The sequence below is a fragment of the Pseudoliparis swirei genome, chromosome 19, assembly GCF_029220125.1.
Source record: "Pseudoliparis swirei isolate HS2019 ecotype Mariana Trench chromosome 19, NWPU_hadal_v1, whole genome shotgun sequence".
In the NCBI taxonomy this organism is placed as follows: domain Eukaryota; kingdom Metazoa; phylum Chordata; class Actinopteri; order Perciformes; family Liparidae; genus Pseudoliparis; species Pseudoliparis swirei.
The window spans coordinates 23,318,800-23,435,898 of record NC_079406.1 but is presented as its reverse complement, the minus strand read 5'-3'; the positions used below and the strand labels follow the sequence as shown (position 1 = coordinate 23,435,898).

Genomic DNA, 117,099 nt, shown 5'->3' with positions numbered 1-117,099 from the left:
TAATGTATGGCTTACATTACACGCCGTTTTATATCATATCTGAGGCCGTGGACGAACCCTCGCGGTAATAAATATATTCTGTAATATCTCCCGGCCCTGTGTGTGACATTGCCAATAAGATGGAGAATTGGTGATCTGATGTATGAGTGGCTAAGGGGAACGTATTGTTTTTTAAAGCAAAAGGGCACCAGCTGCAGTCACAGAGTGGTTGCCTGGAAAGTGGAAATCGGACCTATTGGTTTAGAGCAAATGAGAACGTATTCCCTCTGACCTTTCCGCTTCATTACTCGCCATGATGCCTCATAAATTGAGTAGAATACAGTGCTGGTGTCACGACAGAAGAACACTGCGGTTTTTTGTTTAGTTTTTTTAGCCATTTTTTTTTCATGCATTTTGTTACCTTGTAGATCTGTAAGATGTGTTTAAATTACAACACTGAAGATTTTTTACTAATACTCAAGAAAATAATAAGGGTCCAATGATAAATGCTATTGGCAATTTAAATATATAATTTTAAATATATTATTCATGTATGTGCTCAAGATGTGGTGAAAGATGTTCAAAATATTTAATTGTACAAAATTAGAAGTGGGCATTAATTACTAAACTATGAAGTGAGAATGTATAACACACCCACTAAAGGAATATAATATGACTATAATTTATATAATTGTTGTAAAAACACAATGTTGAATCGTGCGTTCAGACAAAACGAGACAAATCTTCAAAACAAGACGAACTGCTCTTTTAATTATCTTTGATTTAATTATCTTTGGCGCCCTCTGCTGGTTACCCCGTAAACTGCATGCCTGAATGAACGAGAGCTGTCAGCTGTCACTGCACCTCCATAAATCATAAAGAATAAAACATTGATGAGTTGTAATTTCCATACTTTATTTTTCAGCCCTTGGAGGCATCGCTCAACCTTTTTTGGAGAAATTATTACATAAAACAGCCTTGAGCCTCTAATAATTGTTTATAATAACTTACAAAATAATAACTTACAAAACGTAAAGAATATTGATGAATGAAATGGGGACAGTTTCGAGCAAAGGATCTGTAGCAACACTTAAAAACAATCTAAAATTAAGAAATGTAATGTGTTGTCTTTATACTATATCAAAATAAACTTTACTATGAGACATATTGTTATGAATGCCCAATACAGAAACTGAACTTTGAGGCCAGGGCTAATGCTAAATAATCCTTTCATAAGTTAAAAGCATTGTAGTTTGATAAAATGCTAAAAATATCAGTGTAAACATAGGCTGGAGGTCAAAGGTCTAGGGTTGCTGAGATAAATCTGACTGCTTGAGAGTTGGTGAACAGGAGAGCAATAAGAAAAGCTTATATTTCTGCAACAAAGGAAACTATTTACTTTTTAGGAATATCCTAATGTTTGTTTCTGTTCCCTTGTGAATTAGTTGAGTGAAATTACTTGTCACCATGAGCCGTAAAGCGTCTGTAAAGAGAGGTCACGAGTAGACAAAGGCCACAAGAACACTTCACTACTGAAATCCCCTTTGGATTTTTAAAAGAAACCAAATTTTTCGAGGCGATGGCATTACACAGAAATAAGCAAACAGAATTATGCCTCACAGGAGTACCCCCCATACTGTATAGATGACATCAACAACAACAACAACAACAATAACAAATAAGAGCAGTCCATGCTTGGAACTGGCGGAGGATAAATATGAGCCAACATAACATCTCCTGCACAGATCTAAATCCATCTTTCAGCCAATCACAACTGTGGGTGTGTACATGCATATATATGTGTGTAGGTTTTATATATATATATGTATGAATATATATATATATATTTAAATGGGTATATTATATTTATATGTATTATATTTATTTATATGTATATATGTATTAATATAAATTACTTTATATATATATATGTATATATATATTCATTTATATATATTAATATATATATATATATATATATTAATGTGTGTGTGTTTGTGTGTCTTCCGTTTCATTAATGATGGTATATGGTGACGCCTTCCAGCAGGGATTACCACACCGTGCGCTCTGGCTCTCCCACCGTGAGCAGTAATGAAGGAGAGCCGTGGAGACTGAGGTCGCTTTCCACCAGAGTTTCCACGGCAGATGACAAATCTGGACGTGACTGTCTTACCAGAGATTAAAACTGTCTGAGAAAACGGAGACAGAGGGAGCGAGGGGGGGTGGGGGGCTATATGCTTTATGCACTAGTTCCATCAACCTGCTGCTTGTGCAATTCAACACGAGATCGCTGGCTAACGGTCCAGGAAATCAAAGGAAAGCCATTAAAAAAAAATAGGACTGTTTCTCAGGCGTCACATCTGTGCAGTGGTTCAGCCAGATTGCAAAACCTGCACCTAAAGATGAGCAGATACATCGCGACACACGTATATGCTCAATATTTGCAACTCCAACCTTCATCAGTTTCACAGTTTTATCCCACAAAAATAATATAGAGCATTAGAAATAGGATGCTGTGATGTATAGGATCACAAGTCTGTCACACGGTGCACATAAATGAAGTGACACACACACACACACACATTGGATATCGCTGTTCAGACATGGCGGCTACGCGCTACGTTACGCTATCGGGCCCGATCTTTCGGAAACCATAAAAAAAAAAAAAAACATCAACAAGAAAATGTAAAAAAAACGTTGCGGTGCTATACAGTGCTAGATTTTGGTGAACATTTTCCATATTACCTTTTTACTTTTGCTGCTCACCTCCCCCCCAAACACACGCACACACACACACACACACACCCCGGGCCTCCTGCGGATGTTCAGATCCTGTGGAGATCAGGCAGAGAGAGCAGATCTTCGAAAGATCAATACTCCTTAGTGGATTTCCTATATCAACCACGCCGAAATCCTACCATCTGTGACATATAGGTTGAGCGTATAAGTCACTGCTGGGTGGGATCCAATCCAATAAATCGCTCCCCACACCGTCTGTTCTTGTTGGGCTGGAAACGCTGTCGGCTGGGAGAGGTGGACGAGTGGAGCCACCAGGTAGACGCCAGGTGGAGCGTTCACTTTGCTCTCCCCCCTTTTCTTTGGGGGGACAAGTTATTGGTTTATTTCACTGACGTTTGCCTGGACGAGTGTCATTTGATTTATGTGTGAGTTCTAGCGTGTACGTTTACAGTGATCCATGTTCTCGCATATTGTCTATATACGTTAATTTTTGTGAATGAATGTCAATGCACGCTTTGAACAATAGGATGGGGACGCAGTGCGACGATATTTAAGTTTGAACATCAGAAATGGCATGATATAATAATAGACACATGGATAGCAACGAAACAATAATATTCTGCATATAAATGAGAAATTGCTATCAAAGCTAAACCGAAAATAGGCCCAAAAGGGAATAAATGAACAACTAGAATGGGCACTCGGTAGAGCGCATACCTTCGCATATCACAAGATTGGGCATTGAATTATGAACATGTTGGCATTAGTTGCATGCCAATTGGATAAAAATTGACCGTGCTATGGTAAAAGAAGATATTGACCTTTTCATGACCTTGACTTTGACCCGATCGATCCCAAAATCTAATCAAATGGTCCCCGGATAATAACCAATCATCCCACCAAATTTCATGCGATTCGGTTTACAACTTTTTTTGTTACGCGAATAACACGCATACAAATAAATACACGGCGATCAAAACATTACCTTCCGCATTTTCAATGCGAAGGTAATAACACACAGAGAAATGAGGAAATCAATCAATATTTATGTTATTAGCTTTAAACAATGAGAGAACAAGACATTTTCTATCGTTTACATGATAGTTGCTCATCGATGGGATTAAATAAACCATGTTCCCAACTGCTGCTCACCGGGTCTGTGCAGAGATGGAACAAATGGAATGACAGTAGAAACAAATGGCTCCATATTTGGGGGAAAGTGGACCTCGGAAAAAAACATCTGGCTCCAGTAACAGAGCGATTCAAATAGATATTTTCACGAGGAGTAAACAATTTTTATATATCTGCCAGCACGGCGCGCCGACTGGACGGACAGACGGACCTTTTCAAACGTTCCCCCGTCGACGGATGCTCCGGGTTGTTGGCAGTCGGCGGCTGGAAAACCGCGGAGCCCCTCGCTGGCAGGTTGGAGACGGGTCGGCAACCGGCCCTGGAAGTCACGGACAAGAACACGTTGATCTCGGGCCATGTGCAGAATAACAAGGACGTTAATGACACCATTTAACGGTGTGACAAATGGCCTGCAAGAGAAACAATGGCTGACATGTTTAATAACAGGCGGGGGTTTGATTTGAGTGCTGCCGGCCTTCACGCCGACGTTATTTCAACACGGGGACGGCGGATCGGGAGTTATTATTTGACTTCTCGATTTATGTCCGCCGTCACATTCAGGGATTCTCAGATTTTGAGTTGCCGTTTGGCTAATTTCCCAAATTTGACCTTCGGTGTTGACTGACCGGAAGATGCAGCGTCGAGAGGGCAAAGGTCACGTTCAATCTGGACACGAGGCGCAATCTGCTGTTTAAAGAGATATTAAATAAGATATGTGACCACAATTATATTTCTTCAGCGCGTCCTCAAAATGTAACGCGGTGAATGACGCTTGAATATTTGGCTGTATATAAAGTCACATTTGATAACCTACTTTAACTTTCATGGGTTTTTAAAAAGGGAGGAAATGGGTGTAAAATGATCAAATTTATAGTTATGGGTGTAAAATGAGCTTTCAATATTTTGCAGCCATAACGGTGCTAATAATTTCAGAAACTAGGCCAAGGACAGGAAATAAAAGACTGGAAATTACCGAGTGCATAAACTCAATATGTCTTTTTTTAACGTCTTAACTCTTATTCCACATTTCAGTGTTTCAGAACTTCCTATTTCGTGAAAATATAATGCCGGAGCAATAAAGTATACTGGTAGTGCTCTCTGATTACTTATATGACATTCCTGTAATCATTCAAATACATTTTAGTTCAACATTAAACTGTTGCATAAGAGACATTTTTTGACATTGTATAATTTACTTTGAGTAATCTGGTTTTGCCATAATTTATAATTTCCCCCCAACTGGGCCAGATGTAAGCGCTGATGTTTTATTGAGGAAACTCAAATTCATGGCTGCGATAGCTTTGAACTGATCCCGATGTTAGAGGGATAAATGATGCAACGCTTCTCTCCAAGTGGTCCTCTCCACATTATTGTGCATTTTATGCCCAAATATGCAATGTGTGACATCAACTCTGCGAGTGCTCGAGATAAGAAGTATATAAATAAAAACATTTCTGCATATAAGTTTCCACATTATTTGTTTGTTTTGCATAATTTGACCTCTGGAACATTTTGGGGTTACTGCCATAAAGAACGAGTACATGCATAATACATGTGGTGCAATAGTTGGCCTCTGTTATGGAACAACGTGTCGTTGTTGCATGCGATCTGTGATTTTTAAAAATATATATACACTACCGTTCAAAAGTTTGGGGTCATCCAGACAATTTCGTGTCTTCCATGAAAACTCACTTTTATTTATCAAATGAATTGAAAATTGAATAGAAAATATAGTCAAGACATTGACAAGGTTAGAAATAATGATTAATATTTGAAGTATTAATTTTGTTCTTCAAACTTCAAGCTCAAAGGAAGGCCAGTTGTATAGCTTATATCACCAGCATAACTGTTTTCAGCTGTGCTAACATAATTGCACAAGGGTTTTCTAATCAGATATTAGTCTTCTAAGGCGATTATCAAACACAATGTACCATTAGAACACTGGAGTGATAGTTGATGGAAATGGGCCTCTATACACCTATGGAGATATTTCATTAGAAACCAGACGTTTCCACCTAGAATAGTCATTTACCACATTAACAATGTATAGTGTGTATTTTTGATTAATGTCATTTTTATTGAAAAAACACATGCTTTTCTTTGAAAAATAAAGACATTTCTAAGTGACCCCAAACTTTTGAACGGTGTATATGTACAGCCGGGGTTGACAATTTCCACAGCATTTTGAACATTCACCCGGGCATGTGATGGGAGGAATTGCACAACACACACACACACAAAAAAAGTAAATGAGAAAAAAAAAAAAAACAGAAGCACCCAGGTGTAATTTTCTATACCGGAGCCTGGGAAGCTGTCCTGCCTGGCTGCTCGTCAGACGCCGAGCGAGAGCTAAACGTCAATTAAGACGTTACAGTAGATGACAGGCCCAAAGAAAACAGCGCTGAGAGGTGCCATCTGGGGCCCGCTGTGTAAACCCGCGGTGTCTGAACACGACGCGCGAACGAGACGGGGCAGAGAATTGTTCGCGGCTTTCGACTTGTCAGGTTAACATGAAGGGGCACGAGGAAGAAGAAAAAAAAAATAAAGGTATATAGCACAGGGGGGGAGGGGGGGGGGTGGACTATTTGCATGCACTCTGCACATTTGGGTTGTATGGTTTCATAGAGAAGACATATGGCCTTAACCCTCCTGTTACCTTAGGGTCAATTTGACCCCATTCAATGTTTAACCCTCCTGTTACCTTTATATTTCCTGACATATTTTACCCTTGGGGTCAATTTGACCCCAGCAATTAAAACCTCCAGAAAATTATTAGAATTAATATTGTTTTCCAAGTTTAAGTGTGAGGTACTTTATGTTTGTTTGTTGACTACCTAAATAGCCCTTTAGATATATAAAAAAGTTGATATTTATTATATGTTTGACACAGTGAAAAACAGCCTGGGGTCAAATTGACATTAAACATTGAATGGGGTCAAATTGACCCTAAGGTAACAGGAGGGTTAACGTGCATCGGAGCAGTTTCTCTCGCAGCTATAGAGCTATACTATATTTAGCCTTGATGCTCATTAATGCCACTTGAATCCCACTCAACTTTTCTTTTTTCCCTTCTTCATCCAGACAGTTTTAAGTATGCGGGCTCTTAGCCCGTCTCACACAAACACAAACACAGACGCATCAGGGAGCTCCAACAGCAGCTTGTTTTTCTTTTCTTCTGGTAAATTGTGTGCCGAGTGCCTTTTCACTGCTCTTGTTGAAACGTCTTAGATCCAAATTCGGGGACATGGCTGCAGAGACGCCTCAAACGCCATTCTAGGGCTCCAGACCTCCACGGTATAGAAGGTTGAGCAGTCAGATGAACAAACAGGCCGACAGGTGAAGTGTATATTCTTTAAAGACTTCTATTGTTTTTCTACCCTCGCGGTTAAAGTTCTTCTATCAAACAGCTTCATATACGAGCCTCCGCCGACGGATCATTTCAAGGTCCGTGAGAGCCGCGCTGCTGATCTTTCCAGCATGCTTAATGTGTAGGAATTGATTTGGAGGGGGGGGCAACATCTCAGATGTGTTTTCTTGGGGTTTTTCATCCTCCCTTTTTTTAATAGAACTTCAGAGGGCAGGAAGTGTGCGCGTCATGTAATTTGCCCCGGTTATCTGCTTTCACACGCTCTGGCCAGCCGCCTGTCCTCAAACAGCACCATGCCTCCGCTGTGAGAGGGGCTCACACACACACACACACACACACTCATTATACACGGGGATACACACACTCAACATATAGCCAACATGCATGCAACGGAGAGTGAGAAAGTGTGCATGTCTTTGTTCGGCTGTTCTCGAGCATCATCAAACTCAATATTTTCACACAAGAGCACATTTTTAAAACAATCAAAGCCGGATGCAAAGATATCCGTAACTTTTTGTTTTCATTTCTAAAAATAATAGTATAAGAAAAAGATCTCTGAAGTGTTCAGAGTTCCTCTGAGATGGACGTCAGTGCATCTTGTTATGGACAACCTCTCTTTTGGGCCTAGAGGTGAGGGTGAGAATGTGTGAGGTCACACCATGTGACCTTTAGCTGAAGCCGCCGGGCCGCCATTGGTCCAGAGCCAAACCCTCACCCACCTCCCCCAGACCGGCAGCAGCCGCCTGACCGCTGCACTCATGGGCAAAGTGCTGAGACCAGTTGTGCGTCGCTTTTTTTCTATCGTCCCTCATGTATTCAGAGATGCGTGGAGAAAGAGTTTTGTCCCTTCTGCCATGCGGCAAACCTAAATAAAATACAAAAAACAGCACATAAAGTGCATGTATGCAGAGATACACCAAAAGATGTGTATTATTCCCACTAATACATCTACAATATGTGTATGTTTTTCTTGAGGCATGTGGAGATCTTATAAATACACATTTTACTTTAAAATGTGAAAATACCTGAAAATGACTGAATTCCTTCTTCTTATTTTTTACTCTCCCAAAGCCACAATCCTGTTCGTTGAGTTTTGAAAGCAGCTTATAGTTTCAGCACTTTAAGTCCTGCTGTGATTTTAATGTTGTCCTGTTGCATCACTGCCTGCCACAGGAATACACTATTGATCAGGACCCCCCCCCTCCCACACACACACACACACACACACACACACACACCACCCATATATGCTCTGAAAGAACCAGCATTGTGTTCATTTCCTTAACCCCATAACACACACACTCTCTATACATCTCATCAGATAAAAACCTATACCTGTAAACTCCAGTAATCTAAAATATGTGTCGTATGTCATCCATGGTTAAATATATTGGCGTTGCATGTATATTTTTTGAAGAAGATCAGATGCAACATGAAACAAGTCTTAATTTGTCTATAAACATAGCCAATATCAGACATTAATATCCAATTGTAAATGATCAGTATTTATATATATCAAGCTCAACTTGTGCAATAATGACATGCAAAACGCATAACTGTTCACCTTACTGCTGAGGGGTCCCGCATTATCACTCATAATTATCTCCGTTTTCGGTCATATTCGGTGTTTTATGGGTTTAAAAATGGCGCAAACTAAATTGTGAAGAAGAAAAAAACGTGTTTGCATTTTTTTATTTATTTTTTACAAATAAGCAATCGTTGATTTCCAGGCCTCGGCATAAAACCTGCTCCCTCCTCCTGGTGTTATTGACAACCCGCCTCGTCTCCTCGAACGAATATTGAGATATTGTTCATTATTTAGATGATTTAGAGGCGTGACGACACACGTGCGGATATGTGCACTTCCTCGCACGGAGATGGATTCCCAGTGGAGAGGAGGGAGTGTCGCCTCGGTGTGGAGTTGTTTTATTCTTCTTCTTCTATTTCTTCTCCCTCTCTAAATCAGTTGGCGGAACAAATCCCACATTAAGATGTAGTCGCGCGCTTTAGGTGTCCCGCAAATTGAGGCGCCGCAGGACCACTTTTAATTCGGAATAAACAAACGCATACTGTGTCTTTTGTTAGAACATGGATGTTTATGACGTTTATTGTGTGTATTATTGTGTGTGGTTATTCCTGTAGCCTATATTTCCCTTGCTTACATTTTGTGGTTGGTTTGACGCATCTGCAGCGTCTGAATTTGGAATATTAATGTCATTTTAAAAAAGAAGGAACAAAAACGTAAGCAAAATATAAGTATAGCAAAACAAGCTTATTTATTTAGTTTTTACGGGAATAAACATGCAGTGAACATGCGGCGTCAGAAGCTAAAAGGCACGTGTGTTGTTTCCCATTTTAAACTTTAATAAGTTCTTACCTTGTGCGGTCAGGAGAGGAGGAGGAGGAGAGGAAGGCTAAAGGTCTGCAGTCCTGTGCGCCGTTTCAGCCAAATGAACATTTCCCCCCTGAAGCCTCTCCTCTGCGGGTCATCCTCTGTTCACATGTTGATTGTGTGGATGTGTATTGAGGCTGCAGACGCGCGTATTCGCCTCTACAGCAGCCGAGGCTTATCCCCTGTCTGTCAGGTGATTATTGCTCCGCGTTACCGACTCCATCAAAAGGTGACACTCGTGCAACAAAAGGGGCCCCCAGCTTTTCTTTTCTTTTTATTTAGAAGAACATCTAATTCTGAAGGGTGAGTTCAGGAGTTCAGGCTGCAGGATACTTCTCCATGGGTTTGTTATTGAGCGCAGCTTTCTTGGACTAACTGATTTATTTCTCATCATAATAACCTCCCCTCGGGAGATGACCCGAGGCCTCTTGTATAGCATGTCATCAGATCCTAAATCAGCTCCTTCACCCAGCGGCCACATTTGATCCTTTCCCCCCCCCCCTTGATTTTTGTTCTCTCTATTTAAACGTTATACGTGTTACTTTTGATGGACTACAAACACACCCGCAGAATCACCAAATACGACCGCAGCTCGGTCCCCGCAAAGCCCCAAGTGGCACTACTTTGTCTCAGTTTCTCTCCGCGGAGGTTGCGTTGCGGTGTTTCCCTCCGCGGTGTCCACCGCGCTGCCTGCAGCCGGGAAGCTGCACTCATCCCCCGCCTCCTCCAGTCAGCTTCGGCCCACATACCTCTGTATCTCTCCCTCTCTCTCCCTTTGTGTGTGTGTGTGTGTGTGTGTGTGTGTGTGTGTGCCCGCGCGATTGTTTGCTCAAGCTTGTGAATCATAGTTTCCCTCCACTGTTGCTTTGTTTTGCTTGTGGCGCGTTTGCACACTATAACGCCCTATACACTTTGAAATAAAAAAAACTACAACTATAATAAAACGTTACAACAGAAAGCCACAATGCAAAAGCAAACAGATGCACGCGAGTCAGGTTGTGCTGCATATAGATAATTTAGATGATAAGGCATGCAGCAAGACTTGAATACACACTCCAAACAAAGGGTTTATAAAGTTGATTTAGATCTCATGTACATAAACACATGGGTAAATAAATGTGGATGTGTATTGTGATAGGTTTTTCTACTAATCCTCTACAGTCGTCAGAGTTCAGACACAGGAGACAAAAACAAACCCTAATGGACTAGTTGTCACTGTTGTGTGGTCCAAGTCCTGTTTGTTGATTCCCGTGTTATTTCAAGCACCGGGGCCCAGCCGAGGCCCTCGGCTGGCCGGGCAGACATGTATTCAGCAGTTAATCTGACGGAGCATCTCCCCGCTATGTGTATTGGAGCGGCCCATTGTTTTCCTCTATAGATTAGCCTCACATAATCGAAAGGCTATAGACAGACTTGTCATTGCTTTGCACTAACATACTATAGCAACACAAAGATTCAATAAAATCAGAATGTTTTTGAACAATATATTTACTTCCATTAAATAAAACACAATCGTTTTTTTGGGATGTTTTGAAAAAAAAGACGAAAAAAAAAAAAACATGAGTCCGTACCAAATATTATACACAGAGAAAAAAACAACTTTTTTTTTTTTTTAGCAGGAACATTTTGTGTGTGTGTTGATGCTTCGTTTTTTTCCTCTTCTTTTTCTTCCTTTTTTAAATCCAGAATTGCTATTCTAAATCGATATTCACACAGACATTAATAATAAATTTATAATATGTTAGAAACACACATCTGGTGCGTTTTAGTATGTACATTCCCTTTTGTTTGCAAGCAAAACATGATTCCTTTTATTTTTTAAAGTTTTTTCTTTTTCCACATGCGTTGATAAATTGAACCTGGAGAGGACTGGAGGGTTATAGCGCATTCGCCTCGACAAACAGGAGATGATCATTCAAATATATACAACCTTATTAGTCAACAATTAACGTCCAAAATCCACCAGAAAAAGAGAAAAACTCATGACGAGATATGAAGAACAAAAACAGGCCTTTTTCCCTCTTTTTTTAAAATGTTTTTTTTTAAAACTGGTGCAGTGTGAAGCAGGCCCAGACGCATCAAAAAAAGGGAATAAAACCTAAAATCTCCCGTTTCAGTTTGACTCCGACCTGGAGTTGTTGAGCTTGTTTCAGTGGTTCAGTCTTCTCTAGTGCCCTTCTTGAAAAAAAAAAGAAGGATGAAAAAAAAGTAGTTTTAGTAGTCTCTTGTTCCTGTGGCCGGCTGCTTGTGATTACCAACACACTGCAAAAAATGACCACCGTAACAAGCCATTTGGTCTTGTAATCACCCTCGATGGGAAATCCCTCCCACCCCCACCCCCAAATAAATGGATGGAATATCCGCACTGGTTAGTAATGAGCAGTTTGGGGAAGTGGAAATATCTTGAAGGAAAATGCACGTCTCTGTCCAACTAGTACCAAGGAAATGCCACATGACCAAGAAATTCCCTAAATCACATGACTAAAGTACAATAATCGGCCAGGTTCCATTTAACTCCTTTTTTATTTTTTTTAGGAGAAAAAAAAACTAACACTAAGTTTCACTAGTAGCCTATAATGACTCGCCAAGGTGGTTATTGTTTTGCAGTGCAGGGTAGGTATTAGACTGGTCTGTCCACGGCGTATTGGCAAGCGCTCAGATTAGTGGCCGGATTCTGCACGTATCCAAAACTCGAGTGCTGCTTGGCTTTCAGTCTCAGGCTGGCCAGGCTGGAGTTACAAGTGTCCCTGTACACGTAGGGAGGGGTCGGAGGCGCGTAGGGGCACGCCGAGGTGGGCACCCCCGAGTTGAGAGACGGGTTACTGAGGTTGTTCAAGTTATTGAGGCTGTTGAGGCTGGAGCCCGGCACGCCGGTGACCGACGATGGCACCATGCTGGAAGTCATGGAGGATATGGAGTTGGACGGCGAGAACATGGTCTGCGAGGACAAAGGGTTGACGTTCATGGAGTTGAAGAAAGGGAAGCTTTTGGTGGACAACGAGGCCGACGTGAGGCCCTTGGCGGCCCAGTTGTTGTACGTGTAGCTGGGGTACATGTCTTCGTAGGGCTGCATGAGTCCGTTGAACTGCGGGCCGAAGCCGCTCTTGCAGAGCTCGGCTTGTTGGTTCCGCTCCCGTTTCCTCCACTTGGCTCTCCGGTTCTTGAACCAAACCTTAGAGCAAAGGAAACGCCGGCAGGTTAGAAATAATATTTATTAAGAATAAATAAAAATATATATATTTTAATGCCTTTATATTTATTGGTAATCTGGCTAGATTTATACGTTTTTTACTGACCCTATATACTTTAATTGTGTGTTTTTGGTGCTTACTTTGAATTCCACATTTAAATAGTTGTGATATTATATTTGCTCGCTATGAATCCGTATTCCAGACCGCTTTGAATCCGTCGTTATCTGAGCAGAATACACACCGCGGGCTTCTCACTGCGCCGTCTTAAGGCGGAGAGGATGTGTATTCCTCCGCAGGCTTCCACTAACACGCTGACCTTTAATCACACAGCACCAGGGCGGCAATCGCAAAAATACAAGCTTTGCACATCTTTCACACGAGCGGGAGAACGCCGCTGGTATCTGCCACCACCGACACAATGTCAACAGCTTCTACTGGTAACAACCTATCGGTGTGTAATTACACGTAACGGTCAAACGCTTCTTGTTTTTGTCCAATTTTATTCTGAAATTACTGGACAGATTAAAAGCATGTCGAGAACCGCACATTGTGTTCCGAAAATGGATTATTATCATTATCTGCAGAGGTTTTAAACTATATTTAGCCGACTATTAAAAACCATTCCATCTCATTTAAATTGAGCTTGAATCGGGAGTGTATTTAAACACAAATCAAACAACAACAAAACTGTCCTACATTATTTTTAGGGACGATTTTAGCCGTGCGTAAAGTTTGGTGTCCGTGCGTAATAATGATGAGGTAAACCGTTAACCGAGCGATTGGCCCAAATTAGCCGAAGTTATACACATGAATATTTTTTTCTTGTGCACCCAAGGGACTACTCACCCTGACGCGGGCCTCTGTGAGGTTGGTCCACACGGCTATCTCCTCTCTCGTGCTCATGTCCGGGTAGCGATTCCGCTGGAAAGTGGCCTCCAGTTCCTGCAGCTGCTGGCTGGTGAAGTGAGTCCTCTGCCGCCGCTGCCGCTTCTTTTTAGGGTCGTCTGAGGAGTCGTCGTTTTTATTTTGGTTCTTTTCTTTTTCTGTCAAGAGGAAAACAAGTTGATTCAGTCAGGCCCGCGCGTTTACAGAGAGTGAACCGAACTAAAACACGGAATCCCATGACACTGCTGGGATGTGGAGGAGCTGTTCCCCGTCGGATTTCACTGAGGGGAAAACAATCTAAAATAACCCCAATTACTCCTTTATATTTAGAAATATATATATTTATTTTGCTATTCTTCTTAATTTTATTGGATTTGATGATACATGTACCTTTTTTTTAAATGTAATCGGAGCACGCTGTATAAGAGACAATCTGTATTTAATTTACATAACACAAACTTTTCACAACACGCACACAGGCCAGTGTCAAAACGGATTGCCTGTGAATCAATTGACAGCTATTACGCCTAATTAGCGTGCACGTGAAACTCCCTTTGGATTAACGGGGAGCCACCGCTTGATGTCAAGAGGACATCTGCGGCGCCTCCGCCGAGAACATCTGCATCCCCCCGCGAGGTTCTTACCGACGGACTCCGGACTGGAGGTGTCCGACACCGTGTGCACCTCCGACCGGTGTTTAGAGTCCACAGACCGCTGCAGCGGCTGCAAAGTGGAGGCCATCGCCACAGCCGTGTGGTGCGTGGAGGCGAGTTTATTCCCCGTTACGTGGTGGTGGTGGTGGTCTGTGTTTAATGGATCCCTCATAGAGTTCATCGGTAAAGGAGATCGCACAACCGGCTGTCAAAAAAGCGCAGTAAGTCCCGTCAGTGCAACGAGGATGAGCGGAAAATCCGTCTGCGGAATGTGTTCAGTTCTCCAAAAATACGCACAGCGGAGCAGTTCCTCCCGCGGCTGAGATGAAACCGTGTTTCTGTTTAAAGTTGCTTTAAAAGGGGCCATTGAGTGCTGCCATACCAGCATCAGTGGTAAACCGCGGCTACCTCGGCTGACTATCAGAGTGACAAGGACAGGTAGGTGATATTAGATCCAGAGGCATACACACACTACACAGCTCTCTGTTCTGCTCAGCTGTTGCCTGCGCCTCTCCCCAGACTTGCCACGTCACTGCGTTGCGCCCGCCCATCTGGCACATCCTGACAGGCACATCCGTGTGGATGTGACGGCGCGTCCAGCCAACCGGAGCGCTCGGAAACGAGATATGTGTGCCAATGTGTTTATGCCGGGGCTGGCGCTTATTTCCCCCCTCTTCCAAATAAAAGCATGTAAAGAGAGCTGGGACGCACGGTGTACCCGCGGCGCGCGCGTCGCCGTTGCGCAGCAGCCCAAGACCAAATACAAATGAAAATAACACAGTTTGGCCTCATTTTACGAGATGGGTCCAGTGGCCCAGCAAAAACGATGCACTGATATTAAGACCCGAGCTGATGCAAAGGCTCTGTCGCCGCAGTTTACTCAGGGACTCGATGTGGATAAAGCGCTGCACCGAGCGGATTGTATGAAATAAAGAGAGACGCACAGTGAATATCAAACACAGCAGCCTGATACAGCACGATGGGTCCTCTGACAGGACACATATTTACAGGCACACATGCACAAAAAAGACATACACTTCAAATGTGCCAAAAATAAGTGTGCCATGCTGCGCCAAAAACTGTGCGCACGTCGACGGAGACGTACAATCTGGTGCAGCGGGGCGCAGAACGTTAATGCCATGTGTGCGCCAAAAGGCAATGGAGAAACGGGAAGTGAAAAGGTGGTTTACAAAAAAAGAAGACTTCAAGGCAAACAACCGCTAATGCATTGCGTTTTAACATTCCCATTGTAATCCTCAGATCCAACTCCATACTTGGATGTGAAGTACAACGTGACCAAACGGACTTAAATTGGCTTACTATCCACGAACGTCTCCGTATGCAGCCCGTCATACGAGTTGTGAAATGAGACGATCCTCTTGACCTCCCCGGAGTTGAGGTTCAAATATCCATTAAATCAACCCCACCGGAGCCACCGTTAACCACGCGGACTCGGTTTGTTGACGACGGATTACTTCATCCGGGTGCTTAACTGGATCTCTCCACTCACTTTGCGTTTGGACCCCTCAGTCGTTCCCAGCCAGCACTCCTGTAGTGCTTTCTTTTAATCTGATAAGACTCTCATTTGCCTAAGAATATCTGAAGGAGGGCTTTTTTTTTAATGAATTTGAGCCGATATGCCAGCAATTTCTTTTTTTCTTCTTTTTTAACCTATAACTCCCCAAAGATTGTGACGCGTAAAGGCAAAGTAAACATGTCTAATCAAACAAATGCGACTTTAATTTTCAAGGAGGGTTTTGGAGGGGTTTGGAGGTGGGAGAAATATCAGGAGGGTAACAGGTGAGTGAAGTGATGGACTGATCGAGGGGGGGGGGGGGGGGACCACGCTCACGCTAATTAAAGCGAATTAAAATCTGACTTTATTGCTTTTAATAAACGCTTGTCCCTTTTTGGGGGTTCTTACTCCATGACAGAGTCCGTTCATCGCCACCACTTCCCGGCTCCACGTGGCCGGGCGGACGCCCATTCAGCCGGGACATTTGGATTTGGCGCTGTTTAAGAAGTTGCGGGGCTAATCCCGTGAAAGCCCCTGATATATAAATACCAGCAGACCATAGACTGCATGCAGCACACGCGCACTCCGAGGGACGGAGGAGACTTTATTAAAACACCAGGAGCCAATCGCCTCTCATACAGGGCAATAAAACCTTGTTTGGGTCGTCTCGTGGCTAATTCAATCAGCACGATGCACATTTTAAGGCGGAATCATTCAATAGTGATGGATTTATTTTCATTAAGAGATTTTTTTAAATTAATTTGTTTTGCCTTAACGGTACAATCATGTTATTTTATGTACAGAAACGTCCGTTTTAAAATGCGGGGGGGATAATATGATTGATGAAAATAGAATTAGCCCTTTATATAATATTAATGAATGATATTGTGCATTGGATTAACCTGATTCTAAAAAAATAAAAGTTTGACATTTCAAGATAAAGCTTCCATTTTATTCAAAGTAACACCGATAAACTAATATGTTCCTTGTTGATGCCAAGCAGCAGGACAGTCGTGTTGCTCCTTTTCTCTTCCCGCCGTGTTGTCATAATAAACTTGAAGTGGATTATCGGTTTCCTCCTGAATGCTTTATCTCTCTTCTGCGGATTACACGCGCGCAATAGGCCTCCGCCATTGAGGGCCATTAATTAGCAATTCAGTCAATATAGGGAGGGAGACGACAAGGCTTTAACATTTATTTATTTTTACATAGGATTAAGGAGACATCAGATTCCTCTTTTAGTATATTCCTCCTCACGAATGGGCTTTCATTATACATTTAGTTTCCCCCGGAGTCAATCCAACCAGCGCTGCATATATTAAACACAAACAGTTGGTGCTGGGGTGTCTCTATTTGCAAGCCGACTCCCCCTCCCCGTGTGATTCAGTTTAATATTATTTATTTGAGTTATCCTATTATTCTTAATCGATGCCCCGTGATACTACACGAGCAGCCTGCCCTCCTGCCACCACAGTGCCCCATCAGTGTCGGGCTAAATGAGACGGAATGAGAGTTATCGGTTATTCGTTTAGGACCCTAACCAGACCTGATGTCGTTTCCCCGCCACGTTGGAGAATAATTAATAAATCCCAGACTGTGTCGAGCAAGGGACTGTGGCTTTCCCCTCAGTCTCTTGTTGCATTGTGGTATAGACGTTATTTAGTAAAAACATGTTTCGATGTCATGAATCGAATACAAAATAAAAAAGCCATATACATATGGCGACAAAAGGGTAGTAAATTTATAAAGTAGAGGTAGTGAAGTAGAAAATGTGCATCTATATGTTTATCTTCTAATTACAGCACATGATATCGCTCTCATCCGGATCTAATCCTCGGATGACGCCGTGAAGCTGCAGATCCGCGTCTGACCACCAGGTGTCGCTCTAACACAGCAAAACGCGCCGGATCCACCCGCCGCGCTTCTCCACACTGACCAACAAAAGAGGCCGAAATACCCGCGACTACCAACTTCTACTGCACAATAAATAGATTAAATGCACTTAAAAATCTAAAAAAGTGTCGCGTCACAAGTCTTGACATTTTGAAGAAGACAATTAAAGATTCTACAGTATTTTTGCCTTTTTAAAATATTTTTTTAATTAAAAGATGCTGAGTTTGTTTTTAAGAAACCTCACAAAAGAGGAAGACTTCAACCAAATTTATCTCAGAACCTATAGTGCTCATGTGAAATAAAACCAGGTTTTCAGATCAAAACATCTGTATTTCTGGCTGCTTTTACGACGGCGTAGAAGTAAATGAAACCAAGAGAGCTATTATTAATATCTATATCTATTTTAATGTGCTTTGGAAAGCCACACACGCCGTTGACTGGAATATAATAAGAACCGATTATGTACAGATGTAACTATAACAGTCTGTCCACAATAACCATGTTTCATCCTTTCTGTGATGTGAGGGAATTGCTCGGCATCGATGATGGATGACATACTCACCGATTTGCGCGCAGGTGGTGGCTAGTTTGCGGCAGTGGGAGTCCATTATGGCGGTGTGAGGAAACCGCTTCTGTAAAAACAGACAAAAGAGACACAAATAGCCATTAATTCTGGTAAAAAACAACCACGCTGCAGTCAATATTTATTTGGAGTATAATAACTAAACAAGTGTAATATACGATCAAAGTATACGTATTCGATTATTAGAGCAAAATGATGAAAATATTCAAAATGGCAAAATAAAAAAATAAAACATTCAAACATACGACTTCTCCAAGAGCATATCCTTAAAAAATATAGTAAAAATAAGTTATATCTCATCGGCGGTGCAGACATTGTTTATTGAAAGATTCTAATTATCATTCTGACGTGAACATTTCGTTGTTTAAAAAAATAAAATTGCATGAGTGAAATTAAATTATATCTGTGTTGTGAAATGCAAAACATTGCATGGCAAACATCTCTGGATTACAAATAAATAATAGAGGAAAAAAAAGATTTCTGACGCTTTATTCACTTGATTTTAAAACGACTTATAGTCTCAAGCTATATTTTATTCCCCGTCATATTGTGTTATATATTTTTCCAGTGTAATATTTATTTTTGGTGCAGTCTGAATATATAAAACATGAGCTGGATCTTGTGTTTTTTCTTTCTTTCTTCTGCTGCTTTTTTTTGTTGGTGCAGCCTGCAGTTGGAAGTGGAGTGATTCCGAAGTAAAATCATGGGATTAGAGTCTGATTGAGATGTCTGTCGGTGGGATATTACAAAATTCATTATCGCAGCCCTCATACTACCTCGATATGAAGTTACACAGATGGGGTTTTATTAGTCCAGGCTCGCACTGTTTGCTTATGATAATTCAAGTCGGGGGGAAATTTGCATGCAGTCATGCTGTTAACCATTTCCCCCTCAGTTCTTCTCTTCACCTGCTCTACATCATCTGTGAGGTTTATTTTTCTTCGTCTTCTTCTCCTGTTCCCTTTCTCTTATTTAGGAGATGCAGCTATTGGAGGTTAAGTTTTCACGGCGTGTACCTGCGCCACCTTTCCTCTCACCCATCCTCTGTGTCCCCACTGCAAAATGAAATAGTGGGGGTCAGGCTGTAAGGGTGTAAGGTCATTGGATGCGACTCAGTGTTATCTAATCAGTGAGATTTAATCGGAGGTCCTTCCAATACTTCAGCCTGCCTGCCGGTTGCTCCGCGGCCTCTGCAATCGACTGTTATTTATGTATTTTACAGTATTTTATTTTACTGTAAACACAAATATATATATGGCCTTTTAATTTTTTTTTTTTTACATCGAAGGATATATGTTTGATCTATTTCATCTCTTGTTGCTGGAGATTTAAAATGAATGGCATGCTATTCCTTAAAATGTACAGGAAATAAACATTTTGAAATGCTAATAAATAATAAAAAGTATGGTATTTACATTCTGGCCAAATTCATCTATATTATTGCGTTCATTAAAAAAATAAAAACAACCACATGGGAGAAAAAAAAGTCAGAAATAATGTATTGTATATATTTAACTGCGGGAGCCTATAATAGTATTAGTCCTGCAAATAACACTGCTAATTTCTGATAATGTTGTTCCTTTGTTTCTTGGTAATTAAGCTCGGTAATAAATATTATATGTGTATTTTACATCCCAGTGTATGTCCAGTATGGAGCGGTTTAAAGATCCAGCTGCGTTAATATTATGATTACTTCTATTAATCCCGTTCCTCCATTCATTCTCACCGCCACCAGCAGTGGCTGTGAGTCACGTGGCGCGAGGCCCAGTGCAGACAGAAAGCTGGCATATAGCCTCACGCCGGCTTTACTGGGGAAATTAACACAGTGGAGCATGAGACTGCAGCCTTTTACCGGGAGATGAATCGACTAACCTCCACCATATGGCCTCTGTAAGACCGTGAACGTCGCATCTGCCCCCCCCCCCCCACCACATACACCAAAATGTTTTCTCTCCAAATATTGCCCCACAAAAATGATGGAGAGGAGTGTACAACCAGTCAGAACTCACTGTACTCTCTCTGAAACAATAACAAGTATCAACAGGGTGATTTTTAATTCAGTAGGAATCTGTGTGAACTGAAATTACAACACACCGAGCATGTCGTTCTACAATGTTTAATTCCTCCGATACTTGAATCGATATTTTAACAGTTTCACGCAATCAAGCCCCTTAACTGCGCCCCCCCCCCCCCAACCCCTCTCTTTTTCATCCCCCCTCCTCCTCCACACTCCATCACATCTAATGATGCATCATTATCATCCGCCGACCTGGAAGGCGAACCCTGCCCTCACATTGCTTCGTGCCCCTTTTATGTTGCACGACTTTGAGTCAGAAACGCACCAAAAAAAGACACACACGCACACACACACACACACACACACACACATACACACACAACAACAAGAGGTGAGACAAGCCCCCCCCCCCTCACTTCTCTTGCATTTAGTCACATCTCAGTTTAACTTTATTTTATTTTAGCGCCATGTTCTCTTCCTCTGCGGCACTTACCAGCTGTAGACACCGGTGGGTTCTGGGTGTACCGGCAGTCGGAGGTTTTATTCTCTGGCGCAGAGATAAATTCCACTGTCCAAAAACGCGCACGTGACACCAGCGGGGGGTTCTGTTTTTTTTCTTTAAAGAGCGTCAAAAAAAATGCTGCCAACTTTCAAGGTCCAGTGTGGCGCTCAAGTCTAAGTTTCTTGTCCGGAAATGTGAGCCTTGTGTCGTGGATGTGGCTCCCCACGCTATGTTATCCCGGCAACCAAAAAAAAAGGGGGTGGAAAAAAAGAAGAGACGCGGCGCTATACCTTTGCGGATAGTTTCATTTATGCGCATAAATAAGCATCTGTTTACGGGGCGAGGAGAAGCGCTTTCATCCGAGTCTCCCCTTGGTTCGTCCTCTTCTGTCTTCCTCAACTTTTTCCCCCTTGAAAGACGCTGCGAGAGTGGTGCATTTTTGTTCTCCTCCTTTTGAGCTCAGAGGCACCCTGTGTTTGTGTGTACGTGTGTGCGCGCGCGCCTTTTGTAAAGGGGTGTGTGTGTGTGTTTGTGTATGTATGCGCCTGTGTAGCGCAGAGGGCAAACTTGGAGCCTCTTAACTTCCAACAATCAAACAAAAATGCAGTAGCCACCTTTTTTTTATATTTATATATTTTTTAAAGCGCTCACGCAATGTTTAAAAAAAATTAAACAACAACTTGATATGCCTGTTGGCCACGGTGCGTTCACTGTCATATTGCACAATCTGAGGCGCAGGCATGCAAAACAAGCCAAATTGTTCAATTTGCCAAACCACAACCGGCAATTTACAACAATTTCAACTCCTCTGCTTATTATCTAAACACAAATAACCATCCATACCCCGGGATGTATGAATAAAGAGCCACTTCAGGCTTGTTCATTTAAAGAAGTATTGTATTTACAATCACAGATGCACATAGCCTATTATGTAACACATTTGAGCCTAATTGAAGCTCAATTAATCCCATTGTTTAACCATTATTCAGCCACTGATTGCACACACGATTTAACACATATCAAACGCAATATTTTTAATATTGAGAGAGGAAAAAAACCAACTCAAACTAATTTTAATGTGCGCTCCTGCAGGGCCAGACAGAGCTCCGGTCGGGTTGCGGATTTACGTGCAGATGAAGCGAACAGCTGGCTCGGATGCAAATGTCCTTTTTATGGATCCGTTCCGTTAGATACAGACTGGTGGTGTTCTCTCTCTCTCTCTCTCTCTCTCTCTCTCTCTCTCTCTCTCTCTCTCTCTCTCTCTCCGCATCTTAAGCGAGGCGAGCAGACCGGACGCGGGCCCGCGCCTAATCCCGCTTTTACATTTTTAGTCATACTCCCATTAAAGCGGTAATTAATGCGCACATCCACACGGGAATATCGAGGCGATAGGGGACGCTGAAGCAAAGCAAGCCCCCACACCCCCCCTTCTAAATAGCATTTGGTGAAGCATGCATGGTTTTGAATACTTGTCACACACACACACACACACACACACACACACACACACACACACACACACACACACACACACAGGTGATGAGCTCGATGTCTTATCACAAAGGAGGGCACTATACAAGAAGCGATGCCATTTATTTATTTAAATATGATTATTGCTTATAGATGTGGTTTATTCATTCAGGACTATAGACTATAGGCCCAAGAAGGCCATATTTCTTATTATTCTCCCCCCCCCCCCCACACTCGCCTTAACGCACGTGCAGGCAGAAAAAAAGGAGCTTTGGTCAAATGCAAATAAATATGGGGACACAATCAATAAAATGTTTTTTATTTGCCAACACAGCTCGCTCATGGGTCTTCGAAAAAAGAAAAAGTGACCCGTGCGTTTTAATATCAGATGTTGAGATATATATATATATATATGAATATATGACAGCAGCTCAAAGCACAAACATGGCGCACGCGCACGATCACAAAAAAAAAAAAGCAGGCGAGCGAGGAACAAAAAAACGACCCGCATGAAACCATCCCGCCCCGCATCGCGCACGTCCTCAAATCACGCCCCGCACGCACGCACGCGCAGGAAAAAGAAAAAAAAAAGAGGTGGAGAGGCGTGATGTGATGGCTCGGCTCTATTATTCTCCTTCTTACTTTCTTTATAAGAAAGAAAGGGGAGGAAGAAAGAAAGAAGAAAGAAAAGGTCCAGAGGCTCCTCTTCCTCACGCAGAAAGGTGCAGAGGAATGCCTGAAGTTCACAGGACGCTGCCGGGGAGGCGACATCTTTCGCCTCGGGGGGCAAAACCCGCGGCTTCTTTTCATTTCAAGCGCTTATCGATCCGCCGTCGTCATCTTTGGCGACGCTGAAGGACACTTGAAAATAATTTTCTGACAGGCGGCTGTGACGCGAAGGAACCGGGGCGACCTGCTCTGCTGCCGGTTAACGAGCCCGTCAGCCCCCCGGTGCGTCGGTACAGTTTGGGCATTTCAACTTTTACCCCCTTCTGGAGAGGACTTTCAAACACTCTCTTTCCATGCGTAATAGCGCGCATGCAAGCCTCAAAAACACACACGCACCCAACCCCCCCTCCACACACACGCACACACATCCAAAATGCACTTTTTTCTAAAGTGGGCAAACCTATTTATTCTGAATTTATATTATTTAATGAATTCACTTCACAGACTTAAAAAAATGCATAAAACACAATATATATATATAGACATACATACATACACACACACACATATATATACATATATATATTATTGAGATCTGTAAAGCCTGACAGCGATATGATTTATTCAAAATGACCAAATATGCATGCTCAAAGCTTATAAACTGGAAATAGGCTCAAGCATCATGACCTGTTACCTCCAATAAGCTTTGAAATGTCATGTGGAATTCCATTGTGTGCCAAATTGCACTTTGTAAATAAAAAAAGGGGCTTCATTTCACAATACGACTAATAATCTATGTGTCAAAGAGCATCTTGCTCAATAAGTAATGGATTAAGTTGCAGTTCAAATCAGACAGAAACGTCTCTGATTCCTCTTCCACGTCATTAAAAGTGAATCGAAACCTTTTTACTTCTTCCCCACAGCAGAGAAACCGACTCGTCCATGTCATCCATCGTCGTGTTGCACTGGGAAGCTCGAGTATTGCAGATGTGAAACGGTTCCATTATTCAGAGGTGCTCTTTTCACTGAGAAACCAGCCTGCCCCCCCCCCCCCTCCCCCCTCTGTTTTTAGCCTCAAACCACATGCAATTGTCGCCTAGTATTCCGTCTGGCCAACACTCTGTGGCCGTGTAATAAAATGTGGAGTCAAATTGGTGTTTCCAAACCCGCAAATCTCTAAACAAATCAGTTTATGTACGGCTAATATGTTAGAAATAAAGCAATGGCTGGAACTTTTAGCTTTTATTGTGGGAGGGGGGGGGGGGGGACGTGACTTTCTCCACAATTGAGGGGAGGAGGAAGGAGAAGAGGAGAAAAATGAGCATGAATAGGAGTTTTGATGAGTCTTTCTCCTTCGAGACCGAAACATCCTGTGTGCGTTTCAATTTGTCGAGTATCACTCCAAGAACGTTATTAGCGAAAAACGCTGCGTACAATTAACCAAATTAAAAGCGTGGCCCTGTGATGGCTCTCGAGCTCGTTGAGCGGCTTTACGCCTGATCCTCGCTATTCCGGCTCGGTCGCAGCACCGAGAGGGAGATGAGCTGCACCGGCGCTAAGCACTGCGACTCAGCAACACGGCTTGTGGTTTTGGACCAGTTATGCACAAGGCCAGTAAATGACTTACACCGTGGGCTACCCTCACTCCTCCCGGCTACCACGCTGTATATTTAAAAAGCACTCGGCTCTTCGTCTTTGTCTTCTTCTGTAATTATCCTATCCTGGGCTTCCAAAGAAAATGCTCGGCTGATGTCATCGTGGTTTTGGCCACCCGAGTCCTCTAATATTAATCCCATGCGTGAGGCGGCTTCAAGTGAATAACAATTACTTTGAATTAAACTCTGGTCCACGCTTTCATGTGAACACTTTACCTCCTGTCATTGCCGTGGTCAGTCGGACGAGCCCGTCTCCAATTCCATGACATGGCTTCGGTCAAGCGTGATTAGAAAATGTCGCCGAGACTCGGACGGCATTCATAACGCCGACAGCCGCAGACGGGCGTTTTTGTTGTTGTTGGTATTTTTATGGCGCGCGGTTGATCTTGGGGAAAAATAATCGTCGGTGCATGCATAAACACATGCGGCCTCCGCCTTAATCACAGGTGCGAGCAGGCCGATAAATTGCTCAAGCAGGTCTCTGATCAATTACACGAAAAATCAATAGGAAGCTGCCACTAACCCGCCTAAGGGGAAATCGGCCAAGAATGAAATTGGTGTGATAAAATGACTATGATGCCTCCCACCCCGTCAATAACATGTAAAACAATTCAGCTACATGTTAACTCTCCTGTCAGCAGACCTGAGGTGGACCCAAAGGTCACCACTGGAATCAGCTTAGTCCTAATTGGTCTACTGTGGCAGAGAGAGGGCATGAGGAGGAGGAGGAAGGGAAGGGAAGGAGTGTAGCATGGATGATATGATATGTGCAAAAACACACAATTTATTTATGTTTTTTTTGGGGGGCGGGGGTACAAATATATATATATATATTTGTAGGTACAGAAATAACCTAATGAATTGTAATTCATGCCAGGCGGCAACCTTCGGCTCTCACGAGTGAAGCCAATGCAGAAGAGTCTGAAACGTGCATTCTCTCTGCTGGCCAGCAGGGGGCGACTGCTCCGGTTGCATAAAGAAAGAAGTCTGCGACTGTTTGGTCTAAAGTCTAAAAAAAATGGCTCTACTTCTCACTTGATTCATCAGTTAACATTGTAAACACGAGTTTAAAGCCTCAAGTGGTCCGATTTAGAGTAAAATAGACCATAAAGCAGAGCAGGATTTAGGGCGAGGCTACCTTGTGATTGACAGGTGGGCTGTCCCTACCAGAGCCGTATAAGACGTCTCTACGTCACTCTTTCGCGGTCCTAATATGGTAATTGCTGTTCACAGGTTGCACAAACCAACGGGTGACATCACAATGACAACGTCCACTACCTCTGTACCCACGCACACTTTAGCCAGGCCCTCGCTAAAGGAAGTCAGGCTAACGTAGCCTAAAGAGCGTCAAAGGAAAAATCTCTCCAAAATAGATTCATTTAGCAGTCTTCTAGCAGCGTTAATGGGATTTCTTTTTGAAAACACAATCGTGGGATTATTATAAGACCCATTTGTGGGAGCCCTTTCCTGACTATTGCTGCACAAACAGGAAATAACTTTGACCACGGAGGAATGGTGTACACGCGGTGTAATGCTAGGCCTTGGCATTCCTTCCCACGTCTCTGTATCCAATAGTGTCCTCGTGATATAGAACGGACGACCATGTTTACAACGGGCGAGCGTTCACATTGCCGCCTGAAGATGATTGGCAGCAGTCTTCTGGGAGTTAAAGAAATTGTTCATCGACAACCTATCGCACTATCATCATTAAATTTAACTTTTATTACGTTTTCGACGGACCTTGGCTGTCCCAAGACATTCATATTGGTTTGGCCTTCAAGCACTCGTGTGAAGTCGGTTTCATCCGAACTTTCGGAATAAAATACGTCAGAAACCGATAACGCGAGAAACTCCGATACGACTAACGAGGCCTCGATGAACGAAACAACGGAAACATTGTTAGAAGCGTGAAAGAGATCGATGCAGCGGCGCGATTGTTGTCGACTTGGTTCGACTTCGCTAACTGCTTCTTTGTTGACTGAACATTGGTTGGTTATGACAACACAACAAGTCCAAGCAGACACTGCGAACAGGATTTTAACGTCAGGAACGGAATAACTTAAAAAACATCGTCCTTGTTAACCTGATAATCGGACGGTATTTAGTCCACAAAATGAGATGAACGTGAGAAGACCGACGTTGAGAAAGGGGATTTAACGAGTTTACAAAAAACCTCGCTATAGACGCAGGTCCAAAAGATCACCTCCGAAAGGAAGATACGAGACTACAAAGATAAGATATGAAGATGGAGAGGCACAGAAGGAGAAATGGAGGGAGCGAGTGGGGAGGGAGGGAGGGAGGCTAATCTGGAATCAGGATGCTAGTCTCATGCCCTGTGCTCTGATTAGTTCCGGTGTTTCGTGCTCGCCTCCCCTGTTCACGGAGCCCCGTCGCCCGGCTGAGCCGTAAACGACTACATGGCGCTTTTTTCGCCACAACACACCCGACCAACCCCCGCGTTGACGACGTCAAGGCGGGGGGAGTGGGGGTCAACATCCACCCGTACGCTGTAAGGTACAGTGTCATATCACTTTTATACGTGGCTGATTTTTTTGGAAAGAAACAGCGTTATACAACCGTCTCTCTCTCTCTCTCCTTGGGAGACCACGTTGAACAATGTCACACACATAAAGACCCTCGACACCCCCTTTTGGCCTTTTCCCTTCAAGTCAGTACTTCAGTTGGTGGAACGTGGTGGATGTTCACGCTGGATACAAGACTTGCTGTGTGTGTGTTTGTGTGTGTGTGTGTGTGTGCAGTGGTTTCGTGGAGGAGAGAAAGCAGGCCGTGTGTGAATGTGAGGGGGGGGGGGGGGGCTCGTCTAATCCAGTCCCAGTGTGAAACTGTTGACATTTGTGCTTTTTCCCCCTTCATTATGTGACTGGGGCTGTTTTGCGCTGGATTAGCTACAAATCTCCCATGCAGCACATTCAGCATGCCACGAGTAGTTTAACTTCATTAATAATGGATGAAGAGATTGTAATCCAGGAGTAGGAGAGCATGGAGGAGCACGATACACGGAGAGGGGGCATCCCACCGGTTCAATGTTTTTTCTTCTTTCTTTTTTCTGCCGTTCCTCCACGGCGATTCGCTGTTTTGCCGATGACACAACCTTTTATCGCATCGATAGTTGCCCGCGATCCACAAAGGTAGGGGCGTGTCATCGAATACGTCGAGCGGTGAATAAAAGAGGGAGGGGGGGGACTTGGTAAATCTCGGCGGTGCATATGCTAGTATCTTCCATTGATTGTGTTTACTCAAGCTTCTCATTGCAGACTATTATCGAAGACCGGGGGACACACCCCGGCCTAACAGCAGGATGAGGGAGATTAAAGGTGTACGGATTCACAATTTCTTTCCCCACTGCCAGCTTTTGATTTCTGTCAACAGCGTGGAGATGCAATAAAACACCTTCAATCTGGTGGGGAGACGTGTTGCGTAAGAATAATGCCACTTTTATGAGACTATTATACATTTTATGGTATTGAGTTATTATCTTTTCGACTGGCATGGATGAAGCACAAATAACATCTTTACAGTCATGATCTGAATAAATTCCCAGTATAGAAAATAATGCAGTTTATATGTTGTGTCGACAGAAATAGCTTTAAAAGAGATACGTTTAAGAAGAATTAAATATCACTGGCTATGATTAGTTATCATGTTCTGATTCTTCCCTTTGCACTTTGGATTTGAACAAGAGCTGAACCCAAGCCGTGTAAAGATAACTCGGAGTTTTGAACTGCTTGAAACAATTTGCTTGAAAGAATCTTGTCGGCGAACAGAACTACGAGATCACTGCTTTCGAAATGGCCCTTGAAATGGCCGCATCTCCTTAAATCCTTAAGTGTTCTCGATTTAGAAATCAGTGAAATTTTTTTAGTTTTAGGGTGAAGAGTTCGCAGAATGATGTCAGGCCTGTTGGGGGAAAAATAATTAGTTTTTGGAAAGTGACACTCAGTCGACGATTTCTCCTGCAAAAGGATATTTGAAAACACTTATTTGGGTTTAAGGATATTAAATCTTCAAAATTCAGCATTACAATTTCAGAAAAAAGATGGCGTCTGAGAATTCTTTTAAATTCTAAAATATATACGTATGTTGTGGAAACCATATGGAACGATGACGGGCGAACGTCATAGCGCTAGGATATAATCCAACGGTCACCTGACCCTCACTTGGTTGGTTTTGAGAGTCGAAACCCGACTAATTGTATAAACCTTTTTACTTTATCATACTAATACAAGTATTACTTATGGTACTTTTGTAGTTCGACTATGTTGAGGAAATGTTACTTCCTGTATTCTTGTTGTTCTTAGTTTGTACTCTAGGTTGAAATGCACTTATTGTAAGTCGCTTTGGATAAAAGCGTCTGCTAAATGACATGTAATGTAATGTAATGTATTTACTTAACATTTAACATTTAAATGCAACACGAGCGATCTGTTAGGTAACTTTACGGGACGGCGTGCTGCGTCCAGCATCTCCTCCCCCCGCTGTGATATGTACGCACCTCATAAACTGGGAGGATAATGAGTTATAAATGAAAGATGTAACTGTGGTCATGTTGAGTTGAGGAGTATTCATCTCGTGTGTGTGTCTCTCACAGGGCAGGACTCCTCTGTTTTTGTCTCACTCCTGGGGCAGCTGAGGCTGGACGTCATCCCAGGACGACCCAGACCCACCACAGACCTTTGGGAAGCTCCTCACACACAGGAAGCTGTCAGCAGCTGTTTGCATCTGCTCAGAAAATCAAGGAGACAGACGGTTCAGGCTGAACGAGAAAAAAATCATTCTCAAAGCTTTAAAGTATTTAATTTGTCACATAGAATACAGTATGTTCATGTAAACTGTATGTACGGTATTAATACCGGGTAGCACAAGAAAATAAATGTTCAACAAACCTACTAAATATGTCTTTATATTAGATACTATATAATAATATTTCTGATATAATTAAATAAACGGACAATGTGTGAAACTTTCTATAGAATAAATATCAACCCTAACCTCCTAACAACTTTATTTTGAATATCTTTGTGACATGTTTCTTATTTTCCAGACTTTAAAGTCAGTGTTTTTACTTTCTTGCTTATCATAATTTAAAATGTTTAATATTTTCAATTGACTCAAAGGCATTACTGATATAAGTATTGCTACGCGTAATATTAAATGTCGACATAAAATCGATAAAATTGAGAGCTTTAGATAATTGCCTGCAAAGTTCTTAACAATTTTATTCAAATGAACTCCTAAACAATTGTAATCCGAACTGATTGTGTACCAGAACAGAACGTAATGACACATACATGTAGGTGCAAGGGTACAATGTGGGATACTAATATATAAGGGAGAGACAATGTGGGAACGTAATATTAATTTATGTCATTATCATTTGTATAACACTGCTGCTCATTTCAAAATGATCATACAACATACCAACACTGGAGAGACTCACAATATAGAAACACATAGACAATAACTACAAGGTACATTTGTGTTTTTACTTGGAACCACATTGAGGTCAAGCTAAAAGAGGTCAGGTACATACTGTTGGCGTAAATAGATCAATGAAACATTTGAGAGTCATTGCACGATATATCAAAATGACATTTTGAAATGACAAGTGCATCTCATAATTTGGTTCTGTTCTGAGAACTGTAGGAGGTGTTGGTGGAGAACCGCCTCCTGGTCGAGCACTTTCATGAAGAGACTGATCCAGATGCTTCCAGCTGCCATCTCCCTCTACAACCAGTCCAAAAAAAAAAATGCTTTTTAACAAAAGTTATAAAAATTCACCTAAATGCAGCCTTAGGGAAAATCCCTTTGCTGCTTTGAACCCCTGTGTTGAGTTTAGATTTATAGTTACTGACTTTTGGCAACATTGCACCATATTCCATGAATTAAAAAAAAAACTATTTTGTCACAACGGGATTAGGGTGGACCCAAATGCACGACTCAGGTGACAGATAATGCTGATAAAGATTCTTCACTGAAAGTAACGTTAGGAACGGAACAGACCGAATAAACAAACACACTGTGGACCGCTCAAGGGCTTGGTCTGAGAAACACAAGACAATCTGGCAGAGGACAAGTGCAAGTGAGGGAACCAAAGTAGACAGGGACTAATAAGGGAATGGACAACAGGTGAGATGGACATGAAGACCAGGTGAAGGTAATGAGGGACTAACGAGGGAGTGACCAGAGGCAGGTAAAGGGAGCTGGACTGACGAGATGGGAAGCAGGATCTGGAATGACATGATAGTTAGAGACGGGATGAAAACAACTAATACAAAAAGGAAGGTGTGGAGCTAAACTGTTAATTTTTTTTCGAGACAAATAACTATTTGATCCCGATTGAATTGTGCCGTGAATTGCACATCATCTTTGTCAAATTAACAAATAATAAACGTTGCATTTTGTCGTAACACTGACGTATAAGACTGTGAAGTTATGTAATTCGATAGACTCCACGATTTAAAGACATGAAAGTGACGTCTCTGGCTGAAACTAAGACGCCTGTGTGGTTTTTGTGGAAGTGCATCCCATCTTTTTTTTAATAAAAAGAGTTGGTGGATTAAACACATCAGAGAAGATAATGTTACATCTGTGCATGGATATAGCTCAGTTGGCCAGCTTTAAGCCAAGGTAACGGCTGTACTGGAGACGGTGTGCGAAATGGGAGGTGTAGTTAACCGATAGGTTTCACACGAAACCGAATGATACGACCGCAAACTGACTTTCTATAATGTTAACGGACACCTGGTATGTCAATGTTGAAAGAAATTCCAGTGGAAATGAAGAATGAATGCTCTCACTTTTAGTTCGTATAATTCATTACACCCACAATGCTGTAGCCTTCTGATGTGGTAAGAGAAGCATATCGGCAGATCAAATGCAGCAGGTGGAGCAGAGGTCTCCTGGCACAGGAGCAGGGTAATAAACTAAAAGGATCTGGAAGTTGGCGCGATTGGGAACTTCCTGTTTCCGTTGATCGAAAATCTTGTTTGTTCTCGTCAGTCTGAAAGGAATGGGATCGTTCCCGGGAATCGCTTCCTGTCCCATTTGACGGTGAGATCCCCTCACGGCAATAAATAAATCTAAGCTTCGGCTTACTTAATATCAGAAGATGAAAGTGACAGCATAATTACAAAAAAATATGAACTGTATTGATACCAGAGGGCAAACTAGGGTGCCAAAAATAGTTCCGCCGAGTTAATCTCTATCACGTCTATGATTGTGATACTCACAATATAACAATAATGCATTGTTTTAGTGATGGGGTGAGTCCCAGTCAAGACGGAGTCCAGAATTATTTAATCCTGTACAAGACCACAAAAAGCTATCAAGCCTTTTCAAAGCTAATCGGGATTTCAGGAGTTTGGAGTGGCGGAAACAATGCATTCATGAACAAGATCGATCTATCTTCTAACGTCAAACCAAGCAATGCATATGCTGTAGTTTTAAAAGATCTTTACAGGACTCTTAAGTGAAACCCCTTTGAATTGCTTTTGGTTTCTGTAATGCAGGCAGATTGATTCTTAGGTAATATACGAGGAACACATTGAACATTTCTCAATAGCTTGAGACAGAGACAAGTCTAGATCAAGACATCTTGTGGGCCGGACTCAAGACAATAAATTAGATTCTTAAGATTTTAGGAATTTGACTTATTTTAATAGACATAGCACAGATTTCACATTCATTTTCCGCAACAGCTGTTTGCAGATGTTCTGCTGGTCAGAGCTAAACGTGTTATCCCTTGTGAGTCAAGCATGGAAGAGCACTGTTACTGTTACACCTCATCAGCAGAAAGAAGTCACCCAAGAAGTGAAGAGGAGTCAAGTGTGAACTTTGCTGTTGACTATTCTTTCATGTTCATTGCTATTTTCGATAAAACATAACACAAGACAGTGTTGAACTCAACCTGAGCGAATAAAATAATCTTTAATAATGTCGATCAGTGTCATATCGATTTAACATTTCTAAATATCTTCTGCCTAAATTTCGACATTTTTTATGTAGATGACCCGCCTCTCACCGTTTCTTTTGCAATCCATTTAAAGAGACGTCGGTTCATATCTGCAGGCCCCGGTTTACACATTGCCGGCCAATGCCATTGGGTTGGTTGTAGGTTCAGCACTTTGCTCAAGGGCACAGCAGCAGCTGTCGTTGAGCTGGTGGAGCGCGTTTACTGTCCCAGCCGTGCAAACCAGTCTCGACCCTTCCTGGTGTAACCACCAGATCATGTAATTAGCGGGCAGGCTGTCAGAGGTGCAGGGAACACCGGGGTGGACAGCTTTGATGTGTAAGGGTGCCACATTGCTGCAAATAAATGCTTAATGGGCTAAGCCTAGGTGATGTCATAGTTCACCGTGATAGCAGTTGCTGGCATCATAAATAATGTTTCAGATTGTTTCCAAGTCCGTCTTTTTGACTGACACGTCGGTCTGGCTCCGTTGACCCCGTGGCACGCCGTGAATGTCGCGCACACCGGTTTCCATTGTGACGAACAGATGCACAAAGACAACGGCTATCGCGACCAGATGAGTTTTCCAACGGGAACTAAATAAAAAGAGTCTCACAAATGTCGGGACAAAAACAGAGTCGGGGCAGTTTGTCATTGTCAAAAAGAAAACCCGTCTCAAGTTTCATACCGCGCAATAATAGATCTAAGGATGTTATTTTTTTCTTTCCAACACGCAAGACTTTCAGTCAGTCGCCACAACAGATTCACAGACACATGTGCTCGCATATTAACTGGAGAGTGTCATGAGAAAAAATGCCAGCATGGCCTAAACCCTCACTGATGGATGGGGGGGGGGGGAATAAAGATTTCAAGTCAAGAAACAAATGTTTCTACTCTTAATACAGCAACAGATTTTAAATTATTTGCAGTGGGTATTTGTCTTTAGAAATCAAATAAAACTATGAATTCAATTGCCACTGACGCACTGTGGGGGTTTCGGAGTTGACGCAGCCAAAAAGAAAGTAATGTCCATTTCCTTATGTTATTATTCCGATAATTTATTTCCTAAACAAACAAAATGCTGACACTGCCTCTCGTGCGCTGGTAAAAAACCACAGGCCACCCCGGTGCATGCTGGTCCTGAAGCTACCCACACCTACATGTAACCACAGGTGCCCAGTGTTACCCACTCAGTGAACCTAAAACTAATTATATTCAAACAACAATCATAATGTATTAAACTAAACTACAACTATCATAAGAATAAACTCTAACATATCAAAATAGAACCTAAATAAGCATTGAATAATCAATATTACTTTACAATAAAACTAAATACAAATGTCAAAATAAATAGTTCAAACACTATTTATTTATAAAAACCTTTAAAAACCAAACGGTCCAAAAATCACGATGTGAAAAAAACCATAAAAAGCTGGATCATACTAGGTCACAGATGTATTATGAATGAAATATCCCTTAAGGAAATAATTAGCACTGCAAGTAGAGAACATGTTCATTGAGGATTCATCTGTTTTTGACCTGTGCTTCACTTTTAATCTAAAGATATTTAATTCACAGATACAAAAACTGCAAACATCCTCATGTTAGAAGCTGCATTTTTGCTTGATCAATGACATAAACAGATCATTATATTGGTAAAACTGTGCTGAGTTTGCAATTCTTTGACCGAGGAGCCTTTAAAAAAAGAAGAAGCCATTAACTGGATGTACGCTATGTTTTTAATGTCTCTGAAGGACACATAAACCGAGACTGAAATCTAACCTCTAATCTTTTGGCGTCGGGATGGTCCCTCATCGCTCCCCATCGTCTCTTCCCACTTTCCATCCCTCCACCCTGTCCTTTATATATCTACATACCTCCCCCGGACAACAAGGGCCTCAATATCGGTATACTTTCATGTCGGACACTTGAAGCGTATGTATTACTTGAAGACTGAAGGGCAGCCTTCCAGAATATATCACGCACGGCAGAACAATAACCTCGCCACGCGAAGGGACACTTCCGCCGCGCCGGCTGCCGCTACGTGACACAAGTTCTACCGCTGAGTACAAAGTTACATCTGGCTAAGCTCCCGCTGGATAGCTCGCGCTTTCCGTGTCTTGCGGGGGACTTCAGTGCATGCGACCAAGGCCGCATGAGCCCCAGAGCATTCCCCCCCCCCCCCTCTTCCCTCCCCTCCATCCCCTTACCCGGTCTCCAATGTTTCAATTAATCGCAGGGCTGTCACGAACGGTGTTCGGCTAACAGGAAACACATTGGCTTTGACGCCAAAGCCCCGATCGTTGATGGATGTCATTAGAAGTGTTACATCTCGTTCCAGATCGCTTCACGCATCCGCGTCCCCTCCCTCTCAGACGTTTGCATAACAGGCTTCATTTTTAGGGACGAGGCAGATATCACCGGCGGGTTGGAACATCCTCTCAGTGACACTTCTTTTTGGGTTGTAAACTACACATGTGAAACAAGTTACACACTGTCCGATAGAGCAGCTGCCCCGGAGCCAACGAGAGCTTTTCTGTGTTGCTCAAGGGCACTTTGATGGAGGTCTTCAAGTATTCATTCAGTCCCCCCCCCCCACCACCACCACCACCATACAGGTTTTCATAGCAAATCTGACAGATTCAGACTATATAACCTTCCGGTCACAAGAAAGCTTCGCTAACCTTCAGGCTACTCCAGTGTTGGAATACTTGTGTAATGAAAAAGGGATGAGATAGTTTATTATTTGTGTGTGTGAGTGTGTGTGTGTAGGGGGGGGGGGGGGGTGATGTCTGAGGAGTGCGAGAGAAAGGAAAGCATGGGAGTGGAACCAAAGCCTTCATTATATGACTGATAATGCCTGATGTGATGGATCACGCAAAAGCTGTGCATCCCTGGCGGTGCACGTGAGTTCATTTAGCATGTGCGGCGGGACAAACATTCACTCCAGGCAATTTCGAGGCTCCCCTCGTTGCTTTTTTTTTGCATCATATGTAACTTCAATAAATATGGCAAAAGCAAAAGTCTATCAGAATTAATCGGCGTCTTATTGGATCACATTCCATTGATGTGAGATTCAGCTGAAGACGACCCTTTGACCTCATCTTGTATCTTGACAGAGCTAAAACTTCAGTCAAAAGTAATTTTACGCGTGGTGGTTTAGGCAAAACAGAAGGCGGTGGTGTAGCTGATGAAGAGGACCTGAGAGGTTGTTGTGGAAAATAATTTATTCAACCCTCAAAAGCATAAAGATCCTACATTGAACACCAGTGAAAGTGATTCTGAATATAATAGCTTGTGTGTATTTATAGGAAAAGTGTGGTTTCTTTTCTATTTTCTATTTCTAGGAGACATATTGATAAACGACATGTTCATTGAACTTGAAAATGGCCCTTAAGGGATTTAACAAAAAGTGTTATTCGTTTTTTTCCTCTGTGGCTCTATTCCAAAACACAACTAACTCCATGTTGACATTATCAGTAAAAAGATAGACACGTTATCAGTCTGAGCAACACTCAAAGATTAGAGCGTACTGCGGTTGTGAAATTAATTAAATGGTGTCGACAAATAACCTGTAATAACCTGACACATCGGATATGTAGACTTGTACTGTTGCTCTTCAAATGTAATCTTAGAAGATACTCTGAGTTTAAACATGTAACTACTAGTAGTAGCACTAGAACAGATTGCTGGTAGATTATATGAACAATATACTGTTATAAGATAAGATAAGATATTCCTTTATAAGTCCCACAGTGGGGACATTTCATTAGAGCATTAATACAAATAAAAGATAAACACAATAATAATACAAAAACTAAATATTAACACTAAAGTACTAAGATACTAAATTCTAAATACTAACACTAAAATACAGTGGAAATAAAATATATACACAAAATACACAAGGCAGTGACTATAAAGTGAATTTCAAGCAGGTTAAAGTTATTATAAATGATTGCTATTATTGCTGCTGTAAGCTGTGGATAGAAGAACATTTTGATTGTCTGAATTGGAAAATGGTGTAGAAGAGTTATTTTTTTTATATGGTGCTGCTGTTGTAAACAACATATATCCAGTAAACGATTCTCCGAAACTGCGGTATGAAGTCAGCATCTTCAGATACATTATGTCTTATCTGCTTTGACAAAATTGATTGATTTTACAAAAAAGAATCCTCCATGTTGGCAAAGAAGATACAATGTTTACAGCCATTGACTGTTGGGCTTCAGGTAATGGCTGATTGATATTTTCCATTGGCCGGTGAGACATTAATTTGTCCAAGGTGGACAGGTTGGAGGTCCATGATCCTCCCAAAGAGAACTGCAGATCCTTTAGTATGTTGAAGGCTTGGCCCAACCGAGTCTTAACCCCTTCGATGGCGCTCATAACACAGAGCGTTCTGATCACTGGACCCGAGGGGCAGCTCAAATAGCATCAGGTCATCGGGGGCCCATATTAACAGAACCAAGGATTTGTCACCAATCCCACTCAACTTCAAGGATCTTTAGGGGAAGCAAATCGATCAACTCCTGACTCTATAACTGGTCTATGGCCACGGAGAAGAAAAACACCATAAATAACGTTTTTTCCCTTTCCTCTCGGATTCAAGCCTACCTGTAATAACATTAAATCAGGGATGGAAGATGCCGGTTTCAAATGAACTGGCATTACATTTGAAAATGGTATGGCAACGGTGGCATAATAAACACCTTTTTTGAGATTTCATGATTGCTTCTGCAATAAAAAAATAAAGAAAGTGCATAATTTATAAAAAAGAAGAGAATATCTCCCTATTTCCTCTTCTGATAAACACAGCTTGCCCACCTGCTCTTTTCTCTCATCACACCCAATTAGGTATCGGTCCAATTCCCTCTGCATGCAAACCACAGATACCTTTAGCTTTAGAACCGGAGCAGCCAAATCAAAGAATGAGTTGTAATCAGAACGGACCCCTCAAGTCGAGTTCAATAATGTCTACTGGCACACAACATGAGAGCCATAGTCGTTTAATAATAGGAGCGTTGTCAAAAAAAAGTCTAGTTTATTAGCTGACTGATAGAAATCAGAAATAAAAGTGAAAGTCTTGAATCCGTCTAATTTGTCCTCCAAGTCCATTCTTCCAATTCATCGCACCAACATAATGTCAACCTCCTTCTTAAATGACGTGATGTTATGTTTTACCTTGCCGGCACTCAAATCACACGATACTTTTAAGGCTTCGGGAGTAAATCAATTCAAATGTGCTTCTTTCGTCATTTCCACCGATGGCATATAAGGAGAATAGCAGTGCCAGTAAAGGGCAGATCGCTATTGGTGTCTTTAAAGGTCACGAACGACCTTCCCTAACTCCGTCGGCATGCCGTCGAGGAGCTCCCCGATAGGTTGCCTCCCCGCTGGGACACGAAGCAACGCTGCCCCTGGCCGCGAAGCAGGAACTCAGAGAGCAGTTCAGCTATGCAGCTCCCCCCCCCCCCTGCAGCAAGAGTGGAGCTGTGAAATGGGGTATGGGGGGTGGTGGTGGGGTGGGGGGGGGGATTGAATGTGCCACCTGTTCACCTCAGCTAAACATTTAACCTAGAGCACTTCGAAGGAGAGAGCGAGAATTTCCATTTGACACGGAAACAATTACGTATTTTGTTACGGCCCTCGTAGAACAAAATGGCCACGTTGACGGTCGGTGATTACCACCAGAGGCTCGGACAGCGCGACATGTGCTGAGACACTTCTGCCTCTTTTTTAAAAACACCCGTTGCAACTTTACCAATGTCTCCACGCGTTTTCACAGGAGCAGCATCTAGGACGATGTGTACGTTCTCATTCAAAAACAGGGATGATCAACTATGTTAAGATTGCATTAACTTTGCATGTCACTGTTACAAAAAAAACTAGAACGGGCACTCGGTAGAGCGCATACCTTCGCATATCACAAGATTGGGCATTGAATTATGAACATTTTGGCATTAGTTGCATGCCAATTGGATATAAATTGACCGCGCTATGGTAAAAAGAAGATGTTGACCTTTTCATGACCTTGACCATGACCTTTGACCCGATCGATCCCAAAATCTAATCAAATGGTCCCCGGATAATAACCAATCATCCCACTAAATTTCATGCGATTCAAGAATATTTTGACCTTTTCATGACCTTGACCTTGACCTTTGACCCGATCGATCCCAAAATCTAATCAAATGGTCCCCGGATAATTACTTTTTTACTTATGCGAATAACACGCATACAAATAAATAAATAAATACACGGCGATCAAAAACATTACCTTCCGCATTTTCAATGCGAAGGTAATAACTTTCTGATATAACAAGTCCTCCAAATCAAACACCAGTTTAGAAACACAACAGGCCTATAATCCTGCAAAACCCGCCTCTTGGCCACCATCATTACACAGGTCAAAATCTAGAGATTACACTACAATCTTTTCCTTATGTATCATTTCAAAAACCTTATAAATCATTGAATATGTTGGCAACACTCAGATCTACACATTTGTTCCCTTTAGGTTAAAAGTTTAGACTCAAGCATTGGAAATGATCAAATTTATGAAGTTGTTGTCTTCATTTTCTTGTGTTTTATCTCTTTGCGTGTGCTTTATTAAAGTTGCAGTAGTCAACAGGACAAAATTATTGTTATTGACTTTTTAAAACTCTTTTGTTGCATAAATTGCGTCCTCTTGAACCAATGTTTAAGATATTCTGCAAAAATGTAAGCGTCATACACTACTGCACAGGACGATCAGTTGTCATGGGTCTTCCAATACCAACTGCATTGTTATGTCAAGTCTTTATTCATTCTTAACTGTCTTGAAAAAGAAGTTGGATGCAAAGTATGTGATTGTCATAAGACCCATATGTTGGTTCCGGTGCATAAAGGGGGCTGATGTTTTATCGTTTAGCTCTGTTATAAGGTCCACGTCAATCTTTTGTCTCATAAAAAACAATGCTCGTGTTATTAAATGTTGACAGATGCCATATTTTTCTCCATTCCACATCAATGTCCAGTCCATCCGTTCAAGTTCTATACCGCTCAACCACTTTTTTCACACTTACCATTGTCTACTTCTAACACTGCGTCCTCATTCATCCCAAAGCTCCTCTTAAAGCACTTTTACAAGGTGTGAAGTGCCAGATCCAAGAACAATTGAAAACAGAGCTGGTGCATCAGCTGTAGCCATCCGTCATACTCGGATCAATCACTGTCACCTGGCCCAGCGCCAACCTCGCACCAGTCTCTCTGCCGCGCCCTCGGCATGTGGCCCTCAGGAATGCTGGGTAATGAGGGATGGCAAGGGGCATCCAGGCATCCGATTACGAGCCTTGTTGGGAAGAAAGGAAAGATCTGTCGCGCGCTTGTTTACATTTACTCGTGAGGTATTCAGCTTCTGCTTTCATGCAGAGGGGAACGAGTGGGACGAGCTTCCTGCTTTGCACACGTTCGCGAGGAGAGGAGAGGTCAGGGCGACGAGGCGACGCGTGAACGTTTTACGACGGGGATTTGTCCGGGGTTATTGTTGACATGTCGAGGCGTTGACTGAAAAGCCCTGATGACTAATCATAAGATGTATGGACATCAAACACAATTCATCTACCATATGCACCGTCCAAATCCCGAAAACATACCGCGTCCGGGATTCAAAAATAGGTATGGGGATTGTCTGAATTTTTCGCCGTGGTTGTGGTATGGTTTCATGGATGGCGATGCTGGTCGGTCGCTCGGTCCGCCACTTTGATCCAGACTGAAATATCTCTCCCGCTGCTGGATGGATTTCTGTGAAATTTTGTGCAGACATTCCTGTTCCCCAGAGGATGAATCCCAGTGACTTTGGTGAGCTGTTGACTTTTCCCCTTTATAGCTCCACCAGCACGTCAAAATATTTCATTTATCTTGTTACATTACATAACATTACATCACGTCATTTAGCAGACGCTTTTGTCCAAAGCGACTTACAATAAGTGCATTTCAACCTAGAGTATAAACTAAGAACAACAAGAATACAGAAAGTAACATTTCCTCAACATATAGTCGAACTACAAAAGTACCATAACTAGAACGGGCACTCGGTAGAGCGCATACCTTCGCATATCACAAGATTGGGCATTGAATTATGAACATTTTGGCATTAGTTGCATGCCAATTGGATACAAATTGACCGTGCTATGGTAAAAAGAAGATTTTGACCTTTCCATGACCTTTGACCCGATTGATCCCAAAATCTAATCAAATGGTCCCCGGATAATAACCAATCATCCCACCAAATTTCAAGCGATTCGGTTTAAAACTTTTTTTGTTATGCGAATAACAGTCATACAAATAAATAAATAAATAAATAAATACACGGCAATCAAAACATAACCTTCCGCATTTTCAATGCTAAGGTAATAAGAGCCATTTAAGTGCCACTGAAGTGCTAATCTGTGTTTTAATCTTGTGAAATATCTTCACGTCTACCTGATGGATTAGCACAATAATTCGAACGAGATATTAATTGCAATCAGGCAATGAATATCGCATCAGCGACCTTTTCTCTAGCGCCACCATGAGGTTCACGTATGAGGTTTTTTGGCAAATATTGGATGGATTGCCGTGACATTTAGGAGATATATATTCATGTCTCCCTTGCTCAACTGTCATGACTTACTTACTTATATAATACTTTGGTTTAAAATAAAAAAAAACTGGAAATCTGCTTTTGTTTCACATGCCCTGAAAAATAACATTTACATTCAATTAAGTAATTAATTAGTATGTGGTTACAACAAACACTAAGTTATATTTATGCTCCATCTTATCTACAATAGCAAACAAACCCTAATGTTTAGATGTAGTTACATTTACGGGCTATTATGTCTTAACCCTCCTGTTACCTTATGGTCAATTTGACCCCATTCAATGTTTAACGTCGGTGTTCTTTGGGGTCAATTTGACCCGAGGCTGTTTTTCACTGTGTCAAACATATAAGAAATATCAACTTTTTTATATATTTAAAGGGCTATTTAGGTAGTCAACAAACAAACATAAAGTACCTCACACTTAAACTTGGGAAACAATATTAATTCTAATAATTTTCTGGAGGTTTTAATTGCTGGGGTCAAATTGACCCCGAGGGTAAAATATGTTAGTAAATGTAAAGGTAACAGGAGGGTTAAAAGCAATGATTTTTCAGAGTGTAATTTTGGTTCTGGAACTATATAATCCATGTAATTGATAATAATGTCATTCATATAAATGTAAGAGTTCTTCCTCACAGCCTTATACTAAAAGCAAGTTACAAATACATTTTACCAAACCAGGAAGCCAAATGGTTGAACATAAGATTTTAACTTGTAAAGAGTACCAGTGGATAACATGTTTATTTTCTTTGTATTAGTGGATTTAATGCTTTACCAATATTTATTCCAACGATGGCCGCTTTAATTCAACTTGAACATCTGAGATTTGAGTCCTCAGACTAAATGTCTTTTAAAGGGCAGCAGATATCACATCATGCCACAGACGTGATGGAGATCTCACCATTAATCTGTGCTACAAACAGCAACTGTTGGAGGGGGCACTGCAAGGTATTAAGTATAAATCCTCTTTCCTGAAAACTGTTCGCAGCATAAATGGAAATTCCATCAGAAAAATCAGACTCATTTATTATTCATCGTCACCCCCCCGCCAATGCCTCGCTAGAGGTGATGAAAAACGACGGCGGGTACGCAAGTATATCATGTGGGACTCTAATATATCGCTATCAAAAGCAGTGAACTGGAAAAGACAGGATTTAAAACGGTATCTGGTCCTAAGTCCCTACTAATTCAATAACATTATGCCAAAAGATTTATTGGGCATCCCATTTCCCATAAACACATCTGCTCTCTGACTTTGATGCAGGCTGTGCTGAAATGGACACATTATTTTTTGAAGAAGCGAGTGAAGAGTGAAGAGTGATCCGTCAAATCTCAATTGGATGAGTTCCAGTCCAACAAAGGACGGACGTTACTGGTTTTCCTTCAAAATGTATATATATATAAATATATATATATATATATATAGATTTATATATATCTTTGGATATATATATATATATCTAAATATATATATTTATTTATATATATTTATACATATAACAATATATATATAAATATTTATATATATATTGTTATATGTATAAATATATATATAAATAAATATATATATTTATATATATATATTTATTTATATATATACTTATATTGATAGATTTATATATATATATATATTTAGATATATATATATATAAATATATATATCTATTTATATATTTATACATATATAAATATATATATATATATTGTTATATTGTTATATTTATAAATATATATATAAATTAATATATATATTTATATATATATATATATTTATATATATATATATATTTATGTATATATATATTTATATATATATTTATATTTATAGATTTATATATATATATATATAAATATATATATTTATTTATATATATATTTATACATATACAAATATATATATAAATATATATATATATAGATATTTATGTATAAATATATTTATATATATTTATATATATATATATATATACTTTTTGAAGGAAAACCAGTAACGTCCGTCCTCATGCACCTATCAGACCAGAACTAACCTCTTCACAGTTGAATGGGTCTTACACTGCTGCCTCTTCCTGTCTACAATATATCCTAGTGGCAGGATGTGCTACTTATTTTACTCCTAAAAACAAAATATTAAACTAACTGGGGCATCTTTTTTTTCTTTAAAAAAAAAATCTTAAATGCGTTATGTAAAGCGATTTCTGCTTAAAGGCAAAATGGGATTTTTTTTCCTCCTTTAGAGCCATCCCCTCCTCTGGAACCAATTAAGAAATGTATAAAAATGCCTTCCGACCAGTTTGATTTGTAGTTAGAAGGTTAACCCCTCGAATGTCTCTCCGTGGTTCTCGAGCATTTGAAACCCCAGCACTGAGTGATTGTTTCAATGTAAATGGGGCATGAAAGCCCCTCTATAGCTGCTCTTTTGGGTCTTGTCATGCTCAATTATGAATCCCACAAGTGACTACTGGTTTTCAAGTGGCCATTTTACAGTTCCAAAGTACAAATGCCAAGTTACTTTTATTTTTTTTAAACATACGGTATGTTATACCGAAGAGGTGAAACCACCAATCGTACCATTGATTGTGTAATATTGTTCAAAAGGTCATAAGATGAGGGAGAACATGTGTCGATATGATACCCGCATGTTGTGACAGTGCGGGTCTGCTGTGTGCACAAACACATGGCTGAGTCTTGTGGGTGGGGTTGGGGGGGGGGTGTATAACTGAAGCTGGCTCGGCGTTGACACCTCCAGCTGTCTCCAGGGTTGGAATACAGATCTGACACCCACAGCGGTCCAGCGTAGACACCAGCTGGGCCTGGAGCCAGAGAAAATGTCTTTCACCTCCTCCATCAACACCGCCGTTCACTCTCCTTCACAGCCACAGGTCTCTTTCACCTTCTTCCTCTCCTCACAAGTTTTCTTTTTTTATGTATTGATTTCACTTTATTTGAACTTGTATCCAATCTTTTTTCCCCCTCCTCTATACCCTCTGCAATGCGTGCCTCTTCCGCTTTCGGCCCTAATTCCTCCCCTCGATCCCTCCCTCCCTCCCAACTTCCCCTCGCTTCTCCCTCCTCCCACTTGCAAATCCTTTCCAGTGACACAACACTGATTTTCTGCCAACTTTTCTTCCCTCCTTGAACATCAGTCTCTGTGGCACAGTAGCTCTTGACTTTTGTGATGACTTCATAGCGCCTCTCTTGGCTCTCGGGCGGTGGTCAACTCGAGCGGAGAACGAGGACTCTTGAGTCACAAGTGCTGTCTGCTACAAGTAGTGCCGAAGATGCAACAGTCGGATAACGATATCGGACACTTATAGTACATTTACATGTATTGCCTCTGTATTCCTTGCTCCTCCTAGACAGACATGAGTACAATACGTGACTGGGATGAGTGCAGAAAAGCTGTGAGGGCATGGTATTGTTGTACAGTGATAAGCAGAAAGCGGAAAGCAGAAAATCTAGTTTGTCACGAGTCATTTTGGAATCTTCAGGATCAAATGACGGCGTGTTATTTTTTTTTTAGATGTAGCAAAGAATGCTAAACGGAACCCGTCTGAAATATAACAGCTGATCGGACGTCATTAGAGAGCACATCTCCCCTTCCAAACAAAGAAGAGTTGAATCTTACCCGGCTCCCTTACAGTTATGATGCTCCAGAAGATAACACATATTGTTTATTGCCTAACTTTAAGTGGATCATAACATATCGGGTGATATCAGCCAAAAAGTTCCTGCAACAGAGATCTGTAAAGGCTCGATCACACCGGACGCGACTCTTAAAAAATGCGTCGCGAGCAAAACCATTGATTTCCTTTCAGATGCGGCTTTTAAATGCCGCGGGGGGGGGCGTTTTTCTCGCATTTTTCAGGCGTGCTTAAAAGTTAAAATATTCTCAACTTTAAGCGCGAGGCGCGGAGGCGCACCGCTCATCAATGTCACTCGACCGAAGCAGCCAATCGGATCAAGCAAGAGGCCCAAGCCAGCCAATCGGATCAAGCAAGAGGCCCAAGCCAGCCAATCGGATCAATCAAGAGGCCCAAGGCAGCCAATCGGATCAAGCAAGAGGCCCAAGGCAGCCAATCGGATCAAGCAAGAGGCCCAAGGCAGCCAATCGGATCAAGCAAGAGGCCCAAGCCAGCCAATCGGATCAATCAAGAGGCCCAAGGCAGCCAATCGGATCAAGCCAGAGGCTCAAGCCAGCCAATCGGATCAAGCAAGAGGCCCAAGGCAGCCAATCGGATCAAGCCAGAGGCCCAAGGCAGCCAATCGGATCAAGCCAGAGGCCCAAGGCAGCCAATCGGATCAAGCCAGAGGCCCAAGGCAGCCAATCGGATCAAGCAAGAGGCCCAAGGCAGCCAATCGGATCAAGCAAGAGCCAGGCTTTATTACTTTACCACTTCCTTCCTGTTTTTTCGTGTGGTATTCGCCGTACTCTTTCCTTCTTTTTTTTATTATTATCGTGAGCCCAAAACATATGCCTTTTTGGGGCTTTTTCTTCCTGCTCATCCCTAAACACAGCAAGGGCATGAGCGCGACGTCCGCTTGAATCCATTTAAAAGTCGCGTCTGGTTTGTTTTTGTTTTTAGCATAGCCGATTGCAGGAAGTGTCTTGTTTTGCTAATGAAGCAGCTGTTAAGCCCTTGCAGGCCCCTCCCGGAGAAGTAGGAGCGAGGAGTCAGCAGTCAGTGACTGGATAGAATGGTCAATAAACTATGATAAAAATTAAAATAATGGTGAATCACCACAACCGGAGTTCCTTGAGTGGTTATAAATTACCCAAAAACCTACAGGCTAATGGTCCAATAGTATGCGAGGTTAGCCGTGGACCGACAGGCGGATGCACACGCATCCTCCCAGGCCTGATGCCTGGCGGAGATAATTAGTGTTTTTCTGATTAGAAACCGGACCATGACAAATCATTACTCGCATATCCTCTCCAACCTTTTGCCAAATTCCCAAAGTCGCTCATTTTAGAACAAACATCTCGCAGTAGCGTAGGTATAGTCAATAAAAGCAGACGTTCTCAAACCATCACTCGGCAGCTCATGAGATCCTGCACTCGACTCATACTACGGCCCGAGAGTTTAATATTTCTAAACATTTCAGAAATTGCACGAGTTGCACTTTGAAGACGACATGGGATGGCTACACCATTATTTAAACTTAATACGTCAATCATTCCAGCCATGAGTAGTTCTGCGGGCTAGGTTGTGTAACCACAAGATATCAGCCTGTGCCAGCGCATATTTATGTTCCAGCTTGGAAACGGCCTCACTGTGTGCAGCAGATCTGACTCACTCAGGATCCTCCCTTCAGGCATGGACTTAGAGTAAATGATACGCCCGTGGAACACACTACAATAACCAAGAGATAATTTAAACACATGCCATCTATTCTAGATATTAAATTCAAGATTGATATCGTTCAAAAGTCGTTTGAAGAAGTAGATTGTATGTTTTCAACTTGGAGTTAGTTATATAGCATCACAGGCTGAAGATTCAGATTACAAAGGACAGTGTTTTTTATTACAACTGAATATACACAACCTGATATTCATTTCAGGCACACATACTGAATGGAGGAGTAATCGGTTGTAACTCCAGTTCTACGCGTATTATAACTGGTGATCCACTTATAAACCATGTTTAAACAAACATTATGGATTCTTTTAATTGGATTAAGCCAAGTTGCACTCTCTCTGGGTCCATTATTGGGGAATTTATAAATAAAATGAACAATGTCTTGTGTAATGTCTTACACAAAGATGAAGTGGTGTATTCATGAAGCTTGTATAACGTATGTACAAGGCCATGTTTATTAAATACCAGTGCATTTCATTGTTGCTCCATTAAATTTGCCATTCATTTCTTCTGATAGCAAACAGTCTAGTTTCTGAAGTAGTGAGCCGCTCAATTTAGTCTGATTACTCAATTCCACTCTTTAAGATCGATTTACTATCCGACTAAGATATTCAACTGGATTAAAATCATCCACTGCCGAGGTATACGTGTCTTGCAGCGGGAGAGAAAGCCATATTGGGTTTTGACGAGGGCTCCGAAGAGGGTGCGGAAAAGGAAAGGAATGCCTTTTAGATTTCATCCGGAGGGAAGAAATGCTGATGCGGTGGTAAACGAATGCAGACGAAAAGCCGGAGTAGAGAGTGAAATAATGATCACGGTCTTGACGTGGTTCGCAGACGGATTTTTGTGGTCACCCGGCAGTGTTACAGAAGTAATTCCCAGTTTCGGCTCTTTTTGCCCAAATGTTTTCCTATCGCCGGTCTTACACTTGCGTTTTATAGGGCTCGTTTTTCTGTGACTCATGGTGGTGTTTAATGCTTTAAAATTGGGCTAATGGAAATGAACTGGATCCAGGTTAATCAGGATTTAAAGGGTTCTTTGAGGTGATGGCGATAGGAAATCCTCAGACATGCTCTTTGGGTTATTTATCTGCTGTACTGATTGTAAGAAGAGAAACAAGGTGTCATCTCAGGACATTAGCCCTGAAAATATGACCGCTCCCATTCCAAATGGTGGACTTTAGTCATAAAGTCAGTTCCTCATTGGCAATGCAAATCGTTTTAGGGCCTTTTGACCCTCTTGGCTTTTTTTCGATGGAGGGGAAGATTCTTCGATGCAAGCTTCTTAGTGACAGGATCTCTGGGCCTCGGGCCAGCAGTTATGACTGATGGAGAGGGGTTGTCTCCTCAGCTGCCCCTGTACCCACTGAGAGAACAAGCTAAAGATGTAATGGCCAAATATAGAAGGCTATTTCTCACTCTAGGTTGATGGATTACTCTAAAGCCAAACTATGTACAGTGTCCAAAGGGGTAACAATGAAATGTATTCATAGGATGGGTATCTGTTATCGGCACCGTAACCACACCGTTATTCACCTCCTCTTTTTCATCTTGGCCCCACGCAGCATGGCAATGGGGTTTCCTTCTGCACACGGAGATCATTGCAAGAATCCCGACTCTGAAACTGGAATAGGACCTGGAGCAAATTGTGTCAGGAGCCAACAGAGCTGGTGGCGTTTGTTTTGAAGGCTGTCTGCTCCCGACTCCCGCAGTCTCCTTCGCCGGGTTTGTGTTCTTTGGAGCCGAGTCCAACCAGATGTTTCCCTTTGAGCCACTGAAAACCGATAGCTCGCGACACAGTGTCATCCCCCCCCCCCCCCCCTCGTATCTCTGCGCTCCACTCAACACCCACACGATGCCTACATTTCTGCTGCGAGCGGAATCAATACGTATAAACTCAAAGTGGTATTCTCCGGGAGCAATTTTTTTCCGGTGCTCGGCCAGCGTCTTCAAACGGTCGGAAAGCGATCTCCGCGGAGCGAAAGCCCGCGTGGGAGGACTTGGCTGTGAGTGGGGAAAATGTGAATCAAAAAAGGAGCAGCGATCAATATGATTTTGAATCAAACAACATCACGACGGTCTGTTTGCAGCACATTTAAAAACTGAATTACTCGAGAGGAGGAGGCCTTTTCTCCTCTCTTCTCTCATATTCCCTTTGTTCTCGGCACCGCAGCACACGATATGAAATTAACAAGCAAAGAGAGGGTCTCTGTTTGAGGTAACGATTGACCTTTTGAATTAAAAGAGAACAGCCACTGTTGCGTGGCATTGAACTGTTAAAGATTGCACACAAAGTTACACAGCGAACCACAAAAATCAATACTCGGCGGAGAGAGGGGAGATATAAAAAGTGCTTGATGAAACGCTTTTGTTTGGCTTTCCATCCACAACTTCCCACTCCCACTGTTCAGCGGCCACTGTGGTATGCCTGTCTGTCTTTTCATCGCGATAGATTTATAGACGCCTCGCCATTGTAAATCATTTCCGAAATCAAGCGTCCGCATGCTCCGTATCTGCCGCCGCGGCCAGAAATACCTCCGCCTTTTCCAGAAAACGTTGTTCTCTGGTGTTAAATCAACAAGCTCGACGGCTCAGAATGAAGCGCAAAGCCGCGTTCGCCACGACAATACGGAGAGGGCCAAAGGTCCCGACAGATGCCGGAACAACAATACCGAAACAATGACAGCGGTGACCTGTGTTTCTACATGATGAGGACCTTTTAAAATAGTTGGTATAGCTTTCTAAAAAATAGACGACATGGATATCCTTTAACAATGTTGCGCTAGCGGCTCTTAATGGGGGGTTTCGTTCCTCCATCAGTGCTTGTCAAGTCCGGTTTCTTTGGACTTCAGTAAAAGAACAACAATGACATTGAATAAACAGAACAGAAAGTCCCGTAAATGTACAATTAAAAACAAAAGAAAAACTTTATCAATTACCCGAAACTCATGTATATGTTTTTAGGGCTAATAGCCATCGTAGTGGAATAATTGCGGTCTAATAACATCCACGTGGTGACTCGTGGTACATTGTTAGTTTTTCATAACTTTTCTTGTCTGATATGATTTCCCACTATTCGCACAAAGGCTGTAATTTAAACTGACAGTATGTATGATGTCTTTTGTCCTGACACTAGAACATTGTTGACTCGGTCCCCCCCCCCCACACACACACACACACACACTCGGGTCAAGTTCATGCCCCGGCACTTGTCGCCGTCTTGGTGAGCCGTCTGTCTTTAAAGTGTCACGGTCGAGCTCGTGTCTGGGCACAGCGAGCGTTTAACAAGAAGACTTACAGGGCGATGCCACTGCTGGTAATGTTCACAGCAGATGTCACATGGCTGGATAAAAGTGAGAGTTCCTTGAAACAGCCCAGACTGAGAACAGGTGATGTATAAAAAGTTTTTTTTTTTCCTTCTTTTTTTATCCATATTCCTCAGCAACAACCAAATAAATCGACTTTTCTAAACAATATATATAATATAATATATAATTTTTAGCTTTTCACATGACGGCGCCCATGAAAGGATTAATGCTTATTTCACAAAATATCCTGAGTCAAAAACAAGGTGGCATTTAACTTTTATTTAACCAGGTGAATCCCATTGAGTTTAAAAATATATTTTCCGAGGGTGGACAGCAACATATGAAACTCATAGTTACAAAAAACAAAACACAGAATTTACTTGATGACAAATCAAATATGAAACTGTTTCATTGGAATTGGTTGAGAGGAACTGTGATGACAAGTTTTGGCTTAGATTAGTTTTTTTTAACTTGACCCTAAATGACCCCGGCCTTCCTCGGTAGACACAAAGTTTCTCGATCTTTCTCAAAGTTTTCCCGTCTAGAATTTGGAGCAATCGATTTCAGGAAAAAGACAAGACGATAAAGAACTCGTTGCTTTTCGATGAGACACTTTCTACATGCGACTTTATATTTAGCCGCGGCCTCTTAATCCCCCGGTATTGTTCTGCTAGTTGGGAGCAATGCTACACGCGTGCTTTCGGAGGCGTCGCGTCCACAGCTTCAACGTGGAGCGAGTCGGGGGTCCAGTCCAAGTTCAGCCCGCCGCCACCGTGTCATCTGCCAGACGCGGAGATGAGTCACCGCACAACTGGAATCGGGGGCGGGGGGGGGGGGGGTGTCGGGTGTCCGCATGTGCTCGAGGATAACCAATCAATGTCAAGAAAACAAAGTGAAGCACAAATTAGTCCTGCGCAACTGGACATGTGAGATGTATGTGTGCAGAGTTGTTTCTTGGCTTAAGAGAGCTCAAGGGAGAAAAAAATAGAAACGTGTGTAGACTCTCGAGGCCTATTACCGTAAGCTGTATAAAGATGGATTGTCACTACCTCACAATTCCTTTTTCACTTTTTCCTCTTTTCCTCCCTTTAACAACACAAAAGTGTTGTTGTTTAATTGAATATGCATCGATATCCTCGACTCCGGTCGCATAGCTATCTGGGGTTGTCCCGACACAGACAGCTCCTTGAACGCCGGGCATGTCCGCTTCAACCTCCTAAAACAATAAAGGGTTAAATTACATTTGTTTTCACACATGTTAATCTCCGCTTGTAAAAAGTTACACAAGTCCGAGGAGGTGTGCTCGCACAAACATTCCTCGGCTGAGATTGTCAGACGGCGAGTGCGTGGCCCGACCGAGGGAAATTAATGAAGTCTGTAATGCGTTATCAAAGACGGGAACTCGATATCTGTGGCGGGGAACCCCACCTGTTTATGGGGAGACGCACATGGTCACACACACACACACGCACACACACACACACACACACACACACACACACACACACACACACACACACACACACACACACACACACACACACACACACAGCACAGGCTGCCAGACACAAAGAATTGCAGGTGGGGTTCAAATGCTCCCCCCAACGCCCAGAACAACAGGTGGATCGGCCTTTTTTTATTATTTTTTTATGATGTCTGCCCTCTCCGTGTGTACTGTTCAAGGCGAGTAACATGAGATGACAGAATTTTTCTGCTCGCAAAGAAAGGCAGACCGGGGGGGAACGACACCTTCTTTTTTGTTGTGTGAAATGTTCTTGATTCGGATAATCTCTGTGTCTGTCTTTAAATATAAACGACTGTCAGGTTTTGCGGATCTCTAGAGCGTCTGGATTTGAGCGAATGGGGATGCAGCCCAGTTTGTGAAAGGTTTGAAACGACTCCTTCTCTAAATTGTCAAATATGTTTAGGTCTTACCTAAAGTTGACATTTTGGATATTGGCTTTTGGAGCCGGAAGAAGTTTTTCTTTTCAATGAACAAGACTGCGGTTTGCGTCGATGGCCACCGCAGCTGACAAGACAAAGAGAATATCAAACACTCAATCTTTATCAAGAGACAATCGAATGAACACACCTTTTGGATTGTTTGAATTCGTAAAATTCATAAACAATGTTAAACGTTTGGGAAGATGTCTGAAATTCATTATTCTGTTTTACTGTATTTTCTTGCGGTGAGTCGATAGCGCTCATCTGTTTATGCTAAATATGAAGCGAAAAGCCCACCTGGCAGCACCTTTTAATGCTTACTGATTAGTACCTAAAACACAGTTATTTAATTTGTACATAAGTCATTACTTATTGTTTTGTTTTTTGTTTTGCTGAAATAGTTAGGGGACGTGCTCCCATACAAGTTTCATTTAATAAGATCCGCCTTTTTTGAAATTCACTCGTGCAGGGTACGTTTTATTACCTTCGCATTGAAAATGCGGAAGATTATGTTTTGATCGCCTTGGATTTATTTATTTATGTATTTATTTGTATGCGTGTTACTCGCATAACTCAAAAAATATTAAACCAAATCTCATGAAATTTGGTGGGATGATTGGTTATTATCCGGGGGCCATTTGATTAGATTTTGGGATCAATTGGGTCAAAGGTCAAGGTCAATGTCAAGGTCAAGGTCATGGAAAGGTCAACATCTTCTTTTTACCATAGCGCGGCCAATTGTTATCCAATTGGCATGCAACTAACGCCAACATGTTCATAATTCAATGCCCAATCTTGTGATATGCGAAGGTATGCGCTCTACCGAGTGCCCGTTCTAGTTTTCAAGATGTTATGAACTGACTATTCTGGTTTAAAAAAAGGGCCTTTTACCTCCCGCTGCTTTTCCTGGGTATGCATGTCAGTCGTCGGCCTCCAAATGGCAGAAGACATGGAACGCCACGCTGCGTTGCCAACGCTGTACGGTAACACCCATCCAGACCTCTCGGAAAATAGCACCACATCGCCACTCCACATGACTTGGGACGATGAAGCCGCCGCACGCCTTGCTGCACATGCACAGTGCCTCAGCTCATACGTCTAAAGTGACTGTTAACTGCAGAATATTTCAGGAGTTATTTGCACAACAGTCTCTGGAAAATCATCTGTGTTTTTTCATATTTGGTGCTCAAATGTTGAATGTTGAATTTTCTCCCTTTTTCTGTGTTATCAAAACAACACAGTCTGACCAATGGGTGAAATAAGCATAAACAATGAAGTGCAGACTGTGTAGTGTTGGCTGTGGATGAACTGAGCACAATGGTTTTCTCCAACGGCTCAAACTGGACATTAATGTTCCAGTTTTTGGTTTAAGGGAAATTACTAACCATAATATCCAATTATTGATATTATGTTGCCGTCGTGTAGCGTGTGACACATCTGTGCTGCCAAGAGTCGGTACATGTTTCACCATATGTGTAAAAAAACAACCTTCCTGTTATTTCATGTAAGTTGACCCGCAGCAGTTTGTACAGAAACGTCAATTTCATCCACTGTTGTTGTTGTTGCTGCCACTTTTCACGCCACATTTTCTCTCGCCCTTATTCTGGCACACGCGCAACTCTTAAAGCACGAAGGTAAGACGTGACGGATGATATTGCAGCTGCAGGGAGTGCTGCATGCTCTCCATAACACAGACACAGGGGCCAAGTGAAACTCCCAACACTGAAACCCAAAAGGAAAATAAAACGCGCCCTTTCAACACGCTAACACTCACAACTGCAATTACACGCCACTAAAAAGCTGAACAATTATGGAAACCATATTTCAGTTGTAATAGTTAATTTAATACTTGCGGTGTCGCACACCCATCTTTCATTTGCTCCGTCCTGACAGAGTTATTGTGATTCATCTACTGGAACACAAGCACACGTTTAAAAAAAAGAAGTTTATCTTCTAAACAGAGCCAAAGCTGACTTATTTTCTGCATTCCTCAGAAGCACGGCTGATTGCATTAATGTGTCTTGACTGACAATTTTGAAGTCAATTGAAGTCCATGTTGCGTATATTCTCCGTTTGTCAGGATAACAAAAAAGAAGAAAATAATCCATTCCTCTGAAACTTGAAACATATCTGTCTGTGGGGTGAAGCGGTGGAATACTTTAACTGATGACATATACATCTGGTGCAATTCCAAAAAAAAGTTTAAAAACATGACTGGAGAAGTATTTGAAGGTATTGATAAAGCGTAAGAAATAACTTCGAATTTCTGTTTTTTAAAAGTTTTTTAAGCAATCGTATAGGTTAGGGCACTGATAAGCTAGATAGCTTCAGCCTTAACCTTTTCGGTCAGCCACATGTATCTTTCTTCTTTTTTAAAAATTACCGGTGGTTGTATATTTTGCTGATCGAAATAAATTAATTACTATTGTAGAATGTAGAAATACAGAGAACAACATTCTGGTCTTTTCTTCAGAACTTTTAAAGAAAGTTAATAAATGTTGATCCTGATCTCGAAACCCCACCACCTCAGTGAAACATGCCCATTGCCAAGGTCATCAGTCAGGGAACGTCTTCCAACCGAGCTTTCCATGAGTTTTCCAAACACCCCGGCACCGCCCGTCTTTTTCCTTCCCACTGAACGCACTAATGCGCCGCTCTCCTCATATTATGTCCTTTAAGTTCATCCCTATATATATACGTCGCTCTACAGAAGTACAGCAGTGCTAATCATTTTCAGTGCACGAGGGTCAGCGTATACTGTCGTAAGATCAGAGTTAAGCTCCATCGTAGCAGGAATGTGTTGCCCTCTGGGATATTTTTAGCTTCTCCTTGCTAACTATCTGCCTTTTGGACTTGATTAGAGATTAGCACTTTTTTCATTCTGGCGTCGGGTAAACATCCTTCTATTTATTTTGAAGCTGTGAATCCTCGAGCTGGATGGGCACCTGCTATTTCAGGATGAATATGGTGAGTGGTAGTCTAAAGAGAGACGGTCTTGTTTTACACTCTGATCAGAACCTATAAATAATGTGTGTGTGTGTGTGTTGGGAATGGGCTTGGGCTGGGGGGGTGGAGGCATGTGTTTTCACGTTGTGTGTGTGTGTGTGTGTGCATGCTGCGTCTGTGGGTGTGTATTTGTGTATATCTATGGGAGGTTCAAGTGAGTGTTGAAATATGACAACATATACGGTTCCGTCTCGCGCGGTGTCCGTCTGGCGGTGGGAAGAGTTCTCGATGATTCATTTTCTTCGACGTTAGCTACTTTACTTCGTCAACTCGGGGTAAAAAACCCCATCCCATTGTATTGAAAAGTCACTCTTTTGACATTTCTCTTCGTAAAAAGAAAATATGGATTCGGCCACAATATGTTGATTATTTTTTATTAAAGTACATGGAAACTTTTGTCTGGATGAACACACAGAATGTCTGACGTCACCCACGATCCGTGATGTCGCAACAGCTCACAAGCACATTGTGACATCATTCATTGCTGAAATGTTTTCCCGACAGCAAATAAACGGTTCCGGCCTTTTACTCGTCGTTGTTTTATTCCTGGGATTAATATGCAACTACATTTTCTCGGTCCAATACTTTCAAACAGAATGCCGCCATGATGAGGTGAATAAGCAATGCACTTTTATTCTGAAATCCCCCCCAAAAGATCAGGTTGATTATTCTGAGCTTTTGCACCGTACATATGATAACATAAATAATGCCATGAACCTGGCAGCTGGTCAGGTTTAGTGTGAAGGTTATGATCACAGTGAGTGATTTCTATCTCACCACTCGCCCTCTGAGCCGTGGCCCCGAGACCCCTGCTCAGACCCTCGGACAGCTGGACCCTGGTTCTGGTTTCACTCGGTCAGTTCAACACGGAACTGCAGTTTGTTGTCGCTCCATATGCACTCTAAAAAGCCCAACTTCAAATTTGTTGTCCTAACACATTTATTTAAGTTGAGTCAACAAATGCCTTTGAAAAAAGTTGAACTAACTCAAAATGTCAATTTCATTAATAAAGAGTGGAATCCACTAAAAATGTTAAGTTGAGAAAACTTAATATAGTGGTTTGGGCATCTGCCGAGGTAACTAAGGCCACTGCGCATGTATGTCAGTAAACACACACACATATATATATACAAATACATATATAAATACATATATATACTACTTTAATCTTATATTTTAAATAATAAAATAATATAAAAATATTTTCTTTAGCCCCTGTTTAAAATACATTGGTTTTTGATACCATTGTTTGTTTATTATATTTAGATATGGATTAGATTTGGAAGGATATTGTCCATTGTTTAATGGCAGATTTGCTCCAGTTCAGGTTTTTGTCACTTATTGAATTAAAAGGAGCCTGTACCATGAGAGCAAATGTTTCCCTGTATTTTGCTCAATTTATTTATTTAATTTAACAGACTATGAAGATTGAAATACTATAATACTAATGTGTAGGAGGTGGCTCTTGTATGAAAGTGGTATATTTTAGTTTTTAAAATCTGCATAAAAATGTCTTTTGACTTTTAAATTGTATTGTTACAGAATGGGAAGAAAAAAAAGAAAATTTAAAAGAGGCGGTGAATATTTATTATAGTCTCTGTATGCTTGTTTTCTCAAGCAGCCCAGTTTCAAGGGAATGCCATTGTCCTTCTGTGTTGTATATATGTTCCATCATATACCATTGTGGCAGCGGGGGGTGTTAAGGCTCGGCTGCAGAGTGGGTGGAGCGGGGGTGTGGTTCAGGAAACGGTGTCTGATTGTCATCAGCTGGACTGATTGGTAATCAGATTGGTAATCAGTCCAGCTGATGACGATCTGTGTTGGTTATCTGAGTCTGTCTCCATAAAGGAGCTGGACAGACAGGAGATGAGAGGAGCGTGGAGAGCAGAGACACAGTCTTCTGTCGGAATAAACCTTATTACCGAATATCCCTCTGGCTACTTGTTGCTTATTGGTGCTTTAGGGGGGGAACCTACTCGTGACGGCTACACACGTGTCACAACCATGTACCAAAGCTTGTTTCAAGGCCTTAATTTTGGATTCACAAAAGAGATTTTTTTCTTTTTTTCCCTTTATGCAGCCATTTAGATTTTTAAGGATGTTGACCCTCTGCTGTCTATGTTCAAGTGTTGACACCTGGAATTCATATAGTTATGCAAACAAATGTTTAGTTATTGTTAATAAACATTTTGTGTTTGAAGAAGTTTGTTTTCATTAACTGTTGACTTTTCCAAAGAAAACGGTGTACATTTTTAATTAATTTAAATGAAGGCAACGTTGCAAAGAATGTTGAGTGTACTCAAATAATGGGCAGTGAAATTTAGTAAAAAAACATTTTAAGTTAAAAGTAAGTTCTCTCAACAAAACATTTTTAGTTAAAAGTAAGTTCTCTCAACAAAACATTTTTCAACAAAAAATGTTAAGTGCTGTTGATGTATGTTTTTAATCTACAAGAACACACAATTTAAAGTTTCTCCAATTTAATATTTTAAGTGTTCTGAACTTAAGTACATGAGTAGATGTAACTATCAAATGCAATATTTTAAGTAGTGTTAACTTAAATACATAAGTACGTTTGAATAGTAATGTTACGTTTGATAAACTTAAGATATCACTTTGAGTGAACTTCTTATCATAAGTTGACACAACACATTAGCCCTTAGTTGAGTGAACTCAAAAAGGCTTTGCAGCTGGTTGCCTCACTTTTTTAAGTTGACTCAAGTTTTTTTTTTTTAGAGTGTGTCTCAAAAGCCCAAAAGCTGCCATATAGACAGGCATCATTAATTATGGAATGATTGTGATTATGACACTCGTTACACGGCAGAATGCACGTGGTCCGAAGACGGATCAACTTTCTGTCGAGGCCGAGACCGAAGCCTTTCCCTTTCTTTTCTCTTCATGAGCAATGTCGATTTTGTTCTTCTTTTTACAGAGCCCTCCCCCCTCCTCCTCCTCCTCCTCCTTCCCTCTCACCCCATTCCTCCTCCTTCTCCTTTCTCCATTGCTTTCCCTTGCCCCCTTCACGCCAGCTGTGGTCTGCACAAAAACTGATTTTCAGAGTGTTAACCACCATGTTCTTCCTGCCTGACGGCAGGATTTCATTTGCAGAGCACAGGGGGCCAATATCTAGGGTAATTCCCAGGGTTTAGTGCCACTGATCTCTTCCCAGCTCACCTTGGGGAGAAAAATTTAAGCGTCGGTGAGGCCTCACCCTGGCCGGCAGCGTGTTCACCCTGCGCTGCCCGCTGCCTCACTGCTGTCGGCTACCGGAGGCTCACACAGCGAACGCCTGGTCGGCCTCATATCCACCGTCTGGGGGCATTTGTACACAAACAATAGGTAATATGGTAAACGTCAACATTTCTGAGAGGAAGTAATATACAAAGCACTTTTGGCTTACGTCGGCTTTGTAATAACCACAATAACCCTGAGGTTGGTATGTTCATATCTTTACAAAACTGCACACTAGCGGTGTGTTATAATGTGTTTGAGATCACGTGGCCGTTAACTGTCATGTTATTAACAGTAGAGGTGCATACGGAGCTACTGCTTCTATTGATGAATCATGTATAACTACAATTCATTATTTTCTATTTTTGTTAATTAAACTTTTATTACAGACTCAAGGTCCAGATGTACAAAACATTAATATATAATAAAATACATAAAGTAAAAGTATCACAAGTAAAAAACAAACAAAGAACTACACTTGCTTCATGTGTAGTTCTTTATACTATTTCTACTATTTTTGTTACTTTAACATCTTTTATATATTAACTAGATCAAAAAAATACAATACAATGACCAATCAATAAAAAAAAGATGTTGAAAAAAACTAAATGGCAACCTATGGCTAAAACATCTGTGACAGTCATTATTTAATCACCAATAACAAATGCATTGCTTTTCATTTCCTTGAGCCCTTTTCCAGTGTTATTTATTGTCCACGACAGATACATAATTATCTTAATATGTCCAACATGTATTTTATCAGCATACTCCAGTGAACAACATACATGAAACTGATAGATAAGACACTCAGGTATAGTAATGTCTTTTAAGTGGTAATAATTGATATTAGATTATAGTGCTTTGAGATAACGTCTGTAAACAAACAGTGAGCATTGTTGTCTTTCCCTGAATATTTAAAAGATCCAGAAATCCGGTGAATTCTGCTTGTATATTTCCATCTTTCCATGCAGCTAAATCAATTTTCTCCTGCTTAATAAAAACCTTGTCCATGACAATGTTTTAGGACTCAGATAAATGTCATTCCCTGTGAATGTGACTTCGACAAAAATCCTAATTTAATTGAATAACCTGTTAAACCTCACTGCTTTCCATTCAGGTGGGAGGAAACAGACATTTTACAAATGAAATGTCAAAAGGCTGATTCACTTTTTGGTCTCTTTTTCTATTTTTAGCAATTCAATAAAAATGAGAACCGATGTGATTTTTAAATGTATGTCAATTGGAAAGTAAAATGTGTTGCGGTGGCTAATAATGAGGAAAGTGAAAAGTTTCCTCTGAGTTAGTCGGTGGTCCCTTCAAGGACACGGCTCTGGTCGCAAGGCCTCGACCGGGTGAGCAATTAAAAGGAAAAGTCTGGTTAACAATCAGGATCTGCAGACTGGAAGTGGAAAATAAAGAGGAGCAGGAAACACACACACACACACTTTATGGCTTCCTTCATTCACTTACAGACTTTTACCATTTCTTTTTTTAGTTCTATTTTTTCTCTGTCTCTGAACTGAGTGAATATCTAAAATACCATGAAATAGATTCTCTTTAACACCCCCCCCCCCCCCCACACACACACACACACATTGATACCCCCCCTCACTGGGAGTGGGAGGTCTATTTCTGCACACCAGGGGGGACTTGTGGATTTAAGTGAAACCAAATGAGCTGATTAAGTGCGTAAGTTATTGTTTCTTTACAAAGTGCGTCACATAAAGCTCTGTCTGTCTCTAACACACACACACACACACACACAAACTCACACACACAAAACACACACACTACATGACTGTTGGTTTGACTCTTCACCGTTCAGTGCAGCGCAGCAATGTGTTTCCAATCGGCGGGAGATGTGAAAGCCGGCGACGGGACATGCACGCTGCCCTTTGAAATGATGCACCGTTTCCAAAACGTAAACAAAAGTTTGCCACCGAGCACGTTCAAATCCCCCCCCCCACACCCTCATCCCCCCTTCCCTTCCTCCAACCCGTCCTGCTCCCCAGAAAAAGCCACAGCCTCACATGTGAACCATTACCACGGAGGCGGAAAACATGTTTTTGGAATTAAACTATTACGGGCCCTTTCAAACAAGATACATTTCCTAATTGGCTCCTTTCACAACATTTACATATTGCCTTTTTTTTTTTCTCCCCCCCCCTCACACACTGCGAGGTGAGTGCTGTTGGTTTGCTCGGGTGTCAAGTAGAGGTGTCCCCCCGCGGAGGGAAGCTTTATGAGAAGCAGCCCGGCGGGGAATCACGGCAGGACAGAACCACACTGGGAGAAAAAGAGCAGCCGCGTCGACACATGAAGCAAAACAAACAGTCTGACTTCTAAGCCCGGGCAGACCCTGCTGACTGGGCCCTCCGTTTCTCAGCTTTCCTCTCAGATGCATTTTAAGCCTTTTTATTCTGCTTTTCACTGGCACTTTCTGTCTTCTTCTTCTTCTTTTCGTGTATATGTGTGTGTGTGTGTGTGTGTTTCATCAATCCCCAGAGTGATACACTCAGAAAGAGAGGTCACAAGGTACACTCAGTCAGTGCGTTTACATGATGGTATAATTCGAATCTTGCTTTAGTCGGACTATGCTATCTTTTGGGGATCTGCTATTATCCCAATATACATGGCAGTGAGTAATTCGAATCATTGGCCGAAAGCATGTCATATCCGATACGACAGGTGGCGCTGTTTTCATTACAACTCGTGGTGATACAGCCATTTCCGCTTGACCTCTTCACCACCACCAACAACAACCAACAACAACAACATCAACATTTCGAGAAAGATGGCGAACAGAGAGCAAGGCGAAGCTACATCCCTCTACTATTGGTGGCTCTTGTGTTCTCCATAGCGTTGTTTGTTTGTTTTCTGCCGGCCAGGCTCCCGGCAGTGACAACTTATCGTCTCTTTCGACTTCCGGGTCACGACATGGGAGGGAGGAGGGCGGCGGGATCTCAAGCATGCGCAAAGACGCAAAGTCCAGTTCCTAATCCAATTCACCGTTACATTCCGCGATAGTCGAATTATCAACCGGATCGGATCGAGTTATCCAGGGGTTTTAATCGGATCGTAGTTGGACCGCACATAGTCGAACAAAGGTGTTTACATGAAACGGATGATTCGATTTCAGTCCGACTAAGCCAGTTATTCGAATGCATGTAAACACGGTCATTGTGAAAGGGGTAAATACGGCTCCTTAACGGCTTTTTCTAATAACCTACATGCTACATTGGGAGACGCACGATTCTGCCGTATCAACACACACAATCAAAAGTGAAATGATACCGTCGTAATGTTTACTTCACGCCGCACTTTAACAACCGCTCACTTTCGCTGTCGGGTTGAGCGAACGCAGACGTCACGGCTATCGGAGGAGTCGTCCCTCGGCCTCTCCCCGGGCCCATTTCTGAGACGCCGCCGCCGCCGCAGAGAAACTCGATCTATTGTTTGATGTGGACAGACAGATTGTCTTCTAAAGATTGCCAAATACTTTGAGTAAACAAACCCCCCTCCATTTTAACCTTCCCCCAAAGTGTGACTTAATAACAGATGAAAACGCGAGGTGTCCGTTTCCCCCCCCCCGCCCCCCCCCTTTCCCCCCGCTGGGCAGGCTGAATGAAAACCACATGCACAAATAGAGCCCGGTGCGCGGCGCTAAGTGTGCGCATGAGAGAAGAAACGGTAATCAGATTGGTTTCCTGTGACAAACAATAACATTTATTTTAAACCAGCAGCATTTTTTTTTTTTTTTTTTCCCTCAGGCGGAGGCAGTAGCTCCCATGGTAATCAGAGCCAGACTTGGATGTTGCTACCACGGTGCAGGGGGTCACATTAGCGTTGGTGCGAGACAAGGTGGTTCTGCTGGTTTAAGAATAGCTTTTTGTTTGCGAGAGGATTCGGGGGAAAAGAGATCACGGATGACTATTTTAAACACGGCTAATTAAACTGAGTCGTCAGCGAGAGGAAAGTCTGAGGACGAGCTCAAGGACTTGTCGGCGCCTGGACGGAGGTGGCAAACGCTTTGGCGTCTGGAGATGTCGTTCAAGAGATTGTCGAAATGTCAACTTTTTGATGCCAACGTGTTGGTACTGAAACAAAAAGAAAGAGAGTTTGGGCCCATACAGACAATACACGTTGTTGCCGATGACATTTTGTATTGCATTGGCCTCTACAAATTCCAGGATCGGTCAAGCTGTAGTCATTTGATTTTTCATCAAATATTTCTTAAATGAATGTCAAAATAAAAGTCTGAATTCAAAACCAGGACCAAATGAGTCGTTGAGATTTTGCTTTAAACCTTTGAAGAACATCATCTTGTGTTGTCTGTCACGGTGAAATACGATGTATTCCTTTTAATTTCACTTTAACGATTGGATATGTTGTATACAAGTGCCTCACTGCGATAAAAATACGATATATTATCAATTGGTATCATAAAATATTCTCATTAATATTGATTTCAGCGATACACCCAAGCTGGCGACCACCCTAAAAGCTCCAGAGAAAATCTCGAGAATAAAGGGACGTATTATTGGGATAATATTTTACTTCTTGTGCATCCACTTGAACCAGCCCCTCTGAGGGTCTCGTTTAATTACTTAACATGGAAGCTTATCTCAGTTTCCCTCCATTTTCATAATGAGGGATAGCTCCGGTGCCCCATGTAGCTCAGCTTAACTGTGATCAGATGGAGGCCCGTGGGAGCTCTCAGCGTGCTTACGGTCCCCTAACAGACGAGCGTGCCGGCGATGATGGATCACGCGGTTTTCATCACAAACTCATAGGAGTGTCTGCTCGTGTCAACTTAAGGGCTTCTGACCTAAGCGCTCACCCCCCCGTCGGGCTGCTTATAGTTGGACAAATTTCTCCCTCCTTCAGGGTCTCTCCGCCGGCTGCGAGACTCATCTGCCTCTTATTACGCTCCCAAATTGAGTGCGTACACAGTGGACGTGTTAATAGATAGAAATGCAGCGCGGGGACATGGCGTGCAGGTCTGGTAAACCTGCTGGCCTTTCAGGGGTAGCCAGAACGCTCAGTTCATCTCCGCTATTATGAAAAGTGTTATGTTACTTGAGGTCGGAGACGGAGATATTTCCGTGTTATCTATTTAGACGCTGCACATGTGAGTGTTTCCCTTAGAGGCAACTTAAGAACTTTAGAAATGTACAGTAGTTCCTTTCTTACTTTCACTTTTGCGGCCTGCTGGTGGGACCAAGAATTGCATTTCAAAGGTTGACTTTAACCCTCCTGTTACCTTTAGGGTCAATTTGACCCCATTCAATGTTTAATGTCGGTGTTCTTTCGGGTCAATTTGACCCCAGGCTGTTTTTCACTGTGTCAAACATATAAGAAATATCAACTTTTTTATATATTCAAAGGGCTATTTAGGTAGTCAACAAACAAACATAAAGTACCTCACACTTAAACTTGGGAAACAATATTAATTCTAATAATTTTCTGGAGGTTTTAATTGCTGGGGTCAAATTGACCCCGAGGGTAAAATATGTCAGTAAATATAAAGGTAACAGGAGGGTTAAACATTGAATGGGGTCAAATTGACCCTAAGGTAACAGGAGGGTTAAATACCAAAAGTCACTGAATTTTTTCAATTCAATTCAATTCAGTTTATTTTGTTCTGCCTAAAATCACAAATTACAAATCTACCTCAGAGGGCTTTATAATCTCTACACATAGACATCCCTGTTCCACTTAACCTACTCCAGTTTCGACATGAACAGAATGACGACAGCCTTCGAAACCTCCATTTGTAAATGAATAGTGTCAATAAGATACAGGAATGCCGTTTTGGTGTTCGCACTCATTGACTCATTTAAAACCCACCGAACCACATTTTTTTCACCCTTCAATTTAAAAACGCGGCTTGTGTACCTGGCGTGAGCAGTACGAGCGAACGCTCTATTTTGAAATCCACGAGCTCATGCGATGAGCGGGTGAGAAAATGGCTTTCACACTCTGCATATAAGTGGGTGAGGATTACCTCGGGAGGCCTGTTAGCGGCCGGGGCGCAGTGCGAGCGGACAGGGGGCCGGTGGGACGAAATTCTGGTGGCGACAGTTGGCGCCAGTTGTTTGATACCGTGCCTCGGAATGACGAGTGCCTTTCCGAGCCCACGATGGATCGTGCATGACCACAACACTTAAATATAGCAGCCTAGCTAGCGAAAAGCTAGCAGCTAGTCTAGCAGGGTTGTGAGAAGGCCTTAATAACACATTTTAAAAACAGAAGACTTATCTTACAGAATGTTGAAAGTGTACTCTACTGATTGTACACAGAGATTCAGTTTACTGCAGTACTGAGTTGTATTCTTCCTTCTGGGACTCTGGATTCTTTTGTTAAATCTGAAGTTGCTTTATTGGAATTGTAGGCCTATGTTTCCGACTTCTAGAGCTTAACTCATTAATAACTAGAATGGACACTCGGTAGAGCGCATACCTTCGCATATCACAAGATTGGGCATTGAATTATGAACATTTTGGCATTAGTTGCATGCCAATTGGACACAAATGTATCGTGCTATGGTGAAAAAAAGATTGTGATCTTTCCATGACGTTGACCTTGACCTTTGACCCGATTGATCCCAAAATCTAATCAAATGGTCCCCGGATAATAACCAATCATCCCACCAAATTTCATGCCATTCAAGAAGATTTGACCTGTTCATGACCTTTGACCTTGACCTTTGACCCGATTCATCCCAAAATCTAATCAACTGGTCCCCGGATAATAACCAATCATCCCACCAAATTCCATGCGATTCGGTTCAATACTTTTTGAGTTCTGCGAATAACACGCATACAAATAAATAAATAAATAAATACACGGCGATCAAAACATAACCTTCTGCATTTTCAATGCGAAGGTAAATATACCTTGGCTCCTGATGCTTTCCATTGAGATGTTATATTTTTAATAAATGGCTTCCTCGTAGATCACCCAACTTAATGGAAGGACAATGAAGGACTAAATGGCTCCAGTGTCCTTTTAATTAAAAGAAAACGTTGACTTTTCTGCTGACATTTGGAATCTGTAGACGACAGTCGGCTAAATCCACACGAATACAATCAAGTCCATCCGGGCGTTTCAGCATCGTCTTCCGTGACGTCGTAAACAGGAAGTAGATTTATCGACACACAGCAGAGGAAGAACGACAATGGCCGAAAGAGGGACCAGAGATTTCCTTTGCTTGGACCACCGACGAGGTCGAACTGTTGCTCAGAGTCATGTGATAGGGGGGGCGACGAATCGGGCGAAGGACACGTCACGACCCGGTCAAGTAGCGGACGCGGGTGTCCACGTTACCGCTTCGGGAGCGTTTCCAAACACCTCCGTTTTTGGCTGCTCTAAAAACACTCCGGCGGAGGTTTTGACGTTTGGTGAAAACGTCGCAAAAGATGTGCGCTTTATAAATGGGAACGTTGTGGTGTGGACGAGGCCTAAATATGGAGCCAGAGCCAGTAGGTGATTAGCTTGATGACTCTCGGATTATAGGGCTCCACCCACTGAACTGTACAGGAAACAACCACACGATGAGTTGAGTCTTGTACTTTTCACTAATGTGTACATCTATTTAGTAAAACCCACTGCTCTGTCCACCTACTCGTACAAACAACCTCCCAAAGAGTAAGCAAAGAGCTTAGTGAACTCGCCCATCTCACGAAAGAAACGTGAACTGTTAAACCTAAACGACACCAACACGGGTGAATATCACTGGATAACTCCCTTATGCATCTACAGCGATATTAATATACATTTGACCACCAGTGTTCTGCTATTTACCAAAAGCCCTGTCAAAATGGCCCGAGTTTACCATTTAAAGACAATCAAACAGCAAATATTCTGGTATTCATACGATGGGTGAAACAAATTGAGATCGGGGGAGAGGATTAGAAACATCTTCGAGTGCAAATTGAATTACCCCTTTTGAGATGATATGAGGTAAGAAATGAAATGTCATCCTGGCCCATGCAGGCAGAAATGCAAAACATGGGAATGTGAAGAGCATCTTTTTCTTTTTTCCTGCTTGCCGGCTCTTTTTTTTTACTGTACGAAGATATGTCGGGCATAAATCATCGCTGTGAGGATGAGAACCAGCCGCCTGCAGCTCCCGGAGACGCTCGGGGACAAACAGACTCGCGCTGCACGGTGAGTCGTGCAGCTGTTTTCAGATTGTAGGTCACAGCTTCCACCCCCACTCGGGCTAATTACCTCCTGCGGCGCTGCGTCTCCCACCGGGAAAAAAAAGAGTTCACAAGACTGATTCATAATTATAACTCTATATATAGATATATATATATATATATATATTTATATATATATATTTATATATATATATAACTCGATAAATATATATATCTATTTATATATATATGATTATATATATATATTCTTTTTTATTTATTTTTATTTGTATATGTTATTTTTATGTTTTCTGTGTGAGTACCTTTGTATACATACAATGTGTACATCTTTTCCTTTGCATGTGCATATCTCGAAAACCAATAAAAGATTTGATCGCAAAAACAAAAGAAGATTCATAATCCAGCAAATTATTATTATTATTATTATTTAGTATCTTTTAACTTGTCTTGTTCTGTGTTTTCTTGTTTGTAACTATGTGTTTCTCATGATGCTGGCGGTCTTGGCCAGGTCACCCTCGAATTTTTTTTGATTTTTAATCTCAATGGGATTCACCTGGTTAAATAAAGGTTTAAAAATAAATAAATAACTATAAAAATAAAGCATGAGTCATTCGTGTTTATGAAAAGTGTTGACGGTTTGTCCCCAGGCATATTTTTATAAACAAGTAGTGCAATAGGATTAATCTGACGGCTTGTGTTCTTAAATGTTTCAAAGAAATGTGGAATAAAGATAAAACTGCATGAAATAGCGAAACACTGTCATTTGATATTATAAAGGTTGAATAAAAAACACGACCTGCCGGTGCAAAAATCATTAGTTCTCAGCTAATAATTGGCATTGGAGTCAAAGTGTGTTTTAGAGGCATGAGCTATTCTACCACTGTATGGTATTGGTTACGACATCAGGAACTGGCTCCGACTGTGGAGACGATTTCCCAAAAGCTGTTTCTTGGTAGGAACACATACAGGCTCGACTCATTACAGCGTGATCATGTGACACAAATCTGTGTTTCGTGGTCGCGCCGATGCAACTCAGGTTTCAGAAAATACACAGACGCACCCTGTACTCGCTTGTGATTTGTTAATAGTAGTATTGAGTTGATTTTCTTACATCTTTTGAGAACTCCTTGCCAGATGTGGCCAAATAATAGAAACATAACTATCTGAATACTCACCCATTATAGGGTCTTGTGATGTCATACGAGATGTTACTTCCCTTCCGTTTATCCTTGAGGTGTTGTGGACAAATGCATTTCAATCAAAAGCGTTCAGATCCATCACCACGTTTATTGTTTTGGCTGTGGAGGGTAGATACCATTATATCGTTTTCTCAAAATGTAAACCAGTTGGTGTGGAAGAAGTGGGAAGACGTATTATGACTGACTTATCACATCACAAAATTTTCAGTCTCGGTTCGGTGCAATATATTGAAACGGTTACTCCAGCAATTTTGTATTGCGCTTTCATAAAATTGGGCGGCTCACAGATACATAAAAAGAAAAACGCTTAAAGTGGAAGCAGCCGAAGTGAAATGTTGACTTTTAGTCCCCGGTGCAGAATGCTGTGGGTCAGGCCTCAAAAACAGGAGCTTACATTTCCCATTATGCAACTAAACGGGGTCTTTCATTAGATAGATAAATGCCCACTTTTTTTGTATAAACACCACACTTCAAGTTTGTGTTGTGGGGACCCCGAGTCTCGAGCCAAGCCGAGATAACCCTGATGACATCATCTGGGTAATTCTCTCAGACTCCCTCCACAGCCACATTAGACGGCACACAGCAGAGGACATTATGCAGCGGATTTCACAGGAGTGGTACTCCTCTTGATGTAAACTGAACTTGATGTGTAAAGTGGAGGAGGGTCCCTTTTATTTATTTATTCATTTATTTATATATATATCGTATACAAGTCTTGCTGACTGAAAAAAAAGTAACCAAAGCCATATTTTTGGGGCTATTTCCCACTGATCCTTTAAGCCGATGACGTCTGAAGGCGCCGGTTGTTATTCTACACCTGAAATAATTTGACATTTTGTTTTGTTATCCAAATATTGATAATAAGGCCTATTTACTTCTTTCACAGTGGTTGGTTGTTTGTGCCTCAGTTTCAGTGTAGCTGAAGTTCTTGTTCACGCGCTGTACCCATTGGTCGGTCCATCCCATACGACCGTAGTTGGATAACAAAGCAATCTGTTATGATTTCACGCTGGTGATAGAGGTTTAAAATGTAATGCAGCTAACAGGACGTCACTTACTGTCAGTCCCCCCCCCCCCAAAAATCAGTCTCTGGAGCGTGCTCAGCGTGGGTGGGGTGGGGGAGGGGGGCGTTTGACTACAGATACGAGGCACATGCTCCACGGCGATGATGGGTCTGAAACTAGGTTATCCATCACCGGCCGTCCTCGGCCCGCGGGCCCCTGGCCAATACCACATCCATTATCGGGTTATGAGGAATAAAAGGGCTTTTTTACCAACAGGAGACGACGTTCAAAACGCACGGACAGATGTGCGAGTCTCGCTGACCTGCTTGTAGTCCTCTCGTAAACGATGAAATAGTGCACGGTGATGACTGACATACGGTCCACACGTTTAACATTTGGAAGTAAATGTTACCCGCTGTGAGAAAACTAATTTATAATGAAAAGTAATAATCGGCTTAACTAAGTCCGAACAAAATACCTTTCTGGACACAAATGTGTTGCATATGCTGTTTAACTGAGTGCAACTGTACATTATTTTAAGAAAGGTATAGAAATTCGTTCGACTAGAAACTGCAGTGTAAAGAGAACCCATTCCTCCCCCCTGCAACACGAGGCAGAGGAGAAGAAAAATCCCACCGAGACTCGGCCAAAAGTGCTTTTTCATATCGTAAATGAAGGAGAAGACTGCGGCTTTCAAAGCAAACCATTATGATAGTTAACGTAGAACCACTTAAAAGGCCAGCTGCGGGAGTGACGTGAATAATAGTGTTTAATTTGTCTAATCTTAGCAGGAGCAGTGGGTGGCGGGGGGGGGGGGTTCGCCGGTACCCTGCTGGCACTTGAAGAGAGCTGTTTCCACCACAATGTGGTGCAAATGCCCTAAATTGCCGTTTGGCTGTGTTGCTGTTGTTTTTTTTCTCCTCTCGTGCTCTTCTACCCTTTCATTTGTAGTCTGTCCGTTGTCAACATGTGTGCACAAAAGAAAGACACGGGGGGGGGCGGGGGGGGACTACTGTGGAAAAGTTAGCGTGGCATGAAGTTCTGGCGCGTGCCAAGAAAAAGTTGATTGAGGAGATAATATTCTCCGTTTCTTTTTTTTTTTTTCAAGGGCACTGCCATTTTGCCCACGGCGCTTTAAAATCCCTGTAAATGAATAATTTAAGCACTTTAGACGTAGTTGTGGAAAGTCATTCTCAAGGGCAGGTTCCTCTCGACACGGCAGACCCATCGTATCGCTACATGTGCCGTACGGTGAGCCTTATTCAAAGTGTCAATAAAATGGCGTCCTTTTTCGCAAGCAGGGGTTTCACAGCGCGAGCGTTTTTTTTGAAAGTGCCAAAAAAATAATGCACGTATCGACAGTTTTGCCAGCGTTCATCCTCCGAGGGCCGCGGTCTACGCTGAGCCATATTTCCTGTATTTTATTTTCCTAACTAAACCCAGTGGTGCTGCCTCGTTGTGTCGCACAAGCCAGCGTTGGCGATGGAAACAAATAAAAAAAGTTACCCGTTTTTCAATTTGACACAGTTTGACTTTTCCCGTCAGAGGCCGAGACATCTCCTCGGGATTCTCCTCGCGGGCGCTGCTCGCCGTTGGTTTGCGTTGGAACGAGAGACGTTGCTCTACGCTATACGAGCGGGCGAGGTCGCTTCGTGCTATTTATTGTTGTAATCCCTCAGCGCGCATTATAATTACGCGACGGAGCTAATACTTAGTGCGCTGAGATGTAAACTCGCGCGACGTCAAATACACGTATACGATTTCAGACGGGCTTCGAAGCGAGAACGTTTTTTTTTTTTTTTTAAGTGTTAAATTATACACAATGATGTCCTCTGCAGCTGTAACACACACAAAAAAACATCACGGCCATGAACGCCCCGAGGAGAAGGGACATACTGTGGGTGAAAACTATGTGTGTGTGCAAGTATCTGTGTGTGTGTGGGGATACGTCTCACCTAAATTAAACCATGTGGTCACCAAAAGTCCCGCGCTGCCCCCCCCACCTCAATCTCCTCGTCCCTTCAGCCCAGGCCTCTCATTGACCTTCCAGGCCGCTCATTGTCCCAAAGTGAGACTTGATTACTGGCCTAAGCCCTGTGAAGGTTCGCCTCAGTGGCCACAGCTGATCTTTTATACTAATTTTGGATTAATGCGGGGTCTGCAACACTGCGTAAACACAGCCACTGAGAAGGCCCCTGCCACACAGAGCTAAACATTAATCCCCCTTAATGCTGAGAGTCAACTTCCAGTCCTTATCAGAATTTGTCTTAATCTCTGCCTAGGCTGTACAAAACTCCACCGCTCAATAAGCAAAATGTACACCACCAAACAACAAATGAGCCAATGAGCTGAGCTGGAATAAAAGAAAGAAGAAAAGAAAGAAAAAAACAACACACACACACAGCGCACCGGGGGTGAATAGAAATGAAGCCTTACCTTGCGGATCTTTTTAAACGGTCCTCCCGGTTTGCTGATTCTGAATGAAGACGTGATGAAGGCAAAAGGACAGCAGACGCTGCAGTTTTCTTCTTCTTCTCTTTTTTTTTCTTTCTGCCTCATAAACAAATCATTTATAAGTTCAACTTGAGATTTGCTGTCTGCAGATTTTCAGCTGCTGCCACAAGGATTTCAGCGTAGTTTCCCAACTCCCCGTCTCTCTTGCTTATTTTTCTCCCGCGTGCCCTTACGAGTCCTCTGATGTGTGGGTTTTGACCATGTGGGTCCTAGTCCCTGTCTAGTCTAGCGCCCTTCCCTAGACTGCCTGTGCTTGTCTGTAATTTTCTCAATAAGAAATATGTGCTATATTATTTCAGCGAATATATAGGCTTTGGTTCAAATATTTTTTGGATTCATGACTGGATGTTTGTGTATCATAACCACTGGTATATCTTTTACTTCAAATACTCAGGGACACTTTCTCTTCTCGTGAAGTAAACCATGTGAACCCTATGATCCCTACATTGTTTTCATCCGCCAAACCCCAAAAAATGTGCACTATATTAAAAGTTCATATTTGACAATAACCATAATCTTGTGATAGCAAAAATAATTGTCTTTTTATGTTCTTTTTTTCCATACATACTCCTCAGTCATGTTTTTAAGTGTTTAAAAAAAATATTTCAAGTATAAATAAATATGAAGGTACTGCAATTGTCATTAGTTAATACCAGTATGATATGAGATATTTCTTTTTTTTATTATTACAGTTCACGGTGAGGTAAAAAAATAAATAAATAATGCAAATTTCAAGAAAAGGGCCAATTTCCACACTCCGAGGTCCTATTGGAAAATGAGCAGCCGAGCCCTCTGGGCGGAGGAGCGTTACTTCGAAGGCACCAGAGGGAACGAGGCGTCTAATCTCTCTGCAGCCCAGTCCAACAAACACCGCCGCAGAAGGACATGTGGACCGTGTGTGTGTGTGTGTGTGTGTGTGGACTGGACCGTGTGCACCGTAAGCTGGCTGAACGTAAACACGGTGGGGCCGGAGGGAGAAAAAAGGAAAAACAGAAAGGAGGCCACATAATTATTAAGTTTTAAAAAGTAAATGCCAAAGGGAAGCGTGAGCTCTCGTAAAACAGAGAAGCGAAGTTGGAAAATGCCGTGCACATGCATGCGGTCCGTCTTCTCGCTGCCCCGGGTGCGACCGTTGACTCCGAGTCCTCTTTCCGGCCACGCTTTTCCACTTTTGCGAAAAACAAAATGATCCCCATCAGAGGTTTTGGGCAAAGAGCTTTTTTTATTTATTTAACGGCTGCGTTTGGCAAGAAATCCTCATCACTCTGAAAATTCATCACTATTATCTTCGACGTGAAGATTCATCTGGCCGCCCTGTAATTACGCCGGCGGAGAGATCAATGAGCTCGGAGGATTTTCCTCCGAAGTCGGGTCAATAACTTTAGTATTCTTGCGGAGGTTCCGTCTAGCGGACTCTACATTATTCAATCTTTACCGAGGTTAGCGCTAGTCTTTTATGAGCTGTGAGCTGACCACAAATGTACGGACTAGTCCGTCCCAAAGCACATCCCTTACCCCTCTTCCCATCCTTTCTCAGCTCCTCTTCTCAAGTCTATGGGAAAGGGCAAAAAAAGATGGCAACAGCTTTAAAATGGAAAAATCCTTTAATGCAATTCCTACCTTATCTAAAACACCTACATATCTGTCTCCAGTCTGCGGCCTTTGAAAGGATTTTGGGGGGGGGGGGGGGGCTGGGATTGAGGGGGTGGTGGGGGAGGGGGGGAGAATCTCCTTTCAGAAGCAGGGCTAGGGATGAGTTATAGGCATCTAAGAGGCTGTAAATCTCTGGGACCTGACCATGGCTTTAGCATACAGCTCCAACCACGGCCAGGGTCTAGAGCAGAAGCAACCCCCCACACACACACACACACAACCCCCCCCTCCCGAGCTCATCAAAGGAAGAAATATACAGAAGCATGAGGAAAATGTTTTGGTTTCTCGTTTCTCTCTTGTTCTTTTTTTTATTCGCGCATGTTGCAGTTATTCCCGCAAACATTTTCGACGACGGCGAATAACATCGAGCCGTGTGACACGACAGGAAATAGCTGAAACGTCTCTATGCCAAAAAACAAAATAAATCCTACCTCTAAATCTGCTTAGGCCTCGAGCTTTTACCGAAGCTTTCGGTTGCCGCTCACGATCTCCCCCCCCTCCCCCCCCCCCCGGCTCGGTTGTCGAAGTTTTTTATTGTTATCATTAAAGAGCCACTCCAGATATGTTTGAAGACACATAAGCATTCTGCGTTGAGCATTGATTTGTGCTTATTCCACGAAAACGGTCAAGTGCATCTTGAGAAACTTTTTTTGAAAAGCTCGGAATCTCCGACTGAACTTTAACTCGGCGCGCGTGCACCGGAGATGTTTAAGTTTTCCACGCCACACTGCGCACCTTGAATGTTACACAACTAGCGTCTTTAACGCAGATTTACGGGCGAGCGCGAGTAAACTAAAGGAATAGAAACAGGAAGTTTGCTATTCAGAGCACAGAACTGAGCGTAAGTTGCAACCAACCTTCTGCAAGGTGAACAGAAAAGCTGATATAACATTTTTTTTTTAATATATGCTTTTTTTTGGCGAATGTTCTTGACACAACCTTGAGTGAAGCATAAGTGCACTATATATGTTACAGGCTTTGAGGGTTAAGACGAGCTGTCCTGCCCAGTGTCTCAGTTGTCTTTGCTCCTCTATTAGTCTGGCTTTAACACACTGCTCTGGTCAGAGCCAGTAAATTCTCCAGCAGAGGATAAAGTTCAAGAAGATAAAATCAAACAGATGTCAGCGTGAGGCTTCGTGACCCATAAAAGTGCTCTCATCAAAAGAGCCGAAATCATTTGTTTTGAATTATTACATTGTTATCAAAAGGGACGGCAGCGGCCTGTTTGAGGAGGAATCCGATCTGTTTGTCTAAAAACACGAGCATGGGATACCGCGGCCCAGAGGAACCCTGGGAAAAGAGTGACGGCTGACGGGCCGAGGCAGCCGGGGATGGGTTTGATTGACAGCCATCAGCTATCTTTGGACTTTGTGTTTACTTTTGTTTCGTGGACTCGGGTGTTGACTGTCTGGCACCCTCGGACCGCACGCCACATTTCTAGCATAGGCTTCTTCCCCACTGGGCAACTAAATAGGTGTCGTGAATCCTTTTTTTTTTTTTGGGGGGGTGTCTTTACGACTCGCCAACACCTCACGTTATAAAGTTGATTAAGTTTCACGAATGGAATTTGTGATAAGATCAAAAGCAAACTTAGATTCCGGACAGATAAGTTCAATAAATGTTGATTCTTTCTAAATCATTTGGCACACATTGGACTTATTTAGTCCTACACCCGAAGGAAAATCCTTCCTCTCGGGGGTCATGTGTTCACGCAAGGTTCACGTCGAGGTTACATTTTTGCCTTATCTCCTGAATCTTGTTTCAACTGATGAGAGAGGTTAAGTCGGAGACAATAAAATGTTACTTTAAAAAAAGAAAGTCTGCCCGCGATATCTTGTGATATATATAGGTAATAAAAGCAATAAATACCAAACATCTGACCAAATATACACAAACTATTTGCATCTGTTGTTGTAATTCAGGCCCGCAAGAATTTACACCATGAAAAAGTGAGTGTTGTTTTTTGAAGGGCCCAAAAACAAACTGGATTTTCAAAGTGTCTGCGGCATAGGAAATTCGAGGTCAGCCATGAGGAGGGGGGTTAGAGTCAACTCACTTTTGGTGTTTGCACACTTCGCCCATGTGAACCTAAGCTGGCTGAAGCACGCAATATCAGTCGGTACGGCAGATGAAATGCGACTGTGCAATACTTCACAGAGGTTATTTTGATTATCTGGCAACATTTTATGAAAGAATCGTCCAGGCGATTTTTTTCAACTTTATTTCACTGTCTGATGGCATCTTTTTGGTAAATTGACAGTAAATTACAAATGAAATGTAGATATTTCCCATGGCTTTTGGAAGGCAATAACTTTTTGGTTACGTTTTTTTTCTTCTTCCAAGGTTTCCCGTGACGGCGGCCCAGAGTTCCAGCGTCTCCTGCGATGTCTTCGCTCTCACAGTGAACCACGAGGGCCCAAGCGAACTGGGATCACTGGGAGGCGTTTGATAAGCAGGCCCCAGAGTGCTTTTCCTCCCAGCAGGCTATTCTCACTTTCGCAGTGCGGGGGCGGCGGCGTGCCAGTAGCCAGATTACTCACCACGGCGGTCAATACAGTCTCTGCAGCTTTTTCTCTCTCTCTGCGCTGAGGTTAGCAGGAGCTCGCGCCACATGTCCGAGAGGTCGGTTTCCAAGTCAAATATACTGATTTTTAAATGGAGCATCATGCATAGATGTGTTCGGCTTTTCCTGACACAGAGAAAAAAAAACACACCAGGGAACTCGAGTCACGGCTAAATATAAATTTTGATTTCTTTTAACCCTCCTGTTACCTTTACATTTACTAACATATTTTACCCTCGGGGTCAATTTGACCCCAGCAATTAAAACCTCCAGAAAATTATTAGAATTAATATTGTTTCCCAAGTTTAAGTGTGAGGTACTTTATGTTTGTTTGTTGACTACCTAAATAGCCCTTTAAATATATAAAAAAGTTGATATTTTTCTTATATGTTTGACACAGTGAAAAACAGCCTGGGGTCAAATTGACCCCAAAGAACACCGACGTTAAACATTGAATGGGGTCAAATTGACCCGAAAGGTAACAGGAGGGTTAAAACAACCGCAGGACCATTATTTCTCAGTTTCCCTGCAGATGATGATGTATTTAAAATAAAAAAAAAGCAACAAGTGTCCACTTTGAAACATGCAATAAAGATCTGCTCTTGCAAACAGCTCAACACCCCGTCTCTCTGGGGGCTTTTAGTCAACTCGCCCGTGCCCCTGAAGCTACATGCCTGACCTGTGTGACCTTCGGTTAATATTCTCCTTGATTAGACAAAACATCGTGAAAAGTGAACTCAAGTAAACATCGGTCCCCGCCCGGAAAAAACGCACGCACATGCTCGGACCGATCCGGAATAACATCACGAAAAACAGTTTTTTATCCGCACGCAATTGTGTCTTAATTTGCAAAGAATGAGTCACCGTGAACACGCTTTCAATAAATAACTGCGGCCACAGCGGTAATATCCTTATTGTGCACACATTTAATATCATCAGACTCGACAAAATGGCCGCGCCAATAACCGGTGCTTCAGTGTTGATGAAAACTTCTTTTGATGTCTGCTCCAAGAGACAAAAATATCTGGACATAATCAACTCAAAATTGTTTCCGCTAAACTGTACAGGGTTGGCCCGATGAATGATGACATCATCCATCGCCAATGGATGAAAGTCATTGACCATCATTGCAGCACGGGTTTGCAGTGGCGCAAATGTTATTCATTGCACGTTTAAAAAGTAATAATTACCTTCGCATTGAAATTGCGGAAGGTTATGTTTTGATCGCCGTGTATTTATTACCTTCGCATTGAAAATGCCGGAAGGTTATGTTTTGATCGCCGTGTATTTATTTATTTATTTATTACCTTCGCATTGAAAATGCCGGAAGGTTATGTTTTGATCGCCGTGTATTTATTTATTTATTTATTTGTATGCGTGTTATTCGCAAATCTCAAAAAGTATTGAACCGAATCGCATGAGATTTGGTGGGATGATTGTTTATTATCCGGGGACCAGTTGATTAGATTTTGGGATCGATCGGGTCGAAGGTCAAAGGTCATGAACAGGTCAAAATCTTTCGCAGAACTCAAAAAGTATTGAACCGAATCGCATGAAATTTGGTGGGATGATTGTTTATTATCCGGGGACCAGTTGATTAGATTTTGGGATCGATCGGGTCAAAGGTCATGAACAGGTCAAAATCTTTCGCAGAACTCAAAAAGTATTGAACCGAATCGCATGAAATTTGGTGGGATGATTGTTTATTATCCGGGGACCAGTTGACTAGATTTTGGGATCGATCGGGTCAAAGGTCAAAGGTCATGAACAGGTCAAAATCTTTCGCAGAACTCAAAAAGTATTGAACCGAATCGCATGAGATTTGGTGGGATGATTGTTTATTATCCGGGGACCAGTTGATTAGATTTTGGGATCGATCGGGTCAAAGGTCAAAGGTCATGAACAGGTCAAAATCTTTCGCAGAACTTAAGTATTGAACCGAATCGCATGAAATTTGGTGGGATGATTGTTTATTATCCGGGGACCAGTTGATTAGATTTTGGGATCGATCGGGTCAAAGGTCATGAACAGGTCAAAATCTTTCGCAGAACTCAAAAAGTATTGAACCGAATCGCATGAAATTTGGTGGGATGATTGGTTATTATCCGGGGACCATTTGATTAGATTTTGGGATCAATCGGGTCAAAGGTCAAGGTCATGGAAAGGTCAAACTCTTTTTTTACCATAGCACGATACATTTTTGTCCAATTGGCATGCAACTAATGCCAAAATGTTCATAATTCAATGCCCAATCTTGTGATATGCGAAGGTATGCGCTCTACCGAGTGCCCATTCTAGTTTTTAAGTGTGATGATGCACAGTGCTGTAAGGACTTATTCTATATATATATATATATATATATATATATATATATTGGGTCGCGCCGCCTTACCTACATGCAAGTACATCCTGATGGCTATTCCCTTTTGTAATTTTCATTTTTTTCTTCTTTGAATTTTTTTTATTAAAAGTGCCTGATTGAAAAAATCTAGCCGGTTTACATCTGCAGTTTAATGACAGATGGGAGGAGATATTTCATGGTGATGTATAATCGAGACCGATAAACTATTAATCACGCCGCTGGACAATGACACCAGCTAAATTTAAACACAAAGTGATAAGGCGTCAAGTAACAGCCTCACTCGGTAAATTATTCAGACGTCTCGTGTCTTACTGTGTTTCATAAGAACCGGCGATCTCGTCTTTCTACAGCGACAGTACCAAATATTTTTAAAAAAGATCTTCCACGACCACGATTGCAGACATTTTTCTTTACTTTTGGCTCCATTGTTTTGTTTCTCCAAAAAGCCGATGGATCCAAATTTGAAACATGTTGCATAAATGTTGCTGACTCAGCACCGAGTGATAACAGGTATTGTTCCTGTTTCCGGAAGCAATGGAACAAGTGTTGGTATGTTTTTTAACCACGAGTGACTTTTTAGCTGCAATGATTCGACGTGTGTCCTCGTATTGTATTTTATATATTGTTGTTACCTTCGCATTGAAAATGTCGGAAGGTTATGTTTTGATCGCCGTGTATTTATTTATTTATTTATTTATATATTTATTTATTTATTTATTTATTTATTTATTTATTTGTATGCGTGTTATTCGCAAAACTCAAAAAGTATTGAACCGAATCGCATGAAATTTGGTGGGATGATTGTTTATTATCCGGGGACCAGTTGATTAGATTTTGGGATCGATCGGGTCAAAGGTCAAAGGTCATGAACAGGTCAAAATGTTCTTGAATCGCATGAAATTTGGTGGGATGATTGGTTATTATCCGGGGACTATTTGATTAGATTTTGGGATCAATCGGGTCAAAGGTCAAGGTCATGGAAAGGTCAAACTCTTTTTTTACCATAGCACGATACATTTTTGTCCAATTGGCATGCAACTAATGCCAAAATGTTCATAATTCAATGCCCAATCTTGTGATATGCGAAGGTATGCGCTCTACCGAGTGCCCATTCTAGTTTATTTATTTATTTGTATGCGTGTTATTCGCAAAAGTAAAAAAGTATTAAACCGAATCGCATGAGATTTGGTGGGATGATTGTTTATTATCCGGGGACCAGTTGATTAGATTTTGGGATCGATCCGGTCAAAGGTCAAAGGTCATGAACAGGTCAAAATCTTTCGCAGAACTCAAAAAGTATTGAACCGAATCGCATGAAATTTGGTGGGATGATTGTTTATTATCCGGGGACCAGTTGATTAGATTTTGGGATCGATCGGGTCAAAGGTCATGAACAGGTCAAAATCTTTCGCAGAACTCAAAAAGTATTGAACCGAATCGCATGAAATTTGGTGGGATGATTGTTTATTATCTGGGGACCAGTTGATTAGATTTTGGGATCGATCGGGTCAAAGGTCAAAGGTCATGAACAGGTCAAAATCTTTTGCAGAACTCAAAAAGTATTGAACCGAATCGCATGAAATTTGGTGGGATGATTGTTTATTATCCGGGGACCAGTTGATTAGATTTTGGGATCGATCGGGTCAAAGGTCAAAGGTCATCAACAGGTCAAAATCTTTCGCAGAACTCAAAAGTATTGAACCGAATCGCATGAAATTTGGTGGGATGATTGTTTATTATCCGGGGACCAGTTGACTAGATTTTGGGATCGATCGGCTCAAAGGTCAAGGTCAAAGGTCATGAACAGGTCAAAATGTTCTTGAATCGCATGAAATTTGGTGGGATGATTGGTTATTATCCGGGGACCATTTGATTAGATTTTGGGATCAATCGGGTCAAAGGTCAAGGTCATGGAAAGGTCAAACTCTTTTTTTACCATAGCACGATACATTTTTGTCCAATTGGCATGCAACTAATGCCAAAATGTTCATAATTCAATGCCCAATCTTGTGATATGCGAAGGTATGCGCTCTACCCAGTGCCCATTCTAGTTTATTTATTTATTTGTATGCGTGTTATTCGCAAAAGTAAAAAAGTATTAAACCGAATCGCATTAAATTTGGTGGGATGATTGGTTATTATCCGGGGACCATTTGATTAGATTTTGGGATCGATCGGGTCAAAGGTCATGGTCAAGGTCATGAAAAGGTCAACATCTTCTTTTTACCAATTTATATCCAATTGGCATGCAAATAATGCCAAAATGTTCATAATTCAATGCCCAATCTTGTGATATGCGAAGGTATGCACTATACCGAGTGCCCATTCTAGTTCGTATATGTCTCAATGCTTCACGGATTGATTTTGCGATGACATCGACCAACCCGACTAAACTGCACACAGCATGATCATAATTAACACTTATGTTAAAGGTCAAGGGTGGCTGAACCTTTAACATTGATTGGGTGTCCTGGTGCCCCCAGTGGCCAAATACACCCCCCATGTTATGACACCTCACTTGAATTAGCGACGGGGACATTTAAAGGGAAGATACATGAGCCCAAAAGGTCGGCGGAGAAAGTCAAGGTGGTGAAGAAAAAGAGAAGGAACACGGCCCCTCTCTCTCTCACGGTTTGAGTCAGGCAGCAGCAGTACGACCGACACCGTCTCGGGAAGTTCCCCCGATGCGAGACAATCAGAGACTCGGCGTGCTCGGTAATGTTTTCCCGAGGTAATTAAAGTTTTTAAGAAAGTTCAAGTATAAACCTCGTGCATCAGAATGCTGCGACTGCAGCAGGAGTATTCTCTCGCACGCCGATTTGATATTTCACGTCGACATTTAACAATAATCAGTGATTCTCCGCAGAGAGCCGAGCCGTCAACAGCAGCAAACCTCCTCCTCGTCCGCCGGAGGCGACGCGATCGAGGCTCGTAATGAATTGCGGAGGTTTGCTTCTGGACCCCCTCCGCTTCCCCCCCCCCCGGTTATTGATACAGTAGGGTGAGAAGATAGCTCTATTTTCCGCATAGATGAATGATGAGTGCGCCGCCGTTTACATACTGTATTTTCCAGTGTTTGCCCTGAGGAAAGGGAGCCTTGGTGGAATTTATATTGACTCTACAAATGTTTAATGAGCAAGCAGCGACAGCAGCTGGTTGCACAGCACTGATGAAATGATGACACAAGACACGTGTGTGTGTGTGTGTGTGTGTGTGTGTGTGTTGCTGTGCACAGAAGTGACTTGGCATGTGTGGCAGACCAGAATACTGTACAAAACACGGTTGTACAGCTAAACACAATAATGTTGTTTTAATTTGTCTTTGTTTTCAGTTTCATAAATTATGTGACTTTAAAAAAATGTTTTTTTGTCAGTGTTTTATACTTTTTATACAGGTGACATTTTTTTCTAAAAATAAATAGGATATAAAAAAAAAAAATAGATTTAATTTTAGGCATTGTTGATTTTGTAAATTTAATTAATGGGGATACATGTATGAGTGAAAAGAGATTTTTTTTGTGCATAAATTGTCTTTTTAGGACGTAGATGGCTTTTTAACCCCCCCGTATAATTCCACGGCTACAGAATAGAAGTACAGAAGAAACACTGGCACCAGGCATCGTGTCGATCTTTAAGAGAGCGTGGGCAGCCACAGTCCACAAAGCTAACCCTGTCATCTGGCAGCAGATTTGCAAGAGAGATAAACTGAGATCCTGCAGGGGATCAAACCCAGCCTCTATCTCTAACAGAGGATTTAGCCGGCAGAGACTAAAGGGGCTCGAGCAGAATTACTCTGTACGGAGCCGGAATGAGTCGTCGCATTTACCCTGCAAGTCGGTTGCTTTTGTGCCTGGATGCTTTTAAGCAGGATAATGCAAAAAGATAAAAAATGCCCTTTTTGTCCCGTGTTACAGTTTAATATGCAGGTCTGTTTTGAGGGGGAGGAACTTCAGACACAAAAGAATGACCTGAGCAATCGACTGTAAACGAACCCCACTGACGACGCTGAGTTGGTCCTGATGGTGTGCACTTCCACTACGTTGTCCTGTACCGTGGTTAATATGATGGATGTCGTAACCCAAAAAAGTGCCAAGAGTTACTGGCATTTAAAGAGCTTCAACAGCGTACGGGTCGACAACCAGGAAGTGAGCCAGACGGGATGCTCAAACCGAGGAAGCTGTTCCGTCTATTTGGGGTTATTAGCGGTTATATGACGTGGTGGAAAGGTGTAGCATGGGACGAGGGAGGAGACATGAACGTTTGGAGTGAATCTGAATCACGGGGGTTACGCAAACATTTTTATTATGATCACATTTTGAGATCTGAGGACTTATTTCTGTCCGTTATATTGTGTTTAATCGTTTGCTTTCGTTAAACTTCACAACACAATATTCGTTTGAGCACATTTCTAAGTTCAAGTTATTGTGAACTGAGGTGGATAAAATGTTTCAAATTGTGTTCTTCTACAATATATACACTACCGTTCAAAAGTTTGGGGTCACTTAGAAATGTCTTTATTTTTCAAAGAAAAGCACTGTTTTTTCAATAAAGATAACATTAATCAAAAATACACACTATACATTGTTAATGTGGTAAATGACTATTCTAGGTGGAAACGTCTGGTTTCTAGTGAAATATCTCCATAGGTGTATAGAGGCCCATTTCCATCAACTATCACTCCAGTGTTCTAATGGTACATTGTGTTTGCTAATCGCCTGAGAAGACTAATATCTGATTAGAAAACCCTTGTGCAATTATGTTAGCACAGCTGAAAACAGTTATGCTGGTGATATAAGCTATACAACTGGCCTTCCTTTGAGCTTGAAGTTTGAAGAACAAAATTAATTCTTCAAATATTAATCATTATTTCTAACCTTGTCAATGTCTTGACTATATTTTCTATTCAATTTTCAATTCATTTGATAAATAAAAGTGAGTTTTCATAGAAGACACAAAATTGTCTGGATGACCCCAAACTTTTGAACGGTAGTGTACATATAGCGTGTGTTAAACTTTTCCATTGTGCTATATTAGGCTTAAATTACATCTCCAAAGATGATTTAGAGGGCACACACAGCTCTATCTTTCTTATTTAAGGAGTGTCCTTCATTTCTGCTAAAACGAATGTCACATGTTCATTTATTTGTAGTTACTCAACCAGTGAAAGTGTAGAACTAAAGAGCTTAAATTAGGTAGTTATGTAAGGACACACGTCATGTTCACTATATCAATATTTAATTTCCTATATTTCTATCAGAAAAAACTATAAAACCTAAAATGTAATTAGGTGATGAGGCTTTTGCCCCAAAACCTTTTGAGAAGGCTTTAAAAAAACATTGTCGGTTTACAATTTCTGTTTTATTTTTGCGTTGTAGCGTTCCTAGCAGATAACGCCGTCTACGTATAGACAATAATTAGAATTTTTACGGGGCATGATTTTACGAGTTTAGGATTCCTAAACTTATATACAGGGTATTTCTTTCCGTGACCTTTTTTTCCATCAGCGCTATCCGATTTGGTTCTGGTGATAACCGAATGGGTTTTATTAGGTGCACCCTTATTAATCCTATGAATAGACATTTAGATGAGGGGTGTGGAGTCAGGTGGTGCAGTGTCAGCTTGGTATTTTATTCTGTTATGACCATCAAAATTAGAAGGCCATCCAGGCAGAGATCATGTCCCTGTGACCTTTTGGGAAATCTCACAGTGAGTTGACAATAACAAGTCAATAGAGTAAAAATAATAAATAGAAATGCTGACATTTCTGATGCGCATCTTATCACATTTTTGTCTTTGTCCACATTATAATTTGTGAACTAAATGACCACCTGATTTCACAGTCCAGTGTGCAGGTATCTGCAGCTTTCAGCCGCCATCAGTTCGCACAAACAGCCTTAAACTGGGCGCCGGCCGGCCCCAGCCCATCGGTTAATATTCCCACAACCGACAAAGTGCATGCGTTTTTTTAGCAAAAATGGTGCTGCAGTGGCTCCGCAAAACACTCACCTGCCTTTGCAGAGCCCAGTGGGGATGCTGTGGATTCACCAGCGAGACACTGGCTGGGTCGTGGTCGTTGGGAAGCCAGTTTGGGATCACGCCCTTGTCATTTGCAACAGAGAATTCTACCAGTTGGTTCGAGGGGGGGGGGGGGGTGATGGTGATGGGATCCGTGGGATAGAGTGTTATACCCTCCCAATAAAGCCGGTCAGTGCCTGGCGACACCGTGCCCACTCCTTGAGGAAATCAAGACGCGGGACATCCTATACGAGCGACGCTGCCCTTTTACGGCTCGAGAGCAGACGGGATACGATTACAGAGCGGCCCCGTTATCGTGCATTATGAGTGTTTTTTTTTTCATAGCGGTTAATAACACTCATGGTAAATCAGGTCGGCTGCTCTCACGCACTTTAAAAGCGATGTCCGTCCCACCACGGCTGGTTTGAAGGAACGGCATCGAGAAATAGAAGAATCCAAAGGGATGGCTAATCTCTCTGCAAACCCTTAAATGTAAGCGTAAAGTAATGTGTTATGTTATTTTGCTTTTAGTTTTTCTTCCTGTCTATTTTGACTTTGGTGGTAAACATTTGCGAGACATTTATGGGACTTTTTTTCTGCAGCAACACAGAGAATAATGTTTAATTCTAGTGAATACTTTGAGGAAGAAAATGCGGCCTTCAAATTTATGCCACAGTTTGTTCAGCAACTATTAACAAACCAACTTTTCGTGAATAATTATGTCAACAGACAACATGTATTTACATTTTCTGTAAATAGAAAAATTGGAAATATTTTTTAAGAATTGTCAAGATGTCATACAGAAAACAAAATATCTACCAAAGGAAGCTGGTTTGACAACTGTTGAATAAAAAGAAATACTCAATATATAATATATAACCGGTAGATACATTATGTATAAGTATGTGATATTCTATATCTATTGCTGCAGTGCATTGTCTACTGCAAAGGAGAACTTCATCGTAGCTCATGATTCACGACTAAGAAAATAAATTAATAAAAGCCCGACTTGTTCCATTTGCCAATGATATTCGGATGTGATTCATTAATAGGAAAAAAAGAAGAAAAAAAAAAGTAAAAGATGCACATATATTAGTGAAATTAGTATTCTGGACCGCCTGTGTACATTGGAGGTCAGAGTTGCAATGCAACCCATTAGCCCACTCTCCAACCCCTGTTGCACAGCCGCACTTCTTATTACTACAATGGTGGTTTCACCTTTTCAGTTTAATCATTCCACTAGATATTAAACTCTCCCGGCAGGCTGGGGGCTATATAATGTCGGGATTTACGGAGGGATTTGCGTCCCCCTTTCCGCGAGTTCAAATCTCTGTGTCTTCTCAGATCAAATTATCATAACCATCATCGGGCACGACTCCACCGCGAAAATACAGTGCGGGAAGAAAAAGTCGCCGTCAGTGATGCCATGTGCCCCTCTCTCAGAGATATGAAATATTGTTATTGTGCAGCGCCGTGCGGTAGAATTGGAGCGTTATCCCTTGGCACCAGAGCCATCGTAGAAAACAAGAGTTATTGTCAAAAAGCTGTGTGATTGACATCAAAATCTTTCCCTTTGTAGGAGAAAGTTTATTGTATTTTTGCAGCATATTAAATCACATTTGGCCCCAATAGAAGACATATATTGTTCGTAATTAAATTGCACGATGTAAAATGACTTGCTGATTGATTACAACCCCAGAACTGTTTTGGTGAATTGTCATGTTCAAAACATTTCTCGATGAAATTTAAGGGTCCTCGTGTTCACAAAGGCACATTAATGCCATTGTTTATATAAAGGAGAACTCTACTTTATTTTTCCACCTCGATCTCCTCATTAAATCGGCGCTGAATGGACCAAACAGAGAGGGAGAGTGAAAGTTTTCACATGTGAGAACTTTCATCTATTTCGCCGTATTGTATATCCAACTTAATACATCATCAAGGGGCTTAACACACCATCGTGTGACTAGCTGTGATGCCATAAGACCGAAAAGTAAATGACCGTGACGCGGCAGACCCCGGGACCCTTGATAAACGTGGAAATCTTTATTATTATTTATCTTATTTTGGGGCGTGTAAGCCGAGAGCAGACGGGGGCGGGGCGGCACAATGTCCGGATTGTTCCACGCTGCACGCACCTACACACATCCAAAGAGAGAGAGAGAGAGAGAGAGAGAGATGAAGGCTTTCACCTATAGGAGCTTCACTTTCCAATCTTCAAACTTGAATATGGCTAGTGTGGGAAAAAGTACGTTTTCTTCCTCAGACTGCGAGGGAACAGGTCAAATCCTCTCCTCGATGCCCCGGGCTATTTTTCCTTCCCTTTTTTTTCCTTTTTTTTCTGAACACCTCCACACCGAGAGAGCAAAATCAGAAAGTCAGAAGGCAGAGGAGGGGAGGGGAGGCAGAGCTACTCTTCTGTTTTCACTTTGTGTGTCTGTGTGCGTGTGTCTGTGTGTGTGTGTTGAACCCTCTGGGGCTGAAATAATTAAGATCAATATATATGAAAGTTCAAGATACTTTTTTTCCCCTTCAAAGTTGGTTCATTTCTTGGTAATTAAAGCCTGATCTGGATCTCATGTGAGTCTGCGTGGCCTCGTTGACATACAGTATCGTTGGCGATGGGCGGCTTTACGATGCCCTATTGCTTCGGCATCTGCTAATTACACCCCTGCTGTAATTGTACCCTGTCTCACTTTGTGTTTGCACCAATTATTGAAGTGAGTACACACATGTACAAACACGTATTCACATTATGTCTCTTCTACTCTCTTATTAAAAAACGAAAGGACACATTAATCCTGCGCTTAACCAGTTTACTCTATTCCAAAACGCACAATCACCGCATTGAATGTTCACAATGTCTTCATGTTTTTTTGTTATAATACATTTAAAAAGTGGGCGAACATTTCCAAGGCAGCTCTTCTTAAAATGGGTTTCATGGTGTAAATATGTATACAGTAATTGCCTTTATATATTTACTTCATTATTGTGTTTGAATATGAACGGGTTGCGTTATTATAATCCTGTTTCATGAGAAAACCGTGCAATCAGGACACATCTGTTCCCCCTTTCGTCTTTGTAGCACAGCTGTTGGATAGAAACAAATCCATCCACCCACGTGCAAAAGTGCATCTTAAATGAGTTTGTGAAAAGATGGAAGTGTGTTTTTTATTTGTATTTGTTATCATGGATTCTCATGAATGTTTTATATAAGTCCATTAACTTCTGAGGGCCTTTGGGGTTGGGAAATTGCTGTAAACACATACAGCAAAAATGACCATGTCAACTTTCAATTTCAGCAATGAAAAGAAAACACCTCAAATAAATTGTACTCGTGCGTTTTTTTTTTGGCCTCCCGGCATCGAGATGGTGTCATTACTCTGCTGAGCATCTCTGGCCAGAGTTACACCAGTCCATTACACCGTCAAAGCCCTCAACTCTTCCCCCACCACCCCTCAGAGGTCACCTTGGGGAGGATTCCACTCTCCACCAAGCCCACCAAACAACACCCTTCCCATCATGCCATTGTTCAACCCAATTCCACCTGGGATAGATACAAGAGGATTGGAAAGAGGCTGAGGAGAGTGTGTGTGTGTGTGTGTGTATTAAATAGTCTGTGTGTGTGTGTTTGTGTGGACGAGCAGCTGTCCCGGGGTTCCTGGTAAAAGGCTGCAGCTGTTTCTGCAGCCCGATGCTGATAAAGGCCGTATAGGACTGTGGGCTAAGTTTATAGCACATGGACATACATGCAAACATATTTAGAGAAACCCACACACAGGTTCCGGTTCATTTTATCACCACACACTTTTAGGAAAGGAGCAAACCGCCGAACCTAGATTCCATCCGTGGATAATAAAGGACTGCAGTAGTAACACTGTGATTATGTTCTGTTAAACCACAGTTATGTTGCACTCCAGCTCTGAGTGGACTAATGTGTTTTAAAATGCATGTAAGCTGGTTAGTAAAGGCAGCAAAACATCCACATCGGCCCAAAATAGATAGAGAGACTTGTTTAAGCACATTGTTGGAGGGTCAAGACTTTAGAAGGTAGTTTACATCCATCAACCACAACGGGTGTGAAAAGAGAGAGCGACTTGGATAAAGGTCACGGAGGGGTCACGAGGAAAGCAGTTTGAGTGAACATGAAGTTTTAGAAACCAACCATTAGAGCCCAGATATCATCAATTGTTTTAATAGTTGTACTCCTTAATTCGAGTGGCCATAGTTATGAGAGGAAAAGTTCGATGGCTTGTGACGTACAATGAGTCCCAGGTTGGGCACAAACTGACGGACGTTGTTCGCGGTCAGCACCTTGAAGCCCTTTTTAAAATTAAACTGGAATGGCACTCAGTAGAGTGCATACCTTCGCATATCACAAGATTGGGCATTGAATTATGAACATGTTGGCATTAGTTGCATGCCAATTAGATAACAATTGACCGCGCTATGGTAAAAAGAAGATGTTGACCTTTTCATGACCTTGACCTTGACCTTTGACCCGATCGATCCCAAAATCAAATCAAATGGTCCCCGGATAATAACCAATCATCCCACCAAATTTAATGCGATTCGGTTCAAAACTTTTTTTGTTATGGGAGGAACACGCATACAAATAAATAAATAAATAAATACACGGCGATCAAAACATAACCTTCCGCATTTTCAATGCGAAGGTAATGAAAGAGACGGTCTTAAGTGGTTCCACATTTTAATTATGTGAGGCAAACTTGAAAGACAAAAAAGGAGAAAATGTGATCACAAGGCAACACAGCCAACGGGCATGATGGACCCGTTGGTCCATATTTCAAGCTGCTGTGCAGGGTTCAGTTAGCGCAGTCAACAAACCGGAGCACCGCGGCATCCGTAGCCGATTTAAGCTCAAAGATCACGGTTCTCATACCACCGATGTGTTTTGGATAGCTCCCATTCCTCATACAGCGAGACATTAATACTGCTAGATGGAGCAGTTAGTGCACTATGTTGATCTGCACTTCACACATTTCATTTATTTCCACTTCACACATACACACACTTTGCATTTTGCACACTCTGTCTAGATTTAATATTGTTATATTTAATTTAATTTTACACTGCAGTCATGAGTATTGTATTGTGTATGCATATATGTTGTATATATATATATACATATATATTTTATTTTGTATTTTATATTTTACTTTGTATACTTTGTTTAGTCATATAGTTATATTTGTTTGTGTGTGTGTATATATAGACATATATGTTTCATTTTATATACATATATATACTTCATTTTGTATTTTATATTTTACTTGTATACATCTATATCTTTCATCCCTGTTTTTTATATTTTATATTTTATTCTCGTGTGTTTAGTTTATTGGTGCTGCTACTGTGACGACAAATTTCCCCTTGGGGATTAATAAAGTATATATCTATCTATCTATCTCTATCAGTTCCATTTCCTGCCATGATCACGCCGAGCGTTTTCTACACCGATTTGCCGGAGAGTCAACCAGCCCAAATGACTATACTCGTGGCATCCACAAATTGGGATATGGTGTGTATTACATAAATAGGGTGTTTGAGCACCTAAGTCACAGGGATCAATGTGTCCATCTGTGTCCTCTGTGTGCCTCGCCTCGGATTAACCAGAGCTGGAACAGTGCGGGGTCACCGTGTGTGCCACCTAATTTACAGCTGACATCTCATGTCTCCCACTGTGGGGATGGCATGATGGGAGACACGGATGCCTTCAAAGGTCTGGCATCACGATACATTTGGAAACAATACTCGTTGCAGTGCATAAACCGGATGATTAATTGCAAAGTGTTCCAAACCTTTTAGGGCAGAGCCCGGTGAGGTGCTGAATTCACGTACAGCTGTGACTGCCCCATCAAAATGGTCATCTCTGTGCTGACTAGTGGCAGAAAGAAGAAGCCACTCGTCGTCATATTGGTTATTCAGTTCTTTTTCTGTGGTTTATTGCAGTATATTCTTTAATTTATACATTTAAAAAAAAGTATATATATATATATATATATATACATATACATATATATATATACATATACATATATATAATAAATATATATATAAATGAATAAATAAATAAGTATATACTGTATGTATATATATATATATATATATATATATATGAAATTAAAACTAGCCGAATGGACTGATCCTTGCATAGCAAACTATTATAAATTGATCAGGAATCAACAGTTGGGCATACTTCCCCTCACTTTGCACTCTTGTAAACAGTGTTTGTATGCATGGCCAGTTATATTATGTTGATATATTATAATATTTTCAAATTTGAAATACCAAACAATGTCAATTTCTGAGCGAAATGAAAAGACTCCACCAGGGTTTTTGTTTTTTTTGTTTATCAAACGTGAAGTAAATGTCCAGATGGTGAGCACAAAAAACTAGTTTTGACTTCAAAACAGTGAACAGAATATTATCCACGCAGTATTTACAGCATGCTGTATATCAAAGATGCACCATCGAGGCCAAACTGTCTCATACTGACACAGCGAGGTCTGACAAATTGTCCACAGTCGTGCACATTTAGCGTGACAGCGTCATAAAAAAGAAAAGAAGAAAGAAAAAAAAAGAATACACAGCAGGGTCAGCGGTGTGCCAAAGTAAAGAAATATCATTCCCAGAAGCTTGCAAGGTTAGCCAGAGGGCAGCCAGGACGGGTGTTTAGTTTGGGAGATGGAATCAAACAACAGCCACAGAATGGAACAGATACAGAAACGTAATTCACCTCGCATCAGGAAAAACACTGGCGAGACCAAAAGGAGTGTACGGTAGCGGTTCAGTACGGGGCTGGAGTGCAATATTCAAGTGAATATTAAATGATAGGGGTGAAGTGTTTTTCAATAAATAAAGCAACTTTTTTTTCTTCTCTTCCTTCCCCTCTCTCTCTCTCCGAGAGAGCCGGAGATAATTTGATCTGAGAGTGGTTCACCTGGGAGAGCTGGCGGTTCTGACTGCAGCAGGATTTGTGAACTGGCTCCAAGGCAAGTTCAGCAGAACACACAAACTCTTATTAAACTTCCTGTTTTCACCAAGTGAGAGCACGCACATCCACGTGCTGACACACACACACACACACACACGCTCACACACATAATAATAATGTCGCGTTTAACTCGTCTTTTTGACCCCTTTTGTGTTTGTTGTTTGGAACAAATTGTGTAAGTAAGTAAGAAAGTAATTTACTTGCCATAAGTACATACATAACGTATACATACTGACAGACATTAACAACAGAAAAAATGTACGAATGGAGGACCGTCCAAAGACCGAGGTCTGTAGGCTCCTCTGAGATGAGGAGTTGGACGGCCCCTCCCCTAACCCTTTAGCCCCGCCCCTCCCAACTACTACAGGCACACAGACAGTACAGACACATATGGATGAAAACATAAAATGTCGTACAAGCAACAACAACAAAACCAGAACAGGAAAAAGAAAACCAAAAGAAAAAGAAAAAGAAAGAGACATAGTAAAAATTATAATAAAAGACAAATGTGAACTACTGATAACTTAGAAAAAAATAATAATATCACGAACATCAAATTATGTATATACATTTTATTTTAAATATTTTTCCTCTATTGTACTGTGCCGCCAGGCTGTATATCAATATTAATAACTTTCCAAATGAAGTGAGATGGCGTTTAAGTCGAGAACCAAATGCCTTGGTGGTGGATGCCGTGTATTTTAAGAAAGCTAGAAAAATACATCATCTTTGTAATAATAACAGTTTTTATGTTTTTCCCTGAGGCCATAAACTGGTATCCTGTAACACACCACGCGAAAGCCCCTTTCTCTCCATCAGTGTCCATACTTCAAGGTCACATGAGTAAACACAAGTAGAGATGATTGTTACCGGCAATTAAAAGAAGAAAAGAAAGAAGAAAAAAGGCAATACAGTCGTAAAAGATCCATAACCACAACCGCACTGTCCAGTCAAATCCCATCTTCATCACAACTGGCCGTCCTGTTGTTAAAACAAAATAAAGCAAAGGTAAGTAAAAGTAAATGAGTTTTCCTAGTGATTGTTATTGCTTTAGGAATGGGTGCAGATGGCTATTGATCCGCCTCATCCTCGGCCATTACCGTCGGGATGGCAATCAGCGAGGCCCGTTGGTTTCTGGGTAAACAAGCATTTTCCCTCTTCTCTCTCGTGAGCAGAGCGGCAGAGAGATCGCGAGCGAGGCGCAAGGCTCGGGGAACGCGTCGCTATCGCTCTCTCTCTCTCTCTCTCTCTCTCTCTCTCCGGGATGCTGACAGGCCAATTGAAAAGAATCGCTCATTCGTGGGCGGCCCAAACATGATTGTCTCTCCGCTGGCTCTCCGGGGGCCGCGCGTAGGAGACGTATGCCCCGCGGGTGCGAGGGGACATTTACAAGAGCAAACACCGGCGTGGAATGCATCGCGGGGAGCAACACGGTTTCGTTGATGCGTCGCTTTGGCCGGCTGAACCCGTTTCTCCTCCCCGAGTGCGTACGCCATGCGATGACCTCTTTGCCCCCGGAGACGATATTGAGGACCCCAGTGTAAACGTGGCCGTTTCAATTTGTTTTTATTCGTGCCAAACGAAATAGAAATGTTACATAATGTTGCTCGAGGCTGTGGAGTGAATTCACGATATGACGCGTATCACTGATTGCGTAATATGTGTATTGTGTATATGTTTTTTACCTTCGCATTGAAAATGCGGAAGGTTATGTTTTGATCGCCGTGTATTTATTTATTTATTTATTTATTTATTTGTATGCGTGTTATTCGCATAACAAAAACAGTTTTAAACCGAATCGCATGAAATTTGGTGGGATGATTGGTTATTATCCGGGGGTCATTTGATTAGATGTTGGGATCGATCGGGTCAAAGGTCAAGGTCATGGTCATGAAAAGGTAAAAATCTTCTTGAATCGCATGAAATTTGGTGGGATGATTGGTTATCATCCGGGGGCCATTTGATTAGATTTTGGGATCAATCGGGTCAAAGGTCAAGGTCAAGGTCATGGAAAGGTCAAACTCGTCTTTTTACCATAGCGCGGTCAATTTTTATCCAATTGGCATGCAACTAATGCCAAAATGTTCATAATTGAATGCCCGATCTTGAGATATGCGAAGATATGCGCTCTACCGAGTGCCCGTTCTAGTTTACTTATATTATATGAAGGTAGCTAGATAATGGGAAGACCTATAATGTTTAATATCACGCGTGCAGCAATTGAGTGATGGAAAAATAACAAAATGATTGTCACATGCTGTACATAGCACATGACATGGTGAAGTTACACATCTGTATTCAACCCATCTTAATGTGAGCTACCATATAGCTGCCCTGGGAGCGCTTTGCTCAAGGGAACTTTGGCAGGGACCAGGAGGTAGCACCACTCCTGCTCCCAGTACACACTTCATACTTGAGCTGTGTGGGGATTTGAACCAGCGACCCTCTGGTTCGCAAATCCAAATATCTACGGAGTGAGATCTTATCCAATGAGATATAGCAACCATCACATAGTTTTCTGTGTGGCACAGTCGCAATGACATCAAAATATCTTCATTAACCAGCAGAATGTTGACAAAGTGGCAAAATCCATGATATTTAAACTCAGCTAAGCTCAGCAGATCATAAAAACCCTCAAACAAGTAGTTTTTGGAAAGATTATGTCTCAGAAGGCAGATTTATATCCATCGTACGATCACTTTTCACGTTTCACTTTTCACAGGCTTATCCTTAAATCCTTAAAAAAATATGTTTTTCTGCCTGAATGTGTGTAGATGAATAAAACCTCACATGAAAAACAATATATAGGTTGTTAAACCATGTAATGGTCAATAGTGAATACACTCATAAAAACCGAAAGAACAACATGTTTGATGTTTTTTGACCGTCGATGCGGTCCCTGAACGTGTTTCTCAAAACTGGAAATGAAGTTTTTATTTAATTCAGATCAATTTATTTTCACAGAGTGGCCTTTTATTGTGTCATTCTCATAACGTTGCTATATCTGAAGTCAACAGAAGGGTTATCCACGGTGAAATACACCAAGACCAGCTCCCCTAAACGTGGCTGCTCCTCTGGCTTCAAATCAGCTCAACTGATGTTCATAATTAGTATGAGACGAAATGATTTTTGCCTCCCACGGCAGTTTATTTCTTCTTCTCTTCTCTTCCACGAGCCGTGGATGGAGCCATAGATATTTTCATTAACACTGTCTATTCTTTCTGAATCCATAGCGTGATGAGTCAGGAGCGAGTCCCGAGCCTCTCGCTGCTCTAAATGCCATTCCAAACTCATTACCTCTGTGTCGCGTCTGGCCATCCACCCATCATGTCCTGACCTTGAGAAAATAGATAGAAAGGTGACAACTGAGTACCTAGTTCGATAAAGGAGGGGGAAAAGAGAGAGAGAGAGAGCTTGAGGGTAAGTATAGTCCTGTTATACTGCTGCATAACCACGATGTCTAAATGTAGACTGAAGGGTTGCCGTGACGCGTGGTGTGTGTCGTAAAGCAAGAGGATGATATCAGACGGATCATTATGGGATGGATGCAGGTCTCCTTGCTGTTGCTTCGCACAGGTGAGAAGTCGTCTCGGCATCTCTTCTCACCAGAAGATCAAAGGACACCGGGTGTGAGTGCAGGTACAGTGCGACTGTGCTGCAGTGCAAAGACGCTTCATTGAAAGGCACTTTTATTTATATTTTTTTCTTTCTTGGTGGATAGAAAACATCACGACAAGCTAACTTGTTTTATTATGTTTTAGTTCCTGGCGTGGTGTAGAAACTTGACCTGCACAGATCATAATGATAATAATATTAATATTTTATGTATATAGCACCTTTAAAAACGGAGTTTACAAAGTGCTCTACAGAGAAAGAAGGCAAAACAAATGGTCCAATAAAAATACAAAATAAAGAACGACGGACAAATTAAATTTGGGGAACCAACGAACAGCTTGAAAGGACGACATCACTTAAAAGCTGTTCTATAAAAATGGGGTTTAAGAAGTGATTTAAAGGAAGTTATCCTGATGATCCTCAAGTTCCCGTGTTTTTGGACTGAACCGGGCGTGTACGAAGTTTCCTTGTAATATGTAGAGATTAGATGTTTACATTCTTGATGATAATGCATATATAACACTCTCAGTTACCATGGACCGATTCGTATATTATACATGATACATAGTCGGTTTCATACAGTGCTGCAGGTCCAGAGTAACTTTTTTTTTTAGAGAGAAACATCAGGGATTAATAATAAAAAGCGTGACAAACAGAATGCAAACAATAATATTAAAGTACGTGAGATTTTAGAGAATTGTAGAATGTTACTGGTATTGGTACAGACTATTACATTTCTGTTAACGCGACGTCCCAACACAAATCTAAAAAAAATGGGTTTTGAAAACAGCTCAGTCTTTTTATCCTCAATGAAATGACTGGATTTGCTTCTATCGGATTCAACTGTATGTTGAAAACAAAGAAATGCACTGAGTGTTTCTCAGTCCTTCATTCACACACATAGCAATGAACACATCTTACACTTAATCAAATACTGTACGTCTTCAGCATTAGTTTGTTCTACTGGAGGATTTCCACGCTGACCTCAAACACAACACCCAGCAGTCTGTTCTGCTAACTTCAAGAAATTGTCTCAGTTTAATAGTCTAAGAAATAATGTTCTCTCACATATTAAGTATTTTCCTCTTTACTACTTACTTTTTGTGTAATAACAGACAGCGTTAGGACTGCTTGGTAATAACAATGAGCATCTTAAAAATACTTTTCTTAAAGAAAAAGGCAAATTAGGTCTCATTTTTCTTGTGTTCTGACACATCATACCACTGATATGGACGGATGTATATATGAACATTATTTAAAAGAGTGGATTTGTGATAGAAACTAATTAAATAGTGAGCAAGCCTTTGACAAGTTTTTCCCACTTATTCTGAAAATACAAGAATACTGTTAGGAGTTGGTATTAGATCGTATGACTGGGTTCTCCATACTTGGAAAATTGTATTTGTTGTGCTGGAAGTGATTCGGAAACTAAATAAAACCCAAATATCTACCGTGAAAATGTTGTTTATTGCCATCACAGAATGTTGCATTCAGCATTTAGACATAATTCGTACTCTGTAGAAAACAATAGAACCATGAAACACTCCATCCAGAGGACATGTGACTCCAAACAATTAGAATGATGTTTCAGTGACATTACCAAGTAGCTTAGCAACAGGATCACACCAGTTTTAAACTCACTCTCTACAGCTTCATGTTATAACCTCAAAAGCAATCATTTCCTCTTTTTTCTTTTTTTTCATTTCTAATTTCACCAGATTGCCATATTACAGATACATGTGTTCAGTTAGTGATCTTTATTTAATACGGTGCGGTGCAACGGTTGAGGATTTGCTTGGTGTCTTGAGTGGACACGTTAAGAATTTGATTGAAGTTAAGACCTCAGATTGTTCAAGGTTTTTTTTTTTTTTTTTTTTTGGGTCACAGATTGACAGGTTTCCGACATACCTTGATTAATCCACGTTCCTTCGTCTCATCTTTGAACTGAGGAAATAAAAAACTGCTATTGGAATCCTTATTATGGAGGTGTCATTTGGAGTCAAATAGAATGCAAATTACTTGTACAATTGAAATGTCAACTTAAACATGCTGCTCGCCTGGCCTCTGGCTACCCGGAGAAGTCATTTAAAGTCATTTCGTTGATTCAGAGTCCCACTAATCCTTTTTCATTTCCTTATAGTCTCGGAGGTTACGTGAATAACTGGGAGTGGGGGCTGGGTGTGTGTGTGTGTGTGTGTTGGGGGGCGGCACACATCTGGGAATCAGGTCGATTTCTGCCTTCATCTGTCTGGACGAATATGGTTTGTCGTGATTCATCTTCCCGTGTTTTTGTTGAAAATACGTGCACCCCAATTACAGCAGGGCTTTGCTTATTCAAATGGGAGACCTCCTTATTCTGACCAGTTTGTCCAACAATCAAGCTGAGATTACGAAGAAAAAAAAAGATGCAGCAGGTGATATTTCTATAAACTGCAATTGCCCAGCTTTGACATATTTTACATTTTAGATGAGAAGTTCAGATGCTGGAACATGTAGAGGTTGTTTATGAAATATGATACGGCGAAAACACTGACATGTCAACATGTGCCATGTTAGGTCAGCCCTATAGGCCCTAGCTAAAACATAAAAGGTATTAAAATGAAGTGATGAGAGAGAGAGATGGATGCATCTCAATGGAAATCCATATTATGGTCCAGTGATTTCATCGTCAATCATTCATGTTGATGTGTCTCTTTTGATTTGATCTCGTCCGGGCTAAATACAAACTATACAGTGTTTTGAATTATGCACCTGCGTATCAATTATTACTTGAGTTTATGGAAAACATTTATAATTTAACATTGTTAATTGCCATTGTGTTGCATCCCATAAACATGCAAGGCTTGACTTCACCCCGGCTAAATTCCCAAGAGGCTACCCCCCAATGAATTTGATTAGTAATGCCACATCCATCATCGGATTCGGTCACGTATGAAAGGATCCATTCCAACAGCATGCCATATATCCACTTCCACTGAAATGTGTAAATTGTTACTGCTTAATAAAATAGGCGAAATCGCTCCAAAGGGGCCTTAAACATCACGAGGATATTCATGATTTACGCACACACACGCGGCGAGAGGCCCAGTGTAAACTCGGGCCACGCACATGCACAAACATCTACCCTGGGACGTTTACCTTTCGCCCTCATTGTCTCCACCTCATTGATACACGGCCATCAATTTCTGCTGCATCTCACACTGGATAGTCTTTAAGGTCAATTTGATCCGTCCAAGCGGTGGCCTGATGCACTGCCCCTCCCCCCCTCCTCCTCTCTTTCCCTGTGAATTGCCTCCCCCGGGGGAGTGCTTGTGTTTGCTCTCGGCGAAGGCCTATGGCCGCGCCGTTAATTTATTAGACAGATAAAATGCTTTCGTGAGTTGTGTTCGACTGCAGAGCGCTGAATGATCTTGAGCTGCTCGGTGCTGAAGTGGCCACTGTTTTTTATATTTATTATATATATATATATATATATATATATACACTACCGTTCAAAAGTTTGGGGTCACTTAGAAATGTCTTTATTTTTCAAAGAAAAGCACTGTTTTTTCAATAAAGATAACATTAATCAAAAATGCACTCTATACATTGTTAATGTGGTAAATGACTATTCTAGGTGGAAACGTCTGGTTTCTAATGAAATATCTCCATCGGTGTATAGAGGCCCATTTCCATCAACTATCACTCCAGTGTTCTAATGGTACATTGTGTTTGATAATCGCCTTAGAAGACTAATATCTGATTAGAAAACCCTTGTGCAATTATGTTAGCACAGCTGAAAACAGTTATGCTGGTGATATAAGCTATACAACTGGCCTTCCTTTGAGCTTGAAGTTTGAAGAACAAAATTAATACTTCAAATATTAATCATTATTTCTAACCTTGTCAATGTCTTGACTATATTTTCTATTCAATTTTCAATTCATTTGATGAATAAAAGTGAGTTTTCATGGAAGACACGAAATTGTCTGGATGACCCCAAACTTTTGAACGGTAGTGTACATATCCGTGGAACATAAAAGTGGAGATTGTAAAAGCAATAATTGGACATTTTGGGAAATATTCTCACGCTTTCTGGAGGAGAGTTGGATAAGAAGATCGATGCCACTGTCATAAACGTCTTTTAAATTTAAAGCTACAGCTATTAGCAGCCAATTAGCTTAGCTTGGCACAGCTACTGGCAGCAGGGGGAAACTGCTGGTGTGACTGTGTTCAGATGTATAAAGTCCACCTATCAACACATAATACATTTGTATTTTTACTGAAATCAGCTGCCAGACAACCAGCAAGGCCGATATCTAAAATGTAAGTTTCTTTATTGATCAATCAATGATCGTTTTCAGTGTTTGTGCTAAACTATGCAAAGCTAACAGCCTGTTGCTTCAAATTCCTCAGACAGATGGAGGAGTGGTTTATATCGTATCTTCTGACTCTGAGCAAGAAAACGCAGCATATTTCCTCACGTACCTTCCTGTTCTTTTTAAATGTTGCCAATGCAAACTCGATTCAGACACAGAATCAGATTAATCTATTGAGATATTATTTCATATCAGGATGTGGGATGCTTTTCAATGTGTCCAGATGTGCTCTCCTAATGTCCTAGTTATCACAAAGACGTCTGGATCCCACTACAGTATATTTAGGATCTACTTTGCAAAACAGGCTCTAACTAGAACGGGCACTCGGTAGAGCGCATACCTTCACATATCACAAGATTGGGCATTGAATTATGAACATTTTGGCATTAGTTGCATGCCAATTGGACACAAATGTATCGTCCTATGGTAAAAAAAAGATGTTGACCTTTCCATGACCTTGACCTTGACCTTTGACCCGATTGATCCCAAAATCTAATCAAATGGTCCCCGGATAATAACCAATCATCCCACCAAATTTCATGCGATTCGGTTCAATACTTTTTGAGTTTTGCGAATAACACGCATACAAATAAATAAATACACGGCGATCAAAACATTACCTTCCGCATTTTCAATGCGAAGGTAATAAGGCAGCGTGAACTCGGGGGACAGAACACTTAAATACTTTCTCAAGCCCGTCTAAGGATTCGACACTGCCATGCCAACATGGGGCGAAGCATTGTTTGTAAATGTCTATCATAAGACCGCTGAACTAGTATAGTTTAACTCCTATACTTCAGCATCCGGGGTGTTATTGATTAAAGATGGGATGTTGCCCCGCCCTCTATGAGACAGAAGTGATAAAGTATTGTCATGAAACTTACCGATATCTGCGGCGTCATGCCTTTACCTCTGGGAGCCATTGGACCCTCGCTGTGTCCCCCAGTAACGAGGGCCAGACAGCCGTGAATTCAGATTACAGACTTGTCTATCATGTCCAGTGCTATTGGACTATAGCAGAGAGCCCCCCCCACCCCCCCGCCACCTTATTGTGCTTCTTTAAGTGTTGCGTCTTCAGGGAGCCATTGAGGGCCCCAGCTGCCAAATAGCAGCGAGGGAAGCCATTTGTCTTAGTCCATTCATCTTAAGCTGAGCCCCCCATCCCCCACCAACCTCTATGCAGGCCTCAACTTAGAAAAGCGAATGTAAAAAATAAAAAAAAATATCTTCGAATAAAGATGACTCTGTAAGAAGCAGCTGACACACGGAATTGGCATTATTGTGCATGTATATTTTAAGCCTGAACTAAAGATTACACGGCTTGTTAAAATGTACGTTTTTTCGCAGCGCACGCAGACGGACGCGTGGAAAAGAAAAATGGTTCTGATCTGCCCGCCATATGGACTGTGTTATCACTTTTCTGGAGCCCTGGTATGTCGGGCGCTATGATCTTATTAGACGTGTTGACTGACAGATGTGATTTATTGATTGCGTGTGCTGCATTGGTGTCTTTGTACTGCAGTATAATCGCTGAACATGCCAGAGGACCAGCACACTGTTTTGGATGTACTCTAGTTGTGTGTGAGTCAGATTGGTAGCAGCCCATAACACATGGCACATGGTTATTATATATATATTGCTTGTAATTGGAACAAGGATTTTGCTATTGGTAGTTGAAGACAGAAGTCGAACTAAAGATCTCCCCATTTGCTTCTCTAACTTTAACTCAAGAGAGCCACATTTTGACCTCACAGAGTTGACTACCGGTGTTTGATCCCGCAGCTCTAAAGGTTTTGGGATGTACACTCTGGGACCGTATCTCAGAGTTGAGATGGACTTTAAGTAGTTTGAGCTTCATCTCTAAGATACACTATGATGCGTTGTATCACAATTTCTTTTTTATATCGTCGTCTTTCTTTGCAACGTTGCAAAAAAAATCGAAATAACCTCAAACACGCTGGTGTTTTTTTTGGTATCTCAGAGGATGTCTGAGGTAAAAACATCATCACCAACTAATCTGTATTCATACAATAAATTACAATCCATCGTATCCAAAACAAATTGGGACCTGTCAAACCCGTCGGCCACCCTGTTCTTCAACATGACCTTTTCTTTTTCCCCCGGCTGAACCATCAGAGGTAATAAAAGCTTGGAAGTGAGATGCTAAATGTGTTTAGTTTTTAATTATCACACTGATCCTCCTGGCAAATAACAGTACCGATCAATAGAGGCTACTGGGAAATATTCCATTGTGAATGCATAGCGGGGGATTATCGCCATCATTGTCATCAGCGCTGACAAAATCAAATTACTGCTGATGAGTGGACCGTGCCGTGGGAGACGTGACAGACACACACACGGGGAAGAGCGAAGAACGACACACCGTTTGTTCTTTAGTTTTACATTCAGAGCGGCAGATGAAAAGATTTCTCTGTGTTTCCTTATTACTTTTCGTAGATCAGATATAGGACGCCGACATAGACGAGGTTATTGGATTGGACATCGGGGACTTTATCGTTTCCCTCCCCCACAAAGCCCGAGCTGTTTCTTAATAAGTGTGTGAGAATGTGGTGTGTGAACTAAACCAAACAAAAGAAATTCATAAATTGAACCTCCAATCGATGAGATAGTCGACTTCAGAAACGACTTGACTGCCAGTGCAACCACTGGCGCAGTGGTTTCCACATTATAATAAAATAAATAAAATAAATAAAATAAATAAAATAAATAAAATAAATAAAATAAAATAAATAAAACAAATAAAATAAATAAAATAAATAAACATATATAAATAAAATTATATTGGGTATTAGACATTTTTTTACAAAACCCCCGATTACGTTCATCGACCATATTTGTTATTTTCCAATGCCAATGTGTAAAAGGGGCCGTATCCCAAATTCTGAGCATTAATATATTAGCAAACGTAAAGTACAGATATATAGATAGCAATAGCAGGCCGACTGGGTGGTTGTGGTTAGGAGTTGTGCCACGTAAACAATGCTTTGAATGTGCTTAAGAGTTATGTTTTATTTTGCTTGGTGCTCGTCTTCACACTCTTCCTTCTCAGCGTCGAGGCCTTTTGATGCTCTGATGGAATGTGCCAAAGGACAGTTGAATGTGATAACTGAATACAATAATACAGCATTCGTCATACAGAAGCCAGCTGTGGCCAATAAAGGCTCAAAAACAACTCTGAGGGGTAAACCAACATTTAATGTGCTTCTCCAAACACCAACCTCTCTCTGACCTTTTGCCTCTGTGACAAGAGACTAAGTAAACTGCACTTATGCTCTTGAGAAAGTGTATAAATGTTGCATGTGCGTCAAATGTTTCCTTTGCTAACCAAGCCCAGCTAGAGAAAACAAACTACCTTTAAATTTCAACTTGTGACTTGTGACTTGTCAGAGGTTACCACACTCTAGTTCACCAGAAAGGACACATTCCAGCCAACACGCCGGCAACTAAATAAGACAGGCTGTTTTACAGACAGCCTGTCTTATTTAGTCTTATTTAGTACCTCCTTGCAGTTAAAAGTTACATTCTACTATGAAACTGGTTAGATGATCGTTTGCCTAAATATGTCAATAGAATCATCATGCAGATGATGTCAAAAGCTTGATTAAATATCCTTTAAAACCCTTATCTATGTAATTGAAACATTGATATTAGTGAGTAACTAAATGTTCAAGTGAGTCATACTTAAAAAAACTAAATAACTTGCAATCTTTCCGATAAGTGGCAGCAAATAACATCATTTAATACATTTATTCACCCTGAATGTGCTTCAGTACGAGGCGGGTTGACTTGTGTCGTCACTACAAATCAGGTGAGCTGTTGATCATATAGCAAAAAAAACGCCAAGTTGTGACTTATGTTCCCACTTACTGGCCGATATTATTCAACCCTCGTTGTGACAGCTCCTTAAGTGTCTCATCGGTGCACCTTGGATTTGTTTTGGTCCCTCCTGTTTGTGCAGGAAGTCCACACCACACCACACATGCCCATCCCTTGAATAAACAACAGGTAATTATGGGACAACAACCTGAACCAAAGCCCTAAATATAAGTTATTTTAAAAGCAATTCTTTCAAGCTCCATATTCAGACATACTGCCTAAGCCCAACAAAGTAGGAAAGAGATTCCTCTTTCCTGACTGAGTAATCCATTAATGTCTCATTCCTGTTTGCATGGCCCAGTGGCATGTCTAGTCTCGGTGATTTCTTTTACCTCCAACGGAGCTTTGGGAAAAAGGAGAAACTCACCTTCTCATGCCGCATTCGCCTTCAGCTACAGTCTGAGGTTCGTCGTTAGGCCGGTTGCATTGCTGTCTTTAAAACAAACTAAAAGAATGGAACATGTTCTGTACATACAGAACTGGGGGGGAGGAGATGGTGGTGAGTTACAAGGAAGACGGGTCAACACAGGGGACCTGGAAGGTCACTCACATTTTAAAAGATACAGCGGATGACATCTGTAAATCAGAAAATATCGTTATTTGTTTAATACTTTGCCTAATTGCACACGGCTACATTGTTAAGCGCACAAATATTTTTCTGGATCAATGTCACTACTCGTCTAAAAGTCTGGCTTTAACTCGTCCAATTTAAAGCGGTTGTCACGTAACAAGGAATCATAATTTTAAGATTTCAATCTGGGGATTATAGTAATGTACTGATTAAAAGCTAATAACTTAAGTATAAGTATACAAATAAGATACTTATCCTAGTACAAGCAATTTAAAAATGGTCAATATTGTTGTATTTCATTAAAAGGTCAACTAAAATGAACATTTTCTTTTTAGAGCAAAACACATTTCAGGTGACTATCAATCATTTGTATATGAGAATATCTGTTGTGGAATAAATGTAATTGTGTGAGATAAAGTACAACAATGTCCAGACGGATCTCCTAAAAATGACATTCTCAATTTACTCATGTACACTGTCTGCCAATTGCGTCATTTATCCTGGATTACGTTTGTTTATAATCAATCTATCACAAATTAGTTTTGGAACCTCCTCGTAGGGAGGACGGTGTGATGCCTGCATCAAAAGCAGGACCTTAGTCCAGTAGACCGGTGTTCCCGTCCCACGTGAAACCCAAAGTAATACACTGACGCCTACTTGCTTAAACCTAAACATAACATGCCATTCTGAAACGGATAAAGTGCCACACACTAACATTTTATATCTCTAAAACTTTTTCTTGTTTCATAAACATCCAGATTCGGAGCATCCGTGGTTCACAGAAAGTACTCTGCTGGTGTTTCATTCTGGCAAGTGGGTCACGAGTGCACTTGCATGTTGATCCAGTATGTTAATGATAACTTTCTGGATGTAACTGTAGGTCATTTGTCATTCAGAATAAATGAAAGCGAGAAAGGAACATTAACTGAAAGGTAGAGAATAATGGCCATAACTCAAGACTTTTCGACATGAGTGTTGTCTGCCTCTGAGGGAAACTGAGAGCAGACTCAAAAAGACCCCAGCAGAGGAAAACATCTGTCTCACCGCACCCGGACCCCCCACCCCCCTTCACATGACTGATCATGGAGTGGCTACAAAGTTAAAGAATTCACATTTTTCACAATTGTATGCGATGCTTGCGCTGAAAACCCCCCCAAAAGCACCGTGTGTGTGTGTGTTGTGGCTTCCCGAAGGGCCCCGCTCTGGCCTTTTTGTTCTTCCCTGACCCGAGAATAAAAAGGTTGGTCCACATCAAAGCCACGACACATCTGGTTCTGAGTAGCGGCCGAGGGCAGGTGGACACAAGAGGTCTTCATTTTAGCAGCGGGGGCGATGTCAGAGGGTAGCGAGGGGTTAGTGGCAACACAGAAAAGGTTCACTTCACTTCGGGGAGATTAATCAGAGTTTGGAGGAACAAGATTGTCATTTCCTGGATGAGTGTTGGAAAATTAGTTTGGCGATAAATCTCATTAGGTCCTGCCCTGTCCTGGCTTTTATCGGGTTTATATAAATGAGCCAACTACAGCCGAGTAATCATGTGGTGTCACACAATGGGCAGATCAACAACCTAATTGGTGGGACAATGTGTCCTGCTGTTGTCGTTATCGATATTGAATTATTCTAGTGAAACAGCTCAAATGTCCCTTTTAGCATATGTTTGTAACAGGATGTCCTCAATTGATAAGAACGTGCTGACGTTTGTAGTATGTCGGGAACAAACTAGTTATTCATTATTCATTTATTCCTGTAAAATAAAGCTGAATACAGATGGACTGATCGTCGTCTACTGGTGTACGGTGAAGCCGCTACGTATAGTTTATGTTTTACATTGTTTTGGCTTCACTGTATATGTATATATATACATATATTGTAACACTTGAAGTCCACTGATATATATATATATATGTACGTATATATATATATATATATATACAGTGGAACGGTGAACTCATAGCTTGTTTCACTCTTGGGGACCATGTCCGAACGACTTACTCCAGCTTCTTGCCGTGAGCAATGGGGTCTTGTGCTTTGCCAGATTTGTATCACTTCTGGTGATTTCACATGAGACATTTACATAATTGTGAGTGTTTTTAATGTTATGTGGAAGTTGTGTGACTCTCCTCCAACCTGTAGATGTTTAGAAATGTATCCATGTTGAATCCATGTTGTCAGGCCACTGTCAAACCAAATCTCATCAAACCACAAAACACAGTCCTCATGAATCAGAGTTTTTGAGTGTTAGACTCGTAATAAATTAAACCCAAGGACGCTTCGAAGGTTGCTTATTTAGATATCGATATTTAATGTTATGAAGAAGAACTTTCTGTAACACCCTGTTCTGTTTCTCCTGTGTTCCGTGTCTCCTATGTCTCCTCTGTCTTCTGTCTTAATTGTTTAATTCCCTGCACCTGCCCTCAGCCACTCTTGTCTCGTTAGTGTCTGATGTCGTACACCTGTGTTTCCCCCCCTATATATTGTGTCAGTCTTTCCCTTGTCTGCTGTCGGATTGTCGTCTCTAGTTCCGTGTCCTTTTCCCGTCGTCCTGTCTGTGTTCCTGTTTCTGCCTGTTTGACCCTGCCTGCCCCTTTTTGGACCTTGTTGTTTTTTTGTAAACTGTTTTGCCTCATTAAAGAGTTCCTTTGTGTTATTCATATTGCGTCCAGCCTGTCTCTCTGCGCCTGAGCCTCACCCTGTGACAAGAACCTGACACTTTCAGGACACATGTTCATGTGCTTTATGTCGGAAAGTCTGCAACCTCATTAATGTTTTTATGTACGTGATGGAATAACTGTCCGAACACTTACTGCACTGTAGCCATGTCACTATGGGTACATGAGAAGATGGCATTGTTAGATGTTATGAATTACATTTCTAATGGGAACAAAATAAATAAAATGTGCATTATTTCCCAGGAACCCAGGTGGTCCACACATAAATGCACTAATGTCCATAGTTTACATTTTTTACAGAAAGTGCATGCACATTTATGGATCTAGAAAGATCATACACAGAGAACTCGTAGTAGGCTCCCTCTTTTCCAACTCATTGTAATTTTCCTAAAGACCATTCTTTCAACACATTGCGCATGAATACATATTTATCCAGGATTTATCCAGGAATATTGTGGTTTTGTGCATTAATATGTGTCAGACACAGTTAAATGTTCAAGATGGAAACAGTCAGAGAAGGGTAAGAGAGAGAGAGAGAGACAGAGTGTGTGTCCTTGTGTGTGTGTGTATGTCCGTGCACGTAACCTCTGCAGCCACAGCCAAGTCATCCTGCTGGAGATTGCTGGCAGGCCTGGGGTCAGGGGTCAGCCCTCTGAGGGAATTGTCCCCTTAAAAGGTTATCTGGGCCTCAGTTTGGTGCTGTGATATGATTTCAGTTTGTAATTGTGTATGATTGAAATAATATATAATATCAAACAAGCTCTGAAGGTCATCTTTTTTCCCATGGTTCCACATTTCCTCTCTCCTCTAAGAAGAATTCTCCAAATGTGTGACTTGTCTGGCAAAGCCATTAGCAAGCAGCGCTGGGGGAAAAAAAAGAGAACTCAGCTACAGTGATTTAAGATATGCAAAAGGGTATGAAATCTTCGACAACAGCAAAAGATACAAGACACCATCTTCCTTATCTGAAATGCAAATATACTTATGACAAGGCGTTATGTGTGCACTGTGTTCACAACGGTGAAAATCCCCAATCGTTTAAATGAAGCAAAAAAAGGGACGTTGATGTCTTTGTCCTTCGCGTTTTCTTCCGTTGTCTGTTTGTTGGTTATTCCTGATTAGAAAGGATCTCCATCTGCCTGCCTGGAGCTTCTAAGCTCGCTCCGATCTCCGCTTCTTGTTGGACGAAAGCTCAGCTAAATCCTTGCGCAAGCCTAATGTTTATCCCATGTGAAAATAATTACTCGAAAGTGTTTTTCTTAATCCTGATAATTAGAGCGCGAAAAGGAAGATCAGTGTCACTGTATGTCACTGGGGCCTTTCGCGATTGACTTCCTCGGTCGCCGCGAGTTTCAGGTGAAGACGGAAGCGGATAAAGGTTAGATTAGGCCTAATCCGGAGCAGCAGCAGCCCTTAATCTGTTATGATACAAGGATGATCACTTAAAAAGGTCTGGATCCAGGGCTCTGCCTCCTGGTTGGGCGAGAGATGGCTCGACTGGGACCCGTCTTAAAACCTGCTTAGCGGCGCCAGCAGCTGTGAGCACTTGTGTGGACGACCGTGGTTAGAGAGCAAGAGGAAGAGAGTGAGTGTGTGTGTGTGTGTGACGGAAACAGTGGAAGATATCTCAATATCATCCCACGCCTGGGTTTCCCCATCGAGAGCGGACGGGGCTTACTGTGTGTGTGGGGGGGGGCTACCTGTTGTCGGGAAGTAATCTCAAGATCAACAAGCAGGTTTAAAGGCCGGGCTATGATTTCACTGTGACACATCAGGGATCTGCAAAATGAAGCCCAGAGTGGCATTAAGGGCCCAAAATGGAAAACAGCTCATCTTGTTCGTGGAGGGAGGTAGAAGACCGGCGACCCCGCTGATACGGGACGGGGAATTCAGTCGTCTCTCTCTCTCTCTCTCTCTCCAGGTCATATTACCAAACTCCAATAGGGGTGTGAGTGCGGGGGAGTGAGGGTTGGGGGGGGGGGGGAGATTAGGCGAGAGATTCTGCTTGGCTCTGGGAATTAGGGTTGGAAAAAAAGATGGCGGGATGGTACGTCGTGCGGTTGAACCGACGCCGATGCGCACCGCCAAAGAAGGCATGGACGTGGAGACAGTGACACGTCAAAACTTGTATTTATTTTTTTTAAAGTGGGATGGCTTTGTGGGAAAAAAAAAGATGTGATGAGGCACATGATTTATGATTTATTAAAATATTATCCTGCAGCAGCAACAAAGTAGTATACTTTGTAAAAAAAGTGATCCGATCACTAATATATATGTTAGCTGTCTACCCTTGAGTTTGAAGAATGAAGGAAATATTAATAACTGTCACCCTGAAAGGTAAAAAAAAAAAAAAAAAGATTAGTGCACAAAAACTAATTTACCGTGAAATAATATCGTATTGAATGTCGAGGTCTGAGCGTCACTTTTTTTTCCCGCAGGTTATCGGATATTGGAGTGTCACCAATAATTAGTTGCATATTTACCAGGCTGTTTTATATGATAATAAGCAGATGGAATCAATTCACGCATATGTTTATTGACTTTTTTTTTTTTTACCCTGCCTATTGATTGGTGCAGATATAACTAGACACCCAGTTGCCTAAAAGAGCTTCATTATCTCAATTTGCTGTGTTTAACAGCGTGACAGTTGGAATGACATTTAGTTTAGCTCCTCGTGGCTCTGTGACGACGACACACTTGTTTGTTTTGTTGTCTCCAAACTGGACTAATAGTTGGGAGCCATTGATTATAGGCAGGGTGTGACAGATCCATCAGCTGAAGATGACATTCAGATCAAAGTTAAACAAGCTTAGATTTGCGCGTTAATCATCCAATTTATATTCAATAATATAAGTTGGTGTGCAGCATCCTCTTCAAATGATTACCTTCTTAATATTGGCGTCACATGATATGCACATCCCGTAATGTTGCACAGATGCAGCATCGGTACAATTAAGGCACTCTACATCTCATATCTGCTCGTCTTATCGTCTTGATTTAGTTTGATTATGTAAACTAAAATTTTAGGTTTAAGTGTGATAAATAGAAAAACTGGATTTAGAACATTTTCAAGACAAATTTTTTTTTTGATTCTGGGTTTAAATAAAATAAGATTAATTAATTGAAGGTCAGGGTATATATTTAAAAGCAGTTGTAAGTACACCTTATTGACCTATAGCATATGTTTAATATTTTGATTGAAGATTATATACATAAGTGCAAAGAAAGACTTGTACATTTTCTGTGTGCCAAAACCATGTCAAACGTTTCCAAAATACTTCATATAAAATATGATTTTGTTTTTGTTTTCATCAAAAAAATATACTCGAGTAAATATATAATGTTGCTAATATAAAACAAATAGTATTTGAGCTGTTTCAAGGGCCGTGGGAGGATACGACTCACCCGGCAAAAACAGTGTAACCAACCATGACTGTATGAATTGTAAATATAAAAGATAAACACCGCGTTAACACGCTTTTCACTTGACAAAGCAAAATAGGATTATCAGTGAAAAGAGCTTAACATATGCTCAGCATCCATCCTCTCTGAACTGTCGGGTGGTGACCCCTGCTTTGTTTAAGGCAGCATAGGAAGGGACCACACAGCCATCGCAACCATTAAAGTGCCATACATACGCTTTACAGATGAGACTGTACACAACCGGTGTGAGCTGCCTCTCCAAAGTGATCATAAGAGAGAGATTAAGTCCCTATATCTTCATATATAAAAATAAAAAATAAAAAAAATGATTATTATATTTCCTGGTGGACAAAGATATACTTTTTTTTGTGGCACTATGGTAATTTTCTGTAATTAAGAATCTAATGAAGGCATAATGCTAAACCCATCTTTTAATAAACACACAAGCTGCTGCTGACGGAGGACGTGGAGCGATTGGGTTACGTGTGCGTTATTAGATTTTCTGCATGTAATAATAATAAAAAAAGGGCACGAGGAAGAGGAGGACGAAGAGGAAACATGACTGGCATCTACCAAGTCGAGGAAATCGTTTTTAAAATCATGTGTGCGACTGGATTTCTCCTACAAAGTGACTTTTAGTGATGCGATTTATACTCGCATTGTTTTGTTAAACACAATCAGTTCCATTTCGGACAAATAGACACGAGTCTCAGAGGAAACAGTGGATTCATCGAGTTATTCAGAAATAAGTGAATAAATAAATATTATCGCTGTCAGTCGGACGCTCACCACATGCAACGGGTTAGGCCCGCGTTTGCCACATTGTTGATGCCGGATTATCGCCGAGCTTTTGTGAGAATCCTCATCATGGCGTCTGATTATATTCGGGCTATACTTCTCGCTGATTTACCGCAGTGACTCTGGCGAGCACAGGAGGGCATGTGCAATCTCTTTTGTCTGGATATAAAAGAATAAATATCCTGCTAAACCCAGAGTGCTCGCAGGGCCGGGCTAAAGCTGCCGCTCAGTATTCACCGCTGTGTCTCCCTTTGCTCTTTGGTTCCACCATCCCGGAACTTTCCTCCTTTTTTTTTTTTTTCCGCCTCTCTCTCTCTCGCAGCGAGATGCAAGGGAGAGAGGACGGAGAGGGAGGGAGGAAAATGAATTGGGGCATGGCGTTTGATGTGTTGATTGGGAGACGAGCGAGGACGGCAGCTGCACTCGGAAAACCCTCCCCGGGGAGCGCCGGCTTGATCGCTAAATGAAGACCTCTAGTGCTTTCTTGTTAGCCAAGATGGATCCTGCGCCCAGATGAAGCGCAATTAGTCGACGGCGGCGGCTTTAGGTGTCCACCGATCACAAGGCGCAACTCGGTGCTCGTCGGGGGCGAATGCTATTGGCAGTTACTGCCCCGGGCTGCGTCCTAGCCCCGCTGGCCTTTTTCGGGCCTCTTTACCACTACAGAGGAGAGAGCAGAAATCCCGAGTCGAGCGGGGCTGCAAATATCTCTCGTCAAATGATCCCTCTGGCATTTGGGATACAGCTGTGCGCGTCTGATTAGAGCGAGGCGAGGCATGGTCCAGTTTGGCTCAGAAGTGCTTTCTCTTAGATCTCAGTGGCTTTCACATCTGACACATCCAAAAAAACAAAAAAGAAAGGGGTAAAATTCTCAATAGAGTTGCAGTTTGCCCATCAGTCAGCCATGAAATCCCTCATGTCTGGGCGCGCCCACTGGCATACTGACAAGCGCGCATTGATTGCTGCTCTATCTTATGTTTAAGAGAAGCCCAATTTGTACTCGGTTTCAAGCCACTTGGAAAATAAAACCCCCGTCTTTGGCCGGCGACAGACGACACAGCTTCCTCGTCGCTCGTCCGCATCATATTTCTCGGGGTTGCCGCCTTTTTTCTTCTTCTTCCATCTTCCATATTTCGCCTCTCGGGCCCAAAAACAAACCAGCCCAGGCCATTTGAAACTATCACAAAAACATGTTTGCTTTTTGTTGTTGTGCTGCCGGTGCTCCACCCCCCCCCCCCCACCCCCTTCCCCCCGTCGGCATGTCCCTCCGCCTCGACTTGCCGCTGCTTGATGCCACCGGAGCGATGCAACGTGGGGAAGTTTGTGCCACTGCATGATGAAGCGTTCTATTTATATTAAAATGAGGGTAGCTCCTCCGGGAGATATAGAGGAGAATGGAACAACAAACACGGAGCTTTGGAGTCGAAGAGAAGTGTGTGTGTGTGTGTGTGTGTGTGTGTGTGGGACCAGTGACGGCAAAATGGCAACCCCTCCATACAAAGTGGCCCTAAGGACCCGAGGAAGAGTTATATTATGAGCGGTGGCATCCAGGAGGGCCTTGTGGGTGTGCTGCATACAGTCTGCACTCTGCCATAAAACAACACCCACGGTAATAAAGCAAACCCTTTAAATCCACAGACCACACCACACCATCCCCTTAAGTTGGTTTTTACTGTTAATGCCTTGACCAATGGTGTCGCAGCATCAGCTGACCCGTGATGGATTGTTAAGTCTCGGTCTGTTTGTCGTAGTACTTGTCGAAGCCTGTATTTGTTAGTATATTGACTCCTGTCATTCACGTCCACCCCGAAACAAAAGACACCTCGGAGGATTGTGTGGAGATGAGAGAGTGTGGTCCATCTTTCATTGAGGCTATTATTGTGTTGTGTTGTAGAGAGATGGATAAAGATGTAGATATAGATGGATAAATACAAAAGAGATGGGATACAGTTAGATGATAGCCATATTATAGGTAGATAAGTGCTCGTAGAAAATGGATGGATACATCGATTATCAGTGGCTTTGTAGTGTGATAGTACATTTTTATTACGAAAATCGCTTGTCGAAAGCACTTCATATCTTTACTCCTGACTTGTTTTTTGTCAATATTTTTTTAAGAGGCCAGTATCAGCATTGCACATGAATACAACGGGGGCTAGTGGAGGGGAAAAAAAGACCATTCCTTTCAACAACTTGCCCTAATAACCTATATTACCGTTCAGCCATGGTAATAAAGGCCAGTGGGCAATAACAGCTGGGTTTTCCTCTTTCTCACCAAGAGCCCGGCGAGAGTGGAGGAGAATGGACCCTGGCCCTGCAGTCTGTCTAGTTAATTAAGCTCAGGGGTGAAGGTGTTATTTGTGGGAAAGAATCCAATTATTTTGCCTCTTCACTCCCGAAGAAGAGAGGGGTTTGTGTGGTGATGAAGATGATGATGATACCACTCGGAAGCAAGATAGCCACTTCATGACTTAAGGAGTTCATGCTTTGTACCTCGCGCCCACCCTCCCCCCACCCCTCACCCCTCCCTGTCCCTTCCCCACCCGGATTAGCCAATTCCTGTATGTAACCTCATGCCTTTTACCAGAATCTGTGATATTTCATTCGGTGAAGTGCAAATGTGATTGTTGCTGCTTCAGGAAAAACACACCCCAAAAAAAAAAAAAGAGTGTGTCTTTCAGTGTGGATCGCATGTTTCTGGTGGGAAATTATTGGGATGGTTTAAAAAAAAAAGGGAAAACTGCTCTTCACGGTAGCATCAAAGGCAACTTTTCTTACGTGAGACAAAAGAACCAATTAAAATCAAACCTTAATTACTACTTTAACATCTAAAAACAGAGCATCATATCCCCGTCTGCCTCGGGGTAATGGATGGCCTTGTTTGATTTTTGCATTTCTTCATGCAATTAGTGGCCGAAGGTAAGGATCAGTGAACGCTACTCTGGAAGAAATAAATGTCCTACTTAAAGAGCATTAATTTGTGTGCTTTTGTTCGATTTCCAAATGAACATTTCGCTTGTGTATCAACGTTGTAAACCACAACATTCTCATGTTTTCTATTGTTTTATTCTGCGATATATTTGGTGATAAGCCGTCGTCATGGCTGTGGTGTTTGTGAGCCGCCGCAGCACCCGGGGGGGAACACTTGGCAAACAAGCCATGTGGCCGCTCCCGGCATTACTTTATTTGTATTTGGTCGTCTGTGCTGTTTTTTTCTCTGTCTGGTCGAGTGTGGTGAAGCTATATCAGTCCGTGCTAAAAAAAAACTCCCCTTCTCGTTGCTATCCATCTATCCGAATGCAGCAATTTTCTACTGCTGCTCGTGCCAGAAACATAAAAGTCCTCCACTTCCTGTACATCACTGCATGTTTCCCTGGAAAAGACGAGTGGTGCGTTGTATTTGTGGACAAACTGGGTGAAGTCCAGGTCTGGTCGAGCTGCCTTTGGCTTTGTTGTTAGCTGGTGCTGCTCTCCTGATGAAGAACTATGTGCTGTTAGTCAACTTCTTTCCACAAATGCATCTCAAAAAAGATTGAATAGATGGGAGGTATGTCGCTAAATATAGGCATTTAAAACACAAAAACCAACAACTGGGCAGAACTTGTTACAGATAATATGTATGAAACATAGTTTTGATGGAGATAATTGTATGTTGCATACGGGAAGCGAAATGAATGAGCATCGTGTGTTTGATTGAAACCAAATCAGACTAATGTAAGTAAAATCTGTGATTTCTTTTATTTCTTAGACTGAATAACCTTACAGGTTGATGGGATTCAGCCACAAAAAATAAGATTTTCAAAAGCAGTTTTTTTTTTCATGCTCCTCAATCACAAGTTTTGCATTAGAATTATGAAATAGTTTGTATGGTTGCTTTTTTATTGTGCTCACGCAAATAATCAATGTCCTGGAGAGGCGGGATTTTTTTTTTTTTTTTGTTCTACCGTGGCTTAAAGTTGATACATTTTCCTTTTTATAAAGATTTTGCTACAATTATCCGACTGTGTTGGAATATATTCGATACATTGATGCATTGCACTTTGAACTCTTCCTGTTCTTTTGTTACATCTTTTCATGTCCAACACAATAACCATATGTTGCGAGGCATGTGTCTCATATCACTCTGCACAATTGTATCCTACCCGTCACATGTGACACGTTTTCTTAATTGGAGAATTGTTGCCTGAACAAACTTGAGCCTGTTTGATGGGCCTGCCCGGCGTGTGCACAAAGACACATCGTATCGTTCCCCACTTTCAAGTGTCCGCTGGGAGAGGCTGGGCCCCTAATCTGTGCCCGGGAGAGCTCACCCTATTCTCCCCTGCCTGAACTTTGTCTCGGTGCGGGTCACCTCGCCGGGGCCACGGGGGAGGGGCCCGCCTCAGCCCACAGCCCCTAATCCTGGGGAGTCGATAGATGCGAGCAGGGCTGCAGGCCTCAGCTCCACACCGGCGGCCCCAGGGAGAGCTGCTCATTTCAATAAATGTAAAGTGATGCTGTCCACAAGCAAACACGAGCACCACACACACACAGACCTCCGTTATTATACATACACACATACCCACACACACACGTGAGCCCGGGCTCATATGTACGCAGATGTGATGGAGAATTGGTTGTCCTCGGGGCAAAATATGGAGGAGTGATCCGGCGATGTAGTTAAATGACAGGCAAGCGAGCGGAACATTCGCTCGCTTGATGCTGTCGATGCGTCGCCGCTGCCCCGATTAGACCTTATTTACATTTGTCGAGGTGGAATTGATTTCTTCTTTTTTTTGTGCCCTTTACAGACTGCTCAAACTGCAGAGTGGAAGGGAGTCGTGTCGCACGGCGCCAGCGAAGCCGGGAACGTCTGTCAAAAGTCTTGTTTGGAGAAGAGAAAAAAAATTGTCGGGGGTTTTAACACTGAGTCTGAAAATGAATAGCGACCCCCCCCCCCCTCCACCACCCTCCACACACACACACATATACTTACATGATGTCACACGCGTGGACACACGCAGCCTCCAACCTTCACCTTTATGTGTGTGACAGGGACATATGTTGATGTTAACCCCCTGTGGAGAGACGGCTGGTGCCATTTCTGTTTGTGTGTATGCAAACCCTTCCTCTCTGTTTCTGTGTGTGCATGTGGACTCGTGCTCCATGGAGTCCAGTGTGTGTGTGTGTGTGTGTGCGATGTGTGTGTGTGGGGATGAGGGGGGGGACACACAATGAAATGGGTGGCTGAGCGGGCGCCTCCCACCATTAAAGCACTAAATGGGCAGCCGGAGGTCCCAGTGAGTGTGTGAATGAGGAGAGTTCTCCTGGGAGGTGAAGGTCAGCGGGTTTCTGATGGGACTGTATGATTAAGGTCAGACTCTGCTACTAATGTGGCTGTGTGTGGCGGCGAGATGGATACCAAACTCTTACGGGTTAACTTCGTGATTTCTTTTTCTTTTTTAACGGGCCAAGGTTAAGATCACTCTCCCCCCCCACCCCCCAAAAAAACACAGTAATGTAATTGTCAGAAAGGAGCTGTTTGTGATAGATGAGGAAGATGAGGGGATAATAACCTTTCACGACATTTTCCACTGCTCCCATGTGTGACGTTTTATGAAAATATGACTAGAAGCTTAACTATCTGTAGTGAAAACAGTTTATACTTTCACATATGGTTTAGCAACAAGTAGATGTCACCCTTGATTTGGCAAGCACCATGAAGACCCCACAGAGGTTATTAAAAAATGAATTTCAGGACTCATTTCGGCCTAAAACAAAGAAAAAAAATGTCCATCGCAAAATAATCTCTCCATTTTTTAGGATTTTGTTAATTCATTAATTAGCGTGCTTGGAAGTTGCTCGACGTCGTTCTCGGTTTCTTTCTGTTTCTTCTCAGTGTCATTGTGCTATTCTCTGTTCAACCTGGAGGAAAAACGATGTTTTTTATTCCAAATCGAGGATCTGATCACAGAGGGTGTCGTCATATGCGGTCGTAAAGCGATTTGTGGCGAATTTCAGATTTTGAGCCCCGTGACTTGACAGGTTTAGTTTATGAAATGTCCTGAAACAAATAAACAGCTTCAAGTGTTTTTTTTAAATATCCAAGCAACGCAAATCAGAGAAAAGCCAAACGTATTCATATTTGTGAAACTAGAGCATTTTCCATTTTTGCTTTGCTTGTTTTCTGTCGATTGACTAATTGATTAATCACTTCCCATACTCTCCTGTAAACCTCCGGGACTTTTTTTTTTAAGCTTCTGCAATCGACTGATGATGATGATGATGATGATGATCATATTGCTGTGATAGCATGAGGTGCGTCTTGGAAACATATCGCAGAAAAGTATGAAAAATGTCATCTCCAGGCTGGAGGGTAACATCGGCTTGCACTTCATTAAATTTTCATGGAATCTAAACAATTTAATGGAATTCTGACAGATGCAAGCGGGCCACTTCCAATGATACCATCATTAAAACATCATCACAGGATAATGACATTCCCCCACGGTGCTCCTCCACAGCCAGCCGAGACGTCTGCCTGGACGGCCTGACAGATACACAGGCAAATAGATAAATCTGACCTCTAGTACTAAGGGTATTTCACTTATAGCGTCCAGACGGGCCCTGCACAAAAAAAAAAAAAGTGCTTATTAACAAGCTCTCCCCTAAAAAAATGAATTAGAAGTAGCCCTCCCTGCCTATCTCCTTCGAATCAAACTCTAAAAGATTATTCCACATAATTATACTAAAGGGCAATTGGTTGATATGGGGCAGGGTCGGAGGTCGTGGCCTGGTATAAGCAATCTGTAGGCTTTGGTCGACAGGCGTTAATACGCAACCAGGCGTCAGCCTCTAACCCTATTCCCCAGGCTGATTGCTACCTGTCACCTCCCTTCAACTCATGTAAATTGCATCTGCTTTCTGCGGGAGGGGGAGGTGGGGTGAGGACGGGGATATGTGGATTTTCTGCGATGTATGTGTGTATGCATTTGTGAATACATGCCCGTTACTGTGTGTGTGTGTGTGTGTGTGTGTGTGTGTGTGTGTGTGTGTGTGTGTGTGTGTGTGTGAGGTAGGTCATGTGTCCACTCTCTAGCAGTACAGTCCTGCTGCAGTCGGGCGGTAATGGCTTCTCGGGGCAATCAGAAGAAAACACTTTTTGGACTCCTCTCCTTTAATGGTGTGTCCTCCTCGGGCTAAAGTTG

The 117,099-nt window shown here is 41.8% G+C and overlaps 1 protein-coding gene and 1 long non-coding RNA gene across 5 annotated transcripts; one reads left to right on the top strand and one right to left on the bottom strand.

Annotated features, from left to right (window-relative positions):
* Positions 1-11,078: 11,078 nt before the first annotated feature.
* On the bottom strand, positions 11,079-71,083 carry pitx2 (paired-like homeodomain 2). Of its 4 annotated transcripts, none has more exons than XM_056439740.1 (4): positions 70,894-71,083; positions 18,309-18,378; positions 13,646-13,842; positions 11,079-12,780 (listed from the first exon to the last, which is right to left on the bottom strand). In XM_056439740.1, the coding sequence occupies exons 1-4, from the start codon at positions 71,014-71,016 to the stop codon at positions 12,229-12,231; spliced, it is 942 nt and encodes a 313-aa protein (XP_056295715.1). In that variant the 5' UTR covers positions 71,017-71,083; the 3' UTR covers positions 11,079-12,228. The 4 variants fall into 4 exon arrangements, with proteins under 4 accessions (XP_056295715.1, XP_056295718.1, XP_056295717.1 ...); XM_056439743.1 differs by lacking the exon at positions 70,894-71,083 and adding an exon at positions 20,840-21,284; XM_056439742.1 differs by lacking the exon at positions 70,894-71,083 and adding an exon at positions 20,023-20,106.
* Positions 71,084-91,193: 20,110 nt separating this feature from the next.
* On the top strand, positions 91,194-114,786 carry LOC130209857 (uncharacterized). Its single transcript, XR_008834718.1, has 3 exons — positions 91,194-91,589; positions 99,902-99,985; positions 114,703-114,786. It is a non-coding gene; the product is annotated as an uncharacterized LOC130209857 (long non-coding RNA).
* Positions 114,787-117,099: the final 2,313 nt, after the last annotated feature.

Coding starts and splice junctions, on each gene's coding strand:
- pitx2 (XM_056439740.1), bottom strand. CDS start 71,016: ATGAGGCAGAAAGAAAAAAAAAGAGAAGAAGAAGAAAACTGCAGCGTC. Junction 18,379..70,893: donor CGTTTAAAAAGATCCGCAAG/GTAAGGCTTCAT, acceptor CTGTTTTTACAG/AAGCGGTTTCCTCACACCGC. Junction 12,781..13,645: donor TCACAGAGGCCCGCGTCAGG/GTGAGTAGTCCC, acceptor CTTTGCTCTAAG/GTTTGGTTCAAGAACCGGAG.